This window comes from Platalea leucorodia (assembly GCF_965183815.1).
Source record: "Platalea leucorodia genome assembly, chromosome: 18".
Taxonomy (NCBI): Eukaryota; Metazoa; Chordata; class Aves; order Pelecaniformes; family Threskiornithidae; genus Platalea; species Platalea leucorodia.
Window position 1 is genome coordinate 9,045,954 of NC_138840.1, and position 105,055 is coordinate 9,151,008.

General features: G+C 50.2%; 5 protein-coding genes across 8 annotated transcripts; 3 read left to right on the plus strand and 2 right to left on the minus strand.

Annotated features, from left to right (window-relative positions):
• The first annotated feature begins 39,528 nt into the window (after positions 1 to 39,528).
• On the plus strand, positions 39,529 to 41,785 carry SYF2 (SYF2 pre-mRNA splicing factor). Of its 2 annotated transcripts, XR_014230098.1 has the most exons (8): positions 39,529 to 39,602; positions 39,691 to 39,798; positions 40,067 to 40,192; positions 40,313 to 40,430; positions 40,519 to 40,609; positions 41,106 to 41,204; positions 41,324 to 41,553; positions 41,644 to 41,785. XR_014230098.1 is itself a non-coding variant. In XM_082329374.1 (7 exons), the coding sequence occupies exons 1-7, from the start codon at positions 39,543 to 39,545 to the stop codon at positions 41,487 to 41,489; spliced, it is 768 nt and encodes a 255-aa protein (XP_082185500.1). In that variant the 5' UTR covers positions 39,529 to 39,542; the 3' UTR covers positions 41,490 to 41,761. The 2 variants fall into 2 exon arrangements, 1 of the variants encoding a protein (XP_082185500.1); XM_082329374.1 differs by having other exon boundaries at positions 41,324 to 41,761.
• An 89-nt stretch (positions 41,786 to 41,874) lies between these two features.
• On the minus strand, positions 41,875 to 47,217 carry RSRP1 (arginine and serine rich protein 1). The gene is made up of 6 exons (XM_082329373.1): positions 46,961 to 47,217; positions 46,523 to 46,578; positions 44,654 to 45,283; positions 44,158 to 44,312; positions 42,905 to 42,988; positions 41,875 to 42,401 (listed from the first exon to the last, which is right to left on the minus strand). The coding sequence occupies exons 1-6, from the start codon at positions 47,047 to 47,049 to the stop codon at positions 42,216 to 42,218; spliced, it is 1,200 nt and encodes a 399-aa protein (XP_082185499.1). The 5' UTR covers positions 47,050 to 47,217; the 3' UTR covers positions 41,875 to 42,215.
• A 96-nt stretch (positions 47,218 to 47,313) lies between these two features.
• TMEM50A (transmembrane protein 50A) lies at positions 47,314 to 51,002 on the plus strand. 2 transcript variants are annotated; one of them, XM_082329528.1, is made up of 7 exons: positions 47,314 to 47,389; positions 47,790 to 47,901; positions 48,323 to 48,435; positions 48,841 to 48,908; positions 49,116 to 49,208; positions 50,516 to 50,576; positions 50,867 to 51,002. In XM_082329528.1, the coding sequence occupies exons 2-7, from the start codon at positions 47,809 to 47,811 to the stop codon at positions 50,910 to 50,912; spliced, it is 474 nt and encodes a 157-aa protein (XP_082185654.1). In that variant the 5' UTR covers positions 47,314 to 47,389; positions 47,790 to 47,808; the 3' UTR covers positions 50,913 to 51,002. The 2 variants fall into 2 exon arrangements, with proteins under 2 accessions (XP_082185654.1, XP_082185655.1); XM_082329529.1 differs by lacking the exon at positions 47,314 to 47,389 and adding an exon at positions 47,419 to 47,686.
• On the minus strand, positions 50,866 to 62,254 carry RHCE (Rh blood group CcEe antigens). 2 transcript variants are annotated; one of them, XR_014230108.1, is made up of 11 exons: positions 61,976 to 62,250; positions 60,551 to 60,737; positions 60,176 to 60,326; positions 59,364 to 59,505; positions 56,337 to 56,494; positions 55,890 to 56,027; positions 55,520 to 55,650; positions 54,540 to 54,619; positions 53,423 to 53,496; positions 51,469 to 52,821; positions 50,866 to 51,009 (listed from the first exon to the last, which is right to left on the minus strand). XR_014230108.1 is itself a non-coding variant. In XM_082329526.1 (10 exons), the coding sequence occupies exons 1-10, from the start codon at positions 62,103 to 62,105 to the stop codon at positions 52,955 to 52,957; spliced, it is 1,275 nt and encodes a 424-aa protein (XP_082185652.1). In that variant the 5' UTR covers positions 62,106 to 62,254; the 3' UTR covers positions 52,835 to 52,954. The 2 variants fall into 2 exon arrangements, 1 of the variants encoding a protein (XP_082185652.1); XM_082329526.1 differs by lacking the exons at positions 50,866 to 51,009; positions 51,469 to 52,821 and adding an exon at positions 52,835 to 53,038 and having other exon boundaries at positions 61,976 to 62,254.
• A 3,339-nt stretch (positions 62,255 to 65,593) lies between these two features.
• MACO1 (macoilin 1) lies at positions 65,594 to 96,615 on the plus strand. Its single transcript, XM_082329687.1, has 11 exons — positions 65,594 to 65,875; positions 75,418 to 75,559; positions 76,272 to 76,398; positions 78,515 to 78,638; positions 80,866 to 81,044; positions 81,526 to 82,024; positions 90,472 to 90,630; positions 90,821 to 91,003; positions 91,822 to 91,942; positions 93,431 to 93,605; positions 94,704 to 96,615. The coding sequence occupies exons 1-11, from the start codon at positions 65,796 to 65,798 to the stop codon at positions 94,904 to 94,906; spliced, it is 1,992 nt and encodes a 663-aa protein (XP_082185813.1). The 5' UTR covers positions 65,594 to 65,795; the 3' UTR covers positions 94,907 to 96,615.
• The last annotated feature ends 8,440 nt before the right edge of the window (positions 96,616 to 105,055 follow it).

Here is a 105,055-nt window from a genome sequence, read left to right on the forward strand (position 1 = left end):
AAGCCGATTAGCTATTGCTCAAGTCATTAAAAAAATAAAGTCCCCCCCCGGAGGAGGAGCCCCCCCGCCGGCCGCGGCCGCCATCCCCCGGCCCGGGGGCCGCTGCCGTCTCCGTTTGCAGCCGCAGGCCGAGGGGGGGGCGGACAGAAAGCTGGTTGTTTGAGCAAACCCGACAGATAACCCTTCCCACCAGCACGGTGCATCGGCGGGGAGGGCAGAGCTGGGGGAAGCGCTCCTTCCTACAGCCGCCCGCCGCAGCCCCCCGCTTCTCAGGCAAAAAATTGCTCCTGAGCATTTTTTGTGATGGGATCAACCTGGGAGCAGAAACATCTGAGTGCTCGGAAGAGGCAGAGCCGGGAGAAGAAGTTGTCCGTTGGAAGATGCCTCCCCGGGCGGGAAGGGGCAGGAGGCGGCGGAAAAACCGGACTCCTGCTCCTCGCTTCAACAAGCACCCTATTCGGGCTGGTTTCCACCCCAAATCCAGGCACGCCACAAGTACTGGTACATCGCCGCGGGGAGAATATCCACCTGAAAGGGGGCTTGTAGCCCTCGAGACACCCAACGCGATGGATTTGGCATCGCCTTCGTTTAACTTGTCTCAGGGTTTCTCTTCTAAGGCCAGTAAAACCAGTACAGGACACAGGTGTGCTGGGGCAGCTGCCTGGGCTAAGCCACGATGATCATTTCGGGTCTTACTTGCCCATCGCGCTTTTGGCTCGCCAAAGGTGCTGTTAGCCAGATATCGCTGTTATTTTGCCTTCCAAAATAATGCTCGGCCCAGCGATGTGAAGGGAGAAAGGCGCAGCCGTGGCCGGTGCAGAGCCGCGGGCAAGGACAGTCCTTGCGGCTGCCCTGCGCCAGTGGAGCGAGATGGTCCCTGCTTCAAGGTTAAAAACCAGGGGGTTTGGAGGTTTTCCCCGGCTGGCTGCGAAAGCACCGGCGGTGCAGCAAACCGAGGTGGACTTTTATTAGGGTGGTGCGTTGGGATTCAAGAAACTGGGGTCTGACACCCAGTCCAGCCGTGACCTCGGGCATCTGCTCTGAGAAACAAGATCCTCTTCAAATCCACCCTGCGGAAAGCATCCGTGACAGCAGCGTTGGTGGGGACTGGGCTGGGGTCAAACCCTGAGTCCCGGGAGGGTTTGACCATGGCCAGCTCCGAAATCCCAACACGAGCCTCCGACACAGCAACCGGCCCTGCCGGGGGTGGGAAAGGACCCTGATCCCTCCTGAGTGGGGGTAAAAGCTACTGTAATGCCAATAATTCACATAATTTATTACCAGCTGGTCACCGATTCTCTCCTGCCATCCATACTGCAAGTACTATGTCTTATTTCAGAGACAAAAATCTTTATTAGGATTACTACTGAGTTACTTGCTTTTCTCCAGAGAGAAGAGATTCAAACCAGAAGAGCTAATGGCTTAAAGACCGGGGATGAATTTAAAAGGATTCAACCCGTGGTGTTCTGTTCCCATTCATGCAACACCCCTTTTGCTAAACAAAATAACACTGCCTCCGTTTCTTACTTTTTTTCCTTTTCTTGTCCCTTTTTTCCCTCTCACAGACAGCTGTTTCTCTTGATCACATCTGTAGCAAATCTGGACTTAATCCCCCACTGACAATGCAGAAGAGACTGGAAAAATGGAAGGGCTGATCCCAGCGCCCGGGATGTGGCAGGGAGGGAGGGAAGGGCTGTGATGGGAGCAGGAGGCTCCGGCCGGGGCGGGTTCCCGGGAGCGATCCCCTCTCCGGACCCGTCTCCCCCCATTCCGTCCCCGGGATCCAGCTCCACCTGCCTTGGGGAGCCCCGCGGCCCCGGTTGCAAGCACAGAGAGATGCAGCTCGAGGTGTTGACTCATTGCTTTAATTTCATTTTCTTTTATTCCACCTTTGATGGTCTGAGCCCTCAGGCACTTTGCTGCAGGGCAGGGCCATGCCAAAAGCAGGTCGGCAAAAGGTTCCCCTGCGTGGCTTCACCCCCAGCAAGGTGGGAGCTGAAGTTTTGGAGAGGATGGAGAGCTGCCGGTGCTGGCCAAAGCACCCCTGGGGTGGCCCACGCCCTCCCGGGCCGGGAAGCTGGGGCGGCCCCGCATCCCAGCGCTTCGAGGTCATCGCTGCGTCACCTCGGGCAGGTTTTGGTTCGAAGGTGGTGCTTCGGGTCGGTGACCTGGCAGCGGTCGGGGGCGAGCGGGGAGCGGAGGGCAGGGTTCATGGGTGCTGTTTCATGGGCGGCTTCTGCAGAGACTCGTTCGCTTGGCACCGGGAAACAACGGCCAAACCTGCCTTTCCCTGGCCCTGGCGCAAAGCAGCACTAATCCTGCCGGCGGCGATGGAGCCCCACCAGGACAGCCAAGAGGTGACTCAAACCCGAGAAGCGTCGTTCAACGGCAGAAAAAATAACTGAGGCGCAAGCGTGGCTGCTGGGGGGATGCCAATGCCGTGCCCTGCCGGGGTGAGGAGCTGCAGCGGGTGCAGCCCCGGTGGGTGCTGGGGCAGCTGGGATTTTGGCCGGCTCCTGCCAGCCCCCAGGGATCTGCCCGGAGCCAGGAGCAGCCAGGACGCGGCAATGCCGGGAGCGGAGACCCGTTTGCAGCAGGACAGGGGCACTTTGCCACTGTCTGCCAAATTCTGCAAAATTTCACCCTCTGTAAATATAAAGCAATTTGTGGCCTAAATTGTGATTATTATTATTATTGTCAGCATCTCACCGCAGCCAGCGCGGGGAAGGTTTAGCACTTAAGCTGCAGCATCCCCAAATGCGAGCACAGGAGATGACGCCCCGAGACTCCCCAGCCCTTCCCTGCGCCGGCCCCGCGAGACGCGGGGTTTCGCATCCGCACCATGGCGCGCGGGGCAAAGGGCCCTGCCAGGGGCCGGGGTGCCCGGGGAGGGCGGGGGGTCCCTCTGAAGGTCTGGGGTTTCCAAGAAGGGCTGGGAATCCTCGGGAAGGTCTGGGGGTCCCCAGCACCCACTGGGGGACGGTGCTGGGGGCACGTCCAAACTTTACCTTTCACGCCCAAAGCGCTTCAGAAGAAGAGCGAGCGATGGGGGGAGGCTGGTGTGCAGGAGGGGGCGCGTCCCCCCCAGCTCCCATCGCTCGGTTTCCCCACCGCCAGCCGCTTTCACAGAAACCCTCCAGCCCCCGGTGCCCCTCCGCCTCCCCCGGCACCACGGGCTTCTCAGAAGGGCCCGGCGTCCCCCCCCGGCGCTCGCCGCTCTCGCTTACTGGAAAGAGGTGCGGAGAGGGCCCCTGGCACGCTCTTTCCTTTCTCACCGCTTTTTTTTCTTGCTTGCTTTTTTTTTTTTTTTTGAAACTTTTTTTCGGGCAAGAGCTCAGCGGCATCATGAGTGAGCCCCGGGCGGAAGCAGCACCGCGGGGCGCTTGTCACGAAGGCGGTGGCAGGTGACAGGGACGGAGGCAGGGCTGCAGGCAGGATTTGGCAGGGGATGGCTGAAAAGCGCTGGGGCTCAGCTACCAGCCTGGGCGGGAAACCTCTGGGCAGCACCGCGGGGTCCCCGGCGGGCTTCAGGGCACCCCTGAGGGCGTTGGGGTGAAGCGGTGGTGGGTTCGTACTGGGAAAAATCCCCCCGTGGGGTGTTTTGGGGGTGATGGGGGGAAAGGGGAAGGCGTGCGGGAGAGGAAGAGGATGGGGGAAGCGATGCTCGAGCACCGGCGTGGTCCAGCCACGGCTCGCGGCAGCTATTTAAAGAGCAGACCGTGGGAAACTTCTTCAGACGTGCGGTTTCTCTAAACGGAGGGACTTGTGTCTTCGCTGCCGCCGGGTGAGTCACAGTCAGAGCAAGAGAGAAGGGGGGGGAAAGAAGAAACCAAAAAAAAAAAAAAGACCAACCCCAGCCCCCAGCGGCGGCTATTAGTGCCGCTGCCTCGGAGGACCCGCAGCACACTTATCTCCCGCGCAGCAGGTCAAGGTCAGATCTTTTAAGACGAGGAAGCTCCAAAGAGGTTTTTTTTTCCTCTTCAGACAGAAAAACTGTCCCCTGCCTCAAAAAAACAAAGCAAGAAACCCCAAACCTCTTACCTGAAATTGTATCGCATGGGGGGGCAGGAGAGATGCTAAGGGCTCCCCTGACCTGGAGGGGACCCTCGAGGGGACCCTGGGCAGCTCCGGGACCTGGGGCAGCTGCGGAGGTCGAGCACCCCCAGCCCTGTCCCCAGGGAGGGCCCCTGGAGGTGCCAGCCGCCAGCACGGGGCTGGGTCACCTCCCGAGCCAGGAGGGCCCCAGGTGTCCCCGGAGAAGCCCAGCTCTGCCCCGACCCCGCGGGGGGCTGAGCAGGGCCGGCGGGGGAGAAGGATGCGCATCCAGGATTTCTAAGGGCCTTTTTCTCTTTCCCTTACAAGCCATACACTTCCCTGCAGAGGGTTTCAGCTGCTGTCTTAGGGGAAACTGAGGCACAACCCAACACGCGTTCCCGGTTCATTGTGAGTTAGCAGCATCTCGATAAACCTGGGGTGGCTCTAAGCTGGAGCAACTCAGGCTGTTGAAGTGGCATTTTTCTGGGTGAAAAATCCACCTTTCTGGCTCTCAATACCATCACGGGGGTGATACGAGATCCCTCAAGCTCCGGAGCCCGGGAGCGGGACCAGGCAGGTGGCTTCGGCCAGCGAGGAGCGGCAGCGGGAGCCGGGAGGTGGCTTTCCCTGGGGCCAACGTCGGTGCGGAGGCACCCACGGGGTGACGGGGACTCGGCGAGCGCTGCTGACGCAGGCAGGGGACACGGGCAGTGCCCGGGGCGGCTCACACCTCCCGGCAGGCATCGCTCGGTCTCCTCCTGAAACGAAACCGCTCTGAGATTGAAGTTTTGAATTCTTGTAATTTGCTCTGAATCATTTTGGAACAGCCTCTGCAGGTGACTCAACCTGGGGGGAAAAAGCTAAAACTAAATCGCAAAGCCACGTTTCATTCACGTTTGGGAGGCACCGGAGGGGAAAGGTCAGGGCACGCGCGGCATCGCGCTGCTGACGGCGGTGACGGGCGACTCCAGCACCGAGCTGGGGCCGTGGCAGCAAACGGGCGCTGGCTTTTCCCCAGCTGCTTCGGGTGCAGGAATCCCCCCAAAGGACAGCTTTTTCCTGGTTCCTGAGCAGTTTTGAGAACTGCAAGAGAAAATATCGAGGGTCCAAACCCAGCAAAGCAGATCAGAAAGGGGGGAAGAAATACACAGCAAGGTTTGCATTTGGCTTGGGAAGAAACGCTTCATTTCAGGCACCAATTTTTCTAAGGTTTTAATTTAGAAAGTGACAACTTTTAGTATTGAAGCTACTTCCCCCCGGCCGTCCCGCCAGGCTAAAGGGAAACCCAAAGCCCTCGCTGCAAGCCGTCAGGGCTTGACCTGCACGTCCTCCTTGGCGCGGGCAGCCGAGCCACCCGGGGTGCCACGGGGGGACGCTGGGGACAGCGGCAGACCCAGGTGCGAGGAGCGGGTGCCACGCGGGGACGGGACAGCGACTCCGGTTCTGCGCCGCTTGGAAGGATTCAAAACCCAGCGGCCGCAGACGCTGCTGAACTTCGCAGGAACCCTGCGGTGACACGAAGACATGGGCCAAGAGTCACCTTATCTGTGACCCAGATAACTGATGTGAAACCAGCCCGGTGCAGGGCCGGCCGGCACCCAGCTCTCCCCCAGCAGCGATCCAGCTGCAGACACCGTCCCTGCAGCAGAAAAGGGCTGCAGGAAGCCCCAGCCCTCGCTCGGGGTGTCCCTTCGGGGTGACACTGGTGCCGGCGAACCAGACCAGTGTGGAGATGGCTTTGCACCATTTCTGCCCCAAAACCGCTGGGGATTTTGTTCTGGGGACCACGGAGAGGGGGTGGAGGGGGTGGAGGGGGTGAAGGGGGTGGGGGAGCACCCCCAGGACGGGGCCAGGCTGCACCAGGACCTCAGGTCCGAGCATCCCCCCCGGGTGCCCCCCGCTCTGTCACCCACCGTCCCCGCGGCCGGGAGGAAGCGGAGGAGGGCGTTTTTCCCCCCGCTCCAGCAGACAGAGCCGCTGCATGAAATCATGAAATCGCCTTTTTTCTCAGCGATGCAGCAGACACAACACGCAGCAGCTTCCGGTGCCGGGGGGGCCGCGGCGCAGCGGCTCACGCACCCCCGGCCGCCCGCCGTGCTCCCCAAGCAGAAGTCTGCGCCTCGCTGGGGAAGTCACCGGTGGCCGATGGCCCCGGGGCGGTTTGCAGCCCCCACATCGCCGGGGCGGCCGCGTGGGAGAGGATGCTGCTGGGGGGGCTGGCGGGAGGGAAGGAGACGTGGCTTCCAGTGACCCCACCTGCCGCTCTCTGGGGCCAGTGTTGCAAACCCCAGTGGGGATTTTTCTTTCTAGCGAGGATTTATGCTGAATTATCGTCTCTGAGCACTTTGTTTCTCTCTTCCCCAGTGCACGGTGGGGGCCAGTGGCTGCAGGGAAGGGGATGCCGGCCCACTGCTGTGCCCTCGCCAGCCAGGTGGACGCGGTGCCGCACCCCCGTGGCACTCGGGCTGGCCCTTGCCGGCCATCGCAGGGCCCCAAGACCACAGGTCCAGGGTGTTGGACTGGCCTAGATGCAGAGAGGGAGGAACAAATCCCATATCAGCACTGGCTTTGCAGGAAAAAGCAAAAGGAAAAAAAACATCACAAAATAAAAAAAACCACCCCAAACCAACAAAACACCACCACCCTCCCCCAAAAAAACCAAAGCAAAATAACAGGTTTTGGTGGTTTCCAAACCCAAGAGGCACGCCAAGCCTGGGCTCTCCGCTCCTCCCGTGCTCCCCAGGAGCATCCCGGTGCTGCATCCCCATCCCTGGAGCTCGCCGGGACGGGGATGGGGCGCTCAGGCTGGGCACCAGGGCTGCCCCTGCTGCCAGCCCCCGGCCTCGCTCGGGCCGGCCGTGCCGTGCCGGCAAGGACAAAACCACAGCGCTCTTAGCCCGCAGCGTGGCAGATCCCTGGCACAAAGCACCAGGCCACCTCCGTGGCCGTCCCCAGTCCCCGTCTCCTCTCTCGGGACAGATCCCCACCAGGGCTGCGCGGATCGCGGGGCAAGGGGGTTTTTCCCCTCGGCGCAAGCAGCCAGCCTGAGCTGACCCCGCGCGACGGCTGCAGCCGCGGCAGCACACAAACACTGCAGGAATAATTCACCAAGAATCTCATAAACACTTGCAACCGCGGCCAGTGCATTTCCTTCATTACCAGCCTGAAACTTTTCATTAGAAATTACTTATTAAACAGGGATCTAACCTTTCTCCTGGCTGGCAGTGGATAACGAGTATTTTATTAAGTCGTCAGGAGCGAGCAGCAGCTAATGCAAGCTGCATCCGCTGCATCCGCAGGGCTCTGTACTTCATTAGCCATGGATTATTATGCCATTTATAATTAAACGTTCAATGCTTTAAAATACGGCGTGGCAAACAGTGGTGATCAGGCGGCAGGGATTGGGGAAGGCTCCTGTAAACGGTGTGTGCCATGCAGCCAAAAAACACCTTCCCCTGGTTTTGGCTACCGGGCGATTTGACCACTTCTCCAGTTTTTCCAGCTCTCCTTCAGTGGCCAGGGGGTCTCCGGGCAGGGCAGATGCAACGCGCACCGGCTTCTCCAAGGACCACGGCCATGAATTCGGTGGCAAAATCCCCGCCGGGTGCTGCGGCAGCGAGCAGTGAGAGGGGACAGAGCAAAACCCCAGCCTTCCTCGCCTGCCGTGCCCGCGGTCTTCACGGACAGAGCCCACGGAGCAGCCGCTCTCCAGCAGCACCGTTTCCATAACGGGGCCGTTTTACAGCAGCACCACAGTCCAGAGCGGCCTGATGGTTTCGCTTGATTTTAACCCAAAAGAAATGTCTCATTTCTGATGGAATTAGAAACACTTTTTCCAGGGAAAGACCAGCCTTCTCTGCCCCACCACAAGAAGAGGAGCTTATGGATGAGCCAATGCGTCATCCCACTCCAGATTTTGCCAAGCCCCCTATGCTGTTATTTTGACCTAAAAGTAACTGGGTGCTTGTGCCCGTCCCAGGGATGCTGCCAAGGGTGAAGACAGCCCTACTGAAAACACAACGTTTCCCTTGACGTGGGTCCTGGGAAGGACCCAGCCAGCTTCAGATTTTGGGCTGAAAGTTGCCTCTGGACCAGCATTTGCAAACCCAAGACCCTTCCCGAGCAGCAGGCAGAGCAGCAACGGCCACACGGACAGTCCCAGCGTGTTCAACAGCAGCAGCAGCTTGAGAAGAAACAATTAGGAGGGGAATTTGGATGGGCAACAGGCTGAGCTTTTCTCTTGCCTGGGAATAATCCCATAAATTTTAGCTGAGTGAATTAAGTGCAAATTGATACTCAACTTGTTACGCGGCTCCGATATTTCGGTCTTGTCAAGAAAGAGGATATATGAGAACAGAGGGGGTTTCATGACACTTTTCAAGGCAGGGAAGGGAACGAATGCTTCCCTGATGGAAACCGAGCCGCAGCACGTGAGCGCTCGCCACGGCGTGGAAGCCAACCCAAACCAAACCCAAACCTGTCCCAGTGCATCCCGGACAGGGGCAAAACCTCCCAAAGCAGCCGCTCACCCCGAAGGAAGAAACCTCTAATGAAAAGACTAATTAACAGAAGACTTTATCCCTACGCCAGTAATTTAAACCTGATGAGCGAGGAAAGAAAAACCACACTCCCATTATTTCAGCCTCGCTAAGTTTGGTCAGTTGGGTTGTGCTTTTTCATTAGGCGCTCTCTTGCAATAAGTAATTTTCCTTAATGCCTCGAATCACTCTTGATACCGCTGTGGTGTGCCTGTGGCCAGCGTGAAGTATGAGGAGGTCACAGCTGATGTGTCTTCGTTGGGATGGGGTTTCATTAAATGTGAGTGACCACAGAATTTAACGGTGGAGCCCGGCAACACTGCCCACTAATTGCTTTAGCGTACTTCTGGTACCACCACAATTTCCCCTCCTCGGTATTGGGATTTGTCTACTTAATCCAATGCCCTTCGTCAGGATTGTAGGGAGACGTGGCCTCGTTATGTAAATACGGCTTTTCCCAAGTCTTCGGTATTTCTTCAGCGCTGAGAAGAGGGAGAGAGCCCTGCACGGGAAACCTCTCGGTGCCGGGGGAGCGGCAGTGCCTGGAGGACCTCCAGCTCCGCTCCCCAGTGCTGTGAAGTGACCTGCTGGTGACACCGCTCAACAGCATAACCCATCGCAAAGTGTCACTGAGCCCATTTCACAGATGGGGAAACTGAGGTGCTGGCAGAGAATTGCCCAAGGTCACCCCACACCCGATGGGCCTCTGGGAAAAGGCAAAAGCCGTGAAAGCACATCAAAAATTGGGGCATCTCCTGGGTGCTCGCAGCACTTTCAGAAAAGCAAACGCCTTTAAGGTGAGCGGAGCTGAACGCCCCACGACGTCCCTCCCAGGCAGCAGGTAAACCAAGCAAAGCCCCATCGCAGCCGGGAAAGGGATGAGCAAATTGGGGACCGAACCCGAACCCCTGCCCCGCGTCCCCCGCGGCTTCAGCCCTGCTAGAGGCTGCTTGGAGTCGTCTCTATTGAGCGGCGTTATGGCTTGTTTTGCTTTAACTAAGTAAAATCCATCTGCTCTATTGTGCTATTTCTATTCCTAAATCTTGCATTACATTGAAAGTCTTTTAAACCGTCTGCACAAGAGGACTCTATGCGGTTTCTAGGGCATTTTCTGTTTAACTTGCATTAAAGTGTACCAAAGAGTTACAAGTGCATTAGCGGTCCTGCTCCCAAATTGCTGTTATAACCTTTGCCCCCGGCCAATCAATCTTGCTGACACCCATTAAAATGAGCTCATGGTGCCGTTTTTATGGCCGGATTAAGTGGTATATCTGTAGCTCAGGCGGTTCGGTAAGGGCGTCACACTGCTAATGATTTCTTTATTGATCTTTAATGATTTCCTACATTAGTACAAGCAACATTAGCCTCAACAACATGCTCCGGGACAGATTGACTAAATAATTCACTGCAGCAAACTGTGATCACATAACTGCACATTCCTCCTTTGTGTTAAGAAACAGGGGTGGAAAGTGCATAATTATATTCTCTGATAGAAGACAGAAAGCCGTTGCCTCCCCCCAGATTCCTCCCGGCCGCCCCCCCCAGCACCGACCCACCGTGAGAAGCAACTTTCCCATCAGGGGCCGGTGATCTGCCCCAAATCGCTCACCGGGAGAAGAAACGCATCGACATGGTCGAGGCTTCGCTCCGCTTCTGCCCGAGGAAACGCAGCGCCTGGGGGGCCGAGGGGGCCGGGAGGAGTCGGGCTCTGCCAGGTCTCAGCATCGGGGCGCTGCCTGGGGACCGTTGGCTCGGAGGGGACATCGCTCACGGAGGACGTAAGGAGCTGCTGCTTCCCCGGCTGTACCCCTCCCCACAGGACACCCCGCGGCTGGTGTTTAATGGGCGACTGGGGCTTAATCTGAAATATTAAGATTCCAAACCCCAGGGCTTGGTTTGCATCCCATGTGGGTACCCAGCAGCTTGGGGAAACATCACGCCGTGGCTGCCTGCGAGGGCAGGACCTGCCGGACCCCGCGGAGGCAGACCCGTCCCAGCTTGTTCCACTTCACCTCCGGGCACGCCCGGAACAGCAAATGAGATGAGAAGTGCAGAGGTCCTCAGCAGACTGAAATGCAGTTTTAAAATCTCTGGGATGAGCCTGACCTCCATCGCTACCTGGAGGATGGATGGATGGGTGGATGGATGGATGGATGGATGGATGGATGGATGGATGGATGGATGGAGGTCTCTCTGTGCCACCAGTGCACACAGGGTGGATGAGATGGTTTAAAGGAAACCTCTCACCAAGCCCAGCTGTAGAGAAGTGCCCAGGGCCACGGCCAGCACGGGCATCCCTGCAAGCAGAGCACTCTGCCACGCCGGTGGTAGCAAAGCAGTGCCAGGGCCGCGGCAGAGCCCTGGCACCGGGGGGTGAGCGGAGCTGCTGCAGGGCTGGGAGCTGCACAGCACCAGCCGCGCTCCTCTCCATCCACCTCCCAGCCGCCAAACCCCAGGAAAGCCCTTCAGAAGCTGATTTTGCAGCATCGCTTCACTGTTTCCTTGGTTCACCCGACCTGGGAGCTCCTTCCTTTGACAGCGCGCCGAGGACCGAGGCCAGGATGGGGATGGCTGCTCCTTGCCAGCCACCGGCCACAAAACCAGCCCGCACGGCTCGGGATGCATCGGGGGTCTCAGGTGCCGCAAGAAACCCGTCTGCGACCTCCCGCCTTCCTGCTGGGAGGTAACAGGGAAGCGCCGGTCCCGCTGCCGCGCCGTTTAATTGGGGAAAGCACTCAGTGGCGTGGGTCAAATTCTCCACGGGTGCTGGCGCGGGGCCAGATGAGGCTGGGCATGCCACAGTCTTCATTAGCGTAACTGGTTGCAAACCACAGCTCTTGACCTGCAAATAGAAATGATTTCTTCATTAATGGAGATGTCAACAGTGGGGAACCTGTGGTTTCTAATGACACAGCCATTTTCATCAAGTGTACAAACAAACTATTAAGAAAACAGAAAACCGGAGCCTTCTCCCCCTCCCCTAACTCAGGACAGGGATTTTTCCCTTGAAATGCAAGGCGACGCTTCCGAGGTCCTGCAGCGAAGGCGCGCTCTCCTCCAGAGAGCCTGAGCTGACTCAGTCCATCACCATGACTTCCTCGAGTTGGCTAGAAAACCCCTCCCTGATGTTGCCACCAGCACGTCAGCGATGGGAAAGGCTTCGGGATGGCACCTGCAGCCGTCACGGCTTGGCGTAGGACAAGGCTAGAGGGACACGAGGTGGCCGAGAGAGGCTGCCTTGGGGACCCTGGCTGTGACTAACGAGGTGTCTTAATGATGTTCCTGTCCCCGCTGCCCCAGGGAGGTGCTGGGGAACCGCCTGCCTGTGCCGCAGGGACCCTGGGCTTTCATCTGGCTTTTCTAAGTATCCTAAAAACCTAAAAACTCACAGCTGACACCAGGTCCTGGGGAACCGGTGCCGGAGGAGCCGCCACAGCCTGTGCCCTCCCTGGCCAGCCCTTGCCCGGCACCGAGCCCACAGGAGCGTATGGCTTCACTGGGTGATCTCAGTGCCTAGGAAAAACGTCCCAGAAAAAGGTTTTTTTCAAGCCCTGGTACAGATGGGCCGTCTAAACAAATGAGGCTGCTCGGACGAGTCCAAATTAGAAGCCAGAAAAAGACAGACCGTGGCTCTAAACAAATAAACAAACTAAAGCAAGAGCTCGTTTGCATCCCTCAGCCCTCAAACAAACCACAGAGGATATTCTCGGCTGAAATGCAGCGACAGCGTCTAACACCTGGACCGAGCCCTGCTGTCAGCCGCCGCTTCAAAACCCTCCCCAGAAAACTTGCCGAGGGCCATTTCCACCTCTCCCGCCTGGATGCCGCGGCACGGAGGACGCGTTCGTTGCTCTAATTATTATTTGCAGGAGCGAGGCACCGCCGGCAGCGTTCGGTTCGCGTCGTGCCAAGCGGAGCCGCTGCAGCCCGGCGCTGCGGTCGGTGGAGCGGGATTTTGCCGAGATGCTCCGGGGCGGTGATGCGAGAGCTGCCGCGGCCCCGCGGCAGAGCATCACCTGAGCACCTTCACAGCGGCTCAGAAATGAGAGCCAGTTTCTGGCCTTGTGGTCGTGGGCAAGGAGTGGAAAAAGGGAAGGGAAAAGCCTCGGCCGTGCTGAGGAGAACAGCCTCTGCTTATTTCACTTATTTTTCTGGGTGATTTTTTTTTTTTTATGAGGCCACCCTGGGTGGCTGAGCATGCAGGGTGGCAACGCTGCGGCCTCAGGAAGAGAAAGTGGGTTTTCTACGGAGCAGAAATAGAGCAAAAGGCAAGAAAACAAACAAACAAACCCCACTGAAACAGAGGACTCGGGCATGGGACAGGCTCAGACCGAATCCAGCGCTGCCAGCAGGAAAACAGCCCTCCCCTCCCAAGAGATTCACATGGAGAGCTCGGAGCAGAGCCGTGGGGTGCAGCTCCAGCCCTCCCCGTGCAGGCGGCCCTTGTCCCTCCGGGAGCCTTTTCCCGATAGCAAAACCCCCCGCGGATCAGAGAAAGCGGCTCCTCGGAGCCGGCTCTGCTCCCTTCTGGCCCAAAACACGAGCACAGCCCAGCCCCTGCCCGTGGTTTCTTGCAGTGGACGTCCCCGCAGCCATGATTCACACCTCGGAGCTGCCATAAAACGGGCTGCTGACAAATCCCACCCCGGTGAACTCGTCAGCAGAGAGATGTAAAGGATCTCGTTAAAGGATCCAGCCAGCAGCCAAGGCCGCCGCTGGGAGGAATCAGCGTCGTCCCCCTTGCAGTCAAGGAAAGCGATGTCCCATGTCACTCACTGAAGCTCTGAATTTATACCCGAGTTTGGGGGGCCGGGAGCACCGCAGTGGGAAACGCCGCCTCCTCGAGTAACTTCTAGATTAGGGTTTTTTTTTGGGGGGGCGACATAAAGAATAAATAAATAAAATTGCAATTAATCACACAATCTACACGCAAGCAAACGAAGCACCGGGTAGGTGGGCGGCCTCGCTGCGCCGGAGGGAGGTGATGGGTGGAGATGGACTACAGCGAAAAAGCAAATATTTTTGTTCTCACCCATACCTATTATATTTACTTGGAAGAAAACATACTCCAGCAAAAGAGCATCCCCTTGGCGGACCAGTCATAAACCATCCCTCGGGGACAGCCGGCTGCCAAGGGACTGCCTCTCTTGTGGGCCAAGCAGAAACCCAATCCTGTGGGTTTTCAGCCCTTCAGACCCCAGGAAAACCTCACTGGTGTGCGGGCAGGGCAGGCAGGATGGGCAGGCAGGGATCCGTGCCCTGCGGGGACAGGATGGTGCTGGCGGCTGCGGGAGCCCCGACCGCGCTTCCCATGTGGCTTCAGAGCCTTGAGCTGCTGCCGGCCATGGCCAGCGGCTCCGACGGCGAAGCCACAAACGGCCCCGTCTCCCGGCCCCTAATGCCTATCGACCAGGGGCCCCGCGGGGTGCCGCCGCGGTTGGGGACATCGATCGCCGTTGCAGCGGAGCAGCAGCCAAGGCCGCGTGGGGTGGCACGGGGAGCGCAGCCCGGGCACCGGCACCGCAGCCCGGGCACCAGCGCCACGCGGGAAAGCTGCGTGCCATCACACGTCCTGCCAAGGGACCGCGGCAGCGGGTGTCACCCCATCCGCCGTCCCCAGGGGTGTGAAGGGGCTGGGCTCAGCTCACCCACAAATCCAGACCTGAGCCCTCGAGGAGCTCCCGGCCCCGTGCAGGAGCATCCTCGGTGCGTCCAGCTGGACCCTGCGCCGGGGGAGCCCCGGCAGCGCTCGCCGTGCGCCCGCAGCGGCAGGACTGGGGCCCCCGTCCCATGGGGCACCCAGTTCCACCCTGCACCCAGGTCCCACTGGTGGAGCGTGGGGCTTTGTCTCCCTCTAGTGCACATGGCTCCGGAGCAGCTCGGCGATGGGACGTGCCAGCCGGCCACCCCTGGACATGGCCAGAGCCCCAAGGCCGGTGGCTAGCACGCCGGCCGGCCGCTGCGCCCGCGCTGCCTGCACCCCGCAGCACCGCTCCCCCGGAGCAAAGCTTGCAGCAGCGTAACGGCAGCACTCACGGCGTGTCCGGCTGGTCCTGACGCAGGGAACGCGTCCGAGCGGAGGCTGCCGTCCTCTTAGGACACAGGCTGGACGCGGGACCCCAAGAAACCGCCCGCCTGGAGCGGCACCCCGAGTTTGTCTCCTATGGTGACGCGACCAGGAGAGTTTTATCGTGTCCCCACGCACCTTCTGTATTGACTTTCCCAGTTTGTCCTGTTAAACAAATATTCTGGCAGGGGTACAGGGTGACTTATTATCCTTGCATTGCAATACCTAATCCACTGATATATCTATTATTCATTTATTTTTCTATTATTCATTTATTCACTGGGAATTTAGAGGCAATCAGAAAGGCACTCTTGGTCATTTTGCTATAAAAGCATTTTTGATCCTCCTCTCTGCCAACACGAACTTGTCTCTCGCGCTTAAAATACATTAATGACCCATTACAGGGATGGGATCTGATGCCCTGCTTATATATAGGAGCGTCTTCAGAGATTTTGAAATTGATATAAATAAACGGGGGCTTGTTGTTAATGTGCTCATTAAGCAAGGGGTGGGCTGGGACGAGGAACACAACATTTTCCACTCCGAGCTCCCCGGGGGCTCTGCGATCGTGGATGTTAATGCCTAAAAACAAGCGACAAGCCGGGCTCTGCTGCCCTGCTCCAGCAGCCAGGAGGACCCAAACGGTGCCGGGGAGCACCGCGATCCCTTCAGCCTCCCCACATCACCAGGAATCGCTCACCGGGGGTGGGGGCCGGATCCAGCGCGTCCGGGGGATGAGGGAGCGGAAAGGTCCGATCCTGCCGCGGACGCATCCATCCGCGACTGGGAGGCCATGGTGGTGCTGTGGCTCTGTCAACTTTCAGATGCATAATTGCATTTTAGCACAGGCACACAGATAACCTTGCAAGGGATCCTGGTCAGAGGGGCAAAACTTTACTTACAAAAAAAAAAGCCAAAATTCACAAGGTAAAAATTAACGACGACTGATGATTTAGCCAGTGCGACTCTCCATTGGGTGCTGAGCACTGCACCATGCTAGAACCCTCCCTGGTTTTACTGGGGCCAGTATCTTACACCGGGATCTCTGATGGGGGAGATGTCGCGGCTTCGCCGGGCACAGACCGGCACCGGCGCCTCTGTCCCGCAGCCTCGAAGCCGTTGGCGACCGGGGCGAAGTCGCAGTGGCGGCAGGGGAAGGCGCCTTCGGCACCTGGGGAAGCGGCCTGCGGCCTCGCGGGAAGGCAGCGGAGCGCCTAATGAAGAACCAGCTGCAATATTGCTCTAAACCCAGGGTAATGTCGTATGGAACGCGACGGGGTCCGTCCATCAGCCTGCTCGTACTGGCTGAGAATTGCCTTTAATCACCAGCAAGGAGAGCGGGCAGAGCCCGCCCTGTTCTGCAAGATGTGTGCAGCCTGGGCCACCGCTTTCTGCCTCGCCTTCCAGGACCACGCGTCTCTCCGGGGTCCACGTCGTGCCCTTTTCCCGGGAGCTAGAGACCTTTTCTGTTAATTAGGGATTGGATGTGAAACGGCATTGCCTGCCACCGCGCCGATGCCCGTCTGCGGAGGGCAGGGCTGGGTGCACACTGTCACCTCCGCTTGGCACCAGGTTTTGAGTCGCAGGGACTCGCAGGGGAAATGTCACCCAAGAAAAGCCAGTGGCAATGGGAGGGCAAAGAAAAGAATTAGACAAGGGCTATCTCTGCCCCTGCGCCACCTCCCATTGCCTGTTCCCAGCGGTGCGGGGACAGGGAGGTCCCTTCCCCAGGGCCAAGAGAAGTCCCGGGATCATTGAGCCGGGCCAAAGGCTGCCCTCAGCACCAGAAAAACCCAGGAAAGCGAGTCAGTGCCCACCCGGCACCGACCCAGCCCTCGCCACCGTGCTGCTCCCGGGCCGGGCCGGCTGCAGCTGCGGCCACCGGGCTGCCCCAAACCCTGCGCCCCGTTTGCTGGAGCGGGGAAAGCACCGGCGCAGGGACTGGGTCCCGGCAGCTCTCGCAGCTGTGTGATGGCCCCTCACTTCTGTTTTCCCGTTCCCGGCAGCGGTCACCCCCTGGGGTGGCCTTTCCCCGCTTCTCCCTTTGCTCCTGGCCCGAGACAACGCCGGTCCCCAGCCCTGCAACCCGATGGTTTCCCCGCTCCCAGCGGCTCCTTCTGCACGAGCGAAGGCGAGCGCAGCTGGCAGGGCACCCTCTGCAAAGGGCTTCTCATCTCCCTTGCCCAGGGGAACCAGCTCCAAGCATCACCTGGGGCTGCTCGGCAGGGCAAGGGCACAACGGGGCCAGCAAGAACCCAGACCCCGTCCTTGACCACCAGTGCAACTTCCCTCGCCTCCGCCGGCTGAGCGTGCAGCGTACAGGGTCACCGTCACCACACAGCTGCCTCTCGGGGTTGTGCTTTGAGACGAAGCCAGACAAGGTGGTTTGCCGACATCCTACTTCTTCTTCAGCATCTCAGCTCTTCTCCCACTTCCATAAGCAGCATCCTCTCTGCTTGTGGGGGGAAGGGGCTCGGCAAGCGCTCGGCCCACCGGCTGCTCCATCTTCCAGCAGAGCAGGTCACCTCCGAGCATCCCCCGTGTCCGGGAAGAGCCCCCCACCCAGGAGGAAAAACGAAAGCAGGGAATGGGCTGGAAGCAAGGGCTTGACCCAAGCCCTGACATCAGCCGGAGATTTTCCGTCTCTTCCAAAGGGCACCGGATCAGGCGTCCCCACGCGATTGGCATTGGTCACCAGCTCTGGCGATACCGGGTTGGCGGTGGAGCCGAGAGCGGCCGAGGGCCCAGTATGGATCGGGGACGGGTCTCAGGGCAGGCACTTGGCCCTAAAGGCTTCCCGGGGACACCGACCCCAGCCCAGCCCAAACCTGCTCTGCCCCGGCTGCACACGGCGCCGCGCGGAGCATCCCCACGGGCCACCCACGGCGTAGCCAGCGGCCCAAACCCCCTCGGCGCTTCGATGGCAACTCCCAGCAGCCGCAAAGCCCAAAACACCCAACGCCTTTTCTTTACTCTGTCCTCCAAATACCCATTTATCGTCCTCCTCCGAGGCCGCTGCAGGGCACAAGGCTGCCATAGCGAACTCCCACGGTGGGCGCAAAGCCTCTGGGCCACAGTCAGGGCCAGGCAGAAGATGTCAATTATTACATTAGTGAAACACATTAAAAACAAAACCAAAAACCAAAACTAAACAAAAAAAAACCTCAACCAAAAATGAAAACAACCCCAAGCCCCCACCAAACGAATGGCACCAGCATTATGGAAAAAATAAAGTTATTACTGGCTGCAAACGTTCAGGCTCCTGAGCAAGGTCTTTCATAGGTAATTTCTGTTGTAATTAACATCTCTGGGGTTAATGGATCCGAGGTTCAGAGGATAAAGAGCCGCATTGTTAACAGCCCGCGCTCCTGGCTGCGTCCGTCCAGGCTGGGGCTGGACCGACCGGGAAATCTCCGCTTTCATCTGCCATTAGCGTCAGCCCAGCTGTTATACCCAGGAAATTAAAACTATTCACTGCAGTAAAGTTTTAACGTCCGTGGTTTTATTTGACGTCCCGTGACTTATGGGCTGGACTGGATCTCCCTGCTCTGATCTCTTGGATTTATGAGTTTGAAAAAGGCAGCAAGCGACGGCCCCCAGCACCCAGCCGCTGGGCAGGGAGCGACGCACGGCCCCGAGGTGCCCATTTCCCTCTGCCGGCTCCTGGCTCGGCAAACCCGGAGCAGGAGGCAGCTCGGTTTGCAGCTCGGTTTGCAGCTCTGTGCTGCCTCTGTCCTCAGGAAACCTCCCCGCGGCCGGCTGCGTGCTGGCCTGAGCCATGCGTGGGCTGGGATGGCTTTTACATCCATCAGTGCTGCTGCGCAGGGCAGCCGGCGTGGAGCAGAGCATCACGGGGACGCCCGGGGAGAAGGGACGGGGACGCCCGGGGAGAAGGGACGGGTCCTCCAGCACCAGCCAGCACTGGAGGCAAGGACAGCCTGCTGCAGGAGAGAAGAAAACCCGTTGTGTAGCTCATCCCAGTCTCAAACAGGCCCATGTGTTTTATAGCCTCTGGTACGCTCCCGGCCACGGGTACCTCCCTGCAAATTTCCACGCTGGTCCGTCCAGCAGCAATTTGTGCATTTGGGAACAGAGGGAGGAGGCAGGACCCAGCAGCAGCCTCCGCCGATGAGTTTTCACCGTCGGCAAAGCCAGCAAATCAATACTGCAACTGAAACCTGCGGGAGAATTACAGCGGGTACCAGATCTCCCCGCAGAGGGACAAGGAGCTTCGAGCTGTCGGAGGGGAACGCGCGGCTTGGGAGAGCCGACGCGGCTGCTCGGTGCCCCAGGCCGTGCCGGGAGAGCGGCTGCAGCGGGAGGCTCTCGCTGGAGCTACTGCAGCAGCATCCTGGATTTCAGCAGGCAAAGAAATGCTTAACGGATGGATTTTGCATCCATCCTTGTGGCTCCTAGAATATCTTCATAAGCCACAATGTGCCCTTAATCCCACAACAAAATCAAGTCAAAGAGCAATTAATATTCTGATACCTGTGGCTAGCTGAAGTGATATAGAGCTGAAGATTTCTTTTTCCATTTCACTCCAACTGTGGTTTTGTTTTTTTCCAGCCATTCTCTGGTCAGTGGTTTTAGGGGCACCAAGGTTCACTTTTGTGGGTAACCTCCACTGTTAGCTGTTGATTTAATTAACTCAGGCTTCTCTGCCTTCTTGACCATACCAACCCCAGCAGGGCTGGATTTCAAACACAAGCCATGGGTGTTTCTCAGGGCTTAAAAAAAAAGCCCTGAGAAATTAAAAAAAGACAACTCTGACCGACTGGGCTCTGCAATTCCAGGGTAGGATATCGGTCGCTTAGTCCCAAAACCGATTAGGTTAAACAAGTCACACATGCTTGTTGCTGAGCTTGAACCGAGTGTTACTGAACGTGTTCGAGGGCTACAAGTCGAGGCAGGACCACGGGGACGCTCGCGGCGTCTCCCAGAGGCGGCACTGCACGGCAGCTCCTGCTGCTTGGCAGAGACCTCGGATGGCACCCCAAAAAAAAGGGAAGAGCTTCTGGGCAGGCGTGGCAGAGAGACGAGCCCGGGCGCAGGGAAGGGGCCCGCGGAGCCCCAGCACAGCCCCACGGGCAGCGCCTGCAGGTCCGGGTCCAGGCGGGGTTTGGAGGAGGAGAAGCTTCCGAGTCCTCTGGGTTAGGAGCAATGGGAAAACAACTGTTACCTACAACAGCATTTATCACCAGCGTCGCCAATCCGGACCCCAGCGAGACACACGGTCCCCAGCCTCCAGGGAGGGGTCGGCACCAAGAAACCCCCAGCAAGACCCGAGGACGTCCTCCATCCCCTGCTGAACCTCCCTGACCTTCGCCGGCAGCCGAAACCCCGGCCGAGCGATCGCCCAGGCAGGTGCTGCCTTGTTTTTAGCAACCTCGTTGAAATTTAAATTGATTTGTTATTTATCCAACTGACAACAAAGAGAGAAAAAAACGTCCTAACTCCGTGCGCTGGGGAGATTGGATTCCTGTATCACTGTCAGCTGCATTAACTTACTTCCTGGACCTAAATTCAATTAGGGCAGCATTCCCTAGCATTAATAAATCAATACCAATGCCATTTTGATATATTTTGAATGTCTTTCATTATATATTTCAGGGCAGGGATTAGTGCTGAATTCGAAGTTAATGGGACGTGACAAGGCAAATCAAGTTGGGGAGGTAAAGCCTTAGAGCCGTTAGCTGTAATTGCTTTCTGTTGCAAAAGATTGCAGCGGCGAAACAAAGAGCCGCTGAACTTTTCTTGTCGGGGAGCAATCCCAGCCAGGGACTGTCTCCCTTTGCAAGGGGGAAGGAGTTAAACAGAAAAGTCTCTGGCAGGGTTTGTGCCCGCATGGCGATAGGGGTACGGCGTCCAGGCCCTCCTGCAGCAGCTTTTGGGATGGACTCGCACCTCGCGGGTCGCCCCGGCGCTGCCAGAGCTCCGGCTGCGCCGGCCGCGGCATCCCCAGCTACCCGCGCCCTGCGCTGGCTTTGCAACTAAAGGGTTGCGGGCAAATTGAACCGGTTTTGAGGCTCAGTTACAAAGGGTGAGACGTTGGTGCTGCGTTAGGGAATTTGTCCCCCAGCCCCTCCGAAGGCGTTTTTTGAAAAATCAACGTGAGAATCCAGCAGCCCGGGCACAAGCCCAGCCGCCGGGTCTGCGCCTGCGCCCCGGCCCGCCCGTCTCGGCCCAGGCGTTTTTCACAGCAACAGGGCAGTCAAAATGAAAATAATTTCTACTGCAAAGACTCATTGCAAAGCACAGGGGAGTTTGCAGAGGTGATGGAAAAGCCTTTACCTGGGGCGAGGAGAGTTTAGGGGCATCAGGAAGAGCACGAGCAACAGGCAAGCAGAGCAGTGCCGCTGGCACAGCTAAAGACATAGCAGAGCATCCTTGATATTGGCATCCTTAACCCCAAATATAAAAGGCAAAAATCCAGATCCTCAGCTGGGATTAATTTCACCGACTCCCACAGACAACCCAGCCCTGGCTTTGGCTGCTCTGGGCAATAATCCCTCGATAGCAAAGGTAAATCTCCGCATCTCCTCCTCGCTGCCTCTCAAATTGATCAGGACAGTCCTGATTGCAGATTAAGTGACCGGCTATCAGCGACTTGAATCCTGTCCATCAATCACTCAGTTTGGTCCCTTGCAAAACATTAGTGAAGTAATTTCTCAGAGCGACTCTTTCAGACAATAAACCAGGCACCTTGCAAAACGGAGCGTGCGACTGTTAAAGGTCTTAAAAGCATTTGCCAATTATGAATGGCCTGAAGGGAGCCATTCTTGCTGCATCTGGGGATGAATAAAGATGGAAAATAATAGTATATCAATGGTATTGCAACTTTGCTGTATTAATCTTTTAAGAATTAAAGTTGCTTGGCCCTTCAAAACAGGAATGGCACGAGATACCTCTGAATTTTGGGGCATTAAAAGTGGAAAAACGTATAGTCCGAGACTTGTTCTGACCCGTCCCCACCGAGTTTGCTGCGGTTGTGTCCCTGCAAAGCTGCTGGAGCCTGTACAGGGGACAGGGACACGCGGGGAAGGGCCCCGACTCCTCCACCAAAAACCCTCCTGAACTCAAACTTCAAAGCATCAGAAAAGCCCGGTGTTTCCTTTGCCAAGCCAGCAAGCCCCCACGTCGCATTATCCTGTCCATAAAATCAAAATATGCTATTAAGAGCAATTAAGAGTCAGGATTGCCCTTTGAAACCAGGTGTTTTCACTTTCAGGGGCACCATAAGCTGCAGAATAGGGGATTTATATAGATTTTCCATAGCTGACTTGTGAAAAAAAAAAAAAGGAAGGAGCCCACTAAAGCGTAGCCCCAAGACGGCAGGTACGGTCGCATCCTTTTGCAATTCATTAGATCCTTCCTCCTCCGCAGGCAGGTGCTGATCTCACCCGCGGGTCGGGCAAGGGGAGGAGGTATAACAAAATGCCGCATTGTTGATCAAAACCGTTTAGCCCCAACAAAAAGCAAGTAGTTCTTTTTCCAAGTGGACTCCAAAGCCTCATAAAAAGGCACCGAAAGCGGAATGACCTTATAAACCTCATCCCCGAGTGCCTTTAGGGGCCGTTCAGCTTGGACCGCGCCATCCGACGAGGTACCCAAAATGGCTTCGCCCCTAAAAGCCAGAGATGGCGGCCCTTCGGATGATGCAAAAAGCCAAGTCAGGCTTAAGCCCAGCGGGGGATCCAGGTCCGGAGGCAGGATCCGGCCCTCCCAGCCAGCGCGGTTTCCCAAATGCCTCCGTCGGGGCCGGGCTCCCCCGAGGTCCTTTCGGCTGGTGGGGGTCTGGCTCGGTGAGAAGCCGAACGGAGACGTTTTGGCCACATCTGCGGCTTGCCAAATTAAACAGGGCATTTTCTGCCCACTTCCGAGCGACCAGAACGCGGGTTTATAACTCCCGGAGGGTGTGGAAAGTCGGCTATCGCAGGCTTTTATTTAACTTGGCCACGGAGGCTAAAAAAACCAAAATTAACACAAGCATCAGTGAGGATTTTTCCACCTCGGTCACAGGCAGCACACCCTCCTGGCCGGGCTCCACTCGTCAGTTTGATGGTAGCGACTAAATCTGGACAAAACACACCCAAAATAAGATCCAGGCATTTCTGGCATTGCACCCCAGGCTCCCCAAGGAGGAAAGGCGAGCGGGTGGGGGGTGACGTGCCCGCCTCGGCCACCCTCGGCCGTCCTGCGAGGGCCACCCGGCGCTGCCCGCGCGTCGATGGGTTTTCCTCGCCTGTCCGTGGTCTCCCTAAAGCACTTCCCTGGAAGCGCGTCCGCACGCACAGTTTTGGCCGTGCCTTCCTTGTAACGGGCAGCTGAACTCCATCCCGCACAAGGCGACAGCCAAATCCCAGCCAGCAGCTCCGGGCAGCCGCCCCCCCACGCACAAAAGGCATTTCTTTTCCCCTCAGCCTTCAACTTTTATTTTTCAGGGTCAAAACCTTTCACATCCACAAAGCAAGCGGCTGCATCGCTCTCGCGGCGCAGCCCCGTCCCGGTGCTCCCTGCCTCCCCCGCCTCCGTGCCAGGTGAGACGCCGAAAGCAGCCCCCGTCCGGGCTGGCCTCCCCGACTTCCCCGTCTCACCCGAGCGCTTAACCTGCTCCGGGGAGAAGAAGAAGAAGAATCAAGAATGGCTTTGCCCAGATGCATTGCACAACCTTTAAAAAAGCAGAAGCCTCACTTGCGAAGAAACCTGCTTTGGGCAGCCCAGACGAGCCCCAAACCTCCCTGCCCACAAGCTTGAGCAATAATTTATCCCAGCCCCGATGGGGATCTTCTCCCCCCACGTCGCAGCGAGCCGAGCGCGGCCCGGGCGCCGGGAAGGCTCCAGGTTTGCTCGCGCATCCAGGTCTTGTTGAGGGGGTCTCCAGCCTGCAAACAGGGCACGGCGCTGCCGGCTCGCTCCTAACCCAGGGGAAGGAAGGAGGAGATGCAGAACGGGGCTTGGAAAGCTGGAAGATCCCACGTCTGCCTAAGGGATGTTTGATTTTTCCTATTTTTAATTAATTACAGATGTAAAGTGAATGGCAAAGAGCACTGGGGCTGCAGAGACCCAGAGCTGGTACAAAATCCCACGTACAAATGTGAAAATTAGACAAGGTGTTCGATGAGCCGAGGCGGGGGGATTAAAAAAATGAAAATATTTCAAACATTCCAGAAATAACACAGGCAGTTCCTGAATTACCACCGCGTTAATGGAGACTGCTCCGCTGGCAAGCCACCGAAATCTGCCGTAACCCCACAGAAATCGATGGAGCGCTGGCGCTGCCAGCCTGCCATCGCGGCGGCACCTCCTCGGGCTCCCGAGCAGCCTTGCTTCGGGGATGCCGAGCCAGGGCAGCGCCGGGGGCTGCACGCAAGCGCGCGCTCGCCCCCCAGCCCGGCCATCGCCGCCGGCCGCTGCTTAAAATCAAGCCAAGAGCGTTACCGCGCCAAGAACCACCAGATCCAGGACCGAACACGGCAGGAAAAATCACGCAGCCTGCAGCCCGACCACTGCCTCGCCTTTTCTACCCCAAAGAAAGCTCTTCCTTCCCTCCCTGGAGACACGGCTGAGCCCCCCTTTCAGCAGGGTTAGAGCCCGTCAGAGCGACGGCAGGACTCATTTCACGGACAAGCCCATCTCCCCCTACTTCTTGCCTTTACTTCAGACATGACCTTTTGATTTCTCGGGTAGAGTGTAAATTACATGTCGCCAGCATAAAATATTAAATCCAATTTATATTTAATTATTGATGTTATTATGTATTCCATAGTAATGGCAGCAGGAAAAAAAAAAATATCCGCCCCACCATTAAATAGCTCGGTTGCATTAGCAGCTTCTTGAGGTTAGATATCTTCCTCCGTTCCTTCTTAACGGCAAGATTGATGGGTATGGGGAAGTTTGTAAATAGTCTTCCAGAAATATTTTATCTGATTATTGTACCTATAAAAGGGAGCGGGGAGGGGGAGAAAAGGCCTTTTTAAACCGCTACTAATTATTTGCTCAGCTAAAGGGCAAACAGCTCGGCGAGCTGCGTGCATCTAATGCTCTCCAGCAACCCCACTGGAGGTCGGCAGCCCCAATAGCCCCCGTAGGCAGAGACGGGGCCGTGGAAACCAGCCTGGGTTTAAGAAAAAAAAGACGGTGGAGAACCACAGTGGTTTTTTCCAGCTGAGATTTAACCAGTATGTTAAACATGAGTTTGACATTTTTACTAAAATATTAATCAATTCTCTTTCGACTTGATTAAGCTAATTTTCTCCCCATATATATTTAATGCCAAAGCCACCCAAGGTGCACAGGGCGCCGTTGCTTTGGTTTTGCTCCTGTGGTCCTCACAGGATGAAGAGGGATTTATGGACGTCCCGCACGGAGCAGGCTCCCAGCGGGGAAAAGCTCCCCCCTGCGCGCTGCACCGAGCCACCCGAGCGCCCTTCGCCCCCGCCACGGCGGCTTCGCCTTCACCATAACGCAACAATAATCCCATTTCTTTCTGCAGCGCCCGCGCCCCCCACGTGTCCTCAGCTCCCCGCTCAGCACAATAACAACAACATTATCCCCCTCACTTAAAATTCAAATCAATAGACCAAATGGAGAGAATCCGACTCAAGAAAGGTAAAGAGAAATGATTCATCTGGGGACTGACAGCAGGCCGCTAAGTGCTCGCGTGTCACCGCGCTGGGTGACAGCCTTTGGGACCGGCCAAGCTTCGGAGGCGAGGGGCAAAGTTTCTGCGGCCCAAGGACGTCAGGGAGCCGCTCCCGGGAGGGAGCCTCGTTCAGACCAACACGTTTGAACGCTGCCATTCCCCTCCCCACCCGGAGGCTCGGCAGAGCCAGGGGAGCAGCTCGGCGCGGCCCCGCACGCCGGCGGCGGGCGATGCTCCGGCGGGAGCTGCTGGGCTGAGCCCGCGCCCTTCGTGACACCCAAATGCTCTGCCAGCTTCTCTCCGTTCCCTGAGCCGTCGTCTCAGAAATCAACACTGTCGCACACGTTATGTCAGCGTTTCAAAATAAAGCGCTCCCACTTTTTGATGGGAAAGGCTTTTTTTATTTCTTTTTTGCACAGAAACTCTTCCTTAGCAGCCTTGTAAAGCAGCCCAGAAGCCTTTTCCAGCCAGTCCAAAAGAAACACCGTGATTTTTTTTCTTTCTATTAGCTGAAAAGCTTTGCAGGTATTTCCAGGGAGCCAAACACAAGATCAGCCGCTGCCCCCACCCCAGCACCGCGCAGAGACCCCCGAAAGCTGCTGGGCCGGAGACCCCAGGGGCCGACCCGATTCCTCCCCTGCTCCCCAGCCTCGGGCCAGGGCAGCCCGGATTTTACCCTTTTGCTGCCTGCCAGCCCTTGCTTTTCCCAGGACTCCAACGCACAGGGGCCCCGAGTCTGTTGTGAGATATTTCAGCATCATGACAGCCCCGAGGAGCAGCAACCGCTTTTCAAGACTCACGTTTGCCAAAGCAGCCCCTGCGGCTCGCAGCACGGGAGCAGCCAGGAGCCCCTCGGCCAGCTCTCCGGCGAGGCACTGGCCCACAGCACACCATGGTCCCGAGCAGCCACCACCTCCCCTCCCTCCCACCGACCGCGGCTGATCAATCCCTTCATCCCTAATCGCCTCCACCCGTCCATCGGTGCCCAGGTGCCGGGCGTTTGACCCTGCCTCTCGTCACCCCCTGGACTGTGCCAGCTCCAAACTGCGGGTCGGGGCTTCATTTCTGAATGCACGGGACCCCCAAGGGGCTTAAGAAGGGGCCGGCCTGCAGCGCAGCGCTGACTTTGCACCCATCCCACCCTGCCGCGACGCACGGAAAAGGAAAATCTGCCCCGAAGGGAGCGAGGGGCTGAAGCTGCCTGGTGCAAGCCCAGGGATGGGCTGGCTCCCGGAGCACGGGAGCATCCACCCATGCCGGGCGGCTCCGCAAGGGCTGCAGGGTCCCAGCGCCGTGGCGGGGCTGGAACCGAGGGAGAAAACAAGAATATTGGGTCTTTACATTTATTTAAATGCTCGGATCTGGACTTTTCCCAGGTTTTTGGCAGCATGGAGCAGCTGGGAATTTCAGTGCGGCAGGATCCCTGTGTGTCCCAGCGGCCGGACACTCCCAGCAACGGCCCCTTCCCTTTCAGCAGCTCCTCGCTTCAAATATAAATTATCCCCCGCTCCCGGGGAGCTCAGCGAAGCCGCCCCGTCGGGGGAGGCAGCTCTGCCTGCCCTGGGCTGGGCCGCAAGCGCTGCCGATCGATAAGCGTGTCCGGCCGCGGCAAGGCGAGCGATCAGGCTCTGCCCCGCTCCTTGCACAGCGCAGCCTGGAGCCCACCCCTCTGCGCCTCTCATCACCAGTGTCCACTTGTTGCTTTTGTATTTTTTTTCCTTTCTTCTTTTTGCTTTAGCTGTTTTTTCCCACCCTGGGGCCCAGCAGCAGGGCTGGCGAACCCTCTGCTACCCCATCACCCAGCCCCGCTTGGGTACCTCCGGAGCTGAAACCCTCCCATCGCGCTCGGCCGAGCGGTTGGTTATGTTATTAATTAAAGCAAGCTGGACATTTATTTTCTTTGCCGTATCTTTAGCAGTAAATGCCACTTGGAGAGCTCAGAGGACCATGTCAGATCGAATCAGCTTCTGAACAGGCTTGGTTTGTTCCTTGTCCCCCTTGATTTCAACTGCTCCCTCTTTTCCATTCCCAGGAAGGAAGCAAGCGCTGTGCTACACCCGCGCCGCTCCCACCGCCACCCGTGCACCCTCAGCACCGCGGTGCCACCCGGGCACCGGCCCAGGCACCCGTGTGCCTTAATTACCACCCCCCTGCTAACAAGCACGGGCTTTTTATCCTATTCCATTACCTTCTGCGATGCCTAAGGCAGTTCCAGAAGAGTCCTCTGCCCAGACCTCTGATCTGGCAGCATCGATTCCCTAATCGTGTTTGTCCACGTCCTAATCCCTACGTTTACTTTAATGGCCATTTATGTATATGAATAACAGCGCAGCCCATGATGGTTCTCAGAAATACTCAGAGAGCCCCCAGCAAGTGCCGCACACGGGCAGCAGGGACCGGCACAGCCCCGCGTCGGGGACCTGGAGGGATTTCTGCGCCTAAAATATACAGCCTGCATTATTGTTTAAGCCCATTTTTCTCCTGAAGACCCCAATCCAAGGTGCGTCAGTACGTTATACAGGCACACAGACAAAGCCCCGCTCGCCTGTCGCCCGAGGACGGGCAGCCGCCCGCGGGGACGCAGAGGGACGGCCACCACCGACGGCACCGCGGAGCAGCGGGCGCGAGCACGGCGACAAACGCTGGCAGAGCCTCTGCGCCGAGCTGACGCCTCCTGCCAAGGCGCTGCTTGTCAACAACAAGTGAAACAACCGCCCCGGGCGGCCGGGGAGCGCTCGCCGTTCCTGCTCCCCTCCACGGGCTCCCCTCGGCCCCGGGCGGCCGGTGGCAACCACGGCTGCACGGCTCCTTCCCGGAGCTCCGCGGTGGGAACCCGGCAAGGACGGGATCGAGCCGCCTGGTTTGGGGGAGCAGCCGGGGAAACGCTGCAGCTTGGAGGGAAGCAAAAGACAAGCGGCCCCGGCTTGGGTTTTGAAGGGAGGAGAGCTGGCAAAGGGAGACGGATGGGGAGGCTTTAACGAGCGGAGCTAAACGCTCAGAGGGGACTCGTAGATCACGCTCGGGCTCGGCTCGGCCCCGCTGCAAGGGGTGAGCGCTGTCGGCATCCCGCTCGCTCCGTACAAACCCATCTGGGCTCCGGAGGCTTCCCGGGATGAAGACGTTTCCCCCTCTCCCGCCTCCCGGGCTAATTTTACTCCGTCTGGCCGGAGCTCGCAGCCCCTGGTTCTCGTTACGCCCCCCGCCGCGCACCAGCGCAGGCACGCAGCATTTTTGCAAAGTTACAGGGTAGCAGAAATATCCTTGTTTTGTTTTTCCTTTGGCCACTCTGTCGCGCTTCCAAAGTTGGGAAAAAATTACGAAGTAGCAAGAAGGGGAAAAAAAAAAAACAACAAACCCAACCAACACAGATTAGACAAATGCATAAATAACCTCTGTTCTTTGGGGGCTGATCACGCTCCAGAGCGGAAGAAGGGGGAGGACAGAAGGAGGGAAGAAATTCAAACTCTAAAAAATTGGAGTTTGTTTATTAAAAAAAAAAAACAACCCAAACCTGCACACACGGTGACGCCAGCCCGTCGTGCTCCATCCCTGCGAGACGACTCGTCGGCTGCGGCTCCCCAGCCCCAAGCGGGGGTCCCTGCCCCACGGCGGGGGTCTGCTTGGGGGGAAAAATCCCCATGTCCTTCTCCGTGCCATTCCGGGCAGATCCGTCCCAGCACTCGCTTGGACGGGGCACGAGAGCTCGTCCCCACCTCCTGCCACCGCGCTGAGCCCTGGACAGGGCAGCACAAGGGAGGAAGATGAGGATGAGCTGAGGGTGATTACAGGCACCTGGGAGAGATGTAAAACACCAGCAAGAGGGAGAGCAGTGAGGCCAAAGAAAAGGGAAGGTGCTGGCCTGGGAAGGAGAGGGCCTGGCCCTGAGAGGAGGGCAAATATCGCTGGCCAGAATGGCCAAATACGTGCTTGGAGCTGGACGCGGTGCAGGGGGTGAGCTGGCGGCAGCAGCGAGCGGGACCAGGAGCCGTGACCGGCCCCCGCCATGAGGGTGGGCTCTGCGGAGCCGCCGGGCCGCGGCAGCCCAAACCTCTGCGCAGAGCACGTCCGAAAAGCCCCGGCCCCGGGGGCTGAGCGGGAACCTGTCGCCGAGCTGCAGCGGAGGGAACAGGGGCAACGCTCGAGCCCTCGAGGCTTTCATCGCAGCCCTTCCCTGAAGGGAAAAACACGTGGAACGGAGGGTACAGAGCACAAAACACCGTGTTTTCCCCCGAAACGCAAGAGTCGAAGCCATCACACCCCTGGCTGCTGAGTGGACGGGCGCAAGGTGGGCGCCGGGAGGAAATCGTCCCAGCGGCGGGTGAGGAAGCTGCGGGGCCGGGGCTGGATCCGGCGCGCAGCCCTGGTTAACACATGTCGCAAAACTGAAAGCCAAATGGAGAAGGAAACAGAAGGTGACAGTAAAGATACCGTGACTAACGGGATCTTCCAGGGCCGGTTAGAGGAACTGGCTTTGCCTTGAGGTGGTTGGGGATGTGCTCGAGAGCTACGGGCGGCCCCGCTGATACCATCGAAATGCCACCCAGGTGGTTACGAGAATGACAGATAAAGGCGGCCGAGCAGGAACAGATTTGCAGAAGTGACACCCTCCGGGGCTCAGCACCAGTTTTTGGCCGGGCCTGGTGGTTTCTCTGTTTATTCTCCCAGCGAACAGCTACACCCCAGCTCCCGCGCAGCCGGAGAAGCTTCCCAAATCCAGGCCCGAACCAGCACCCTCCGAGGGCTCCCTAACCCCGACCGAGGTTTCGAGGCCGGCAGAACGTTGGTGCAGAGGTGCATGGCGTCAGCGCGCCTCCAAGGGCTCCCGTTGCCAATACATCGCCTTTCGGTCCGGCACTTAGACGCCTTTTTACCACTCTTGAATGCCCAAATGCCTTTGCCTCAGTGCATTTTTTGCTTTGGTGCATTTATCACCTTGCACAAAGGAGGAGGCGACCGCTCACGGTGCCTCCCAAAACAGGGGGAAGGCATCTGCACCGCCCAGCAAAGACCAGCATCACCGAGCCCTCCCAGCACCCATGGGTGTCCCCAGGCGAAGGACGCCCCGGGCAGCTCTCACGGGAGCATCTCCCATGGGACCGAGACAGACGACGGCACCGGGAAGGAGCCGACCTGAGCTCGCGTTTCCCCACGGGACCAAACGGCCCCGTGCACGAGCGCCAGCTCCCGGGTTTGATCCTGCACGAGAGCCGAGCAAACCCAGCTTGCTTGCAGCCCCTCTCTGCTCCTTTCACCAAAGTTTCACCATATTAAGCAGCTGAACTGCATCATCCAAGGAGTGTCAAATTGGTTTTAAATGGTTCTAATTATAACCAGGAAGTTTTAAAGTGTGTGGGTGGAAAGGAATGCAGCAGATTAATTTAATAGCAGTTACCACGGCACAATAGTCCTTCAATTAAGAGTTCTTTCTGGCTGGTTTTTTTTTCTTTTCCCTGTTAATAATAAATGTCACAAATGAGAATAGACATATTACTTCATCAGATGCCTTGGCATATCTTGTCGCCGAAAGCCTTTTGTGCAGAAATAGTAGCTGAAAGGGTAATTTTATAGGGCTTAGCACTCACTTAACACTTTAGGGGCCAAAATCAGGCCCCAGAAGAAACCCAGCAAGCTGCACCTGTTTACATCCCAGCAGAATCCGACTCCGCAGCCACAAAAAGCCCCCTCGTGCCGTAGTGTCAGACACCAGCCTGGCTGGGGAGCATCCTGCTGCCAGCGGCTGGAGAGAGCACGGGGTGCAGGGCTGGGGGGCTCAGCTTCGCACCCCCAAAATGCTCCCACTCGGCTCCTTTTGGTTTTCCAGCCCTGTGAACCCGAGTCCTGCGCCGGCCGTGGGGCGGCTTTGCAGTGCACGGGAGGGAGCGGGACACTGCTCCGGCTCCCCGTGGTTGGGGAAGGGGCGGCTTCCTCCCCTCTCCGGCTTTGAACAGCGTGGGGGTTCCTGAAATCCAGGTGTTGAGCCGGGAAACGACGTGTTTCCCAGCGCTACTCTGCAAAGAGGGAGGCTGCATGGGGGGCTGGGGGGCTCGGGGTGTCCCCCAGGAGCTGCCTGCGCCCCGGCTCCCTCCCGGTGCTCGTCAGCAGGCACGATGTGCAGCGATGTGCCCCGATGCACCGCGTCACCGGCTGTCCCTGCTCCGCAGGGAGCAGCAAATTGCATCTCCCTGGAAAAGAGACATTGCGGCCCCGTCTCTCTCCTTTGAACTCCCCTCATTAAAGCCATCAAACCCCAGTCCTAATCGCTTCCCACCTGCAACGCAGGCTGGGTTTCCAGCAGCCCTCCCCGAGCTGCGCAGCGCTCCGGGGCGAGCTCCTGCATCCCCGGCCATGCCCCCCCGCCTTCGCAATCCGCTTTTTCCTCCCAGGTCTCGGCTGCAGCCAGGCACAGGGTTTCTCTTTGCAGCTGGAAGTTTTCCCCGGATCCGGCTCCCAGTGCTGCCCTGGCCCTGCCTGAAATAGCCTTTACCGTTCCTTTTTTCTTCTTTGAAAGGTTTATTCTGGTGGGTAACGAGGGGGGAGACCGCTGGGATAGGGGAAAACCACGGAGCAACCCAACCCAGGCAGTTAATGATGAGGGAGGATGCAGCGGCCGCAGCCAGGAGACAAAAATACTGGGAAGAGCCACCAGAAGCATCTTTAAAAAGAAAAGCTGCGGCTGGCAGGCGAGGCGGCGGGGCTGGGGGCAGGAGGCGCCCCGACACCTCCGGGCTCCCCAGGGCACTGGGCAGAGGATGGGGGCGAGGGGGCCGCAGCCCTTCCACTGGCATGGGCGCCCCGTGGACCCCCAGCACCTCTGGGTTGGCACCCAGGGGCGATGTACTGGGAGCACTGGGAGCCCTGGGGGGAGCTGGCCCCTGTCCCCCGGCGTTGCCGACGAGCCGCAGCTTGGGGGTGAGGTGCCTGCTGCTTACCAGCACCGGCTGCCCTTTAATATTTAATGATGGCTGAAGCGTGCTTCCCAGGCAGGGGGGCTCGCCGCGGGGTTACAAGAAAGCGATGGTGGGACTGGGAGAGCTCGGTCTCTGCAGCGGCAGAAACGCACGGGGGGGATGGCAAGGCAGGGGCGAGAGGCGTCCCAAATACCCAATGGGGCCCACGCGGGACAGGGTCACGGCCCCTGGAGCCGCAGCAGCATCACCCTCGCCCGGCGCTTCCCCGGCCCCGCTCAGCCCCGGCCCCGCTCAGCCCCGGCCCTCCTGCGCTCGCCGCGAGGTCGGCGCTTGCTCGCGGTGCCCGGCGAGCCCAGGGGAGCTTCCCTGCACGCCGCCGAGTGCTAGAAAACAGCGAAGACTGACTAATATTCCCCAAAATCCGGCTTCCTCTTGGTGCTTTGTGTTCACGTTTGGCCGATGCAATATTGAACAGATGCCCAGAGGGACTTTGGTACTTAAAAACAACGCACAGGAGGTAAACAGGGAGATTTATTATTTTACTTTTGTGGGTTTGAGATAGTTTATGACACCGGGCTAATAACTCACAAACCAAAATCTTCATTGATCGGGGGAAACGTTACGTTATCCTCCCTCCGCGCCCGGAGAGGCTGCTCCCCCGCAGCCACCCCCTGCCCCGCTGCCTGCTGGGGAGGGACCCATCCTGGCACAGCCCTGGGGCCCAGCCCCGCGGCCCGCAGCGGGCGGGAAGCAAATCCCCAGTGTCCAGGGCAGCCTCTCGGGAACCCCGTGGCGCTGTGGACTCAATATTACTCGTGCCGGGACCGGCAGCAGGAGCGTCCCCCGCCACGCTGCCCAGCTCGCAGCATCCCCCCCTCCGGCCTCCTCCCTCCTAATTGCAACGGTGGGACCACAGGTCCCATCCTTCCCCGTTAGTGACAGCTAATTAATTGCCTCTTGTCACATTCCCCCAGGGAAGCGTCCACCCCAGCGATCGATCCCTGCTGCTGCTGGGTTTTGGGAGCCTCGACGGCATCCCCATCCCGCAGGGGCCAGAGGAGAACCAGCCCGGCACCTCCCGCAGCGGCCGCGCACAGTGCGGCCCTGCGCCGCGGCACCGGGGTGGCCGGGCCGGCGGGCGATGCTCGAGGGCAGCCCATCAGCCGGGCTGGCGGGCGATGCTCGAGGGCAGCCCATCGGCTGGGCCGGCGGGCGATGCTCGAGGGCAGCCCATCGGCCGGGCCGGCGGGTGATGCTCGAGGGCAGCCCATCGGCCGGGCCGGCGGGCGATGCTCGAGGGCAGCCCATCGGCTGGGCCGGCGGGCGATGCTCGAGGGCAGCCCATCGGCCGGGCCGGCGGGTGATGCTCGAGGGCAGCCCATCGGCCGGGCTAGCGGGCGATGCTCGAGGGCAGCCCATCGGCTGGGCCGGCGGGCGATGCTCGAGGGCAGCCCATCGGCCGGGCCGGCGGGCGATGCTCGAGGGCAGCCCATTGGCCGGGCTGGCGGGCGATGCTCGAGGGCAGCCCATCGGCCGGGCTGCAGCCGGGCCAGAGCCTGGCGAGGGGAGAAGCGCAGAGGCGAGCACCCCGGGCCACTCTCCTGCTGTCTCACGCCGGCATATTTGTGTGATATATACTGTAAATCTGCTTCATCTGAAATTCATGGTTAATGACTGAGGTGCTCTCATCCAGGAAACTCCGCGAGGTTCCGGCTTTTAAGGGAAAAGATGTAACCGGGCAGGAGTTGACAAGCACCGCAGAGAGCTGCCCCGCTCTCCAGGCACTTAAGTCTCCAAAAGAAACATCAGCCCCCCAGGAAGGCTGCGATTTATCGGCCCTCAGGGCTGGAATCCCAAACCGTCCCACCCCATGTCCCCCAGCCCATCATCCCGATCCGAGCTACGATCCCGGAACGACGGGCTGTAACACGGACAGGGAACGCGTGGGCGAAGCTGGCCCGCAGCCCCTCGTTTGGCCGGCGGCGGGGACACCCGGCGGCAGGCTCCGCGCCGGCCCAGGGCAGAACGGGGTGGATTTTCCGCTCTGCCCACCCGCCGGCTGCTGGCACTAAAGGCAAAGCGTCGCCATCGGTTGAACTATGTGATCGGGAGCCTAATTCAATACACTCAGGCTCAGCGTTGGAGGGCTGAGCATTTAGCTGAAACCCTAAGCCAGCCCTGCAGTAATTTGGCTGGGGAGGAATTGATTTTGACCATCAGCACTTTCTCATTTTCAATAGAGTACGAACGTAACCAGGTTAATTTCTGTTAAGCACATTACCCAGGTACTTTTTGCTCTCCAGCCCAATGATTATGTGTCTGATCTGAAAGATTATAATTGCAACCCAACAGGACACAAACAGTAGCCTGTGATTGAGAGGAACCGGACTGAAAGAAAACCAGCTTCTCTTCTACCTAAAAACCAAACAATCTTCACGTTTCCCTGCTCTCCAAATTTCTTCATGGTTAATGACCACACGCAATAAAGCAGTTTATGAGATCTGTTCCAATAAGTAAATACGCTCTGATTAATCTCATCTTCCAATACACTACCACATCGCCCAGCTCGCTGGATTAATGCAGTTACTGCAAGTCTTACTTGGTCCTACGCAAGTTTGAGGTCTGATGTTCTTCTTTACCCAAACCAGCGCTTCTGCCTGCAAAGGGCTTCGCAGCGTGTTGATCCCAGCCCCGCGCTGGTCCCAGCCCCGGGGCTCCCGGCCACGTGGGGCTCCTGGCCACGGCCTCTTTTCCTGCCCCGAGTTTTCATCCCGGTGACAAAGAAGATTTGGCCGTGGGTCTGAGATTCCCAGATGTCGGCACGCTACTGGGATGGCACGGCAGCGAGCCGGCCCAGCGGGAGCACCCCAACCCAACCCCGTGCGTGCCACCCACGCTCACCCCTGCGCTTTCCCCCAAAATCAGCGGTGGGGAAGGGGCCCCGCTGCCCGGCTGAGGACGTCCATCCCCCCGCCGCCACCACCCATCCCGGGCTGGGGCCGGGCTGAGCGCAGCCTTGCCTTGTCTCCAGCCCTGCCTGCACATTATTCCTCCTGATCATCGTAACGTTCTTCCGCTTCTAAAGCACCTTTCATCACGAAACAGGATGGAGCGCGGCAGCTGTTGAACAGCATGGAGCTGCGCTGCACAGGCAGGGACGGGCAGGAAGTGGAAGCGGCTCCTGCAGCTGCTGGGACCGCGCAGGAGAGCTGTACTCACGCCACCGCATGCCGGGGCCTTATCGCATCCCCCGGCACGCTCACGGCTCCCTTCTGACACGCAAGACGCCCATGTGGCAGGTTGCACGTGACGGCACCGGTCTGACACGCGGCGGCTGGGGAGGGGCGAGCTCCCCTGCGGGACCACGGGGAGCGGAGCCGCCCTCGGCTGCGGCGGAGCATCGCGCCTTCCCGCCCTCTCCGGCAGCACCTGCACCCGGCGCCAGGACCCGCGGCGCTGCAGGTCCCGGTTGTGGCATTGCAGCTTTGGATCGTGACATTGCACACCCAAGCCACGGCATTGCACACTCAAGCCACGGCATTGCACGCCCAAACCACAGCACTGCACGCCCAAACCACGGCATTGCACGCCCAAGCCACGGCATTGCACACCCAAACCACGGCATTGCACACCCAAGCCATGGCATTGCACACCCAAGCCATGGCATTGCACGCCCAAACCACGGCATTGCACACCCAAGCCACGGCATTGCACACCCAAGCCACGGCATTGTACATCCAAACCACGGCATTGCACACCCAAGCCACAGCACTACACACCCAAACCACAGCATTGCACACCCAAACCATGGCGTTGCACTCTCAAGCCATGGCATTGCATGTCCAAACCACGGCACTACACACCCAAGCCACGGCATTGCACACCCAAGCCACGGCATTGTACATCCAAACCACGGCACTACACACCCAAGCCACGGCATTGCACACCCAAGCCACGGCATTGCACACCCACGCTTTGGTGTCGCGGGTCCGGCCGCGGCGCCGCACGCCCAGCTCAAGCCGCCGCTGCCCGCGGGCCGGGCGCTGCTGTGGATCAGCCCCGGAGCTGCCCTGCGAGGGTGGGAGATGGAGGCTGCGCCGCAGGGCAGAGGCGGCGAGGGCGGACGTTTAGGGAGGAGGCGCTGATGGATGCCCGGCTCGGGGCCGGCCGGCCCGCGGTCCCGGCTGGCGTGTTCAAGCGCGAGCCGGGCGCGCTGCAGAGCTCGCTTCGGCCCCAGCTTGGGGTCGCCCTCCCTCCCCACCCTCCCTCGCGGCGCTGGGGCTCGCTACCTGCGGCGCTGGCGCGCGGGGGCTTGGCTCGCGCCCCGGGGAGCGCGCTGCGGCCTCTGTCGCGCTGGAGCCACAATTATTTTTCTGAGAAATGACACGAACCCCTCCCTTCCGCGCTGCCCCGGCCGCCTGAGCAGCCCGAGGAGCCTCACACCGCAAGGACGCCCGGCCGCCTTCGCAGGGGCACCGGGCCGCGCGCCCTGCGGACCCCGATAAAGGCGTCACGCTTGCTGCGGCGGACGGGAGGTGAGCGATGCTGCTCCCCCGCCACCCCTCGACCAGGATCTTCCCCTTTGAAAGGACAAATATAACCGAGATGAGTCAGTTCCTCCGAGCTCCCATCCCCTGTACAATATGTAACTGGAATTTTTCATTTCGGCACTGCAGGGGAGGCATAACTGGAGAAGACAATGGAGTCAGCTACGACCCAAAAAAGCAGTGCCAATTCTGTGTGCATGAGAAATAAAAACATTTTTTAATCTAAAAATAAATTAACTGTAAGTGACAGCAAGAGCAGATCTGCATGTACTCACTGTCAGCCCGCGCGGGACCAGTCCCTGCTCCTGGCGCAGGGCGGCTTTGGGTGAATTCCCCGCTCTTTCAGGCCGGGTTGGGATTCGCAGCAGTACCACCAAGCCGGGGAGGCACTCGGCACCTGCACCAGGAACCGGGCTCCCGGAGCTGGCATCGGACCCAGAAGCACATCCACAGAAGCCAGGGAGACCTCTCGGGTTTATTTCATAACTGCATTACGGCAGCGAGAAGGGAAAAGAGGCTCCACCGAGCTCAGGGCTTGGCTGGGCCAAGAAACTGCACAAACCCAGAAAAACCATCCAGCTTCCCGTGATTAAATCAAAGGGTAGCGAGTGCGCAAGCGGCTGATGGCCTCATTCTGCAGCTGAGCCCTGGCCACCCCCGCGTCACGCAGCAGAGCAGACACCCGGGGCAGCCTCTGCCCGCAGCCCGCCCTCCTCCCCTGCCGCTCCCCCTCCGCCTGCGCCCAGTGGGCGTTTGGGGGAGACGGGGAGCGACCGAGCGCCCAGGTGTCACGGGAGATCCTCTGGATGCGCCAGGAAATAAAAGGCGGGACACGGCCAGGGCTGCAGCGGCAGCAAGGCGTTTCTCTCAGCCTCCCTTTGCTCCTTTGATCACCTGCGCCAAAAGCGGCGGGACGCCCCTCGCCGCAAAGGGCTCGGAGCCGGCGAGGACAGGACCTAAGGGGCAACCTCAGGGCAGAGGGGCCGGCAGCTCCAGAAGGAGCAGGGAGGCATTGGTAAAGCCGCGGCCCGAGCACGTAACTCGGGTTTTGACAGCGCGCTGCCCAGTTTACTGCGCGACGACATCAACCACTTCGCTGGCTGCTTCTTCCAGAAATCTCCCTGCTTCCAGCACCAGTGGTCCCTGTCCCCGCCGCGGTGGCAGCTCACTCCATGTGCATGGAAATGTGACGCCTCCCAGCCAAGCCGTGAGGGTTTGGACAAGGCAGGTGAGGGGGGACACCCAAAAACCAAACCACGTCAGGACAAACCTCTCCTTTTTCTTAAGATATTCTCGACAGGGCTGTATAAAAGCCTTCTGCCTCCCATTCTTTGCCCCAGTCTGCTCAGTTTTACAGCACTGGCTTCACTGGGTTGGGTTTCTCTTTTTTCCCTCTGACTCCTTGCTGGGTAACACTGTATTTGATATTTTTAATCACTCAGCATGCATCAGAGTTTGGCAGCGGAAGAAAGTGAAGTTAAAAGAGAACAGAGATCGCTCGCGTTTGCCAGGGCTGCCTGCCATCGCCACAACCCCTCATCGCTTGTGCTGCATTTCCCTCTGCTGGAAAGTCACGAGCCGCAGCTGACAGGGTCAATTTAAAAAACATATCGTCGGCTGGCAGTTATGAACCTTCTGGGGTTTGGATCGTTTCTTCAAAGAAAAACAAAAGTCCCGAACCCTTCTACCTTTACTGTACAAATATAAGGACGTTACACATACATACACACAGATGCATGTCGATATTACTGATAAATCCTTATCACAGATCTACATTTGGCTTTGTAAGGCTGGAAGATCCTGGCCACTGCAGCAATATTACGGAAATTTTGACTTTCTTTGCTCAGAAGTTGCAGCAAAACCTTTATTGCTTTGTTTTCTGTGAGAGCTACAACTTTCTCCTGAGCAAACCTGTTGTGGGTAACCCGAGCGATTCCCGGAGGGGCCGAGTGGACGGACGGCGCAGACAGACGGACGCCGTTTCTTGGTTTCTCATCCTGCACCAGGCTCTACCCCGGACCTCGCCGGTGCCTCCAGGTGAGCTGAGGCACAGCAGAGTGCAGCTGGTTCACGCGCTGCGCCCTTACCCTGACCACGAAGTCTGCGTCACCCCATCGATTCCTCGAAGAAAAGAGTTGATTAACGGCGTTCACCAAAGCGCGGAGGCACTCGGAGCCCGCGGCAGGTTGCCTGCCCGCGCGTTACTGTCTGGCATGCAGGGGTCATTTAAAGATTGCTTTCCAGGCGGCTCCGAGATGCAGCGACAAGGCTTTAAACCTGCCTCCGAAGACGGGAAAGGAGAGCCACCGCTTCTCCTCTGCTTCTCCCCGGCACACGGGAATTAAGCCCAAACCGCACTGGAGCTGGGTGCCGACCCCAGGCTGGCGCAGGGCAGCAGGGACCGGGGCTCCCGGCGAGGCCCCCTGTCACCCCGGCTCGTTTGAAATCACGCAGGGGAAAGGGGAGGCCGCGACTGGGGGCCGTCGCGACAGACCCAGAGAGCAGACGGCGGTGGGGAGCGGAGCTTGAACCCTCTGCAGCTCCGGGGCGGGGGGAAAACCCCGCAGGCGCCGAGGCCAAGAGCACCGAGGGGCGGTTTCGTGGCGGCAGGGGAGGCCCCGGCCCCGGCCCCGGCTGCGGGGGAGCCCCGGGCCCCGCCGCCGCCGCCGCCTCGGGTGCTGAGGGGCGGCAGCGGAGCGGGGCAGCGGCACCTCCCGCCCGCCGGGGGGCGCCCGAGCGCCGCCGCAGCAGCTCTCCGGCAGGAAGTGACGAGTCCGGAAGCGGAAGTGTTTACCGTGGGCGATGGCGGCGGCGGCGGTGTCGGCGCTGGGCGGTTTGGAGGGTCCCGGTCCCGATGGCGGGGTGAGGCGGCGGCGAGGGTGGAGGAGGGGGAGGAGGGGGGGCTCCCGAGTCCTTCTCAGCGCCGGTGGCTGAGCGTCGGTCGTTTCAGGGCTCCTCGGACTCGGAGGACGAGGCGAGGCCTGGCACGGCGGCGGCGGCGGCAGCGCAGAAGCGGGAGGAGCGGCTGCGCAAGTTCCGCGAGCTCCACATGAAGCGGGTACGCGGCGGCGGCCGGGCCGGAGCGGGGCCGGTTCCTGCCCGCGCTGCCGCTGATGCGCGGGGAAGCAAAGCGGGGGCTGCCGCGGCCGGGGGGAGGCCGGGCCGCCGCTCCCCGCCCGGCTCCGCCCGGGCCGGGGCTCCTTCAGCCCTTCGCCAAACGCAGCGCTTTACCCGGCGCCCTCCCGGGCCGGGCCCCCGCGGCTGTTCCCGTGACGGCGCCCTGCCCCGCGTCCCCGCGGCTCGGTAACGCACCCTTTCCTTCCCAGAACGAGGCTCGCAAGCTGAATCATCAAGAGGTGGTGGAAGAAGATAAAAGACTTAAACTGCCAGCGAACTGGGAAGCCAAGAAGGCGCGGCTGGAGTGGGAGCTGAAGGTGGAGGAGAAAAAGAAGGTGAGGACCCGACCGCGGCTTCCCGCGGCCCTGCCGGGCCCTGGGCAGCTCGGGGCGGCTGGCGCGGCCCCGAGTTCGCTGGCTGGTGTTGAAACGGAAGCGTTCCTTGGGCCGCGTTAGGAATGCGCAGCCAGAGGAGAGGACTACGAGCGAGTTAAGCTGCTGGAGATCAGCGCGGAGGACGCCGAGAGATGGGAAAGGAAAAAGAAGCGGAAAAACCCAGATCTAGGATTTTCAGGTAACGAAGGCCTTTGTTAGCGTTTCAGCTGCAAACCGCATCGCAAGTCACGTCCTTCCCCTTGACGCCGGTTCATTTTCTCCCCAAGATTATGCGGCTGCTCAGCTGCGCCAGTACCAGCGCTTAACGCGGCAGATCAAGCCGGACCTGGAGCAGTACGAGAGGCTGAAGGAGCAGTAGTAAGTCGCGATTTCAGTCTGGGCCGTTTCTCCGTTATTGGCGAGCGCTGAAGACTTAAACTCAGCCTGTCGGCGCGCGCTGCGGTATCAACGGGCCTTTTAACGCGATCTTAAAACGTGCGGCGCGGTGACGCGCTCCGCCGGCCCCGCTTCGCTGGCAGCGGCGCTGGTCAGGGTCAGTTCTTCAAACTTGGCCTTGCCGGCTTTGGAGAAATATTTTGTCGACCAGCTTAGAGTTAATATTGAGAAGCATTTTGTCCGTTAGCTTGTATTTACTTGTATGTATACGACTCCGGTTCCTCCGAGGCGGCGCGGGTCTCGGGGACGGGCTGCCCCGCAGCCGAGGACCTGCCACGTTCGCCTTCAGACGGACGTGAATTCCAGCGCGGGGCTCCCCCATCTTCCGTAGGCGCGCGCTCGCGCCTGCAATGAATTAACAGCTTGGCGTGGTACCGCCGTGCTCTCTCCTGACCCGCCCTCTCTTGCTCCCCTCCAGCGGCGAGGCGCTCTACCCCACCTCCGACAGCCTGCTCCACGGGACTCACGTGCCGTCCAGGGAAGGGGTGGACCGAATGGTTGCCGATCTCGAGAAACAGTGAGTACGGCCTGCGACGCGGCGGGGCCCGCGACGCGGCGGGGCCTGCCATGGCAGCTCTGCGCGATCGCGCCCACGGGCCTCGGCCCCCCTCCGCCACCGCTCTCTTTGTCCGACAGAATTGAGAAGCGCGAGAAGTACAGCCGGAGGCGGCCGTACAACGACGACGCGGACATCGACTACATTAACGAGCGAAACGCCAAGTTCAACAAGAAGGCAGAGAGGTTCTACGGCAAGTACACGGCCGAGATCAAACAGAACCTGGAGCGGGGAACGGCCGTCTGACCCTCGCCCCCACGGCAGCGCGACAGCCCTACGTCCGGAAGCGGGGTTTTGCGGGCAATTTAAGGTTGTATCAGAAAAACGCCCCGTAGCCCTCATTAAGCTGTGTGTAAAACCCGTAGTGTATTTAATGTAACACGAGTCATTTGCCTAACAGCCGCAGCTGTACCTCGCTTTACTTGCGGAAGTAACCAGCTCGCGCCATTTCGTGTTCTGAATAAACGCAAACTCTTTCCACTCAATTTGGAGTGAAGCTCGTCTTTGGTAACGCGCGCGGGGAGGTGGCAGAACGCGCGAGGAACACGCGGCCCTTCCGTGACAGACGGTGCCCCCGCCGGGACGACCCCAGCCAGTCACCTCAAGCTGCCAACGCCCGACACACGGAGCAGCCAGTGCAAAACTAAAGTTTATTTACTTGAAGTAAACAGTTACACAATGTAAATCGATGTTCAAAATAACAACCACCGAACTGTTGTTTAGAAAAAGTTACCCACCTGTAAGTTCTAGTCCATTAAAGCAATACAAAAATATTTACAAATATACACAAGATTCCCACCTGCGGCTTCTGGATCACTGTGCTCTAGATCTGAAAGAGAAACCTAAGATTCCAAAATTAACATCTCCGAATAAATACTGAGTATTAACAAGCCTTCAACCTGATCAGAAAATTTCAGATCGCGCCACTGACGTATGCGCAATGCTGCAGTCGGAGGCGGCGAGAAGAAGGTGCTAGCGGGCCCGGAACAGCGCGCTTCGGGGCGAGAAGTTTAAAAACGTTTTCTTCTCCTCCTTCTTGACGGGAACCCACTGCCCGTAGGGACTCCCCTTCCTGTCCTCTTCTCGGCCCGGAGAAATTGCCGGTTCTTTAACAACATGGCTCGCTGGCTTCTGTAGAACTGGCTTTGCCATTGTATTCTGGAAAAAAGAAATTTCCTTTAAAAACGCTAGAATGAGAAGGTCCAGGGGTTTATCTGCGCCGGTAAGACAAGTGCTTTCTTCCCAGCTCCCAGCAGACCCGATGCCTACTCGGCATCAACGACGCACGCACCCTTCCCTGCCACAGGATTCAGGGAAGTTCCTTTTTCCTTAGTTCTGCATTATTAAACCACATCCAAACACATAACTTGAAATAAGTTCTGGTGTAAACCAGTCCTGGCATAAACCAGTCCTGGCATCCCCTTCTGAGCCTGCGCTGCAGTACGGGCATTCAACGTTACCGAGCGCCGAAAGGCAAGCACGCTGCTGTAGGGCTGCCAGGGCTCTGCTGCTGAGCTGACTCCTCCGGGGAAGCACTCATCAACCAGTGAAATTCAACTCGTTACTGTTAGCAAGACCTTCCACCGGGCAGCCGGGGCCGGGGCGAGCCCCGCACAGGAGGGATGAAGGACTGGACGTCCGCCTGGGGAAGCCGCACTTACGTTAGGGCTGAAAGAAATGCTCCTCTGCACGGTCGCTCTCTCCATTGCGCTCTTGGGCCGGTCCTCCCCGAGCCTTCCGGGTTGCTAGAGAAGAGCACGCACAGCGTCAGCGGGCGGACGCGTTATTCCGCGCAAGTCAAGGCAGTCACTACAGAGCATGAACTTTCGGTAGAGTTCTTTCAGATATTTACATCAAAAGTAGCTGTAAGCTACTAAATACGCAAACAGATCAATGTTGAACTCAATTTGAACAACATTCCATGTTTTTATCAAAGCCAATTCACGTGTGACCTGACAGCCACGCCCCAGTTACAGTCTTAAGGATTCGGAGCATGGGCTGCCATACAACAGAGTGTAGCGGTAGAGTAAGTCGCATTAAGCTCTGCGTATCCGTCCTGCAGAGCTTTGGATAACAACAGTTAACTTATCTGCAAGTGATGCAGGCCTCTTCTTCTGTACTCTCTCAACATCTGGAATATATTGCATACATTATGAAAGGGATGCCTGTACCATTTGTCTAAAACCCTCAGTAAATTTACTTCCCTTTGAAATAGCAGTATTGAGCGATGTAGCAGTTATCGCAGTTTTGTATTTACCACGCATCAGGTTAACGCACCGTAACAGAGCCAAACTAAAATTCAAGTTCAGTTTAAGCTGCTCAAGTCTCTCCCTCCCTTAAATGCACAGCAGCTACAGCCCACAAGTCCCTTAATTACCAACAGATTTTCTTCATCATGTCTGGAACCATAGTCATGATTTCTATAAGACAGAAATAAAGTATGTAAAATGCATTGTGTGCTTGGGTATGTAATTTCTGGGAAACAAGTTTGTCGCACATGAAAAGCTTTCAACAGTTAAAAAGGGTAGAAAGATTTAACCTTTAAAAAACCCACACTATTCACTAGGCTTGGTAAGGAGACTCCTGGGTTTAGGTCAGAACCACATAAACTCGTCTAAGAAACGGGCAAGAACAAACTACATCCACCTCTGCTTCCCGGCCGATCGCTAGGGGACACCTGCGTGCGCGCAGGGGATCAACGCCTCGTCAGCGTCCACCGCGCTTTCAGCTTCGCACGAAGCCTACAGCCATTTCTGGATCAGATCTTAGCATTTTGGTAAATCTGAACTTTTTGTTCAAGGGTTTGAATTCATAATCACAAACTCCACAGTTAAAATCTAGAACACATCCATGCAGACGACAAGTTTTAAGAAGCCTTTACCTTTTCATTGAGAACACTCCAGTCCATACTTACCTCAGCTGACTCTCCAGGGTCTTCATGCTCTTGTTTTTCATTTTTTATCTCTTTGGAAGGAGTGAGGATCTTCAAGCTTGCTGGCAAGACTATGTTATCTGTTCCCAAAGCTTTTGCAGCATTAGCTTTAGCGATTTCCAGTAGCTCCCTCTTGTCTGTAAGAGGAAAAGAAGCGTCACTCTCACATTTCAATCAACACGTACCTACTCGCGCAAGCCTAAAACCTGCAGGTTTGCTATCACCGCATGTGCGCAAGCATCAGCTGCGATGAATTTTCCTCAGAACCTGGGAGAGCTAGCTTCAGTTGAAGGGCAAAGAATATGTACTGAACTACTAAACTTTTTTTTTAAACACATTTTTATAACAAGAGGTTTTTCTTCCACATTGCCATTATCAGTTATGCTCTATAAAGCAAGTAAACAGATGAGAATTTGAGTGGTTAAAATAAATGATATGTTTTGAGGTTCTCACACAATTACAGTCTCGAAAAAAGTACCTTTTTCACTCAAATGGAGAGGTGACCTACTCCGAGACCTTGTTCGTGACCTGCTTCTCCAGCTCCTGTAAGCCTCAGGATATATTGTTCGCCCAAATCCGTAATATCTTCGGCCTCTTGAACGCGATCTGCTCCTCGAATAGGACCTTCTGTAATACGATCTTCCACGAGACCACGACCTACTGCGGGACCTGTACCTCGGAGGAGAGCGGTGGTACCTCCTGCAGTGCCTGGCGTGGTACCGTCCTCGGTACCTCACGTAGCCACGCGATCTCGACCGGCTTCTGGAATACGAACGAGAGTATCTTCTGTACCGTCGGGACCCGTTTCTTCTAGCCCATGACCTGGATCTGGATCTGGAACGGCTGCAACTCCTGGAAGAAGCTGAGGAGGAACTACTCGAACTGGACCGTGAACTGCTAGAGGATCTGCTAGATGACCTTGTTGATGACCTATCACGACTCCTCTTGGATCGCAAGGACGACTCTCTTTTCTTGGGTGAGCTGAGGGTTAAGTCGTCCATGAAGCCTGTCATATCATCTGTTTTCCTAACCACCATTTTCTCCATGCAGGTACTTTCAGAAGCTGGTTCCGTTTTTATTGTTGTTCTGCAATACCCGGTCTCTGTTCCTGTGGTGGGTGGGGAAGGGGAAACTCATCATTTATACACATCGAGTCATTTATACAGCAACAACAAACATTGTGACGCACAGGCTAAAAGTTCAAGGATAATTAAGCACACCAGCAATTCTCGTCCAGTTTATCAGCATGTTTTGTACATGACAACCTGAAGTTTCATTTCCTCTCCCATAGTCAGTCTTTTATACGAAATAAAAAAAGGCTTCAGTTTCAAGCATGACCAGCTCTGTGTGGGATTCTGAAGGGAGGTTTGTTTGTGTGGGTTTTAAGTTCCATACCCTTCGTTTGCTAGCTAAGCACACACCTCGTGTGAAAAGGACACGAGTTAATACTTTTTTTTTTTCCCCTCCAAACAGAATTTTCAAGGTATTTTATCTTCAATCTATTTTAAATGCAGCCTATTGCATCTACAATGCAAAATAACCATTTGCCTTCCAGATCAGTACAAATTGAATAGTTTTCTTCTGCTCTATGGAGGTTAAGTTTTACTGTTTTTCTCCAACAGTGGTGGTGGTGGTGGGGGAAGTACGTTCAAGGCACAAAGCAGCCGCTTCGAGATCTTGACTGTATCGCATTACCAAACTATCTGCACAGAGCTACACACGTCCCAGCAGCGCACACAGCAAGCTGCTATTAAAAACGTTCTACGTAACTAGCGAAAAATACAGCTAATGATTCACTGGATATGACTTGTAAAGAATGTAACGCTTGTTAAGGTTATATATTAATTAAAATGGCTGTCCCTCTTTAGTGGCAGCCATTTTATATCTACAAAGGTTACTGTATTCCAGGGTGTAACTATCTTATCAGCAGTACTTAAATCCTGAGTTACGCCACCACTTTACAGTTTAAGGAAGCTTGCTTTATCACAAAATTTCTATTCAGTGCTTGTTGCAAACCAAAAAGTTACCAACCAAACCTTAAAACCTTATTGATACCGATCGAGGGTACTAAGTGCTACACCAGTTTGTAAGAAGCGTTCCCCTTGCTGCTACTAAAGCTGAAGTTTCACCGCTTCACCTCTAAACAAGGGCCAAGGTCACAAGCGCGATACAGGGCACGGCTGAGACGGAACAAGGGATTAACTCCCCTCTCAGCCCCCGCCTCCCACCGCTACGCTACCGAGACACCGCAGGCAGCGGGCGCTCCGCACCCACTCCGCCGCGGCCGGCCTTCCCCGGCGAACCGCGCAGGGAGCCCCGGCCCCTCCGCCCGCTCCCGGGCACTCACCGCTGGGAGCCGCCGGACACCCCCGGGGCTGGTTCCCGTGAGACACCAGGGCGCTCCTGTAACAGAGAGACGGGGATAACGCGCGTCCTGCGTTCAACGGGAGACGAGGAACGGCCTCTGCCCGCCCACCCCGCCGAACAACCGCCCTTGCCGAGCAGACCCCAGCCCCCGCGGTGCCCCGCCGCTCACCGGCTCCGGCCCGCCGGGCTTCCCCCGCGGTGCCCCCCCGCTCACCGGCTGCGGCCCGCCGGGCTTCCCCCGCGGTGCCCCACCGCTCACCGGCTGCGGCCCGCCGGGCTTCCCCCGCGGTGCCCCGCCACCCGCCCCACCGCTCACCGGCTCCGGCCCGCCGGGCTTCCCCCGCGGTGCCCCACCGCTCACCGGCTGCGGCCCGCCGGGCTTCCCCCGCGGTGCCCCGCCACCCGCCCCACCGCTCACCGGCTCCAACCCGCCGGGCTTCCCCCGCAGGGATCCTGCTCCAGCGGCGACGCCTGAGGAGACAAGCCCGCTTCGTGAGTCACCCCCATAGCGGCCGGCCAGGCTCCTTCCGCGCAGGACGCAGCCGCCGCTCCCGCCTCCCGCCAGCGACTGAGGGACCGAGCCCAGAACCTTCCAGAGCCGCCCCGCCCCGTTACGCAACGGGCAGCCAGGGCGCGCGCGCAGAGGGCGCGCACCCCCCTCCCCTCACCGCCCACGCGCCGCGGGTGGCGTTTAGATCCCAGCGCGCCTGCGCGCGGCCGCCCCGGCGCGTGACGCTGCCCGGCGCGCCCTCGGCTGAGCCCCCGCGCATGCGCAGGGCGCGCGGCGCGGCGGCGGCGGGGGCTGCGGCGGGGCAGCCGCCGGGCCGGGGTCGTTTCCCGCCCTCAGGTACGCGCAGCCGCCGCCGCGGGCGCCGCTCCGGGCCCTCCGCGCTCCCCGGGCAGGGCGGGACGCTTGGCCGCAGCCTTCTCCCCCTCCGGCCCCGCCGGCTGGCGCCGGCCTCGGGCGTGGGAGGGCGGCGGGGCCCCCTCCGAGGGCCGCGTGTGCTGCCCGGCCGTTGTCTTCGCCTCAGCTCCGGGGCCGGCGCCTCTCCGCGGCGCTTGCCCGGGTGGGCGTTGGTGGCCAGGCTCTGTCAGCTCTGCTGGGCCGTCCCTCGGGAAGGGGCCCTGGCCGTGGGGTTTCCAGGTAGCAGTTTTAACCTGCCCCGCACGATCCGCGCTGCTGCATGGCGGCCCTGGCCGTCTGGTGGGTTTCCTCTTGGAGAGAAATGTCCCTTTTTCTTCTGCAGTTCCTCAGAGCGCTGAAAAATGTCAGGTTTTCTTGAGAGCTTGAGGTGCTCGGAGTGCGTTGACTGGGGAGAGAAGCGAAACACCATCGCTTCTGTTGCTGCGGGCGTGCTGGTACGTACGGCTTCTCTTAGGCGGCTTTCGGCTTTCCACATGCAGTCAGCTGTTGGTGAGCTAAAAATTATTATCTGCTGGGGAGTAAAAGAGGGAGAAAAAGAACAGGGATACATTGTTCTTGTGTGCAGCAGCAGAGCTAACCACAAAATCTGTTCTGGATGCTTGCATCCACGTGTTACTTAAGTTTCGCAGCTTCTACCCATGTAGTAACTATTGGGAGTAGGTAAATCTCTGGCTTTGCATTCACTCTTGTTCCTAAGTTGATAGCAAAACTAGTTATGCTATCAGCTGACTCTGGGTTGGAGACTGCAAGAACGATTTATCTATTAGCGTTACTTTTTCTAGAGCAATCTTATACGTTGTTAAAAGGCTTCTGTCCGTATTTTAAGCTATTGTGCTCTTTCTGCTTTTTTAATAGTTTTTTACAGGTTGGTGGATAATCATAGATGCGGCTGTAAAATACCCTAAAGTGGAAGATTTCAACCATTCATACCATGCGTGTGGGGTTATAGCCACTATTGCATTCCTAATGTAAGTGTAATTTCTTGGTCAGAGCTACAGACTCCTAGAACTTATTTTGTGCAATTAATAAAAAAGAACGCCTAGTCTTTAAATGGAGAGGTAACTAAGAATAACAAATCACGTTGCTAGCTGAGTATCTCTAATATCTTTCTGATATTTGTTGATATTTATAGTAAGGAACCATTTAAAAAAATTAAGCATGTAGTACAGGTCCAAGTGTTATTAGTCTTTGGAGAAATGCTTTTTAAGTTTTAGCCTTGTCCCCCTTTTTAAAAAAAAAAAAAAAAAAAAAGCAAGAAATACAACATCATCCTTTTTATATAGGTTTCTGAGAAGTTTCTCCTATTGTCTTGTAAACATTTACTTCTTGCTTTCCCTACGTTTACCCAGTTTTCTCCTGTTTTGCTGGTACAGGATCAATGCGGTGTCCAACGGACAAGTGCGGGGTGACAGTTACAGCGAAGGCTGCCTAGGACAAACAGGTACGGTGGCGCAGGCTGTTGTACGGCGACAGATCTGTGACGCCTTTACGTCTTGGAGGAGTTGTAAGAGCTGTAGCAGCGTGCACCTTGTGTATCTGTGCACAGCTCTGGTGTGTGACAGAAGGTGCTCTGAAACCAGAGCACGCTGAAAGTCACAAGGGTCCATCCTCGGACACGGGCCCTAAACGTCCCTACGCCTTTTTCAAGGTGCTCGGATCTGGCTGTTTATTGGTTTTATGATGGCTTTTGGATCTCTGATTGCTTCCATGTGGATCCTTTTTGGAGGCTACGTTGTTAAAGGTAAGATACAGTATGGCATGTGACCTGATCCATTTTTGAAAGCTTAAAGTATTTTAAATGACTACTAGATTTTAGAACTTATTTTTAGACAGTTTCTAGGCAGGACCAGTTTTAATATTTTGGTTCCCTACGCACCATTCTCTACTATCTGCTGTTATTGGGATGGATTTTATCTACTTCTATGTCACAAACTTCTAACTAGCCTTGCTGGAAACACAGGTCTCGGTCAACTGGGACCTATACTGATATAATTAAACTGCTGCAGTTATATGGGAATAATTCCCTGGGTGAACGCTTATTCCCAGAATAAAAATCACTGATTTTGTGGAGATTGCTCCCAAAGCCTGTATGCTAAATTAGCAAAAGGGAAAAAAAGAATTCAAATTGCTTATTTAAATTCATACCTTAACGTGTACCACGGTAACTTTTTGTGAAGGCAAGTCTTGAGAAAGACATGAAAACTGCAGTGCACTAGTCTGTGTTTTTCCAAAGGAGTTAGGTCACTGAGGTAAATGTGAAGAACTACGTGTACCCGGAGCTGAAGCGAGTTTCAGGCGGCTCAGGGCGCAGTGGTGGGTTTGTTTCATTTGCATTCTCACCAGCTCTGGCCTTACTCAGTTCACGGGGGATTTTCAGGGAAACCTAGGCGCACGAGTTGCATAGTAGCGTTACTAACGTGCGCTCCCGCGTGTATGTGGACGTTAGATTTGAATATATATGGCTATATACCCACACACGCATCCCAAAGAGGCCGTGCAGTCCCACGTGGTAATTGCAGTCTTCAGGAGCATTGCATTTGAGGGGCACGTTTTTGGTTAGAGGACAGGAGAGGCTTCTTTTATTTGGAAAGCCAAGAGATTTTAGGGGGCCAAAAGCCACCGAATTAACTTTCCAGGGGGGCGAGGCCCATCCTTGCCTTCCGTGCCACACAACTGAGCAACAGAGGTCGGAGGGGACCCTCTTGTTAGAGAAGGAAGGGGGTCTGTGCGCTGCGCGGCGCTGCCTTAATGCCCCGCGAGAACAACCTGGCTTCGGCAGGTTCGTTACGGAGTCGCAACAGCCCGAAGAGTTGGTTGTCGCTTACCCCCGCAGCTGCTCGGGAACCCCGCGCTGCGCCGGACCCCTCCGGCCAGCTCGGCCCCTGACCGCTGCGTCACAGCGCGGAGGCTCCAGATGTTCGTGCTTACAGGAAACCGCTTATCTTCGCTATCGCAGCGCAACTTTTAGTGTTTCTGAAATGTCAGAGGTGGGATATTCTTGAAAACGACTTCCAAAGAATTTATGGAGGTTTTTTTTCCTCTCGTTAGAAAAACCGGTAGTATACCCAGGAATAGCTGTGTTTTTCCAGAATGCGTTCATCTTTTTTGGGTAAGCCTGCCTTCCTTTGTTCATTTCTTAGCTGATTTGTTTATAATGATTAAAACCGAAACTTGCTGTAATCTGTTTTTTCTCGAGCCCTGTTTTGCAACTGGACGCGGGTGAATAAGCTGCTGGCAAAGGCAGCAGACCTCTGGGGTCTGTCTGCATAGGTTTCGTTGCAGGACCAGCAACTGGGTTTACAAATACTACAGCTTGCTCCCCGAAATCAAGTATTTCAAAGGCTGGGTATTTGATTCGCTCCATTACGTACTCACATCCCTTCGTTCTGTTTTAAACAGAGGCCTGGTCTTCAAATTTGGTCGCACGGAAGATTTGTGGCAATGAAGACGCCTGTGGAAGTACGTTGGCCATGCCGGTTTTTTAACTGCACGCTCCCAAAATTTTGTAAAACCATTTTGTAACGGGTGACCTTCGATTGTGTCTGAAGAGAAAACAAGGAAGACTTAAATCATAGCACTAAAAATTCTCGTTCTGTTCTGTTTCATTTTTTTACTCTTGTATGTTGATTTAAACGTTGTGATGTTTTTGACAAACGTAACCTTGCCACAAGTAACAATGGAAGTCACTTTTATGATAGGATGTTTGCTACAAGTAAATAGCATAGCGGAAAACGGATGTATTTAACCAGCTGTTTCTATGACGTTCTTTACAATCCAAGACTTACTAAAAATGCTTTAAAACAACTTTTTAACATATATTTATTAAATATTTCCTATATCTGGACAATATAACCATTTCTTCAATTTCAAAACTTACTGGTGTTTGGCTTTTCTTGCATAATACAGAACTATGCTGCTTTGGGACTTTTTCTTCCCCTTCCCCGAATATTTAATTTATCCCGTGCCGATAACGAGGAGGCCTCTGGTGAGTAACAACTTACCGTTGCTGCGGGTGACACTGGAGAGGCGCGGGTACAGATCGCGTGGTGGCTCAGCCCCGAAGCTGGCTGTCAGCTCTCTTCTAACCGCTGTAAAAGAAAGAAGAGCACTCCTCCGAGCGGAGGTACCCTCCAGGCCAGCGCCAGTCACTGCCAGGGAGAATTTTGCTCCTGCAGCGTGTAAGCGTCGTTCCGGGCTGCGTCACCATGCGCTGATGAACTCAGCAGATGACTGGAAATAAGAAAAACTGGCCCTTCCTCTGCGAGTCATTTCCCATGGCTTGAAACCCGTCTCGCGCTTCTTGGAGGGTAGCGATCCTCTTTGCTGAATCCCTGACGAAGGAACTGAGGTCAGTGAGCATCGAAGAACTCATGCTTTGTCTTCAGTGTCACAGTTTTCCTCGTTACTTCATTTTTAAGCAAGTGTGCTCAATAAATAAAAACAATCACATTTTGACTTTTTTATTAGGTAAGCATTTTTGAAAGAGTTTTTCCGTGCCACCCAGTTTGAAACAAAGGAGACACACTGAGGATCACAAGCCATTTAAAAACAAGGGTTAGCACTGGTACCAGGCAGCACCCGGGACTATCCCCCCGTCTCTCCGGTCGTCCGAGCCTTTTGGGCGCGCAGACAGGCTGACCTGAGGTTTGCTGCCAACTTAAAGAGGAGTAAATCCCGTTGATCTCGGGGGCAGCATCCACAAGCAGAACAATTTAACTTCTTGCCGTCTGAACTTCCAAAGAGCTAGCCTGAGCCAAGCGATTATAGATTCTTCTTCAAGCAGTCAGATAACTCAGAGCTCAGTCTGGCAAGAGGCAGAGTTCGATCCAGCCCACTCATCAAATCCTTGCTTAACAAGACCTTCAACAGAATTAATTTAGCTTAAAAACAAGCACTTCAGCGCTTCGCTAGATAAGAATGAGTATGTACTCCTTGAGAAATTATACTTTAAAATAGACATTTTTGGCTTTTAAACTTGGGAGCTAAAAATAGTTTAAAGTTTCCGAGCATTTTGATTGATAAGCCATTACTGCAATGAATGCAGCCAACTTCTTTGTACGTGTCCTACAAAAAAAGCATTTCAGGTAAGACCAACAAAGCAGCGAAGCAGAACGCATTCTAATTTTGCATCTGTAGATTTACACCTTGTATCTTTCAAGAATAACTGGAACAGTTTATTACTAATGTTTTGTGTGTCCATTGGGATGGCTTTTTTGAGCCTGAGAATCCACACTTAAGTGCTCGTTCAACCCATCGTGGCTGCTCATTTTCTCTAGTGGCAAACAGGAAAAGCCGATCGTGGTCGAGTGTCAGCTGGGTTCCTCCACTCAAAATCCGACAGCCAAACGGGGAGCCTGTGAAGACAAACGTTCTCGTATCAGAACATTTTAGGCATCAAATCATCATAGGAAAAAGGCGACGCAAAACCTTGTTAGAAGCTTATTTTCATCCGTTTCTTTTTTCTGTAATTCAGATACGGCGCCACATTCAGCGCCTACCGGTGCGCAAGGCCTGCGTTTGTGCGCCGGGCCGAACAGCCGCTCCGCAGCCGCCGAGGCCAGGAGGCTTGGTCTGTTTTCACAAAAAGCACGTCACGTTCCGCTCACCGGCTTCTAAAAACCCCGCTCTTAGGTGCTGCTCGGGTCTCCTCAGGACCACGCGCGCAGCCGATCCCAGAGGATCTCCCAGCACCGACGGTTACGCGTTGCAGCCACCACCATCGCTTCGGCTTCGGCCCTGTGCCCGCCCACGGCTCTGACAACCCCAGCTGAAGGCCACAAGCATTTATAACGTTCGGGCTCTGATCGACTGTGGGAAAGCGTTTCCATCAGGGCATCCAAAACGTACTGTGCGATGGAGCTCTCCCCCCTTTTTTTTTTCTAATTCAAATACCTGGAATTCGTCAACAAGGTGCTATATATACTCCCACACAGTTAATTTTGCCTTGAAACTTACCTCCCAATAAAACTGGTCATCAAAGTACTTTGATACAGGGGTGGTCTTAAACAGTCTGAAGTTTAAGATGAGACCTATTTGTAAAAACACATAAATCCAACGTAAATACATAGAGCAGGGCAAGGGGGAGATGGTGTGTAACTGAAGGGTTCTTACTAACGCGCATCCAAATGTAACACAGATCAAAATGCAAATGCAGAGCTGAACGCTTCAGCAGAGCCCCTGACTCACGTTGACCTTATGTACAAAGAGAGAACCTTGCCAGGATCGAGGCTCGTGTTATTAAAAATTAATTACTCTAGGTAAAGCCCCATTAAGCAGCCTGCCAGATTCTAAAAACACATCAAAAATTATTAACTTCTGGCATGAAAAATGCCTGTGTATTTAAAGCAATCGGGCTGATCAGCACTGGTAGCTTGGGATTTCAGATGGAAACATCTAGATTTTTAAACAATTGGTTAAACACTGAATGTTTGATTATTTTAGTTGAATGTTTTTTAAAAATCTGCTTGATTAGCTCAACTTCTTAATTACACTTCAGGTAACGCAAAGGTTTCAGATCAATTAAAGCACAAAAAAATCCCGTTGGAGTACATTTGACAGCAATTTTCATCCGCCGTTTCTCTTTTACTCAAGACAGAACTAACAGCTATAGAAGAGCTGGGGCTGCCATAAACCAGACGGAACGTCACATGAGGAGCACGAGCCCCGGTGGTCCCAGGCCAGCGATCAAAGGCCCAGCGCTCGGCTGACGCAAGCCAGCTACTGACGTTACTGAAACGTCGCAGAGTTACACCGACTGGCCTACAAAGTGAGAAGCTCCAGACAGCATTTTTCTGTCACTGAGACAATACCCAAATGTAAAAGTATTTTCATCCTCACACATCTCCTGTCTGAAATTTGAAGGCAGCTGTTCAGCATCTGTTCAAATAAACTTCACCAGTGCAAGAATGGTGCTACTAGGTTACTGATGTTGAATACATCTCTTCTTCAAAAGACGGGCTTTGAAGAGCCCCTGGCGTTCGTGTTTCCCACGGCTGCTTCTGCAAAGAATCTACCCGCAGAAACACAGGGCAACTGAGGAAGATATTACTGGAACGTGTTTTTCAATACTGACCTGTGATAAAACCTGTTACCAAGGCAACACCGATGGTCTGGCAGTAGGCACCAACGTGACGCAAGACCAAATAATCCACCCTGAAAAGCAAAACCAGTGTTTCACCTCTTGCAGTTGCTGAATTTAGCATTAAGACTGAATGAATCTGTGTCTACCCAGCATTTTACATCAAAACCTCTCGTAATAATTCTGTTATTCTTGAATCTCTCTGCAGTTGCAGTTAGATGTTTTAAGAGGTCTTATCAGAAGCCTAATACAGACTTCAGAGGACATATTTTGCCCTTAGAAGCCATCATTGTGGTACTAAAACGTCTTAAATTTGTTTGTTTCAGTAAGAGTATGACGGAAAGCGTAAGGCCCTTACGCTGCACTGTGATTCATTCCTGCCTAAGTTGAGAAAATCAGAGAACTTCTTGTATGACACAACATGAGCTTGATTTGCAAACACGAGATGCCAGTGCCAGATGAAAACACCCGATGGAGAACATCCTTAACTGAGCCCTTCAGCTTTTGCAGGGTACCTCCCCAAGTACAGTTTCCAGTTCAGTGCCCAGACTGGCTTTAGTCCAGACTGGCATTCTTGCCCCTGACTCAGAGCTAAAGCCTCATTCGAAGAGAAATGCTGATTTCTGCCCCCCTGTATTAGCATACAGAGCTCCCCAAAACACATCACAAAAGCCAAAATGAGTCTTGGAAGGATGCACATCCCCAGCCCTCATCGCCTGTGTCTGCTGTATTTCATATCAAATAAAAAGGGAGACAGAAAGCAGGACCAAAAGCTAATACTAAAGTTTTGATCCAAAGTCTGCCCAACTCTGAAAGTCTTTTTTACCGACTTCAGAGATTATCTTAGGTTATCTGGTATAAAACGATTTATCTGAGATGACATTCAGGCTTTCTGTATGTATGAGAACTCTTCTCAAGGCATACTACAATAATGATTAGCTAAGCTTATTACTTAATAGCAAGAATTTATGTACCTTGGTAAATCAGTCCAGTTTCTTATTACTAAGAGAACGACCTGGGCAAGAGCTCCAAGCACAGCAGGCAAGCCAAAAGTGAAATGAACTCCAGAGGTATCATGAATCTTGAGAACACGATTGAAGCATCTCTGGGAAGAAGAAAAGGTTTAAGTGATACACCGAAACACAAGCTGATAACAGCATATTGTCTGTCGCAGACCTAGAAATTGAGCTTTGGCCTTGCGAGCTGCAATCCTGCGCTCTGCTCGCGACTTCAGGTTTCCTAGCTTTAATCCCTTTGAAAGAGAGGTTCCCCTTGAGGTATCCTACATTGGAAAAGAAGTTTATACAGCTTACACAAAAAACAATTTCAGGTTTTGAGTACTACCTGTAAACAGTAAGATCCTAATATGGTTGTCACACTGGCAAGCAGACCCAAGATCATTGCAATCCAAGGGTACTCGATACTGTGTGCTGTACTACCAACCGTGACCCCAGCAGCTAGCACTGCACTGCGGATATGAGTCTGTAAAATAAAACCAAAACATGCAGTGAGAATTCAGTCACCACTTACAACAGCCCGATATCATAGACTGCTATTCTCAGGCAAGTGCGATCTCTATAGGGTGAATTTGGGCCTCTGTATACCGTAAATTACAATCTGAGAACACAATTTCTAAGTTACAGCTTCAGTGTTCTGCTTGGGAGGCTAATGATGACTGGCAGGCTGAAAACCTGGACTTGTTTTTACTTAATAGCTACTAGACTTTCAGTGTATTACTGAGAGTACCAGAAAAATACCTTCTCCATGCAGTGATTTTCTCTCATGTCTTACCATTCTGAATTTTCCATCCTTTGTGGTCAGAACAGACAACATGAAGGCAGTTACAGCACTCACTGCAAGGGCAAAGTAGGTGTTGTAGATTGCTTTGTTCTTCTTCACAGCTAGTATGGAATTGAAGCTTGGCCAGAATACCCAGAGAAAGAGAGTACCTTGGAGACAAAGACAAGCAACTATCATTACCTGCTCTAAAACTCCGTGAATCCTTCACCGGCTGTCTCTGGAGAGCTGCAGCCCCCGTTTTGCATTCACTGTAATTCCCACACCGTACACAAAGGATAACACTTCACAGTGCAGACAGCCCCGAGCCACCTGCCACACCAACACCTTCCCAGAAACGTACCGCCGCCACGGCAAACACAGCCACAGCACAGCCCCGCCGGCACCTGGCCGGCCCTTCGCAGCGTTGAAGGTAGGATGCTCTTTTCAAGAACAGCTTTAACATCAGCTTTATCCTATCTATCGTCCCCTTAAACGCAGGTTCAGATACAAGTGGGAACAATTCCACTCTTGATTTCCAAACAATCAGCGTCCTGCCTGTTCTGCACAGGCACCAGGGGCTTGCTCCTTGGCCAAAATTTCTGCTCCTTTTCATGGAACTGTGGAATAACTGTTCAAAACCAGCTGCAAGAGAGAACGAAAGCAAGCCAAGGAAGAAGAGAAACCAGCTCCCATGGTACAAATTGCTATAAAGAAACCCAAAGTGCACTTTGGAAGTATGCATGACTGTATGGAAGTATGCAAACCTTGCCTCCTGGCAGGGTTTGAAGAGAAAAAGAGAATAAACTGGATCATAAGAACAGAATCCTCTCTGCCTCTACTAGGACTGCTCCCGAGGAGGGCTAAGACCCATAGCTTGAGCTGAGGTGATCATGCTTCACCAACTCAGCTATACACAGCTTAACTTTCTTGTTATTTGTGAGAGAGTTACCTACCGAACGGCTACTCCCTTGTATGTGGGTCCAAAAGAACAATTCAGTTTCCTCCTGTAAGATCACTGCACAGCGTCACACTTTCATGACCACATAGGCTTCGCTAACAATAGGAATGAAAACAGGTTCTTCTGCTTCTATGGCCTGGGCCTTAATTGTCAGCATTTAGGAATCCCAGCCTCCATAAAACAAGTTCACTGCTTGGCAGGACACATCTTTTCCTGCGTGCATACGATACACATGCATAGATGGAGTTCCAACCAGCAGAGGGAAGCAGGTGGCCTCACGCCAAGTCAAGTTGCACCACGCATTGCAAGCTGTGCCTAAGCGCACAGATGACAACACAACCAAGCAACAGTTGATTTTGCTTTGCCCAGTCGCTATTTTTTGCCGTCCAGTCAACTCCCATAGCCAACGTTCTGTTCTCCACGCCACAGAGCTACCAGACCCTTGTGCAATTTACCCGACAGTAAAATGTGAAGTGTTCTCGTTCAAGTCAATCGAGAAGTGACGCAAGCATTGTCACTATAAAGCTTAATGGCTAAATCCAGCTTCTGGCAACCCTGGCAGCTACTGCTTTTGTACGAGCTTATCTTGGCTCCTTGAAATCCAATTTCCATTGCTGATTTTCACCCTTTCAGTGCACCAAGGAGGTGATAACCATGCCTCTCAGACAGGATATTTGGCCCATTAACCTTGATTTGATCTGAAAAACTGACAGGCTTCCCAGCAAAGTGGTATTATCTGGCCAGGTCACGTTCCTAGCTAAAATTTTCTGCGAGTGGAGTGCTATTTCTATCAAGGATACCCTTTGAGAAATGGGCTTCTTCGCAAGTTCAGTGCTTGCAGTCTATCCAGACAGTCTGGACACATTTCTTCTGTTTTGGTTTGTTTTCAGCAGTACTCTCGATTTGTAGGTAACTCTACAGCCCTAATCTTGGCATTGCAAACCTCCCTGCCAGACACTGGATGCAGATTGTTTTCAGTCAGCGCTCTGAGTTCACTCCTAAAAAACATTTGTGAGGCTCACTACAGCATATTCACTACAGCAACTAATGTGCTAAGTAAAAAGCATTTGTAATTTTGTCCCAAACTCAAATGCAGTATTTTTGGAGAGTCACAGCCCTCAGAAGCAGGACACAAAAAGGAACTATCAGGACTTTGCCTGCTTAGTTGCTGCTTTCTACCCACGTTACCTCAGGAATTATTCAAGACATGGCAATATAATTACTTCAGATAGCAAGCACCTGGTTGTAGCAAGCTGCACTAAAATTGTAATGACGGTGTATCAGTGTCTTGATGAGTTAGATTAAAATACTCATCTCCTCGAATTCTCCAGCAAAGCAAGAACTCCAGGGACTCAAAAGAGCAGCATTTAAATTTCTCCTTCCCTAAACTGGGCTAAGACCAACCAAGAATTAGACTCTGTAGGCCTTCACAGAAAGATCTTAGTTCAGCTGGTGGCAGTTGCACAACGTAAGTCACGATAATAAAGAAACCAAATTGCTTCTTTAAGAAAAAGAATGGAACTCCCATACATTCAGCCTGTCATCACTCGGAGCCTTTCTCGCGTGCCTGTCTGTATCGTACTCCCCACCCTTCATCAGGCTTTTATCTTTTCATTTACATTACTAGGCGGGGACTGGCTTTTAATATCTCTGTACAGCACCCTGCAAAACAAAACTGAGCCTTGGCCCCAGCTGGGAACTGTAAGCGCTACTGAAATACAAGTAAACACCTCAACTTTGGTGCGCAGGTCCCTTACCGATACGCCTATACAAGCCCAAAGGGGACAACTTAGCGGGGCGAGGGAACGGTTAACCAGCCTTTATGCTGAGACTGACAAAAGCAAACGAAGCCACAGCCGTCGCAGGAGTGGCTTATATGCCTGGTAGGAAACATGCTGAGCCTCACCGACTTTGTCAGAAACCAGGAACCGCAGCAGCAGCGGTTTTCTATGCTTGGCTGCATTCAGACCTGCCCTTTGGATGCAAACGCTTCAGTGTGCTGTGGCCAGCTCCCAAAAACATTCCTTATGTCCTCGCTGCAACCCCTTCTTCCAACCGAGACGTTAAAGCAAATGCCTTACCCAACATTGACAATAAATCCGACTTCGGGGTACTCGCGTTCTTCTCGGACCTTGGTGATGGCTCGGAGAAACGTGAGGAGACTGCCAGACCAAAGTAGGCTCCAAAGAGGTGAACGTGCATCATGCTGATACTGTCTGAAACCTATATCAATAGAATAATCAAATTTGTGGTTTATTTCAGGCCCAGGAAGCCTTTGATGCAGTTCCTGATATAGTTGCTCATGCAACCTCCCTATAAGCAATTTATTTTCACAGTCCCTCAGTTCATGCATGAGTTATTTACGCGAGATTAACTTATCCGAGTTCAATGCAGCTCATAAACACACAATTCATATACAGAGAGTTTGGGGTATGTTTACATTGTACATCAAATGCAGATCTGACTCTGCTGTCCAGACTGGGCTGGTATACCATTCACACTGGAGATCTTCCAGGCTGAACTGACACAGGGAGCGGGTGAAGTTTAAGGGCAATCAGTGCCTTAGCACAGGTCAAGGCTTTCATTCACGTGTTGGGGACGGTCAGGGCATGGGCAAGGCACTACATCCCAGTCCATCAGATCGGCTCACCCTTCAAGGCCAAGCATAGAGATATAGCCAATTACATAGATACAGAGCGTGCAGGGTTGGAGTTTGACGTCCCTAAGTATAGTCCCAAAGTCAGACTTCACCTCTTGATGAAAACATAGCCACAATCTAACTGGGATGAGATAACACGCACTGGCAGCAGGGCTCTAACAAACCACCAAAAGGCAACGTTCCGAAGTCCCAGTGAAATTTTCCCCCATGTGCCTGGACATCATACTACGGTACCTGCAGGAATGTGTTGTTGATCCATTTGCTCATATGGAAAACTATTATCTCCACAACTGTCATCAGAATTAATTGCACAGGATTAGCCTTCCCAAGAACAGCTCCAGTAGAGATGACCACAGCAGTCACACTCACAGCAGCCCTTGTTATTCTGCAATAAAAGAAAGCAAAAAATAATTCTGTATCAGGACCACACCGGGGCCAATAAAGAAAGAATGACAGACAGTAAAATGTACTTAAAAACCCAAAGCCTTGTAAAATGTCTGCAAATATGACTGTGCTAATTCGCAAACAGGTCCATATAACAAGGCATTATCCTCCACAAAGAGCAATCAGCAGTTCTAGATTATTCCAACTCCAACACGAACTAATTACCTTTCCAGAACACCTTTATCTTCCTTTTGAGGAAGTAAAATTAATAAATCTTCTAGCAGCACGGAGCATTGGACACCAAGTACAACGATCAGGAGGTTGAATCCAGTGCTGCTAAACCCGTATCTTCTCAGAAACGTCAGGAAAAAGCCGAATCCAAAAACCACCATGTGGCTGACATCTTGAAAAGCTGCATGGCAGAAAAGACCAAGACAGCAGTGAAGTTATTAATGTAGATTGGATTTCTGGTTAAAAAATAAATAAAAAATCACAATTAACTAAGAAGCCTTCAGATAAAAATACAGGTGCCATTATTATTTAGTACTTGTAAAGAATTCCAGAGCTTGCTTTCCAATCCATAAGTAATCAGAAAAACAATACCCTTAACCCTGAATTTAATTTTACAAAGTGATCAGAAGGGACGCCATAGGATGGGGGTTGAGGGGTCAAAAAGCACAGAAATGAAGTACGTTTAGCAATGAAATTTGGACGTTCATTTTTCCTGAGGTGAATTTAAAGAGCTTAAGTTGGACTTTTCAGGGAGAGTTACTGCGAATTAGCGCTGACTCATTCCTTGAGGGCACTAGGGAAGAAATGAGTTACAAAGAGAAACCTGTATGATGTCCTCATCTGGGCAGTAGGAACAGAAATAGCAGCAGAAAGTTTAATATGGAAACCAGCACCATTGCGTAAAAGGTAGAGGCTGTCCAAGACATAAAGCTCTTGGATCTGTAGGCCTGGCAGCGTCCCCCGGGACATGCTAACAATTCTCCTATGGTTGTGCTGGCCTGTACCTACAGCAAAATATCAAACTGCTAGTAAGTAGATCTCATTTTTTGAGCTATAAAACAGGGAGGGTAACACAAGAATGTCACGAGGATTAATCAGCTCATATTTGCACAACTCTACATACATTACACACTATGGCCGTAGCACAATCTGCTAATACATTCCTTTGATCAATGCACAAAACACATCTCCAGAATACATTTAAACCCTTAATTCCGCTGTATTAACGTCATTTATTTACAGCAAGCATTCAAATGGAAAATACTACCATCCTGAATTCTTACTTGTAGCACAACAACGCCTTCGCATGCCAAGACCTCGCAGAGGTAGGCACTTAACACAGAGCAGTGCCTGCTCTCACAAGTTTGTTACGTTCATAGGAGTCAAGATTACCACAAAGAGGCAGCAGAAAACAGACCAGCAGTTCAATTTAGCATCACTTATGTCTTCGTTCACTGTCATTGCTGTGATATAAATAAATAACACACCATACGTGGCAAGGCAGGGTACTTCAAGGGCAGTAAAACCATTCTACTTCTCAATAACAAACACACAAACCTGCTGAATCCCATCTCTCTTGCACTGCAAAATAAAAGCAGGCATTAACCCTTCCTTTCACAGCGAGGCCGCCAATCTTACCTGGCTTGAACTCTGATGTGAATGCAAGGTCATCTGAGTGCAAAAAGTAAAAGAGAAGGATGAAAACAGCTTCCAGAAAAAGGATTAGCCACGGCACACTGTTTCGGAAGTTGCGGTAATTAGAAGACATTGTGCGCTAGACTACATTAAGCACAAGCACGTTAATATTTTTTTCTATAAAAATGTTCCAGTAACCTCAAACCAACAGAAAAGGAGGTGTGGGGGGGCAGGAATAAAAACTCAGAGAGATAAAAAACCCAAGAGGCGTCAGCAAGGAACAGTTCCTTATCTGTGGCATGTCAGGAGCCCAAACGTACCATAACCGACATGAACTGAACTCAAAAAGTACTCGTGAACACAGACATACCAGGCTGTCAGTACTGTAACGCTCCAGGATACCACCCATACAGAACTCCAGCTCCTGTTGAGCCTTACGTATCAGCTAAATGGCAAGTAAAGAGGAACAGGGACTCGTAAGAGCAGGATGGTGAGGTTTATGCGAAACCATTATTGATTTACATTGCTCGTATCCCTCCTAGAGCCAAGTCCCTTCATATAAAGGTCGGGGAACGTCCTGCCGAGATTCTCAGTGTGATTCTCGGCTTGGTTAGGCTATAGCTCTACACCCATGTCCCACGGCAAACCTTCTCATACGTGATGAAACCCACCCAACGCCAGAGAATCAAGAATCTCTGGATACGTAAAGGAGATGTAGCATTCTGTACGTTACTTGTAAGATCGGTCTATTGTTTATAGCATGGCTATGGAAACAGCTACAGTGAACACTCTGCAAGGCCTTGGTAATCCCCAGGCCGGGAAGCTGCAGGCAGACAGCACCACTCAGAGTGCTGCAGGCTTTTAATTGAGAACCAAACCACAGACCTACACCCTCCTGATCTTTAATTCAGACCTAGCCTTCATCCAGAAGCGTATCGAATTCTGTTACCACATTGTGGCTACAAGGTACCTGTTGCCTTATGCGTTCTGAGCCTTTTGGTAAGGCAGAGGCTTTTTTTATTTGGTATTGGTGGTGGTTTTTTAAACCAGGAGCCACTAGAGTGAGCATTTTGGGCACACAAGCAGGGCTCTACAGTGGAAGCTATGTCCAGTACATCCCTATGCACAGACATCATAATTTGTTAGATAAGATTATCTGGTTGTTGCGGACAATTTATGAATCCATAATATGAACATTACTATCTTCTCAGTATTCATTGTGCTTTTGGTAAACACTCCTATTTTGAGGTAGTCCAGGAGATTAAAGTACTGTAATTATGCCTCAGACTTGCTACTTTGAGGCCATTTCAAACCCAGTGCTGTGCTTGCATGCTGGGTTTGAGATAGTAACAATGCGTACAAATGGATAGAAAGCCACCTACTGGTGACAGAAAAATTCCAGTTCGCTTACGTTTTAGGACATTCCTCCTGCAAACCCAGGCTATCTGGCACAATAGCGGTTTCCAAGCCATCTGTGAAAGGCTGGCACTTGTGGGGATAACTTGCACCCTCCTCACATACAGTACCAAATTGCTTTACCAGCTTTTACCTAGGCCTAATAAAACCGTAAGTTAAGTATCCTTACCCCCATTTCAGAAACTCCTAAGCAACAAAGGACTTTCCCAGATGTGCAGAGCGCTGCCCTGACTTGAGAAAAATCCCGATGCAGACAGACCTACATTCAGCGCCTTTTCATGGGAATTCCGTGGGTAATTCAGACAGAACCAGAACGCCTGGTAAACTTTCTCCAGACGAGAAAAAGGAAACGCCTGAAACTGCAGCTTAGAAATTGATTTAGCGAACTGATGCAGTGTCTTTGTGTGGTTTATAAACGCAATATATCTAATTAGCTTTCATCCGTTTCCTGCAAGACAAACCCCTAGGACTCACACGCGCGATAAGAATGACCCAGAACTCCTTCCACCATTTTGCCCCGGTCAAATGAACACAATCAGTTCCTTTGACATTTGTTACCAAATCCCGTCAGCATTAACACTCCGGGAAAATACACCAAAGGCTAGGAATTTACATCTGCTTTTCCCTCAGGATGACATGCCACACTGTAAGCACTGATGCTCGGACTTCCAGCTTAAACTCCCTCCCAAACAGAAAGACCTAAGCGCAGTGATCTCAGACAGGGTGAAACACAAAGTAACTTTCAAATCTGAGCTCTGCTACCAGCAAAACGTCCCCGTCGGCTCAGCCACGGGGACCAGAGGCCCCACGCATGTTCCTCCGTGCAGTTTTAACGCCGTTATCGGGACCCGCACGGCTCAGGCTCGGCCCAGCACCACGTGCCCCTTGCTCAGGGAGGCCCGTTATCCCCGCAGAGGCCCGGCAGGCCCGTGGCACCCAGCCCAGCTCCGGGCGAGGCCGGAGACCACAAGGCAGCAGGGAGAGGCGCGGGGCGACCCGGGAATCACCACCCTCCAGTCAGCCAAAGGGCGGGCGGAGGGGCCGGGAGGGGCCAGGCCGCGTTGGCGGCTTCCCTCAGGCTCGGGGGCCGCCGTTGGTTTCCTCACGGTTTCCACAGTGCAAAGGGGGCCACAGGCCTTGGGGCGGGGGCTCTGCCGAGCGGCCCCCGGGGCGGGGAGGCCCAAGGCCGGGCCCTGGAGGCCCAGAGGCCGCCCCTGGGCCCCGAACCGGCGGCGGCGGCGCGGGGAGGGGGGCGGTGCCCGGCCGTGACTAGGCAGCCCCGGGCGGCGGCCGCGGGACCGCCCCGCCCCTCGCCTCCCATTGGCTGAACACCCGCCCCTCGCCTCCCATTGGCTGAACACCAGCCCCTCCCAACAGGCCTCCCTTAGGGACTAGCCTCCCATTGGCCGAAGGCTAGCCTGCCTCCTGGCCTCTGATTGGTCCATCTCCAGCCACCCTCCGTCTTCGGGCGGATCGGGGGAAGAGAGGCCGAGTCGCTCCGCCCCGCCCCGGCTTCCTGCCTCGCGATTGGACCAATCGCTTGTCACTCTGTTGTATGCGTCCTTTATTGGCTGGAGGAGTCCGTCAGTCACTCTGAGGGTATATTTTCCTCCGGTAAGCCGTCAGGACAGGGCCGCGCTGTGGGGGAAGCACAGGGCGCGGCGAGCTGCTTCCTCTTACCGTTGCACCCCGAGACTTAGCTTTCCCTTTCCCAACAGCCTATTTGCCAGCGAGGTTGTCAATCAAGTGTGAGGGGCGGTACTTCAGCCCTACGGTGACAGAGGAAATTGAGCCCACCTTCTTCCGTTTCCGAATGGATAGCTGAGCTGTCCTTTTATTTTTATTTGTCTCTTCCATTGGGCAGCCTTGCTGTCGATCGCAACACGGGGCGGGAACCAGCCCAGAAGGACAGTAGGCGGGAGAACAACAAAACCTACTCAGGGATTGGCCCACAAGCCATCAATTCACGAATCCTTCTCTTTGACGGGCTCTTGTGGCCGTCAATCAAGGACGTGGGCGGGCCACCCGCTGGCGTGGGGCGGGACTAACTTTCTGATGCCGCGATGGGCCTCCTCGGCCGTCCGTCTGCCTTCCCCCACTGCCGATTGGACGAGCACGCCGTCATTCCGGCTGGGTCAGCCGCTTGATTGGGCCGCGCTGGGGGAGGCGGGGTGCTGCGCGGCGGCTGCGCGGGGGGACGCGGCGGGGAGGGACAGACCAGGAATTATTTTTATTTCTTTGTTTCCCGGGGAAAAAAAAAAAAAAAAAAAAAAAAAAAAGCCGCGCGCGAGAGAACCCCCCGCGGGGGCGGATGGTGCTGCCGTGACCGGGGCGGGCCGGGGCAGCGCGGGGCCGGGACGCGCGGCGGGGCCCGCCGGGCCGGGCCGGGCCGGAGGCGGCCGGGAGGATGAAGCGGCGGAGCGCGGACTGCAGCAAGCTGCGGCGGCCGCTCAAGCGGAACCGCATCACCGAGGGCATCTACGGCAGGTACCGAGCGGCCGCCGGGGTGGTGGGACGCGCCGTCCCGCTCCCCTCGCGCCCCCGTCCCGCTCCCCTCGGCGGCTCCCCGCCGCCCCGCCCCCCCCGCCCCTGTCAGCGGGGGCCGCGCGCGCCATGGCGCCCCGTCTCCCCTCAGGCGCTGCCCCGCCCCGCGGCCTGGTCGCGCCGCCGCTAGGCCGCGCCGGCCCCTCCGCCGCCCCCTCGCCCGCCCCCGGCTCCGGCGAGGCTGTCGGGACCGGGGGGGGGAGCTGCTGGCCAAGGTCCTGTCGGCGCTGCCTGGAGGAAGCCGCGAGGAGCCGGTGGGAGCCTCCCCCCGTGCGGCGGGGCGGGGGGGCCTTCGCCGCCCTGTCTCCCGGGGGAGGTTTCCCCACCGGGTTCTCACGGCTGGGCTTTCCCTGAGGTGCCGAACCCGCGAACCGCACGCTGCGGTGGTTCCACAGCGGCAGCGTGGTAGGGCAGGCTGGCTCTGGGCCGCCGGCTTTCGGCGGGCGGCAGCCTCTCCCGCTGAGGTTAAGAAACTTGGTTTTCACGTGGTGGTGAAGGTTCCCGTGCTGTGGCCTCTGCAGCGGGACCACGCGAGAGCGAGAGGCGTAGCAGCGACGGATGCGAGCAAGAACTTGCGTGGGTAACGCCCGGAGCGGGGATGGATGGCCTGGTGGTGGCGAGAACGCAGCGGGTGTCTGGCTCGCCTCTGACCTGCGAAACGGGAAAGGAAACGGTAGCGAAATGAGATCCACGTTCTTAGGCACGGGGGGTACCTCATCGGCGTCTGGGAGTAAAAGCGTGCTTTCCAGGTCTTTGCACGCAGAACGCACCAAAACACAGATTCCTAAGCATTTGCTTGTTGTGAGCGTATTTTAAAGAGTATTTTAGAGCTCTGCCTTCCTGACTATCTAAGTATGCCAAATTTTATTTGAAATACAATAATTACGTATTTCTGAATAAAGAGGAGTTTGTTTTAGTACAGGCTGGAAAGCTGCCTTTTGAAAGTTACAGTAAGCATAATGTCCCGTTTCTGTTTCTAGCTCAGTTGAGGTTTATATATGCAGTCGCTGGAAACTTGAGCAAACTCCTACAATGCAGATGTTGGCTTTGCATAAGGTAAACAGTGGATAGCGAGCTCTGAACTGTAACAAAATGGTCACAGTATCCTGCTTATCCTAGCTGTAGTGAATCTCTAATTGAGAGGAGAGGGCATCTTGTTGGTTTAGACTCCCAGGTTTTGAGACAACGGTGCTTGGAATGTTAAAGAAAAACACATCCATTGCTTAGAAGTTAATATTTAAGATGACTGGTCTTAGGAAAATAATTCAAATGTAAGCAATTCATTATATAATTAGTTAGTTTTCAAAAGTCATTCAACATCACATGCTCTCATGTCACCTTTGAGGTGACTGGCTGGAAGGGTGGGGTGAGAGGAGGAAGGAATATGAGAAAAAGATGAGAGGAACACCCGATGATGAGTGTGTGCAGCATGTAGAGCTGTTGTAGTTGCCTGAACAGCTAATAGAGACATCTGGCTTCGTGCACTTTCTTCTCCTGGAATGCTTTAGTTCAGAAATAGGATTTTTAGCCTTTGTTTCACGTGGCATTTTGATAAACAGAAGTCAGTGACTTCAAAGTCCCACAGAAGGAAAAGAGAAACTAGTGTGAAGGCTTGCCTCTTTGGAAGGCTAACCAGAGAGAGGTACTTCTGCATGGACTGTGGCTCTTGTTTCTTTTGATCTCCTTCTGCTCCTCCCCCCTCCCCCTTTCTTTCTCCCCACAATTCAGAGAGATTATGTACAGGTAGCTTCTCATATAACTACAGATTTCTAAATTCTTGTAATTACTATAGTTATTTACTCAACTTATCTTAATTGTCACCATCAGCTTACACAAACCCAGTAAATACAGGTATCAGTAGGTGTTGTAAGCAAAGCAGCTAGGCTGAACAAACAGCATGATTGAGATACTTAACTCTTGTAGGATTTTAGTTTGCTTTTTAAATTAAGACCAACCTTCCCATCCTTGTTCCCTCTCCAGTCTTTCAGTGCAGAGCTAGGCACAGCTGTTGCTAACAGACACATGTGAGCGTGGTTGAGAGCTGCAAATCTGGAGAGTTTTGACGCAGGTGAAGCAATGAAGGAATTGTCCTGCAGTAATCTCTGGTGGCAGGGTTCTCTACATGTGTAAATCTGAAGCCAATTATAAGAAGTGACAGAAAAATAATTTCTAGTCACAGAACAGCGTCAGAAATGTAAAATCCTGGGTTGCACTGAAAAATGTGAATATCCTGTCTCCCTGAATGTTAATTTTTTTGCCAACTTCTGCAGTATCCTTTTTAATAAGTTTATTTAAGGGTTCACAACCTTTCTTATTTGAAATTTTACAGCTGTAGTTCTTTGAAGTACTTTCTCCAACATTCACTACATAAATTAAATGGACTGTTTGGCCTCAGCCCTTCATAAACACTTTCAAAGTTATTCCTGACCAATCTCCCCCCCCCGCCCCTTCCCCACCAAATTTTCAACACCTGCCCTCCCTGTTCTTTACACTGCTTTTCCCATTCTGCTGGTTTCCCCTCTGCCTGCTTTCTGCCTCTTTTACCCCCTCTTTCAGTTTAGTTTTACTCCCCATCCATAGCTCTAAAGTACTTCAGGCTGCGTAACGTGGCATGCCAGCGCTGCCGCTAGCAGCTTTGCTCCTGTGCACTGCGACTGAAGCCTTGGGTGCCAGTGGTGCAGCGTCACACCTTCCAGTGAATATTGCTGCCTGTACTCTGAAAAACCAATCTACTGTTACGTGCGAGCACCATAAAGACTTGTGCTGTTTAGAAGTATTACAGTATCTGTGGAAAGAGCACTATTATAATTCAAACATAACTGTGCTTTCAATAGGTCTGCAAAACCAACACACTAATGGTAAGAATCGTGAGATCTCTTGTTATTTCCACAGTTGTCCTGGTTTCGGCTGGGATAGAGTTAATTTTCTCTCTAGTAGCTGGTATAGTGCTGTGTTTTGGATTTAGGATGAGAATAACGTTGATAACGCAGGGATGTTTTAGTTCCTGCTGAGCAGTGCTTGCACAGAGCCAAGGCCTTTTGTGCCTCTCACCCCAGCAGCGAGCGGGCTGGGGGCGCACAAGGAGCGGGGAGGGGACGCGGCCGGCACAGCTGACCCAAGGGATGCTATATTCCGTACCATATGACGTCATGCTCGGCGTATAACTAGGGGAAAAGCTGGCCGGGGGTCTGCTGCTCGGGAGCTGGCTGGGCATCGGTCAGCGGGCGGTGAGCAGTTGCATTGTGCGTCACTTGTATATTCTTTTATCATTATTATTATTATTTTCCTTTTCTTTTCTGTCCTATTATAGTGTCTTTATCTCAACCCACGAGTTTTACCTTTTTTTTCCAATTCTGTCCCCCATCCCACAGGGGAGGAGTGAGCGAATGGCTGCGTGGTGTTTAGCTGCCTGCCGGTTAAACCACAGCAACAGTGCGTGCTCAAAACTTTGCCTTTTCACTTTTTAAGCTATCCATTGCCGTTGTTTTACAATGCTTAAGCAATTAACATCATATACCTTTGACACTGTGCATGCATTAAAACCTTAATTGTTAATTAAAGTATTCATTGCAGCTTGTCATCAGTTAAGCAATTGAAGTTTACTTGTTACTGCTTGTTTTTAAGGCTCCCCAGTCCTCATCCTTGATCTATTTAAAATCCTTCAGCTTTATTGCTGATACTGCTTGTTTTGGCTCTACTGAATCATATTGGCACTTGGTACCAATTTTGTAGCTGGTTAAGTTTCAAGATGAATTCCGCGTGTTATTGGCTGAACTCACACTGTCACATCAGCTGATTTATGCTATGTATCATGGATTTTCTGACAATAGTCCTTAAACACTCTGCGTTCCTTTAGAATTAGGATTTTTTTAGCCCTATATATATATTGCCCTTTATCACAGGCATTACCTGGGCTGGCAGCCAAGCGAATGCCTGGGAGGATGTGTATGTGTCTGTCATCCCGCGTGGTTGCTGAGCTGCCCCGGTGGCGTAAGGCAGTCTGTGCCCCGGGCATCTCGCACTGGGCGGCATTTCTTGCTGCCACCGTCCCTTTGCTAGGGCACTCGTGGTTCTGTATGCCACCTAACTTCTGACGCGGCTTATTTCCAAGGACTTGATTTTTGACTCTGCTGACAGCCAAATAAACTGTAAGGAAAAACAGTTCATTACTAACTCCAGGAATGTGCCCTTTTTTTAGGCTTTTTTTTTTTTTTTTTAAGATCCATAATGATTCTTCCTACTGATTTATTCTGGCACTTTTTGTATAAGCTTCCTATATGGAGAAAAACATTTTCTTCTCAGCCTGCCCTGGAGGTCTGTAACAAACCAGCAGTGCTACCTTTTACGACTTTAAGTTAAATTCAGGTCTCAAATCTAATTTAGCTTACATTTAAATGTGTTCTACTGTGTCAGCCCCAATGGTACATGTAATATTGCTTCCCTCTGCCAGGGACTTTCATTGCCTGCACACCGCAGTTCCTCTAGCTTCATTTTATGTGTTCTGGACTTGGGTGTTTTCAGCCGAGTTACCGCAGTGGGCTAACAGTTTCTCTTGTTTCAGTACTACAATACTGATTGCTGATTATATGCCTGCGGTTCAGCAGCCTATTATACTTGCTTCCAGAATTACTGTGAGAGTTTTCTGTTTTGTCTTCCTTTACTTACGTTTCCATAGTTCAGTGATTGATATATTCTGTGCCATATCGAGACACCGAATAAGTAGTCAGGGAGGTTTCCTGGGATTCTTTACATTTCTCCTCCTTTTCAAAAGTTTAGTTGGCAAGTATTTCACCTAATAGTTTCCAGTATGCATACCACGTCCCAGCAGTTGCCTGTTCTCTCTTGCATACTTGCTGTGCTCATTCTGTACTACTTTTTTTTGTCCACTAGTAATAATCTTACACGTACATGTATATTTCTGTGTTTACATGTATAAAGCTTTTTTATTGGAAAGTCTCCAGCGATATTCCGTCAGCATCCCCGAGGTTCTGTCTGGCATCGGACGGGTGACCTTGAGATGGCGGTGGTTGACCATTGGTCATTTCACACCCGTGCTGAACTTCACCTTTCTAAAGCCCCCCCCTGCATCTGGTGCCCTGCCCGCCTCCAGATGCCTTCCACTCCGTTGTCTTGTGTGAGTCAGGCTGCGAGATGAAACGTGCCATCAGTTCTGCTGAGATTCACTTGCCCGCCTTTGGGACTTGCTGATAATAGCGGATAGAATAGTGGCTTGATTTGCTACCAGTTTGCATTTGAGGTGCATAATTGTTTTTTTTCTAGTGATTTTTTTTTTTAATATATATTTTTACCTTACAGCAAGCACAATATCTGTTTCTGTGGGGCAGTAAAAAGAGAACAAAGAACAAGGGGAGGGAGGAAAGGAGGGGGGGGAAAAAAAGGGAGGAAAAAAAAGGAAATGGCATCTGGCATTTGAGGCATGGGGGAGGAAGAATAAGGAGGAAAATTATTTGTTTGAAAATTCAAAGGGGGAGCACAGCCACTGTTGGATTAGGAATAAATCTTTATATTCAGTATACATTAGCAAACAATTGACCTTTCACAGAATTTGCAGCACTGTAATCACTGTTCCTTCCCGTTCGGTACCCTGCTCTTCTCACGAGTGTGTCCATCCTTCTCCCCGCTCTTATTACCCTACAAGATCAGATACCATATGCTAGTTTTATAGGGAAAGCCCTGGCCTCCTTAACCTCTGTCACATCACTGAAGTCAGATTTTTTGACATGTGTCAGAACATTGGATAACCCAGGTTTTAGGTATTTATCCGCAACAATCTTCCCCTGTATTGAGAACAAACTCGGAATTATAATTGGCATCATGGAATATATTTGGAGCCTTTCTAATATAAGGGCTACAGAGGTTAGAAAGCACTTCTGCCTAGCGAGTATTATCTGTAAGTGAGGATACTGATGCAGCAGCTATCAAAATTGGAGAAATGTGTGGATGTGCCCAGAAAGATCAATGACTGTCAGAGGTTCACAGGCACCAAATGGCTGGTGCTGGATTCCGACGGAGCGCCGGCTGTCTCGGCTGCGGGATGCGCGTGTTGGAGGGGACAGAGACTAGGTAACAATAGAAACCCGCCGAAGGGAAGAGCGGTGTCTGGAAGGAATCAAGGGATTGAAGAGCAAAGATGAAGTAAAGGTGGCTAGTACAAAGCAGGGAAAGGGAGGAGGGCTGTTGCTGAATTTTGTTAGTCATTTCGTTCATGTGATCTTATTTGAAAGGTCCGTCGTATGAAACAAAGCAGCAAAAGAGTGATTAGCCTGGCCAAACGAGAGGTCTGTTAGCCCTTTTTTCTTTGGAGTTTAATTCTTGCTGGATTTTTTCAGCTATCACTAATTTAAGTGTTCACTGAAGAGGTGTCTCTTCACTAAGCGCTTGTAAATTAACTGATGAACTGTGTGCTTGCCCGGAACAGCAAATCTTGGTGTGCAGCATACCTCTGTGGAAGAAGGGAAGCCGAGATGTGTGTTCCTTTCTTCCGCCTACAAAGGCTCATTGCCATCTGCAGACTGCAGTGTGCTGCAAAGACACCCGAGCTGGTTGTAACCCAGCTGTGTGTGCGACTGTGGCAGCGTGGACGCTCGGCACGGTTTGTAACACCGTCCCACTTCCAGGAGGGAGCTGATGTCTTCAGGCTGCTACCAACATCGATTTTTTTAAAGCTGGGGTGGAGTGTTTAGTTATGGACTGCAGTCCCTGGCTCTGCAGTCCTGCATGCTTTAACTGGGGGGGCAGGGGGTCCTGATTAAAAAAAAAAAAGTAGTATAATACCTTTAAATGTTTTCTTTAGGTGCGTGTATGCATGTGGACTCAGGCAGTTGAATACATATGCAGCATATATTACATGACAGTGAACTTTGTTGCTGAGGCCAACATAAGTGGATGAAGTCTTTTATAAAAGGAAATAACTTTCTTGTGTCTTAGTCTTGTACTCATTAAATTCTTAATTGCTTTTGAGTCCTTCAGATGACTGAGTAGTAGGCTCTTTAATATTGTTGGGAAAACCTTACTACAAATGTTGTATTGTTACAATTCCACTTTAAAAGGTGGTAAATGTTACCATGGCCTTTGGATTGATACGGATTTAATATTAGAAATCGCTTTGGTGGCTGTATTACAGAACTCTTATTCAGCAAATGCTTTAACTTAGCGTGGCACTTAACAGTTGAAAAGCATTAGTTCTGATAACCCTAATTTGCTAGGAAAAATGTAGTCTCTTTATGGATTTCAGTGGCAGAAAAATAAACAATAGCCATAACTTTAACCCAGGAAAGAAGTGCCTACGCAACACAACTGCTTTTCCGGCTGAACAGACAGAACAATGATCGCCTAGGTGGGATGCCTTTATGTATTTTCTCAAATCTTAAGAGCTGCACATGTACCATTCAACAGCACGGCCAAAACGAACACAGCGGTGACTGCATACCCAAACGTCTGTCACCTTTTATGTCTGAGTATGCTCTGAATACAGCTGCTTTTTACAGATTTCTGTTGAAGATTTAAACTTTAAATAAACAGAGAAGAGCAGCATATGCAAACAGACTCTGCCAGGACAAATGTGTCCATTTAAGGTTTTTTTGGTGGGTTTTGTTTGGTTGGGTTTTGTTGTGGGTTTTGTTTTGTTTTATATACTTATGCTGTAGTTTCATTCTTTTCCAAGAGTAATTTTTGTCTAAGTGGCTGGGGGTGGTTCTGTAAAAATTGAAGAAAGCAGTACCTTAACTTTTCCAACTGTGTGCGTCATTAATTTTGTTTCAATTAAAGTGCTTCCCGTAGCCTCTTTATTTGCATTTTTTTAGTCCCATTAGGTTAAACTCCAGATACAGAATATTCAAAGAGGTGGGCAGGGGGAGGCTGAGGTGGGTTAAATGCAGGAATAGTTGCTTATTTGTCTCAGACTTCAAAAATGTATTTTCTATGAAGTCTTTGAGTAGTTTGTGCTGATTTAAAGCATGTGCTCATGTAAGTACGTTGGAGAGCATTTATGTAAGGAGTTCCACTGAAGCAATTCCTTTCAGGGGGCTAGTCACAGTGAAAACCGTGGCATTGGACTTTTGGGGGAGAGCCTGGTAACGTACGGTAAGTGAGACAGCTAGGCAAAACGCTTCCGTTGGGGGAAGCTGTAGGGCCAGGACAGTCGATAAGGGTCACTTGCAGGCACATGCAATTAATCTTTGATTCACAAGAAATCAAAGTGTTTTCCCAGTCGTGCGGTTTGGAAGCTGACCTTGTGTGCCAAGGAACAGGTGTGATAATTGCACGAGTGGTTCAGTTGCTTCTGAACCTCTGCTGGTAGGTAACGCTTTTCACGGAAGTTTTCTATTTTGTGTCTTCTCTGAAGAACTTCCTAAAACAGCCACGTGTCCTCGGCCACTGCAGAAACTTGACCCTACCTGGCACCACGCAGGCAAACTCTTGGCAACTTAGCAGTAAACGTTCCAGGGCAAAGTTCTGCTGGTTGTGTTGGCAGTATGGCAGAGGAGGAAAAATAAGTTACTAAAAAGAAAAACTGCCCTTGATTTAAAAAATAAAAACACATTTAAAAAACCCCACCTTTGTTATAACCCAATACAGTGCCACGAGGTAGTTGCGTTTTGGGGTACTGGAGTAACGTACTCGATCCCTGGGTGCTGGGCTGGGGCGAAAGGGGTTTTGGCTTCCTCCTTTTTAGCAGAATGGGTTGGGCTGATCCCTCAAGGGCTCCTGTGTTAGCTAAGTATGATCTCAAAATATTTTGAGCTCTATAGCCAAGAAGGATCATAAATGGTTCAAAATGCAGGACTAAGAAGAAGAGAATGTGGCTTTGAAATAATAAAAAAAAATAGAAGTTAGACTGGCTGGTCTCAAGTCTCATATGCCTCTGTTTTTCTGTTGTGTTTGTTTTTTTTTTTAAATGGATACATTTACTTTAATGTGGATGTTTTCAAATATAACTGACAAGTCAGTATCAAAACAGTCTTCCTAATTGCTATAGTTATAGGCTTAAAATACATCTCAGTTTATTGGTGTTGCAGTTTCTGTGTTAAGTGTGGAAAATGAGTGAACATCTGCAGTCTGTTGAGGAGAGGGAACACAGAAATCTGAGCTCCAAGTACAAGACTGCAGACTAGAAGAGAAGCATTGCAGCTGTGACAGGGTACCTGGTGGCAAGACCTCACTCCGTAACAGGGCGCTGCAAAGCTGAAGGGAGATTGTCGCTGAATGTCTTGTAAGAGCAGCGAGCCTTCTGTTTCTTTGCTACTTTAAAAAGAAATGCAGTTGAATACAATTAACTTCATTAGACCAGGCCGGATTTTAATGTAATAATGAAACTACCTATTTCGTAGAATTATTTTGGATGAAGTATTATAGTTGTCTGTAGTTTTTATTCCTGAACTTTTAATTTAAAAAAAAAAAATAAATAAGAAAGTCTCTCTGTTGGTAATACTGATCTGAAATTACCTTTCTTTTTTTTTTTACAGTACTTTTCTGTATCTGAAGTTCCTGGTAGTGTGGGCCCTAGTACTGTTGGCAGATTTTGTCCTGGAGTTCAGATTTGAGTATCTGTGGCCATTCTGGCTCTTCATCAGGAGTGTTTACGATTCCTTCAGATACCAGGGTTTGGTAAGTATGACACAAAATGACCATGCCTTTGTAGGGAAATCCTGCAGTGTTTCAGGGCACGTTCCACGTTCTGCACCTAACTTAATGGTGCTGTTGATCATTTTCACGAGAGGAGGAGTTTTCAAGTGACATGGGGACCTGGACTCAAGTCTCTCTTCTCTGACTGCCTGCTTTATCTGTGGCAAGTGGAAGGGAAATATATAGCTATCAAATTTTCACCGTAGGAAAATATTGTTTGAATTCCTGAGATCGGTGTATTAGTTCAGATCCCTATATAACAGGGTTTTCCTTAAAATAAAGCCTGTGCCTGTTTAGATATTTACTACTCTTTCAGAGAATAAATGATGCTGCTGGTTGTTTGTTTGTTTGGTTTTTCCCCTAGAAGGAGAATATAGTAATGATAATACTATATCAACAGTGTAAATGAAAGTCTTCAAACAAAATAATAAGCAATCAATATAGCTGTAAATATAGCTGAGACTTATTGGAAGAGTGGATGGGCACAAATTCTCAAGTTGTACCTGTTCTCTCTTAATTGGCGAAGTTTCTACTTCCATTGGCTAGACTGCTCCGTTTCTTTGCCCTGCTTATAAACAACACTAGTGTTTCTATGTTGACATCATTGTGGTGTCACTATTAATAAAGAAACTGGTAATATTTGCTGGAATAAACCAAAACACTCTTCTTTCCCCCCACCCCTCCTTTCTTTTAGGCCTTCTCAGTATTTTTTGTTTGCGTAGCATTCACATCAAATATAATATGTCTGCTCTTCATACCAATACAATGGCTGTTTTTTGCTGCCAGCACGTATGTTTGGGTACAGTATGTCTGGCACACAGGTAGGTCACTACTTCTTATTTACAACTTCCTGATTCAAATACATCTCTTACAGCTTTTAGTAGCACGCAGAAGCCCTCTTCTATTTGTTAGCGCATTGGTTTTAATACATTTTTGTTATGGTTGAAAAATGTTCTTTTGCTTTCGTTAGTATGCTGATTTGCACTTGATCCATGTCTGGGTGGATCTTGTAGCAGTCATTGAAGCTTGCCTGGTGGAACTGAAGGTGTATAAACAGGAACTCCAGAGCTGTAAAACAAAATTTTCCTGACTTCAAAATGCTTCTGCAGCAGTCCAACAAATACAGGGCACATAGGAAAAGTTTGTGAAACAGTGTTACATTCTTCCTACTACTCAATTAGTGTGCTGTTAATTTTGGATATTATCATAGTTCAAATTCATATTAGTCAGATCTTTGTGTCAGCTGAGTTCAGTTTCTGAGCAAAAAGGCTGGTAATGTCAGTGGCTGCCCTGACAGTTTGAAACATGTACGCAGAAATCTTCTCCACCCCCCCCCCCCCCTTTTTTTAATCCTTAATTGTTCGGGGTTTTTTTAATGAATCCTTGGGTTCTGGGGTTTTGGGGCAGCAGTTGGATTGGGGGCAGGTGGTTTGGTTTGCATGAGCACTAATACTTGACGTGGGTTACATGTATGTCTTTCCCTCAATGAAAAAAATCTAGGAATAAAACTTGATTTGTGTGTTTGCTTGTTTTGGTTTTTTTTTTTTTTTTTAGAGGTAACTTTTCCCTACCCAAGTCCTTGGGATTTGGGGCTTTGGTAATATTTCATGTTAGACTTGCCATCAGATCACAAGGATTTGCAGGATAGCATGGATCGTTTCTCAGCTTACTGGTGAAAGCAGTCATCTTTCTGACGAGTTAGTCATTTATAATAATGACGATGTGGGAGCTAATGGAAGATACTGTGAACCAGTTGCTGCCCAATTTAACATACGTAAAAAATCTGGAGTTATTTTTAGGATTGTACTAAGATGTTGAAGTGTTATCTGAAGTTGTTCTCAGAGTTGATGTTTAGAAACCCTAAAGGAAAAACCTGATGGGCCAGTTTTAACTGTAGCGATTGAGCTTGTTTAATATTTTAATTCACTGCAACCTTAGGGATTCTTCTTTTTAAAAGCTCATCTAAGTTGATGGGAATTTGCTTTTTTTTTTTTTTTTAAGGAAGTTCTGATCTTTTTAGGTGCTATGCCTACCTAGCTGAAATGTTGAGTCCCTTTAAGCTGACATTCTGCTGTAGGTTTCTCATTTATGCAGAGTGCAGCTATTCAACAGAGACCGAAGTAGAGACCACAGTAAATAACATCAGGACTCAGAGTAATGCTCTTTTTAGTTTCCAATTTAAGACCTGTTTCCAAATCAGCACCCAGTATGTTGATGTCAGTATGTAATCAAGAACTTTTTTTCCTTCTATGAAGCTTGTGGCACCTAACTGGAATTGATGCATGGAAATTTACAGTGGCTATATTGCATGCAGCAGCGGCGTTTTCCATTGGCCAGGAGGATTAAGACCTTAGTTTTGCTTGGCTACTATTTTACATTCTCACCAGTAGTGCTGGAGAGAGAAATCAATACAGCATCCTAAACGTTCCCCGATGTAGGGGTGTGAGTCGCAGACTGTTGTCTGCATTACTGTATATGGAGTAACCAGTGCTGTGCTTACTCACTCCTGTTTTCTCAGCTGATGTGCTCGCTGCTGCTACTAAGATATACCTAACTTGGAGTGAAAAAGTAGTCCAAGCTTACCGCTTCTGACTCAAAGATCATAAGCTGTAACATTACCTCATCTTCTGCAGTTTCTTCCATTTGTGTTCCTTTTCTGTATAGGGTCTTGTGCCAAGCTATTTCATTAGCTGTGCATCTGTTATTTTTCACTGATGCCTTGTAAAAGTAATAAAGCAAGATAAGGAGACAAAAGTTTAGAGTTGGTTTAAAATAAAGACATCCTAGATACTTGATTCTGAAAAAACCCTCTTACAATTACCTATATGTCTGAAAATTTCCCTTGACTTTTGGAATGTTTTAAAAAGAACATTGAAATGTTTTGCTGCTTGTAATACATTACTATGGTGTTTCTCTCTTTTTCTCTTCCCTCAATAGAGAGGGGTGTGTGCTTACCAACAGTATCACTGTGGATACTTTTTGTTTATATTGAAGCAGCCATTAGATTTAAAGATTTAAAAAACTTCCATGTAGACCTTTGTCGTCCATTTGCAGCACACTGGTAAGTGGTTTTTTCTCCTTTTCTTATTAAGCTTTATTTCACCAGGGAAATTAATATTCAGGGCTTTTTATTTTGGTTCAGGGTTTGTCTGTTCAGTTCTCCCCTCACGCATCTGTCCTTAAATATTCCACGAGAAATGTATGCTAAACATTAGCCAAGTGCCACCTTTCTGAAGATACGCTGCTTGTGAGCTGTCGGGAACTTGTAGCATGGATATTCCTGACGGATCTTGGAAGTTCTTGTCATCAATTTACAAATTTTGTATTTACATAATGAACAGATGGTAAAAGTAGGAAAAAAAGGTATTTTCCCTGAGAACTTATGTATCCTGTTATGAAAATTTTCTTCTTTTTTCTCCTGTAACAAAGCATTCCTCTCTTTCCCCTCCAATGAGAAGGGTTCTCCTGAGTGTCTGATTTCATACGTCACCAGAGGAAGCGAATAAACTTCAGGTTGAAAATTGTGACAGAAAATAAAAACCAAACACTACTTACTACGCTACTTCTTGGGAAGTGATAAGAGTAACTTCAGGCAAAAGACTTAACTGCTGAGTATCCATATCTGGAAGAAATGCACTTTTATTCTGCGAGTTTTTAGTGTAGTATGCATTGATCACGCTACATTTAAAATGTGTCCCGTTTTTCCTGGAGCCATTTGGTCCAGTTCCCTGTGATACAGTCTCCAATAAGTTAGACATCTCTCATTTTAATTGTCTACATCGTGCAATAAATCCCTTAAACACTAATTAAATTCTGTAATAGGTTACAAAAGCACTTTAGGAGCAGTGAAGAAAGGTCTTTCTGCTGCTGAATTGGATGCAAACATTTCAGCTTGTCATCAGAGTTTTAGAACTGTAAGCTACAGCTGGCTTTACACAGTGTTACAAAAGAAGCATTGGCAGAGATAATGTCAGATGCATATGCAAATGATTCTTGCATTCTGCCAGCTTACTTAGAAATGCAATTTGCACAGTGCTATTACTGAGCAAAGAATGAGAAGATTTTAATGGTTAATAGTCATCTGCATCTGAGTTTTCCCCTGATCTAGGACACCTTCAGTGTTTAAAATGCAACTTCACTGTGCTTTGTTAAAATACTTGTCAAAGATATATTTATTTTTATACAGGAATGGTTGCTCATTGATGGAGTATCCTTGTTAATAAATACACTAGCATGGTTTGCTAGCATTCTGTATTGGTGCAGTTGTCACAAGCTAGTAAGAATACTTAAATTCTCCGTGATGAAGCTGATATGCTGAAAAATAATTCCGAAGTTCTGTTATGCCTCTGTCATCCCTGTCAACAATTGGAACAGCAGAGTTTGGCTGGAAGTGAAATTCTTCATATCTTATCTGTCAGTAAGATAAGTGGAAGAACTAAGTTTAGAGATTAGATGTTTTTGACTTACAGCTTCAAGGTCAGCCTCCTAAAGCAGGAATTTCCAAAGGCTGTTCGTTGCCCACAAAAGATGCCTTAATTGCGGCCATGCTCAGCAGAGCAGATGGTTATGGAGGCTTTACCTCCCCGGTCAGCTCTGGCTGTACCGGCTGTGGGTGGCGGCACTTTGGCTCCCAGCCTTGGTGGCCCCCAGGAATGCAGTAGCCCCAAAGCTCTGTGTTCCAGCGGCTTCTCCAGCTCTTGTTTCTCAGCCGGCGCTGCAGTGAGAAGGTATCGCAGGGCCTGTTGCAGAGGCCGTATTTTGGAGAACCGTTGTTTTGTCTCAGCTTTAAAGAGTGGTGGAAAAGGGGTCTGCTCTTAATTTCTGAGTGCGAAAGGATAGGGCTGAGGATCAGTTTCTCCTTTCACTGTTCTGGATGAATGTTAACACGTCTCCCAGTTTAACATCTTATATATTACATGGCTCTTTAGCAACAGAACTTGGGAACTTCTGCTGTATTTGGCTGTTATCTCCTTAAAGATGCATAATTCCTGGTCTGGTGCTTGTCTAAAAGCTGTCTTTGCTATGCGTAGTGCAATTGCATTGTCGTAATCCTTTAATCTAGGCTACAGTTAATTGCTGTCTGTAATGAACTGTAATTTTATCTTGATAAAGAATTGCCTACGTTTTTGAACTGTGGCTCTATTGTAGTACAGCAAAAAATGTTTTATATATAATTTTCTATGAAAAGTTGTAATCCAGATGTATTCACAGCTATATAATTTATTACAATTTATTAATTTGCTATTATGGTTACATTTTGAATAATACCGTTGCTTTTTTTTTCTTAGTATTGGCTACCCTGTTGTGACTTTGGGCTTTGGCTTTAAAAGTTACGTCAGCTACAAAATGCGTTTAAGAAAACAAAAAGAAGTGCAGAAAGAGAATGAGTTCTACATGCAGCTTCTCCAGCAAGCTCTGCCCCCAGAACAGCAGATGCTACAAAGGCAAGAGAGGGAGGCAGAGGAAGGCAAGTTATACTTATTATTTACTGTGTTTGCTATTATCTGCTATTTTTAAAAAAAAAAAAAAAGCCCGCTAAGGAAGAGCTTCTTTAGTCCATGTTGTTCATGTTGTTTTGATGAAAGTATAGTGAACTTAGAAACAGAGGAGCCAGAAATAAAATTATTTTGGCAGTGATTAGTATGAGAGTAGAAATGAATTACGTACTCTCTGTTTAGTTCTTTATTAGCAACTGCATCAATCTCGTCAGTCGGTGCTCTGTGGAGCACCAGTATTTATTACTAAATCCCTTGGTTACTGTTTCCTGCCTGTAATGCGGAAAAAGTCTTAAAATATCACGTGACTTCTGGTTGTCTTTTCTAAATAGACTCTAACAATGATGATTTTCTGCAGAAATGATTGATGTGTACTTAATGGTTTTTCTTTGTATGTCACAGTATTGATTGATTTAATGAACTAAGTATTTTTTTTTTGTTTTGGTATTGCAGCAGCCAAAGGATTATCTGATATGGATTCCTCAATACTTTTGCAGCACAATGGAGGCATTCCAGCCAATAAAAAATTATCTGCAACGTTGCCAGAGCTAGAATATAGAGAAAAAGGGAAAGAAAAGGACAAGGATGCTAAGAAACACAACCTTGGAATAAATAACAATATTTTGCAACCTGTAGACTCTAAAATACAAGAAATTGAATATATGGAAAACCATATCAATAGTAAAAGATTAAATAATGATCTTGTAGGAAGTACAGAAAACCTCTTAAAAGAGGACTCATGCACTGCCTCGTCCAAAAATTACAAAAATGTCAGCGGAGTTGTGAACTCCTCGCCTCGCAGTCACAGTGCAACCAACGGGAGCATCCCTTCCTCATCTGCTAAAAATGAGAAAAAACAGAAGTGTGCTAGCAAGAGCCCCAGCACACATAAGGACTTAATGGAAAATTGTATTCCTAATAACCAGCTAAGCAAACCAGATGCACTGGTAAGGTAAGTTTGATCTGAGCATTGTGTAACAGCCTGTCTTATCCTCCCTTCGTTCCAGTACAGCAGACCTCTTTTTTTTTTTTTTCTTTTCTTTTTTTCCTTGGGAAAATGTAACTTATGATCCCATAAAGCCGACAGAATTGTCTGGTAATGCAATAAGATAACTAGGAGCTGGGCCTTTGGGGTTCTGTTCCTGATTTTTGCCGCTGGTTTGCTATGCAGCCTTGAGGAAATTTCTTCCTTTCTACCTCGTATGCGGTACTTACCTACCTCACAGGGGTGTTGTGAGGCTCAATAAATAGCTTTGACGATCACGTGGTAGAGGCATGAGAGAAATGTGGAGAACCATCATTGCAGAGCTCAGTGGGTGTGTTCGTGACGGGTCTTCCGTGGGGGGACCTTTACATCTCCAGGGAGTTCAGTGGGGTTCGATGGTGCTTGAACAGGCGTTTTGTCTTAATTTTTTGTTTTGGTTTGTTTTTTTGCCTTGAAATGTTTGGCTTTTGTTTTAATCTTCAATTGACAAGTATGGATACAAAGTATCAGCTGCTACGTAACTCCTTAAAGTGCTAAGTTCAGATTCCTGCTTGCATACCTGCTGCCGCCTTGGTTTAAGTACAGGTCGCAGGGATTTAATTTAGCTGCCTTGTAAACTATGAAGATTGAAAAAGTCACATCTTTACACATGCTTATCTGAAGTTTAAATAAAGTTGTATTTATGAAATGCAGCTAAGCGCTTACAGCATGTGAGTCCTGAGACACAGGATGTTGTCATACGTTACCAAACCCAGTACTTGTAAGAAAGGTAATGCGTAACTGTTCAAAATGGGGATAGAGATACGGCTGGAACAAAAGCGTTGCAGAGTTTGCGCTTTCCTACCATTCCTGGCTTTTGTCTCTCTTTTTCCTTTGCTCATGTGCTGAACGCTCTTTGGCCGACAAATCCTCGTTAGCTAACTTCATTGGCAGGTCGGGTTCGCTTTCCCTGCAGGTACCTTTTGATAATTGGACTGTTGACTCTGGTCTGTCTCTGAGGGTTTGTGCTACGTGAATACAATTACTTCAATGAAAATACTGTTTTCTCCTCTGATAATCGCTCTGCCACTGATTGGTGTACCTCTGCCAATTACATATCCAGACTAATTGATACCTAATGTCTGTAGAGAACTTGTATGAAGCAAATAAGAAACCAGCTAATCAATCTGAATCAAATTCAGCCAAGATTAATGGGATGCAGATGGCTCTGTCTTCAGCAAAGCTGCGTCTAAATGAACACGTATACGACTGCTGTATTTGTATGTTACCAGTTTCAGATGGGCACCTCTGTCCTCTTTACACGGCTTCTTTGCTCACTGAAGAAGAGAGCAGGTCAGCTCAGCTTTGCTGCCGTTCAAGATGGGGTTTATGAGTCCTGAGAAAAGAGAAGGGAAGCGCTTTGTAGAATGACCTGCCAGACCCATTTTTGTCCCACGTAGCTATGACAAGGAATGAGATTTAAACCTTGTATATTTTAAATTTTAAATTACACATTGGAATTTTTATATGCCGTGATGTGAGCTTAGACCAGGTGGTCATTGTAAGTGTCCAGAGCGGGTTTTCTAACGCAGAAGTGAGTATACAACTCACTCGCACAACTCCAGCTCCTCTAATTCACCAGGCAGGGACGGAGTACGCAATTAGTGTACTCTGAAAGTGCCTTTGTGTAACGTGGCCTAACTCTGCCCTGAAAGCGAATTAAGCTACTTCAGCCTTTTGTTTGTTGAGTGTTTGTGTGGTGCGTGGGTGCGACGTGGCTGTTGTGCTACAAATTCACGTAGCTGCTTATTGTGCACTGATTTCCCCGCGCAGGCAAACGAAGAGCGCTTAAAACACCAGCTTCCCATGTGTCGCCGCTCGCAGTTTCTTACAAATGCAGATGACTGAAGTCATTCATGAAATCTTGTTCCAGTTCAGATTGAGCATGTAACTCCTACACCGATAGAAGCATAAGCTTACCTGACAAATTGGCTGGGATGGAATGCACTTAAATTTAAAAATTCATGTTTATTTTTTTAACTTGTCAGTTATCCTGTCCCTGGAGCGTAAGGCATTTGTTCATCTTTTCCACTTACAGTAGTGTTACTTGTTCCTGTTATTAGGCTTTTTAGTCTGCATCAGTGGTGTACCCTGAAAAGGTCTGTGTGAAGTCCTGCGTTTCCGTCTGACTTTCAGATCAGATCTGCTCAGCCTCCAAATAAAGATGCTTTTTATAACTTCTTGTCCAGCAGACTCACAGCAGGATGTCGAAACCAAGCTGCTTTCCTTTTGTGTTCACAAATTATTTCCCTGAGCTGACTAACCAGTATTAAATGCAAAGTATGCCTTATGACTGCTAGGGACTCGGGATTAACAGGGGTTATTCGAGACAGTAAAGACTGGGGGGTTTGAGAACAAGGCAGTCTTGCGTGCTTGTTAACTTTTTCTTTTAAATACTTGATATGACATTTATGTCTCAAAGGCTACTGGTAATTAAGTTTATATTTTGTATATACAACATTGCTCTTCTTTGAAACAGTAAGTTTTTATTTTTGTTCTGTCTGGTAAATGGTTAGTGCATATGCGTTTAGTTTTTTGGAGAGGAGGTTACTGATCCCCATCTGTAGGTATTTCAGTGAATATAATGTTGTTGTCATCTCGACAGCTAGAGCAGGGGGATTCGAGAGGCTCTGTCCCTGCTGGTCAGCCTGGAAAGTAATCTCTGCCATAGGTTTTTTGTTCCTACAATTGAAATGAATGTCTGCTTCTGATGGATGCTGAAATCTGCTGTTTGTTTGTCAAGCGCTTAATTGAATCTCTGATCTGAGCTGCTTATTTCCCAACGCTATGGTAACTGGGCCAGTGGAGGGGTACGTTCGGTATCCAGTGGAGGGATAAACTTGGCAGCCCTTTACACTTAATTTTGTGTCTCAGGAGGTGCAACAAGCTGGCTTCTTGTTATTGTTTCACTGTCACTTCTGAGGTGCAGCAGGCTTTGTTCATGTTTTAGGGGCTTGATGTATGGAACAAGTCCAAGCTGTAATTGCTGCAGATTTTTTTTTAATTGCATATTACATAGTAATAATCATGTCCTGCCTCTAGCTGTTTGCACCCTTAAAAAAAAAAAAAATACACACACAAAAACCTGGCAGTGCAACTTGGCAAAACTGTTTGTATCCATAGAGGTCTTGCCTTTGGCACATGAGGTGCTGAAACAAGCTGTCTTATGTACTAATTATTCTCAGAGATAACGATGACATCTTCTGGTAATTGGAGTAAGAAAAATATTTGTGAAGCAAGGGCTGGCCTACCACATCTCATTTTGCTTTCCTAAAATTTGATGTTACCTGCAGAGACAGACTCAAAGGCTTTAATGTGAATTTCTGCCCATTTGATGGTGATTATTGTACCTCTTCTGCGGCACCACTGGTGTCCTGAGAGCGATTGCTGCTCCTTCCTTACCCCCCTGCCCGAAACGGCGTTCGCGCACCAGAAGGCTTTCTGCTGTCAGCTGCAGGGGGGAGATGGTCAGTGTTTCGTGCAATACGATGGGAGTGAAGGAAGGCATAGAATGGAAAAGCAAAAGAATTGGGAATGTAAATTAGAAACCTGGGAGATGATCCTTCTGGCGGAGCATTGTCAAGCCACTGTCAGCATAGTGCTTGGACCGTTCGGAAGGAGAATAACCTTTTGAAATGCCAGCTACTCAGATCAATTCTGTGTAGGAGAAAACTAACTCACTCCGCTTTCTCTCTGTGGATTACTGTCTTTTTGGTAATGAAAAATGCTCTGAGGAACTGCTAGTAACAGCATATTAGTTACAGCAGGAGAACCGCGGTGCTGCGGGATCACATTGGCTGCTTCAAAGAAGTAGTTTTCACTGCGGGGGATGCTGATGCCAACAGATCGGGCCGGAACAGAGCAAAGGGAAAAATGGGTCACTTAGAAAAGCATCCGAGTGCCTTCTGGGTCTTTTAAAACTTTAATTTTTATATAAATTGTGTTTAATTTCTGTGCAATTGCCAGGTGAGTATGGAATTGTGTTAATAGAGTAAACTAAGTGACAAGGATATGTTATTCACCAGTTATTAATACTTAGGAGGATTAAGCTGAATTGAATTCTTTGAGTTGATCCATCAATCTTCCCTGAAGCATTTGGAAAAACACTCAGTCTTGGAGGTGATTACTGCTCTTACTCTTCATCAGTGGGATCAGGACTCGTATGAGGTAGTGCTGAGAAAAGAAAATGGGTACATTCTGCATTTATAGTAATGATAAACCAAAAGAAACTGGCTTTAGTTGTATAAACAGCACAATTTAAAAATAGTTGTGTGTCAAAATGACTTGCAGTTTGTGCAGCAATAGAGAAAAGTATCTTCTAGAACTCGGGTTTCCCCCCCCCCCCCCCCCCCCCGGCCCCCAGCCCTTGTAAATAACTTTTCCAGTAAGCCTGGAAATGAGACTTAAGCAGAAAATGAAATGGTAGAAAGAATAATAATAATAATAAAGTGCTGTCTTATTGGGTCATTTATCATTGTAACAGTAGCGCAGACTGCTAGGGAGGGGAGGAGGGAAAACCACACGCTAGTCTGCGCTCGTAGCGGTGAGGCTCGCTTTTATGACATTGTATTGGTTTACCTTGATGGGGTGCTTTCATTTTAGAAAGGGCAACAGACAGGGTGTGTTTAATCTCCCTGTAATTCTGTGAAAATGATGGACGACCTCTCTGTCCGTATACAGAGTAGAACTTTGCCTTGCTGTTCCGCAGGAGGAAACTTTTAGGCTGAAAATGTTTGACTGGACTTCATAGGATGGATAAGAACACAGTTACGCACCAGAGAATGCAGGGAGTACGTGTGGTTTTGAGGGAAAACTAACTTCATGTCTTCTTTTTTTTTTTTTTTTTTTTTTTTTTTTTTTTTTTTAAATTAAGTTGTATCTCTAGCTAATTGTGGCAGGTCTGGAAGAGAAACCATATGGGAAACATTTGGTCCTTGCATTACGATGGATTATTAGCTTCCTAACTAATTTTAGATAGTAAGGAGCATTTATTTCCTCTATAAATTGCGGAAAATGTCTGCTCTGGTATTTAAAGCTCTAGCAAAAACTACAGCATAATGAAAAGGAGTAATTAAAATCCAGTAAAACCTTACTTTAAAACTTATTTCTAAGCAAGTCCATCGACAGATAAATTTCCAACGGTCCATTGACTTGACAGAGATGAGTTTTCTCTGTGTTCATTCTCTTCTGCCCCTTTGGAATTGCACTACAATAGCTGGTCGCTCACTGTGTGTAGACGGAGCATGTTTAACGTGTGTTATTCTGTCTTTCGACTGTTTAAGTTAGGTCATCTGTACTGGTAGGAGCGACTGTTTCACAACAGAATAAAAACTCGTAACTGCATGGTGGCCTGAAAAATTCAGATGTACAGGAGTACTGGGATCCTTTGATTAGAGTAAGTCCAACCGGTGAAGTTGTCACTCTTTCGTTCCCGAGCGTATCGTGAGCTCATTTGTGGTGGCTAGTAAATTGGGGAGTCTGTGTGTTTTAACGGACGCACAAGGTATATAGCTCCCGCTTTACACCTGCAGGCAGTTCCTGAGAAAAAGAAGCTCCTCTGCAGCATTTAGTGAACGAGGGTTGCAGGCGAGCAGCGCCAGCTGCTATCGGTGCCGCTGTCGGTGCCTGGTCTGCCTGGACCTGTTATCGTCGTGCGGCTGCCCGTTTTTCATAAACAGCCAAAGCACCCAGAGTCTGAGCAATTCTTGTTGAGTTTAATCCTGACTTCTTTGCGATTTACAGTGAAAGTCATAATGAACTCATTGCCCTGTAAAAGTTACCCGAAGCCCCCCGTGGTCCTTCAGAGTAAAAGGATGAATATTTGACGCTTGGAGCATGCTTGAAAAGTTAAGGCAGAAAGGACATGCATGAGGCTTTGGCCCTGCGGTCAGGCAGGATTTCAGTGATGTATCGTGAGTGCGGAACGCTTCCTGATCCCAGTTCTCACAAATCTGATGTATGCAGTTCTGGTTGGACGCTTTTACCTATGCTGAGTAAAAAGGAAGGCTGTGGCTTGCGGCTTCCTAGATTTCCTCCCAGTTTGGAAAGCAGGCGTCCTTTCTGGTCACGTTTGCGTGCGCTCTGCAGATCACGCAGCTTTCATCTTCCCTTACAGCGCGGGCTGGACCAGCCCCACGAGCGCGGCAGGTACAGAGCCCTCACGGAAACGGGCAGGAATGCCATGAACCAGATGGCCTGAGAAGTTTGAACTAACGTCAATACTCTGTTGCCAAAAATACAAATTCAGCTTGTCCTGTGCTAGCACCTCTGATTTATCAGGCTTTACCTGATCAGTGCTTCCTTTCCTGGAATACTAAATACCCAAAATAAATCTTGGTATATCTTATTTGAGCAACTTTGACATAGTTTTAGTTATAGGGAAAAGGCTATTTACAGCTCTTATTTTCAGTTATTGTAGAGATGTATGTTGAAATTATTTATGGAGACTTGTCAATGTAAAGTGTGTGTGATTTATGTGCATTCCTTTACATGGCCCTACCAACCATTTTTTCACATATTTATGAAAACCTATATTAGAACCTCTCAGCTGTTGGCAGACAACAGTCTGTTAATGCTTCCTACAGCATCCGACTCTCTTCAATTAATGTTTGCTCTTTCTAAAACACTTAGTTGCTGCTTATTGGAAGATTAAATTGAACCGCTACATCATTGCCCAACGACTGTCCAGCCCTATCACTGAGCATACTGAACACGGTGAAAATACGTACCTAATGACATCTGCTGATGGGTTTTCCATTTTTGGTTTGTGTGCTATGGTTGAATGAATATTTGGTTAGGCTTGCAAATTCTTTTCCTCCTACAACGGAGTACAAGGTGTTGAAATGATTTGTGGTCTTCAATATGAAACGTGTATTTGCTTTGTACTATTACTATTTGCCTACTAAGTATAAGTTGTGGGTTTTTTTTTTTTTTCTTTTTAAAGGTACGTTTGACCGCAATTTATACTATATTAAAAGAAAGTCATCTTAGCAGTAGGGCAGTTCAAGTCTAACTAGAAAGACAGCTTAGTACAGCTGTAGGAAGCGGGATCCGAGCGTTGGAGTTCTATGAGCGTGTTACAGACCGTGCTCCTGCATCGGCTGTTCTGGCTGTTCATTTACCCAGTAGACCTCTTCGGTGCAGTTTTAGCCTATTACACTCGTACCTTTATGAATTTCCATAAGTTTGATGATTCCACATTTAACCTCTTGATTCATTCCCAGAGGATGTGCTTATGCCTCACGTCGTTACATCTCTCACTGGCATTTTAGGTTGAGATTTTCCTGCACTGAAGCCCAAAAGAGCGAAGTGTTTTCGTTACGAGGACACAAATAACCGTTCATCTGGGCTAGTGGATGGCAGTAAGGGCAGTTCCTTTGGGCTTTTGTGACTATTTTCCCCAAGTCTTAATACTAATTCTGTATGGAACTTTAGGAAATAAAGATATTTTTATCTTCTTTATGAACATTAAAAAACTTAAATCAATAGCTGACGGAGAAAATGAGGATTATGTGTGAATGACTGAGAGGCATATTTGCTTTAAATAAGTATGTAACACAGTGCTCATAAAAATGGTTGATTATTCACCTGTGCTGTGCTTTTATGCTACACATCAATGATCTTATTTTGAAAATGAGGGGAAAAAATTAAGGTAAGCTGGGGGCCTCTCTTTAGAAATTTGTGTTTTATTTAACCAATTTTGGTTGAAAATATTTTAATTAATAAGCTTGCATGAGTCTTCAAGAACTTTCTAAAGCTACAATTAAGTGTATAGCAGATGGTCTGTGTTCAGGAGCAATTAAAACTACATTTACTGACTCCTGAACTGTGGATGACTTAACACGTACTCTTTATTCAACACGCACAGGATGTACTTCAAGGAAAAAAAAAAAAACCACGAAACAACAGAAAATGTTTAGGTGAGAATTCCGCAGTATGCTCCATAGCTCAGCTCTAACAAACGAATGAAACTCATAATTTGTTGAGAAAAGTAAAATTTGTTCATATGTGCACCTGTCCTTGTTTATGGCTTCTCAGACTTATCCATTTCACTGCTGCCTGAAGAGGGAAAATACAATTCCAAAGGATTTGTTTTACAACTCTGCAGTGCATGGAGGAAAACAAGATTCCTGTGGGAGGTTATGAAGTGTGTGTATAGCTATACGTAGAGCTATATATGTACAGTTACATAAAACATTATTATTATTTAGCAAGGATAGACATAATTCTGAGGGTTTATTATTTTAAGAATCAAGGGTTTGGGGGGGTTGGCAGATGGTATGATGTTTACTCTGCTTATTTTTATATAACGTGCTTGAACCTTTGGGTAACTGGGAAATAAAGTTGAAATTGTCTTTTAAAATTGTCTTTCTTAGGTTGGAACAAGATATTAAAAAGTTAAAGGCTGACCTGCAAGCAAGCAGGCAGATCGAGCAGGAGCTACGCAGTCAGATCAGTTCTCTGACTAACACAGAGCGGGGAATTCGATCTGAAATGGGACAGCTCCGGCAGGAAAATGAACTGCTTCAGAACAAGTATGTGTTTCTACACAGCTGTGTAAATTAGTTGCTGGTGGCTATAGTCTGCTAAAGGGGAAGTACGATGTTAAGACAAAATTTGAGGCACTTGTCTGCCAATCCAGCAAGTCTCATGTGGGACCGCTGACAGCAATTTATTTTTAATAAGTAAAATCCTCCATTAAATCCCATACCTGTTACCTTCCAGATTACACAATGCTGTACAAATGAAGCAAAAAGACAAGCAAATGATCAGCCAGTTGGAGAAGAAACTAAAGGCAGAGCAGGAGGCACGAGCCTTTGTAGAAAAACAATTAATGGAAGAAAAGAAAAGAAAGAAGTTGGAAGAAGCAACTGCTGCACGTGCTGTCGCATTTGCTGCTGCTACAAGGTACTTTGTTCTACCCCAGAAGCAAGCTTGGCTCCAGAAAATTACTGAAATGTGTTTTGGGGGGATTTGGGAGGCGTTTTTCACCCTTCTGTACATAAAGGAGTAGCCCGTATTTGATTTTTTAAAAAAAGCTGTGTTTGTGTTAAGAGGTTTATTTGTGTTAAGGCAGTGGGAGGACTGCGAGATCTCCTTCCACGAAGCTGAGTCTCGGTACTCATACACGTTACATTTACAGGCTCTCGGGGTGAACGTGCTCCAAATTATCTGCTGTATCTTGACTGTGCTAATAGAGAGTTGTACCCTGCACGGGTCAGTCTGCTTTAAAAAAAGGAACGTCCCCTTTCATGTGGGGACTGCGAATCAAGGATTCGTGCAACGACATTGGCCAAAATACTGTCTTGATGTCACATCTTGAAAGTACGCTGCTCTAGCCGATGGCTACCAGTGCTCAACACGGTGGTGTTTCAGTAGTAACACAGGTGTATAGATGGGAAGTTTTTCAAGATGAAAGTATGGCATGAGTGTGGATGACTTTAATCTGCAGTGCTCCAAATGTCTAAAAAGAATTATTTCTGCTTTCCTGTTCTCCATATTTCATAAATATTCCAAATTTCATAATGCTTGAGGCATAACATTGGGTAATTTTTTGCAGCTTTTTGCATTGTTGCCATAAGGGAAATTCTCTTGCTGAAAAGAACAAAGTTAACTTCCTCTTTTTTATCCTTCAATACTTATATTAATTTTCATGTTATAAACAGTTCAGGATTGACAGCCTCATTCTTATTTCACCACCTTCTCTTTTAATGTGTTTTCTGCAGAGGAGAATGTACTGAAACTTTACGAAATCGTATCCGAGAGCTGGAGACAGAGTGCAAGAAGCTAACAATTGACATAAAGCTGAAAGAAGATCAGATACGAGAACTAGAAATGAAAGTTCAGGTAATGAGAAAGCACCAGGGGCTGAGATCAGCATCACGACGAGTGCTTTCAGTCCTCTGAAATTGGTGGATCTACATAAGAGGCAATCAGCACCTTCAAGAATTATGCTCTTCAGATGTCTGTCTTGCATCAGGGTTTGTAAGAACGTGGGTGTGAGAAAGGTTAATAGTCTCAGCTCCACACCACTCGATTGTTTAAATTATTAGAATTTTTTTCCCCAAGCCAGTGGTCTGGGTAGACTGAGAACATAATCCCCTCAACAACATTTTTTTGTCTAATGTGCGGAGCTTGTTGCCAGTCTGTATCGTTATAAATTTCACTGCTAGCGAGTAAGATTGCTTACTCAATGCAGTCTTAATCACTGGCCAGACATAACTTTTTTTTTTTTTGTGAAAGTGCTTGAATATTGAAAGTACATTGTGGTAGACTTGTAGCAGACACGTTGTCTGGCATGTTAGAGCTTAAGAGCTCAAATGTGTGAGTTGAAGTGGACCTTATTCCTTGCAAATGTCTGTTCCTAAAGATGTACTCGGACTGTCAACTGACAATTTGCATGAATATGTATTTTTAACGTCTTGTGGTTTTTCAGACGCTCTTCAAAATCCACCTGGTGTTATTGTGAACTTGTTCTCAAGTAACATATGCAGCCTGTTGTTCCTGGTTTTACCAAACCCTTGAAAACAAGTGTGGTTTATCCATGGAGAATATGAGCATGGCTTTCAAATAATTAAAACCAGCTCTAATCAAGCTTTTTAATTTTATTACCATCGTCAAACTGTTAGAGAAGCTTTTTATTACAGGCATTAATGTTTCCCCATTGTATTATTGTTTCTTCATTTAAAAGTATAGAACTTTTTTGTGTATAGTTTTTCTTGGTCGGAACGTTAATGCATCCTTCCCCGCCACAAGGCGCCCGTCTCTTACGTGCAGAATACTTGCTCCCTCCTTTTCTCTTTTCTAAATTTCTGGGTTTGCAGCACAGTTAGGTTCAATGTGGGAAGTATTCTGAGGTGAAGAAACCCCTCTCATCAGCCAACTGAAATAGCTTAAAATGCTTATTTAGTGTCTCTTCAAACTGTCTTGCAAGAGCTCAGTCCCCATTCTAGCCGTTTTGCTTGTGGGAAGCGTTTTCGTATTCCGCAGCGTGGCTAAGAGCACCGAGCGGCTGCTTAGCTGGCGCTTGGCAGTGCTGAGGAGGATTCCTGGGTGGAGGGTCTCGATACGGATGATAGAGGGCTGAGAAGCAGAGTAAATGGTATTTGCTCACCGCACTGTAATTACGCATTGTACAATATGGCTTTAATCACTTGTATGATGGTCATGTATAATTACTGGAGGTAATATTACAGTGTCCTTAATTAACCATCATTTTAATTTTACAGTATTAATACCAGGCCCAGCAGTGTGCTGTGGGGAAGAGAAAGACTTCTCAGTGTATCTCACGTGTAAAGTCGATGAGCATAACATTTGTCCTAATTACTCCTACAGGAACTGCGGAAGTACAAGGAAAACGAGAAGGATACGGAGGTGTTAATGTCAGCGCTTTCAGCCATGCAGGATAAAACACAGCACTTAGAGAACAGCCTGAGTGCAGAGACGAGGATCAAGCTGGATCTATTCTCTGCATTAGGAGATGCAAAACGGCAGCTCGAGATTGCCCAAGGTAATATGGGGTAGCTTCATTCAACACGTAGTCCCGACTGAAAGAGCGAAAGACAGGAGGAATATCCTACCTGTTTGTTCAGGGGCGGGCTGCAGTCCCCACGCAGCACGTCGGCTGTCGGTTACAGCTTTGTGAATGTGAGCCTACGCCATCCAGCTGATCGGCTGCCCCAGTTTCCCCAAGCTATTACACTGAAGACAATAAACATCAAGATGGGCGTTTATTTATGATGATTTTCTACATTTTTATAAACCATTACCTTAAGGCTGGAGAACTTCTCTTAAAGAGCTAGAAGATAAAATAATAGTTGCCATCTACTAAGCCCCTGTCCTTGAATCCTAATAATATTTTGATACTCCTGAAGTAAATACAACCTAAAGGGGGGGAAATAACCCACCCTGTTTTAAACTTCACGCTGGTGGGGTGAGCGTGGCCGCTGGTGTCCGTGTTGGGCTGGTGTTGGAGCCACCAGAGGGAGCACGAAGCCAGTACAAACCCCTGCCCAGACTCCTTTGCTCAGGTGTGCAAACCGTGGAGCAAAATGAAATAACCTTTTGATTTAGTTCCTGTTTAATTGCCTTGCAGAAGTTTGCTTGGTTGCAGGAAAATTTAATTAGAGTGAGAATTTTTTTTTTGTTTCATCTCATTGGTGAATTCATAAATTGCTGTAGCGATGTTGTGAGTGTGCACAAAGGGGGTTTAGAAAAATGGTGAGAATAGAGGACAGCTTCGAAAATAAAGTAAATAACACGTTTAATAAGCAAACACTTGTGCTCCCGTGAGGTAAAATGTGAACGGAAAAGTGCAGAAAAAAGTTGAGCCATAGAAATAATCTTTTGGTATGGTGCAGCTGTGAGTCCAAACCATGCAAAACCGAAGGGAAGCGCTACGTCTAGTTGTGTTGCGCGGTAACTAGAGGCAGTCAAACACAGTTCCTCAACACAAGGCAGGAGTTACCCGAGTTGTGCTTGTGCCGATGTCGCGTCAGAGCGCTGAATGGCTTCTGGGCGTTTCGCTTCAACAGCTCGTATCATTGAACAGTTGGTGGAGGGGGAAAACATGCTGCTGGTTCTAAGTGATGTTATTTGCTGTTTTCAGGGCAAATCATTCAAAAAGATCAGGAAATCAAGGACCTAAAACAGAAGATTGCAGAAGTTATGGCAGTAATGCCCAGCATAACATACACTGCAGCCACCAGCACTCTGAGTCCTGTTTCCCCACATTACTCTTCCAAATTTGTGGAGACCAGCCCTTCTGGACTTGATCCCAATGCCTCTGTTTATCAGCCCTTGAAGAAATGAATGCCAATTTTCTTTTTGCCCAGTAATTTTGTCATGCTGAAGGCATCACACAGGAGTGTCTCTTGCAGTCAAGATGAAATTGTATTGTGTGAGACTGTATTCGTTGTCATTTAAAACAGGATAAAAGAACATCTGGATTGACTAGAACTGCCCATCAGTTTTTCTTGTAAATTTTTAGAAAACCTCACAGAACTTTGCAATTTATTTTCCTTGGCCAATGCATTAAAAACAATTCTTGGTTTTCAAGTAGCCAATTTTGCCTTTTTATGTACTCTTGCATGGTTTCCTCTTGAAAAATACAGGGCTTTGCTTGATTTTGAACCCTTTCTTTTTTTTTTTTTTTTTTTTAATAATCAAGTTGAATTTGCAGATTCATTCAGAAATAGTGAGGAAAAACCTTTAGTTTTTACAGTGAAAGGGTTAAATAATCTAACAAAGCTTTGATTTGTAGATGTATTAAATACAAATATGTGATGTTGCAGAAGATAATTTGATTACCCCTCAAAGGACCAAACAAAATTCAGGGGCGTCGTTTAAGGGAAAGAATAAGAGAATAGACGATGATGTGACGGTGGTTGTTGTGTGAAATATTTATATTCCCATTGGTGTTTTTAGTCATTGAGAATTGCTAACAGTCTTGTTCACAGTGCCTTGGGAAAAGACATTTCAAGAGGAAACTTGATAGTTTAAACTATTTTTTCCCCCTTCACTGTCATCTAGCTTATATATCAAGCTCATTACAGAGTCTACTGCAAATTGTACATGGTAATTTGGATGTTCATTATAAACCAAGGTTACATCTTCTGTTTATTTTGATATAAACTCAGCAGTGTTCTGTAACTTGCCTTGATTATACTGCATCGTGGAAGGCACAATATTAATAGAGGAAGCGTTATTGTGAAGGCGGAACTGTGCAATGTACTGTATACAAGAGACTGTAAAGCTGGCTAATAAAAGCTGCAGTTCTGGGTTTTTTTATTTTATTCAACTGTGATTTACACTTTATATCACCTTGTGTTTGACAATTTAAAGGAGCTGAATATTTTTCAGCTGTTGTGCCAAGGAGTTTTTAAGGAGTTTTAAAGGAAACTCATAAATTGCACAAAGGTTTAAGTTAAAATGTATATTATACATTGATAGAAAGCGTTTGCACTGGCAACTTCTGAAGTGTTTCAGATTTTTTTGAGGGTGGGGATTGGAGGGGTGGGAAGCAAAATTGTATTGGAAACTAGCAGGATTACAAACCCAACATTATGATTTTGCAAACATGCAGTGGACTCTGGAAGGACAAAGTTCTTCTTAAAAGAAAAGAATTTTTTTAAAAAGTTTCATGTTAATTGGCATGTATGCCTCATTAAAAAAATGAAGTAGGACACGCAAGTCAATAGAAGTATTAAAGTTTCATCATTTTAATCACAGACATTCTTTTGGGATAAAACTTCTAGCTTTAGCCAGGTGTGCATGTTGCTGTCATTTGCATTTTTGAATCATCTTGTGTAATTGTCACCATAAAAGTGTTACTCAGAAATGTCATAGGTTTTTCATCTTTGTGCAAAACATGAAATATTGTCACTGACTTTTTGTGTTGAGGTTCCCCCATTTGGCTGCCTACTTTGGCACAGTTTTCGTTCAATACTTGGTCTTGGCTGCATTCTTTTTTTCTGTGGGGTTTACAAAGAATAAACGTCTTCTTGCAGATAAAAAAAAAATATTTTTTGCCTTTTTAACCGACCTGATTTAGCCTGGTATAAAGAATACATTTTGTTTAAAGAGCACTCTCTTATTCCAGGTAAGTCTCTCTTGCAACAGAGCTTCGCTTCTGTGAAGCAGAAAGAAGAACAGATGGTTTTTGTATTCGATGTCTAAACTTAGCAAGTTGCCCTGTCTGTGGGCTCTCAAAACATATCTTGAGGTAAATATCTTGAGAATTGCAAAAGTATGTCTGTCTGAGCCGTTGTTCCTCAGGTTCCCCTCCAGCCATTCTCCTTACCGCAAAAGCAAAGCCGAGATGGACAATTCGGAGGTTTAAGCATTGTCCCTGTCTAGACAGAACGACCTCTCCCTGGTTTTCAGGATGTCTGCTTAATTCTCTTAGCAGCCACTGTTCCTGCTTTAAATTTTTTTATTGGGAATCCTGCAGTGGCATTCGGGGTAAATGAGCTGTCCTTTGCATCTTTGCTTCGGCTGCTGCCGTAGCTGCCCCCGACGTGGGTGTTCTTCTCTGGCTGCGTTAGGCCTCCAGGTAAACTTTTTCAGGTACCAAGAACTTCCAGCCTCAGCTCTTCTGTGATTCTGCTGCAAGCACTGCCAGAACCTCCCAGTTCCTTGAGGACACCTTTTTTTTTTTGTTTTTCTTTTTTTTTTCTCTCCTCAAACCACCGCCAGTCTGACATACACATAGATCATTTCCTAATCAAAATACATTATAGATAAGTTTGCAGTTTTAACAGATCGCGCTGCAGCGCAGCAGAAGTTGCATTCTCTAGCACCCTCCTCAGTTCAAATGGAAATGTTCCTTCAGGAAAGGCGAAGGTACTTGCAGGCACCAGTCTGCTATGCAGGATAAGTGGAGTGAGTGGAAGGAGATAATTTAAGCACTCAAATCTTATGCCAGCCAACCTCTGGATCTTTAAATATTTAAATGTCTGAAATGGAAAATATCTTAATGACTCATCATAAATTGTACTTGCAAGATTAATATATGGGGAATTTAAGAACGTAAGACTGCAGAAGGGTCACCTAGGCTATTTTGGTTTTTCTACAGTCAATTTTGAAACATTACCGCGTAATAAATACTCTAGAGAGATCTGCCAAAGAAAAACTGAAGTATCCAGAACTTTTTCCAGCCAGCATAAGTCTAGGAAGAAAAGGTAATGGGAAGACAGAACTTCTGTGTAATGGCTTTGAGCACCTCGGGGTTTATCCTCACTAAAATTTTAAGTAGAGCGGAAAGCAGTATGTAATTTTATTTTTAATATTTAACGAAAAGCTCCTTTATTCATGGAATCTATTCTATAACTGTGCTGAGATGAACTAGCTCCCCTTTCTTAGCATATTTCATGGTGATGGGGAAGGGAGGGCCTAAATGCACGTCCTGAACTCGGTCTTGCTTCATCAAGTAACTTCCAGAAAGTGAAAAGTTGCGGCTGTGACTGGGATGTCCTCTCTGCCCAGCTGGAAACGCGGCTGGAGACAGCGGCGTCGGCGCGGGAAGGCAGGTGAACTGCCACCTGCCTTAAAGCAGCTGTTTCCTCTGGAGCGTTTAAGCAGAACAAACTCGTGTAGTTTGTTTCTCCTTTTTCGTTCTTAATTGTTAAATCAGATTTGGAAGTTGTTTGCTTACCCCAGCGTTGCCTTGGGCACACTGGAATTGCACGCTGGAGTAACTGGCTCCAAGACGGTTTCAGACCAAACGCGACCTGCCTCTCGGCGTTTCCCGATCTGCCGTTCCTGCGTCCGGGGGCTGGCTGCTCCGAATACGTTGCTATTGATGACGTGTCTGCAACAGATGGGTTTTTTGCACTTCAAAATAAAAATCAGACTCCTTCCAATAGCACTTGATAGAAAATGCTCTGTTGAGAAGTTTAACCCTTTTCCTTTACCAATAGCGCCTGCTGTTGAGAATAAGACTGTTCCCAAGATCAGCATCTGAGAGCGGAGGGAGAGCCTAACCCAAAGCCTGCGTTTGACCTCAGCCTAACAGGTTTGTGTACTACTGGCATCAGCACCACTGTAGCGCAGCAGCTGGATCATCTGCAGCAGTAAGTTGCTGGGTTTTTTTGGTTTTGGGTTTTTTTTTAAACTTACAAGTTTTAGTCCTAAGCTCAATGGTTATTAAATACTCGCTTAGGAGTTCGTGTGCAGTGGGGGACGTGTTTCTTTACTACTGGACGCTTCCTTTTCTTCTGTTGCCATTTGGAAGTCAAGGTCAGAAATGGACCTTCAGCAAGTTAATACATAATAGGTTATAAAAATGAAATCTGAGATGCCACAGTATCTTAATTGAATCAGCTTCCATGATGCACTAAAATAATACACAACCATTTGACTAAAGCATTTCTAATAAAGGAGAATAGGCAGAAAAAAGGCAAGAATCCATTTCAATCAAGTTTAAAGTGGCTCATTCACCTATAATTTCTCTGAGTGGTAATTATGCTGTTCTAGAGCGTGTTGTCAGATTCAGAAAATACTGTTTTTTACTGCTTACAATGAAAATCTTTAAACTATATGTCTTACATCATTAACAAGAAATTATTTCCCATCAAAATTTAGCTGGTATGAACAATAATGGTTTGATTATAATAAAATAATGGTGGCGGTGAAAGGTAGCCTGCTCTCTTCACGTTTCTGGCAGGTTTGTGGGGCAATGCAGCTTTTCCCCGCTCTGCCCCGAAGCATTAGCTTAGCGATTGCCTTTTCCTGACAACCGCGGCAATGCAGGACCCTGATCACAACCCGAGTGTCAGCTCCAGGTGAATTTTCTTATCCTTTGCTTTCAAGCCGTTCCATTCAAAGCCTGATTGAAACATTCCTTATGCAAAATGCATGACAAGCATTTTAAAGGCAATTTAAGACGGTGCTAAAACCAAGGGATTCTTACAAGATTGAAATAACCAGCATTTTACAATCCTTATCTCCGTAATTGCTCACTTAATCCGATCTGTTTCCTCATGCGTTTGCCACTATATCCTAACTTGCATTAACCTTGGCTAAACAGTTTGCTCTATTGATCTTTTTAGGCAGTCTGTCCATTTTTGTAACCTCTTCAGGTGTATTGTCACTTAAAACCATCTGTTTATCTGTAATTTCTTTTTTTTTAATAGGCTTAGTTTTTTTTTTTCCTTAGGCCTCTCTATGAATTAACTGCCATATAGAATAATTGCAAGCAATTTTTATCATGAGAAGATTTATGCTTCATCTGCTTTTAGTCCCACGTACCAAAAAGCAAACCGAAGGGATTATGTAGGCTGCATCCATTCCCCGGGGCCGTGCGTCTGTCTGCAAAGCCCCTGGGGCTCTTTGGAGGGCAGCAGGGCCCCACGCCTGTAAAGGAACCGAATCATCTGCCGTCCCTAGAGACTTAAGGTTTAAAATATTGAACCGTTCTGATGGGAAAAAAGATGAGAAGTGAAGTCGTCTTTTATTGGTGATTAGCTTGAAGAAAACAAACAAACAAATATCCCCTAAATCCCAAGTAAATTTGGATCTGAAACTAAATGTTGTGGCTCATAGCCGTTTTCAATGAAAATATTTGGGATCTGGAGGGCCCGAAGAGAACCTGCCTCGAGTTCTCCGACAGGGAGAACTCGGGGGAAGGAGAAGGGCTCCGCATCCTCTCCCGAGCAGCCAGGAGAGGGCCCAGGATGCCCGGAGCGAGCCCGGCCCTGCCTGGGGAGCAGACCACGGACGTCCCTCGGTCACCAGCACACGGGGAAAAATTCCATTTCTTTTTAAACAGGCATCTGAATGTTATTTCGTAGTCTTTCCATTATGTGAGAGAATAGCAAATTCATCTCGGGAAGCCCAGAGAGCTCAGAAATACATGGATTTCTGCGATAATAAACGTATAATCAATATGCAAACATTCTCTCTATGTGAGATGATATAGAGATTCACAGAAAGGGAAGAAAGAAGGCTTTGCTTTATTCTCCATATCCAGAAGCCTTTCTGTTGCAGAAACCGAAGCAATATAGACCCTTGGTTGGAGTTTGATGCAAATACAGGGAACTTTCCACAGCGTATACAGTATTTCAGCCGTCTTCTGCCCCGGTGGCGGTAGTTACCTGCCGAACGGCCTTTACTGGGCGCCTGCCTGCTTCAGCCGCAGCTTGCCAGGAACCCTTTTCCCTCGGGAACGCTAATATTACAGCTTAAATACCTTTTCAAAGATCCATGGCTATTCATGATATCTTACAAGCCATTTTGTCTTTGCTATCCAAAAGCGTAGAATTGCCACCTCCCGTAAAAGAAAGGTATTATTTAGAAATGCAGGTGAAAACCATTTAGTCCTGGACCAAAGTCTAGTTTATGATCCAGTATCTGCCGCCTTAGGGCTAAAACCAAATTGCCAACACTCTCCCCTGTTTGCAAAGGGGTGCAGCATGTATCTTGGCTTGTGTGGAGGAGCTGGTTCAGATTTCTGTTGAGGATAATCCTTCTCATTAAAGTTCAATTTACAGTAAAAGATGCCCAGCATCAAAAGTCACTACATTAAAAATACTCTGTGTTTACAAGCGCTCTTTTGTAACCTTAGGCAAATTAACACTTTATACCAAATTTTAACATGGGGAAGGGAGAAACCACACCAGTGCTGGAAGATGTCCTGTTAACACCCTGTTGTTGTGGAGTTGACCTTCATTAGCTCATTCCTTTGGCTTCCTAATTTAAATGCAGTTCTCCACACTGGCTCCTTTAAGCGCCGTGCCGTGTCTCGGTGGCCGGTGTGTACGGCGCGCATTGCCGCGTGGCCGTACCGCGGGGCTGAGCGGGCCCGTGGGTGGGAGGTTATTCTTTTAAGAAGATGAGGAGGATTACGGAATGAATTTGCTTTCCTTTTTTTCCCCCCCTCCCCATTCCATTTAGTTATTTTTAACTCCTTTTTTATTGCTTCCAGTAGCAATCCAGAAGTAGTGCTGACAAGTCTGGACCAAACTGGGAGCATTTGTGCCTTGTGTTAGAAGTATACAGACATCGAGGGGGCTTTTTGCCCTGAAGCGCTCAGAGCCTGAGCGGACTTGCAGAAGAGGAGGGAGAAATCAATCAAACGAGCAGCACAGCGGCGTTCCCGTTTTACAGCTTGGCTAGCGCGGTGCGAGTATGCTGGGTTTGCTTCCCCTCCGCCGCCGCCTCCGGGACCGCTCTGCCGGGGCCAGGCTTGCGGAGGAGCTCGGTGCGCGTTCTGGTGCCCAGGTGGAAGCCGAGCTCCTTGCAAAGCTCGCCCTGCTGTCTGAAATTCGGCAGGTTCAAGCCCTTGGCAGAGCTGGCGACTGGAATAAGCAATTCAGGCTTAAACTGCTGCTACATCTAAAGATTCATGTCCGCTGCTCCGAGGAGTCAGTATATCAATGCGAGTGCAGAGTATAAAAATGGACCTGCCCTTTCATAATGGCATTTTTACATATCATTAGCACAACTTTCCAAACCTACTTGCGGCAAAGTGAGACCTTAAGGCTCTTTCCATCAGTGGGCAGCTGCCTTACCAGGTCCAAATGATCCCTTTAATGTTTCGCAAGGACACATTTTTCCAGGTGCCTGTTTGAATTTGCTGAATTTGGTTGAGTATCATTCACCCATTTTTTGTCACTACATTACACTAAAAAAAAGTCTATACGTTATAGGTAATCTTTTTAAAATATGTTTCTGAGTGCCGGTAACTGCGCCTTACAGGTGCGGATTGATAAAGCCTGATGCTCTTAGTTTTCTGGCTCTAATATAGAAACGTGGAAGTGTCTTTCCTACTCTGTTTTACCTGGTCTTCAAATGGAAATAGAAGTATTTCCATGTGCCTGGGTGTCTGTCTGCTTCAGCTTAGTTTTAAAATCAGTTTGCTAATTTCAGTTTAAATAATTGGCAGCAACTCATTAATGCTAAGGATGTACAAGCTCCTGCAACTTTTGAGAAAGCAGGCCGTTGAGCAGAGGCGGGGAGCGCACGAGCTGCTGCGGGAAGAGCTCTGCGTAGAGGCCGAGTCCGCCCGGGCTTTATGGTTAATCAGGAGGCCCGTATCCGCAGGACGGCAGGGACTGCCGGTTAGCGCGCTTGTGCGGCTACTTGGTGCTAAAGCCTATTTCAAACAAACCAAGTTGTACCTGTTAAAACAAAAAGGCTTGGCTGACAGCAAAGTAACTTTATTCCTTCTCAGACAGTAGTCTTGGCATTCGTGCTTTGCTTTTGAACCATCTAATCTGCTCCGATTTGCTACAAAAACTTCATTTTGTATATTGGGCTTTAGAGGGCCACGGCCAATTTTGAATGATGGCAAGAAATCAGGATCATTGTAACTTTAATACCATCGCCCTTAATACCGTCTTCCTCACGATGAGACTCCTGGAGGAAATCGTTTAACTTCTCTCTACTTGCTTACCCATCTGTAAAATGGGATTTTTGTTTCTTGGCTTCTCAGGGAAATATTTTAAAGCTCGCTCCATATTTATTGCTGCTTTAAATGTTTAGGGCGTTATTAAAACGTTCGGTATTTCTGAGGGGGACTTCACTGGGCTCGGACATGCAGGAGTGCAGAGGCTGCACGTAATAGTTTACAGGTAGGAATTTCTCTGGCAGATATTTTGTAAAATATTTCGCTTCCTCCTATGTCTTATCTTGCCCACAGCTGCACAACTTTAGTAACAATAAAAGGAAAACTTAAATATATGCATATTTCTAACAAAAGAGTCTGGTATTTTCTGGTCCCTCTCTTTTTAATTTGTTTCTGATTTACCATAGCTAAAGGAAAAAAGGAAGGCAATGTAGTAACGCGATGAAGAGCAGCAGGACCCCCACTTAGGCATTGACAGGGGAGAAGCTGGAGGAATTGAAACCATGAGTTTTACTACATATTATGGCATGAAGTAATGCATTAACAGTCTGATTCTCACGCTGTGTTTCTAAATGGCAGCAATACTTAGAAAGTCAAAACGCTCCTCAAGTATTCAAACACAAAGGCAAGAGTTATTCGCTGCAGAGGGAGCCTGTTCAATTATCCCACAGGTACCAAACCACTCAGAAGGGAGCATTATCTGGTGGCTCGAGCAGAGCTCTGCAAAGCCCTGCGCGAGAGTCGCTTCTGCTCCCGGCCCTGTCGCTGCGACTCGCTGCAAAAAGGGGGTTTTTAACTGAAAAAGGGTAAGGCAGCTTCTGGCCCCATAGAAACTGATCTGGAGAGAAACAGGAGGGAGAAGGATGAAACAGGAGGGAGAAGGATGAAACAGGAGGGAGAAGGATGAAACAGGAGAACTTTCTCAGCACTTCCTCCTTAGTGTTTTCAGCATTGCATGTTTAATAGTAGTTCTGTTAACCAGCACTTATTGATTTCCCTCTGCCCTTAGCTGAGGTTGCTTTGCAATTTCTTTGTATTTCAGTCGCGCCGGCCACGTGCCTGCCCTGCTCTTAAGCAGATGGTGATCCACGGAAGCAAAAAAGTAAGGGTAAGAAACACCATTGAGCTCTTACCAGCTTGCCTATCTGACCTGATTGACTCTCTGGTGAGCTTGTGAAACAGCAACTTTATTTGTTCTGTGATAGCACTTGAAAGAGCTATTGGACAGGGATTCAAAATCATCACTGGCAACGGAGCAACAGCATGCTTTGGGGTCCCTGTTGCTTTTTTTTTGACCTTTAAAATTCCTGGGGCTCTCAGCACTACTGCGAAGTCCCACAAGCCAAGGCAATCGCTGAGCTGAGCTATCTTGCTTGAAGGTAGGAGTTGCTCCCTCCCAGCCGGGCTTTCTGCGCAGCACGGCTCTGAAGATGTGCATCTCCCTCCACCCATTGCTGGGCTCTTCAGAGAAGCAAGTCTCTTCTTCTAACGGAGGGAATTTGCTTAGCTGGACCTCTTTCTTCATCTCCCTTGCTTTTTGCAGCCAATAAGGAGCCGATGGAGTTTCAGCCTGTTGAAAGTTTGTGGTCTTTCTTGATTGGATTTTGGATTGCATGGCTGCCAGTAATACTATTTCTCAAAGCCCAGGCTTTGAAAATTACTTAGCTTTATGTTTGGCAGTTCAGTTAATAAGTTGCATAATTACAGTTCTAGGAGCAGATCCAGTACCTTTAGAAAGTGCAGTGGAATCTAAATACCTTCTTCCTTCTCTGCCCTGAAATGGTATTCATTTCTTTCTCCTCTAAATGGCGACAGAATTAATTTTGGAGACACCTGTTGCTTGAAGTGGAGTCAGTGGATTAATAAAGGCGTTAATTATTAAAGCCTGCAAATGCTCCCTAATGATTGTTTGCTGCAAAGTTAATGTTTGATTGGAGAAGGTCATCTGCAAGCCTGAGTAGAAAACCTGTCTCTGTAATAACAGGTGAAAGCACAATTACCTTCTCTTCATGCTATGCCCTGGTGCTCTCTACTGCGCTCTGCCTGATCCTCCTAAACAGCGAGCTTGGAGGAAGAGCTGTTGTGCCGTAGGACAGCTGCAACCCGAAAGGTCA

Coding starts and splice junctions, on each gene's coding strand:
- TMEM50A (XM_082329528.1), top strand. CDS start 47,809: ATGTCAGGTTTTCTTGAGAGCTTGAGGTGCTCGGAGTGCGTTGACTGG. Junction 47,902..48,322: donor CTGTTGCTGCGGGCGTGCTG/GTACGTACGGCT, acceptor CTTTTTTAATAG/TTTTTTACAGGTTGGTGGAT. Junction 49,209..50,515: donor TGGAGGCTACGTTGTTAAAG/GTAAGATACAGT, acceptor TCCTCTCGTTAG/AAAAACCGGTAGTATACCCA.
- SYF2 (XM_082329374.1), top strand. CDS start 39,543: ATGGCGGCGGCGGCGGTGTCGGCGCTGGGCGGTTTGGAGGGTCCCGGT. Junction 40,431..40,518: donor CCCAGATCTAGGATTTTCAG/GTAACGAAGGCC, acceptor TTTCTCCCCAAG/ATTATGCGGCTGCTCAGCTG. Junction 40,610..41,105: donor GAGAGGCTGAAGGAGCAGTA/GTAAGTCGCGAT, acceptor GCTCCCCTCCAG/CGGCGAGGCGCTCTACCCCA.
- MACO1 (XM_082329687.1), top strand. CDS start 65,796: ATGAAGCGGCGGAGCGCGGACTGCAGCAAGCTGCGGCGGCCGCTCAAG. Junction 75,560..76,271: donor CCTTCAGATACCAGGGTTTG/GTAAGTATGACA, acceptor CCTTTCTTTTAG/GCCTTCTCAGTATTTTTTGT. Junction 90,631..90,820: donor AATGAACTGCTTCAGAACAA/GTATGTGTTTCT, acceptor GTTACCTTCCAG/ATTACACAATGCTGTACAAA.
- RHCE (XM_082329526.1), bottom strand. CDS start 62,105: ATGTCTTCTAATTACCGCAACTTCCGAAACAGTGTGCCGTGGCTAATC. Junction 56,028..56,336: donor AGGATGGAAAATTCAGAATG/GTAAGACATGAG, acceptor TTTATTTTACAG/ACTCATATCCGCAGTGCAGT. Junction 55,651..55,889: donor TAGGATCTTACTGTTTACAG/GTAGTACTCAAA, acceptor TCTTCTTCCCAG/AGATGCTTCAATCGTGTTCT.
- RSRP1 (XM_082329373.1), bottom strand. CDS start 47,049: ATGGGGGTGACTCACGAAGCGGGCTTGTCTCCTCAGGCGTCGCCGCTG. Junction 45,284..46,522: donor GTGTCCGGCGGCTCCCAGCG/GTGAGTGCCCGG, acceptor CACCCACCACAG/GAACAGAGACCGGGTATTGC. Junction 42,989..44,157: donor ACCCTGGAGAGTCAGCTGAG/GTAAGTATGGAC, acceptor GCTCTTCTCTAG/CAACCCGGAAGGCTCGGGGA.